The sequence below is a fragment of the Ictidomys tridecemlineatus genome, chromosome 16 (genome assembly GCF_052094955.1).
Source record: "Ictidomys tridecemlineatus isolate mIctTri1 chromosome 16, mIctTri1.hap1, whole genome shotgun sequence".
NCBI classification, from domain to species: domain Eukaryota; kingdom Metazoa; phylum Chordata; class Mammalia; order Rodentia; family Sciuridae; genus Ictidomys; species Ictidomys tridecemlineatus.
Window position 1 is genome coordinate 36,500,739 of NC_135492.1, and position 140,234 is coordinate 36,640,972.

The following is a 140,234-nucleotide window of genomic DNA, read 5'->3' on the forward strand; positions in this document are numbered from 1 at the left end:
CAGCTGGGGCACCCCACGATGGCGGAGGGGGTCGGAGCGGGAGGTCCTGCGGGGCCTGGGTAGAAAGGATCCGAGGACCGAAGTCCACGTGCGCCAGGCTGCTCCGTCCTCGGTCACCAAAAGGCCTGGCCAGACCCACTGCGGGGAGGAGAGCTTACCTGGAGTCTGGTTTCAGAGGTTCAGTTTGTGGTCGGCGGACTCCACAGCCCTGGGCCTCGGGTGACGCGGGACATCATGGCAGAAGGGGGTGGAGGGGGACAGCAGCTCAGGACATGGCCCCCAGGAGGTGAAGAGAGCCCTGCTCCCCAGGAGCAAAACACAGACCTCAGAGGCGCCTTCCTGGTGGCCTCCTTTCCCAGCCTCGCCCCAGCCTGGCCTCCTTCCCCAGCCTCCCCCCAGCCTGGCCTCCTTCCCCAGCCTCCCCCCAGCCTGCAGCTGTTCCTGGCTCATCCCCAGATGAACCCACTGGCGGGGCCCCACCTCTGGTCACGGAACCCAGTCACGTCTCAGCCTTCCTGCACCATCTCACACCTGGGCCACTGGGGGCACCCATTCCTGGGGACAGAGACTCTCCAAGGAAGGTGGACCCACATCGGTGGCCGCAGCTCTGGGGCTCTGAGGACCTGGGCTCTAGGAACCACCCACCCAGGCGCCTGGCTCTGCCTCTGAGTCCCTGGTGCGGACGCGGGGTCCGGGCTTGGAGCCAAGTCCGCCCGGAAGTGGCACCTCAGACCTTGGCCGTGGTGCCCCCGAGCACAGGAGGCTTCTGGGGGGTGACCCCTGGCTCCCCTGTGGGCAGGGCTCCCGGCCAGGGCTCCTCAGGGAACTGGCCCCAGAGCAGGCACTGGGGGAGCAAGGTCACTGCCTCCCCAACTCCCAGCCTCGCCCCAGGGCCTCCCTACAGCTGGGACTCCGCCTCCTGGAGCTCAAGGCCCGTGGATGATGATGACCATGATGATAATTTGGTCCCAGGGATGGAACCCAGGGGCCCTTAACCCCTGAGCCCCGTCCCCAGCCCTTTTTATTATTCACTTAGAGACAGGGTCTCGCTGAGTTGCTTAGGGCCTCACTAAATTGCTGAGGCTGGCCTCCACCTTGGGATCCTCCTGCCTCAGCCTCCAGAGCCACCAGGATGACGGGTGTGCACCACTGCATGTGGCCTCTGACCCTCGTTTCTGTCACCCCGGTGCTTGCTCTGAAGCCATGTGGACTCTTGGTGACCTTCTTGACTCAGTCAACCTGTCATTTTCTGTCTTGGAAACACTGCTCCTGACTCCTGCCCTGGCGCCTCCTCCCACCACGGGGCCAGGCGCTGCCCTTGGGGAGGTCCTTCTTGGTGCTGCGACGGGTCTGCAGGGTGCAGAGTCCCCTCGAATCCTGGGGCTCCCTAGTTTCTGGTAGAACAGTCTGAATGGGCCTGTTTCTTTCAGGATCTACCACCCCATAAGGTGGCTGTGGAGGTCAGAGTTCAGACACTGTTTGCAAAGCTTTTAGCACATGACCCCAATAATATCAGATTTTTTGTTCTTGTACTGAGGATTGAACCCAGGGGCACGTTACCACTGAGCCACATCCCCGACCTTTTATTATTATTACTATTATTTTGAGACAGGGTCTTGCTGAGTGGCTAAGGCTGGCCTCCAACTTGCGATCCTCCTGCCTCAGCCTCCGGATCAGCTGGGTATACAGGCGTGTGCCACCGTGCCCAGCTCAGAGACCCTTTCTGAGTAAGATCCTGCCCAGAAGGGGCCAAGTCAACTGAGTCCTCTGTCCCCTACCATCTCCCTCTATCTCCCCTTAAGCCACTGGCACATGGAGGTCTGAGCAATTGTTCCTTTTTTGAAATGAAGATGGCATCTTAGAATCCTCGGGCAGCCCTTGGGTATTAGAGATGTCATTGAAATCCCCGGCCTCTGGCATCTTCTTTGTGACAGGTGATGGTTAGAGACAAAATCGAATCCCAGTGGCCCGGGAGGCTGAGGCAGGAGGATCGCGAGTGGAGGCCAGCCTCAGCACCTTAGCGAGGCCCTGAGCCACTCAGTGAGACCCTGTCTCTAAATGAAAAATAAAAAGGGCTGCGCGGTGGCTGAGGGGTCAAGCACCCCAGGGCTGCCCTTGGCCTCTCCTAACGTCCGGCCTTTGTGTCCGCACAGGAGTGTCCCTGGGTTCCCGTGCCGCCGGGACCGATGAGCCTGGCCCCGAGGGCCTCCCGTCCACCTCTCTGCTGGACCTGCTGCTGCCCACCGGCCTGGAGCCTCTGGACGGGGAGGAGCCCAGTGAGTCCATGGGCCTGGGAGCTGGCCTGGGGGCCCCCGGCTCGGGCTTCCCCAGCGACGAGAGCGAGGAGTCGCGGATCCTGCAGCCGCCTCAGTACTTCTGGGAGGAGGAGGACCTCAACGCCTCCAGCCTGGACCTGGGGCCCACCGCAGGTAGCGCTTCCCGTCCCGTGGGGCGGCCGCAAGGGCAGGGGCGGGCCCTGCCAGCATCCCCTGTGACCCCCACGAGGTTCACCGCACTGGGGTCCACGGGACACCAAAGGCAAGTCCCCGGGAGTCTGTGCTTCTTTAATTCTAACCACTCTTTATTTAGTGAGGCCCTATTCTGTGTTCCCCACTTTTTTTTCTGGTACCAGGGATTGAACCCAGGGGGTGCTTAACCCCTGACCCCCATCCCCAGCCCTGTTTTGGATTTTATTTAGAGACAGGGTCCCACTGAGTTGCTCAGGGCCTTGCTAAGTTGCTGAGGCTGGCCTCCACCTTGTGATCCTCCTGCCTCAGCCTCCCAGGCTGCTGGGATGCTGCACCACTGCGCCCAGCCAACTACTTTCATTTGCCTTATGGTAATATCTGACACACTTATCTTTTCAGCTTGACAGTGTCTTTCTTTCTGGATGTTTCTAAACATTTTTGCCTGTGTTTCTTTGCTTTACGACTAGTCTTTGCGTCCCTGAAACATGCACTCCCCCCTTCCTTCTCTAATCTACCGTAATGTATCATGGTGCATGGTGGAAGCTGGGATCTCCCTGCCCTCTCCCACTGAGACCTGTCGCCACGTGGACCCCGTGTGGAAGGTCATGAAGCAGGTTCCCTCCCGGGTCTGGGAGTCCGGGTCGGAGAGGCCGCTGCGCCTCGTCCTTCCTCCTGAGGCCGCAGGGGGGCGCTCGGGAGCCCCGCTGCCTCCTGGTCCGCTGACCTCCGTGGGCTGCCCCAGGTCTCCCGAGGACAATCACTGTCGCCCCTTGAACCTGAGCCATGTCGCCATCGGGGGGCCTCCCCGTGGCGGGCCTGTTCCTCATCTCAGGTCTGCACACTCCTCCACGCCAGCCCCATGCGACCCTGTAGGAAAACTGACGGAGCCCCCCTTTTATAAATTATGTTTTTGGTCCCAGGATGGAACCCAGGGGTGCTGAACCCGAGCCCCGTCCCCAGCCCTTTTTCTATTTTATTTAGAGACAGGGTCTCGCTGAGTTGCTCAGGGCCTTGCTAAGGGGCTGAGGCTGGCCTCCACCTAGCGATCCTCCTGCCTCAGCCTCCTGAGCTCCAGGATGACAGGCGTGGGCCCCTGCGCCCTGCTTGGCACATCATTTGGAAGTGAATTTTTCTTTTTTTAAATGTCAGAGCAGATCTACAAAACCCGTAAAAGCAGGCGTGATGAGTATCTCCGTTGTAGCTAAGGACACTGGGTGACAGAGATTTTAAAGTGCCACTGGATCACACAGAGGCAGAGCGAAGTCCCAAGCCTGAGGTTTCCGCTTCAAGGTTGGCTGGCTTCAGTCCTCCTCTTCTGTAGCGAAGTCTGGAGACACCAGAGCATCAGGACGGCCGTCTACCAGACCTGGAGACGCTCTGGGTACAGCAGACCCTCTTTGGACTGTGTCTGTGAGGGATGGTCCCCAGCTCTGGGCCATCGCACCCTTACTGTGAGGATCACCAAGAGCGATGGGCAGATACCTGTAGAGCCAAGTGACAGGAGCACCCAAGGAATCCCTTTTACCCACACACTGGAATTTTTATTTTAAGCTAATACACAGCAGATAAAAAAATTAAATGCAGCCAGGCATGGGGTGGTGCACCCCTGTGACCCCAGCAGCTCAGGAGGCTGAGGCAGGAGGATCGCAAATTGGAGGCCAGCCTCAGCCCCTTAGCGAGACCCTGAGCTACTCAGCGAGACCCTGTCTCTAAATAAAATAGAAAAAGGGGCTGGGGACGGGGCTCAGGGGTGAAGCACCCCTGGGTTCCATCCCTGGGACCAAAAGAAAAAAGTGCAAATAAAAGAAAATAAATTTACCCATAATCCCATCACCCAAGTCATGAATGCTGCCTGTTGGCGACTCTCTCAGGGTTTCTGTCCCTGGTGGGAAACGGGTCTATAAAATAGTCCCTTAGATACGAGGGCTGCCGTGTGCACTTCTTGGAGATTCTCCTACATCCTCCCCCCAAGCCGGCAAACACACCTCTCCAGCCCCAGAATTGTCACAGAAGTATCCAGGCCAACAGGGACTTGTCGTCTTGTCCCTTCTTGCAGCGCGGAGGCTGGGCTGTGCCTTGGGGCACAAGGGAAACTCTATTTTCTGAATGTCTGATTTTTTTTTTCTTTTTTGGTACCAGGATTGAACCCAGGGGTCCTCAACCCCTAAGCCCCGTCCCCAGCCATTTTTACATTTCACTGAGAGACAGGGCCTCGCTGAGCTGCTGAGGCTGGCCTCCACCTGGCGATCCTCCTGCCTCGGCCTCCTGAGCTGCTGGGATCACAGGCGTGGGCCACCCCTCCTGACTTGCCCTCTGTTTTTTCATTTATATTTTTCTTTTCTCTTTTGGGCGGCGCTGGGCATGGAACCCAGGGCCTCTCGCATGCCAGGCAGGCGCTGTGCCACCCAGTTAGTCCTCCACCCTTGATCTGCATTTCTTGGATGCCGACCGAGGTTGGCCATTAAAAAGTAGTTTTAATCCTACCAAAGAGATCTTCCCGTGCTCCTCCGTTGCTCACAAATCTCCTTTGACTTTTGAGTGCTTCTGCATTATCGCTTGCTTGAATAGCACTGGCCTGAGACTCACACTCAGGGGACAATTTTCAGCGATTTGACATTAACCTAAAAGGACGTTTAAAGTGACCATCCAAGGACTCCGGCCCCCAGATGCCTGTTTAAATGCCCGACTTGAACGGAGGAGTTGGTTCATTAATATTTCAGCTGGTGCCGAAGGTCATCTGTGAGAGGGTGGCCAATCTGGAGGCCGGAAGCCCCTCTGCATCCCGCCTCGCCAGCACAGGGCATGACTCTCATCCCAGCCATCTGGAGGCCGAGGCAGGAGGATCGCAGGTTGGAGGCCAGCCTCAGCAGCTGGAGGCAGGCTGTGGCTGGAGGAAGTGGGTCCCTGGAGGCAGCACCTTTGGGGTACATATTTGTCTTCTTTTTATCAGTGCATCACAATAGTGGGACTCTCTGTTCCATGTCCAGGACGATTCTGGCCTTTTCTTCTTATGGTGACACGAACTGAACCAAGGGACACTTTGCCACCAGCCCACGTCCTTAGCTCTTTCATTTTGTGTTTTGAGACAGGGTCTTGCTAAATGGCTGAGGCTGGCCTCCAACTTGCGATCCTCCTGCCTCAGCCTCCCAGCCGCAGAGCTCGTGAATGCTGTCACCTACATTGCTGTCCCAGGGACCTTCAGACATGAGATCTCACAGTGTGACGGACCCTTCCTTCCTCCTCCTCCCTCCCTTTGTGTCAGTCCGTGTGGCTGGCTGGCTGTCTGTCTGTCTCTCCCCCAGTGCTAAGGATGGATCCTATGGCCTTCCACAGGCCTGGCCACCACTCTACCCCTGAGCCCCGTCCCCAGCCCTTGTTCTATTTTATTTAGAGACAGGGCCTCACTGAGTTGCTCAGAGCCTTGCTAAGTGGCTGAGGCTGGCCTCCACCTTGTGATCCTCCTGCCTCAGCCTCCCAAGTCACAGGGATGACAGGTGTGCGCCACAGCACCCAGCTATGCACTGAATTTTATTTTTGAATCGATCTATTATAAAGTTCTGACTTATATTGAAGTAAAGAATTTTTATTCTTTTGTGTATTTGTTTTATGGGTATAATTTCATATTGAATCTGAAAATATTAAGATGTTTTCCTTTTTTCTTTCTTTTTTTTGGTACCAGAGATTGGACTCAGGGGTACTTAACCACTGAGCCACGTCTGCATACCTTTTTTATATTTTATTTAGAGTCAGGAAATCACTTAGCTGCTTGGGAGGCTGAGGCAGGAGGATCCCAAGGTGGAGGCCAGCCTCAGCAGCTTAGCAAGGCCCCGAGCAACTCAGTGAGGCCCTGTCTCTAAATAAAATGGAAAAAGGGCTGGGGACAAACCCGCCCTCCTCCCCACAGCCTCATTGCCCACTGTCGCCCCACGTGACCAAGACTGCCGTGTCCCTGTCCCTGTAGGCGGGTGATAACTCTCTCCTGTCGCTCAGTGCTGCCCGGTGGGTCCCAGTAGGTCCATGTTGGAAGAAGCCAACGCACTTTCCCTGTCTCTAGACTACGTCTTCCCGGACTTGACGGACAAGTCGGGTCCCCTGGAGGACGCCGACCAGCCCCAGGACCTGCTGGGCCTGCCCTCGTCCTTGCCCAAGATGAACCTGGTGGAGCCTCCCTGGCACATGCCCTTGGAGGAGGAGGAGGAGGAGGAAGAGGAGGAGGAAGAGGAGGAGGAGGAGAGGGAGAAGGAGCAGGAGGAGGAGGAGGAGGAGCAGCTGCTTCCTGTGACGGGACCCCAGGCGGAGGCCACCACGCAGGCGCCAGACTCTCCTCCCAGGGGCAGCAGCAGCCGGGCTCCGGGGGCCACCAGCCCCCGGCAGGAGGACTCTGGGGACCAGGCGTCCTCGGGCGTGGACGCGGAGAACAGTGCGGAGCCCAGCCTGTCGCCGCCCTCTGTCACCCCCAGCACGGTGACCCTGGGGGACCAGGACTTGCCCAGCCGGGAGGACACGGCCACCACGCTGCCAGCGGCAGGACTCGGGCTACAGTTCCAGGTCCCTCAAGGACACCGTGAAGAGGCCACTGTGGGGGCCCCCGACTTGGCTGGCCGGCCAGGGGACCTGCCACCTCTGGCTCCGTCCCCTGCAACCAGAGCCCCAGGCGAGGGTCACCTCAACCCCAGGACCTCGGCCTCTTTCCCAGCAGCCCCCCGAGACTCGGGGCCGACCCCTTCCCCTGCCACCCCGGGGCCAGACACACTCAGCCAGCAGCCGCAGGGGGGCCCCGCGGCCGGAGCGCCCTCCAGGACCCCCTGGGACTCCACACAGGTGAGGGGCGCACACAGGCGGACCTGCCCCCCAGAGCCCCAGGGAAGCCGGGGACGCCACCACCCCTCACGGCCCAGCCTGGGGCATCTGCCACCCTCAAGGGCAAAGACCTTGCTTGGTGGCCTCCTGGTTCCACTGTTCAGGAGGCTGCTGCTGCGCCCGTGGCCTCTGCTGTTGCTCCTCGGAGAAGCGCAGCAGGGAGCTGGCCTCCGCCCCTCCACCCCCGGCCCCCAACACACACCCACAGTTTCCAGAAGGAAAGGAAGGGGCCAGTTTTGGGGAGGGGGTACCAGGGATTGAACCTAGGGCCCTGGACCCCTGAGCCGTGTCCCCAGCCCTGTTTTGCATTTAATTTAGAGACAGGGTCTCCCTGAGTGGCTTAGAGCCTCACTTTGGCTGAGGCTGGCCTCTAACTGTGATCCTCCTGCCTCAGCCTCCTGAGGCACTGGGATGACAGCGTGCGTCACTGCGCCCAGCAGGGGTCTGTTGTAGGCAGCTTTTTTGCTACTGTGACTTAAGATGCCACTAGCACCACTGCAGAGGGGGACAGTGGATGTGGGGCTCAGGATGTCCACAGAGGGCGGCTCCACTCCTGGCCGAGGGGAGGCAGGACATCATGGAGGAAGAGTGTGGAGAGGGAGCAGCTCCCATGGGGACCAGGAGCAGGGACTCCACTCTCCAAGCCACAGCCCCAGGGCCACCTCCTCCCCACACCCCACCAGGGGCCACCAGGGGACCCCAGGGAGCCATTCCCTGCCAGACTCAGGCCCTCGCACCCCTCACTCCTCCTCTGGACCTCCCTGCATCGTCCCCACAGGGGCTCTGGGGACATGTCACGGCCACACCAGGATAGGGTCTGCCTGTGACCCACGGACCCGGCTACCTGCCCCCAGTCTCTGAACAGGGCCCCGCAGCCCGGCCCCAGGGACAGTCCCCCTTTTCTCTGAGGTGCCCTCAGCGTGGTCCCTGAAGCCACCTGGGTTTGTGGCTCCTGGGCAGGACCGGTGGCCTGTCACCTGGTAGAGGCGCCCGTCCCACCTGGCGTCTCCCGGCCCCCCACAGGGTGTCAGGCCTCTGTCCCCCGGGACCCCTCCTTACCGCGGCCACCCTCTTTCCGTGTCCTGGTCCAGGTCATCTGCAAGGACTGGAGCAACCTGGCCGCGAAGAACTACATCATCCTCAACATGAGCGAGAACGTGGACTGTGTGAGTGCGGCCAGCGCATGCGCAGGTGGGGCGGGTCCCGGGACCAGCCTGACCCCGGGACCGTCGGCCCCGCCAACGTTACGAACCCCCAAACAAGGACACAACAGACTGGGAGGGAGGAGGGAAGGACACAGGATGCGTTTTGCATTTGAAGTTTTCTAAGGGGTCTTTCATTTTCTCCCTTTTTTAAAAAATATCAGGGATTGAATTTAGGGACCTTCCACCCCTAAGCCCCGTTCCCAGCCCCTTTTTCTATTTTATTGAGAGACAGGGTCTCGCTGAGTGGCTCAGGGCCTGGCTAAGTGGCTGAGGCTGGCCTCCACCTGGCGATCCTCCTGCCTCAGCCTCCCGAGTCACTGGGATCACCAGCTGCTGCACCCTAAGGCTTCCTTACCGTTGGCTCTGGGCACCCATATTGAGAACGGGGTTGTCCCACTCTTGAAAGGCAGCACTTCTGTCACCTTTGGTGGCTTAGAGACGAGGGCTGGCCGGGGCTCCCTTCGGGTGGCTGGGGGAGTGGCTCTGGCTGGCCTGTCCGTGGCATGGCACCCAAGGGCGAGCTGAGCGGCCGAGGCGGGTGGCCGACTTTAGAGGCTGGGAACGTGGGCGTGGCTACTTTGCACGTCCAGGAAGAAGAGGAGCTGGAGGGCCTAGTGGCCCTGGGACCAAAGGAGGGTCTCTTCCCCCATGTGACTTGGTGGTCTGTGCGCCAAGAGGCCTCCAGGCCCAGCCTGGTCCCCTGCCACCAGGTTCCTCCTTAGGACCAGACCCCTGTTTTCCTTTCACATGGCGTGACCGTGCCTGGGCCTGGTCAAGGACACGGACAGGTGTGCAGAGCGCCCGGTGGGCAGAAGTCCCACCTCCAGCACCTGCGCCCTGTCCCCAGATCCAGGGGCCACTGGACACCAGCATAAGAGCACGCGGTGGCTCTTTTCATTACCACCGCAGGCCACATCTCTGGTGGCAGAGGGGACACGGGCCACCTCTCCCCAGATCCTGGGGGCCACCTCGCTGCTGTGGTGGGCAGGCAACGAGCCCTGTCACCGTTCCTCCAGCGGCTGTACTGATGTGCGTCCTTACTGTCCCCAACCCTCTCTGTTCCCCATGCCAGACCCCACTGTGCTCTGACCCCAGGCACGAGGAGCCTGTCCCCTGTTCTCCCAGCTCCACTGGGGACTTCCTCACCTAGAGCGGCCAGAGCAGCAGGGACAGCGTCCTCCTGTCCCACCCCGCAGCCCGGCTCCCAGGTGGTCCCCAGAGCTGGTCAGAGGGGCCCGAGGGTCCTTCTCAGCCTCTGGCCCCGGAGCGCAGGGTGACACGGGTCTGTCCCCCCCTGAGCCGGGCCTCTGACCTTGCAGGAAGTGTTTCGGCGACACCGAGGGCTCCAGCTGGTGGCCCTGGTGGAGGAGGTGCTGCCCCGCCACCGCAGCGGCCGCCACGGGGACTGGCACATCTCCCTGAGCAAGCCCAGCGAGAAGGAGCAGCACCTGCTCATGGCGCTGGTGGGCGAGCAGGGTGAGGACGGCGGGCGGCCGGGGCCCTGGGTCCCCAGGTCCCCAGGACAGCACACCCCCCGGTCGCAGGCCCCAGGCCACCGATACGCTTGGGTTTGGGGGCAGAGGTGGAGGGCGCAGGGGCAGGGCACCAGGAAACGCGTTCCAGCCCAGATGGGGACGCCACAGTGTGGCGGGAAGGAGGGGCAGGACGGGCTGCAGAGGTGACGTCCGGCCACACCTGTTACCTGGTCACCCACGGGGTCAGCTGGACGGACAGGGAGCCCAGGACGCAGAGAGGGCGCGCCCCTCTCCGCAGGCGCTGGTGGTGCGCGCTTGCGCCTGTGCGCCCGAGGATCTGGGTGTCATCAGAGCCCGAAAGTGGGGCTGAAGGGACCCAGGCCAGTGGTCCCAGAGGGGGTCTAGGTCTAGGGACCCCCAGAGGGGCCGCAGGGGCCAGGCCGTGCTGATGGGGGCCTTTCTCCTCCCAGGGGTGGTGCCCACCCAAGATGTGCTCTCCATGCTGGGTGACATCCGCAGGAGCCTGGAGGAGGTAAGGGCTCAGGGACTTGGATCCCGTCTGTCCTTCGAGCTCTGGGGACACGCAGGCTTCCCTGAGGGGCCCCACGGCCATGGGTCAAGGGTCCAGGAAGCCCACACAGACCGGGCTCTGGGCAGGGCGAGGCCTCGTGTGCCTGGGGCCCTTCCCAGCCAGGCCCCGGGAAGGGGGAGTCAGGGAAGGGCCTGGAGAAGAGGGGTCGGGGTAAACAGGAAACAGCAGGACCCCGTAGCACCTGGAGGAGAGAGCGGGACGGGTTCTAGAAACCTCAAGAATGTTCTGGAAGCCTGGGTATGCCCGGGAGCCACCAGCCCAGTCCCTCCCAATGGCCAGCCGCCATTGCTCCTCCCGCTGGGGACCTGGGGCGCCAGACATGGACTGCCATCTTGGGTGCTGAATGCCTGGGGAGACCTGGGCAGAAGGACAGACGGCAGCCTCTCCCCAGCTGCTGGACCAGCCCGGGGAAGCCGAGGTCCCCAGTCTCCTTACCCACCTCCCTGAAGGACAGGACGCTGCGTTCCTCACCCCCCTCTCGTTCCTCACCCCCCTCTCGGGGAACCCACTGACGTGTTGTCAGTCCCCTTCATTCTTGAGCTCTGTAATATGTGACAGTAGATACGAACTTGTGACCCTGGGCCACATCCTTATCTGTCACATGCAAGGGGACCCTGTTTCCGTGCTGGTGTTTTATCTTGGTAAACACAGTGCTGCTCACGCGGGGCCAGACCTGGGTGCTCCCCCACCCCAGGCTGTCAGGACCAAACAGGGCACCCTCTGGGTGATACCCTCCATAGGCAAGTGACCTCACACCCAGAGAAGGGAGGTCACTTGCCTATGGAGATCTTCCCCAGTTCTGCAATCCTGGGCTCGGGGACACTGTGGTGGGGACGGTAGAGGCCTGGCCTTGGCCTCCTGCACCTGCCTCCCTCCCCCTGGGTACTCTGTCCTCACGGGTCCCTGATGCCGCTGGACTGCGCCCCATGACATGCCAGGTCTCTGCAAGGATGTAAGCACACAAGCTGAGCAAGGACACTGGCAGGTGGTTCTAGCAAGACAAACTGACCCTTGTTAACCACAAGTCCCCAAAACGTGCAGCTGGGTCACAGAAATGGCAAGAACTAAAATCCCGGGGCACCCAGGCCTGCCACACGGCCACCTGGCATCCCTGCCCTCGGGGCTCAGCAGCCTCTTGGCAGAGAGGACAGGCCTGGGACAGACCACTGGCTGGGTGCTTGTCACCATGTCATCGGTGACACTCCAGCAGGAACTACCCAGCACTGTCCCAGGGACGTGAAGCTGGCTGGCCCATAAGGACCAGAACATACCAGAATCCCCGCCCCCCTCGCGCCTGCTGCAAGGTGGGAGCCTGTAGCCCCCAGTCCCCACCGAGCACAGGTGCCTGTCCCCAGCCCAGTCCCAAGCTCCAGCAGCCCCCCCTCCCAGGTCCTGAGCCGCGGACCCCGGCCCCTCCCCCCCCAGATTGGCATTCAGAACTACTCCACGACAAGCAGCTGCCAGGCGCGGGCCACCCAGGTGCGCAGTGACTACGGGACGCTCTTTGTGGTGCTGGTGATCATCGGGGTCATCTGCTTCGTCATCATCGTGCTGGGCCTGCTCTACAACTGCTGGCAGCGCCGGCTGCCCAAGCTCAAGCACGTGGTGAGCCCAGGGACAGGGACAGGGACGGGGCTGGGCCCGGGAGGGAGCCGGTGGAGAGGGACCAGACGCAGTGCCCGCGCCTGCAGACATGGCGTGGTGGTGGCCGAGTGTCCCGGGTGCACAGGGCTGAGGACCACACGGGCACTGCGGGAGGGGGATGTGTCCTCATCCTTGGGGTCCCTCCTGGGCCCCAGCTCCTCTTCCCCGAAGCGCGCCCAGCGCTGCGCATGCGCCCAGCGGAGGTTTCCCCAGAGCCAGGCCCGGGTCCAGGCCCACCGAAGCGCGCCTTTTGACTTTGACTTGCAAAGGATGTTGGAAGGGATCGCACGACCCCAGGGAGGCGACAGGGTGTCCTAGTGCGAAGGATCATTCAGGAGCTCAGCGTGCCACCAGAAAAGTGGGAGCAGGCCAGCTTCGGGGGGTCCCCCGGTCGGGTCTTACTGAACCCCGGGGCTGTTCGGCGGGCGGGCCCGGGAGCCGAGCCCGCGCCCAGCGCCCTCTCCCACCGCTGCAGTCGCACGGCGAGGAGCTGCGCTTCGTAGAGAACGGCTGCCACGACAACCCCACGCTGGACGTGGCCAGCGACAGCCAGTCGGAGATGCAGGAGAAGCAGCCGAGCCTCAACGGCGGCGGCGCCATCAACGGCCCGGGGAGCTGGAGCGCGCTCATGGGGGGCAAGCGGGACCCCGAGGACTCGGACGTGTTCGAGGAGGACACGCACCTGTGAGCGCGGGCCTGCGAGCCGGGCCGGGGGCCGCGCCGGGATCGAGCAGCGCCGCCCCGAAGCCGACCGCCGCGGAGCCCGCACGCGCCCGCGCCCCCTCCCCGGACCGCGACCCTCGGCCAGGCCCTCGACGCGGGGCTGCTCCCCGCTTCCCCCGACTCCACACCGCGACCTCGGCACAGCGCCCCCTCTCCCGGCCCCGCGAACCCCGGCCCGCGGGCGGCGGGCGGCGCTCTGAGCGCTCCGCCCGGGACTTCATTAAACCCGCCCGGGGGCTGCCGGGCCGCCAGTCCGCTGCTCGCCTGTTCTTACTTCCGGGAGGCGTGGCCTGGGGGCGTGTTCGGGGGCGGGGCGAGGCCGGGCGTCACTGTTGATTGGGGAAGAGAGGCGGAGCCTGGGCGCTGCAGGGCGGGGCCGGACGTCGTTGTTGGCGGGGAAAGAGGCGGGGCCTGCGCCGCTGCAGGGCGGAGCCAGGCGTCTCTGTGGGGCGGGGCGAGGGGAGAGACCGGGCGTCGCTGTAGGGCGGGGCCTGCGCCACTGCGGGGCGGGGGCGGGACCGGGCGTCGCTGTGGGGCGGGGCGGCGCATGTTTACGTCCCGCCGGGCGCGCCGCGTCGCCGCCTGAGGTTGTTCGGCCGGGGTCCGAGCTTCTCGCACCATGGACACCAGCGACCTGTTCGCCAGCTGCAGGAAAGGGGACGTGGGCCGCGTGCGGTGAGGACCCGCGGTCCCGGGAGGGCGCAGGGGGAGTGCCCCGGCCGGCGGGCGTGCAGCGGCTCTCAGCTCCCACCCGCGGAGCGCCGGGGCGGACTCGCAGCCCGAGGGCTCCCTGGAGGAGGGCACGCTGCCACCCAGTGGCGCCGGATGCGGACCCCGGGGCAGGCTGGGACCCCCTAGGTGGCTCCTTTCTCGTACCTGACGCTGCGGACCGGACCGCGGTCCCCCGGGAGGCAGAGGCTCCCGGTGCAGCTCGCGCCAGTTCCAGGGGCCCGACGGGGAGGCCGGGGGCGCCCCGTTGGGACCCGGGCACCCCTCTTCCTTGGTCCTCCCTCGCCCGGGACTTCTGGCACCCCCTCCCCCAGCTGATCCCAGGCTGGGGCACTCTGGCAAAGCCTCGCGGGGCCCTCCCCGACTTCAGGTGGCACCCAGGAGGGGGTGGATGAGCCGCGGAGCCGAGTGGACTCCGCCTTCCCGGGTCTCTCCCTGGCCGTCTCCTGGCTGCCCGTCCGCCCAGAGCTGGCGCATCACCCCCTCTCTCACTTTCTCTCCCGGGTCACCTACCATGTCCCACGTGTGCCCTTTTAGATCGGCGCCCCTGTGCCTGTCCCTGATACCTGAGCTGCGTCGTTCCCCCTGCCTCTAGAGCAGAACCAGCCTACTGCCCCCCAAAGCCGGAGGGCTCTGGCTGAAATAGGGGCCCCATCGCCTCTCTCCCAAGTGCAGGAAGCTCAGCGTCCCATCCTTCTCCCCTCCTGAGCCTGGCCTCTGCACCCAGGATCCCCCGCCACACCTGATCTCAGTGTCCGGCTCTTCTTGTCTACTTGTCCTCAAAAGCCTTCCTCCCTCTGGTCTGCCCTGCTCTAGGGGAGCCTCCTTCCCTAGATCATGACCGTTCTGACCCCGACTCTGACCTCCTTCCTACCAGGTACCTGCTAGAGCAGCGAGACGTGGAGGTAAACGTTCGCGACAAGTGGGACAGCACCCCTTTGTGAGTGCCAGGCTGGTGGGGTGGTCTGGACGGGCACGGCGGGCCCCTGCGCCTCTGGGCGCTGCATTCCCATCCTTCCTTCCCTCAGATACTATGCCTGCCTCTGTGGGCATGAAGAGTTGGTCCTCTACCTTCTGGCCAACGGTGAGAGAAGGAGCCCGCCGGGGACATGTAACTATCGCTTATGGAACCTGTGCATTGTCCTTGGGCCCCACTAGAGTGTAAATTCAATGGGCTCAGGGGCCTGTTTGGGGGGAGGCTGTGTCCTTTATGGCCAGCCACAGAGTTGCGGGTACAGTCAGTACTGCAGATCTGGGTGTATATGTCTACCTGCCTTGCCCGGTACCCTGCAGGGAAGATACTGCGGTCAGAGTGGACCCAGGGTAACTTGGGAAGGGGGCGTCAGGGCTTATGAGTTGTACAGGTGGAGAGGTAACCAGGAGGGGCGGGAGATTCAGATTTCCGTCAGGCTCCAACCCACTGATGGCCGAGCCCTGCTGTCCTTAGGAGCCCGCTGCGAGGCCAATACCTTTGATGGCGAGCGCTGCCTCTATGGGGCACTGAGCGACCCCATCCGCCGGGCTCTGCGGGATTACAAGCAGGTCACAGCCTCCTGCAGGCGCCGGGATTACTATGATGACTTCTTGCAGAGGTGAGCTGGGCCCTGGGCACCAGGTGATGCGCAGAGGGCGGGGCTTGCATGCGCTGGGCATGCGCAGTTGGGCGCACACTCTGCGTGGCGCCCTGATCTGAGCCGTCCAGTGAGTGTCGCTGTTGCCCGGTGTCCGCAGGCTCCTGGAGCAGGGCATCCACAGTGACGTGGTCTTCGTGATTCACGGAAAGTCCTTCCGCGCGCATCGCTGCGTCCTGGGGGCGCGCAGTGCCTACTTCGCCAACATGCTGGACACCAAGTGGAAGGGCCGGAGCGTCGTGGCGCTGCGGCATCCTCTGGTGCGCCCCGTTGAGGGCGGGGGTGGGGGGGTGTCCAGGGGCCTGAACGGCCGCGCATGCGCTGATCGGCTGCCCCAACGGCCGCGCATGCGCTGATCGCTGATCGGGTGCCCCGGGACGGCCGCGCTTGCGCTGATCGCTGATCAGCTGCCCCGGGAACGGCCGCGCATGCGCTAATCGTTGATCAGCTGCCCCTGACCGTCCTGCCCCGCGGTCTCTGTGTCCCACAGATCAACCCGGTGGCGTTCGGAGCCCTGCTGCAGTACCTGTACACAGGTGACTCCATGCTCAGGTGCGGTGGGCGGGGCGAGGGCCACCTCGCTGGCCAGCCAGGTGACCTTGCACCTGTAGGCCTTCGTCCGTGCCACGGTACCTTCTCAGGTGGGGCGTGAGCAGTGGCCTGGGCCTGCCCGCTGGGCCACCTGTGGCTGTCCCCTCCCCTCAGTCCCGCGCCAGGCCACCACCTAGGGCGCACCTTTGGCGCACGGGCTGTCGCCGAGGGCCCCTCCAGGTCCTGATCGGTCCGCCCCGCGCCCAGGCCGCTTGGACGTCGGAGTGGAGCACGTCAGCGACTGCGAGCGCCTGGCCAAGCAGTGCCAGCTGTGGGACCTGCTGGGCGACCTGGAGGCCAAGTGCGAGAAGGTGTCGGAATTCGGTGCGTCGCGGAGGGGGCGCTCTGGGCGCAGGGCTCCGGGTGGCGCCGCGGGGTGGGCCTGGCCCTGATGGCGTCTCGCTCCGCAGTGGCCTCCAAGCCCGGCACGTGCGTCAAGGTGTTGACCATCGAGCCTCCGCCCGCCGACCCCCGGCTCCGGGAGGACCTGGCGCTACTGGCCGACTGCGCGCTGCCCCCCGAGCTGCGGGTGAGCGCGCTGCAGGGGGCCCTGCCCCGCCCCGGGCTCCCCGCCGGGGCCACCCCTGCCCTTCTGAGCGCCCGATGGGTCCCTCTCCCGTGTCCCAGGGCGACCTCGGGGAGCTGCCCTTCCCCTGCCCCGACGGCTTCAACAGCTGCCCAGACGTCTGCTTCCGCGTGGCCGGCTGCAGCTTCCTGTGTCACAAGGTACCTGTCCCCCGGTCACCCGCCCTGCCCCAGCCCCTGCCCCTGCCCGGCCCCCCGCTGAGCCCGGCCTCCCCCAGGCCTTCTTCTGCGGCCGCAGTGACTACTTCCGGGCCCTGCTGGAGGACCACTTCCGAGAGAACGAGGAGCCCGCGGCCTCTGGGGACCCCCCGGTTGTCACCCTGCAAGGCATCTCCCCCGAGGTCTTCACGCACGTGCTCTACTACGTGTACAGCGACCGCACCGAGGTGCGCCACGGCCGGGCGACGTCGGGGGCAGCGGGGGAGACGTGGGGGTGGAAGATACTGCGGTCACAGTGGACCCAGGGTAACTGGGAAGGGGACCTCAGAGGGTGACGTCGGGGGTCAACATGAGGGGGAAGACGTTGGGGGGAGATGTGGGGTGCGATGTCGGGGGGCTTCATAGGGGTGACGTCATGGGGGGGTACGTGTGGGGGGGCGCTGTGCCTTTTGGACAGAGGGGCCCTGGTGGCTTCCAACCAAGAATGGGGGACAGACTCCGGTCCTTAGGGGCATCGTGTCAACTCCTCACGATCCCCAGCGGATAGGCCGCGTGGGGACTGTAACCCTCTGTCCTTGAGGGTCCCGACCCTGCTACCCACCCAGGGCCACAGACTCCTGGGGTCCTGGGCTCTCCTGTCACTTCCTCCCCCCGGTGCCTCCCTCTGCCCTCAGTTACCCTGAGGCATCGCCAGCCTGAGGCCTCCCGGTTGGCAGTGGGTGCTGTTGGCCGTCCCCCTGGTGGGGTGTTTAAGGGTGTGATGGCCGCGGTGCTGTCACCGGGCACTCAAAACCGGCCAGCTCCAAGGCTGGTTTGACTCTGGAACAGCTTAGCCGGGTGCGCGGCGCCCACTTGTCATCCTAGTGGCTCAGGAGGCTGAGGCAGGAGGATCTCCAGTTGGAGGCCAGCCTCAGCAACTAGTGAGGCCCCGACTCAAAATACAAAGGGGGCTGGGGACGGGGCTCAGTGGTTGAGCACCGTGGGGTTCAGTCCCTGGCACCAAAAGAAGAACCCCACACAAGCTCCAAGCTTGTTTCTGGTTAGGATCTGGGGCGAGTGTCCCAGGCCAGGTGGCATGCTGGGGACCCAGGTTGTCTTCTTCCTCTTGCTTCCCTGCCACCCCTAAGGGGACCCTAGACCTTCCTTCTGTAGGTGACTATTTCTGTCTCTCTCAGCTCCTTGGCTCTAGCACAGCAGAAGCCATTGCATTCCCAGGCTGAGGGCCTGAGTTCCAATAAAACTTTATTTACACCCACGGCCCCCAGGCTGAGGCTCACCCACCTGCCCAGGGCGTCACCTTCTGCTTACAGAAGTTGAGCCACAGGCAACTTCCTGTTGTCAGAGGAAGAGGAAGATGGGGGCGAGTGGTTTCCTTTTCCAGGAATCACTGAAAGTTGCATCTGTCAGATCTCACGCTCCCCCGGAGATTGCTTAGTGACCACATTTGCCAACGAGGGAGGCTGGGAAACAGTCCCTGTCACTTTAAGAAGGGGAGAAGAAGCACGGTGCGGTGGCCCCACCTGTCATTCCAGGGGCTCAGGAGACTGAGGCAGGAGGATCACAAGTTGGAGGCCAGCCTCAGTCATTCAGTGAAGCCCTCAGCAACCTTGTGAGACCCTGTCTCTAAATAAAATATAAAAAGGGCTGGGGACAGGGCTCAGTGGTAGGTTTAGCACCCCTGGGTTCAGTCCCTGGCACCAAAAGGGAGATGTGTGAGGCCTAGGGGACAGATGGCAATCTCCATTGCAGCATTCAGCTGGAAAGAGCTTTTAGCTGCCTCCTGCCTCCCACAGTCCCGGGCCTGGAGGCCTCTGCTCAGACTCCTTCCCATGCTCAGCCTCTACCTGGCTCCTCCGGCCTCCCTTCCTCCTTCTCTACTTCATTTGTCCTATCCTGCAGCTTGGCCCAGCCCTCGTGAGCTGTGTGATCTCACCCAAGTTACTTAACTTCTCTGTGTCTCGGTGATCCCCTCTGGAAGCACCTGGGATAATGCCTGCCCTTACTCCCTCAGGTCTCGGGCAAATGCGCATGTCACGGCTGGCCTGGCACAGGGCCTGTAGCCTGTCACTAGTCGGTCACCTAGCCTTCCCCTGCCAGGGACAGAGCCCTGGGTTGCTCCCAAGTCCCCACAGGCAGTTCCTCTTCCCTGACCGCCTTACCCGAACAAGCAAACGGGCACAGAGAAGTTAAGTGACCGGCCCAGGGTCACACAGCTAGAAGTAGCACAGTCCACCCAGGGCTGTGCGCTTGGGGGCTCAGCCAAGACACGGGGGGTGAGGGGAAGGCACCCCTTCAGTTCTCTTCTGTCCCTGTGTCCCCACAGGTGGGGATCTGGGCCAGGCTTAAGAGCTTGAGTGGCCTCTGCTCCCTGGAATGCCCCGCCCTCCCCACGCAGGTCTGAGAGCGGCCACGGGTGACCTGGGGCTGCGCCGTCGCCCCTTCTTTTTCACAGCTGCCCCCCGAGGCGGCCTATGACGTGCTGAGCGTGGCGGACATGTACCTGCTGCCGGGCCTCAAGAGGCTGTGTGGCCGCAGCCTGGCCCAGCTGCTGGACGAGGACAGCGTGGTGGGCGTGTGGCGCGTGGCCAAGCTGTTCCGCCTGGCGCGGCTGGAGGACCAGTGCACGGAGTTCATGGCCAAGGTCATCGAGAAGGTGGGCAGGGGCGGAGGGCAAGTGGGCGTGGCTGCAGAGAGGTGGGCGTGGTGATGGGCGGGGGGGGGAGGTGGGCGTGGTGACGGGCAAGTGGGCAGGGGGCGTGGTGGTGGGCGGGGCGGCGGGCAGGTGGGTGAGACTGGGAAGTGGGCGTGGTGGCAGGGAGGTGGGGGGCGTGGCCAGGAGGTGGGCGTGGCGACGGGCATGTGGGTGGGACTGTGGAACGGGCTGGTGGGCGTGACTGGGAGGTAGGCGTAGCAGCAGGGAGGTGGGCGTGGCAACGGGCAGGTGGGCGTGGCGGTGGGCAAGTGGGCGTGGCGACAGAGGTGGGCTTGGTGGTGGGCGTGGCGGTGGGTAGGTGGGCGTGGCAGGTGGCAGGGCAGGAGGTGGACGTGGTGGTGGGCAGGTGGGCGGGGTGGCGGGCAGATGGGCGTGACTAGGAAGTGGGCGTGGCGGCAGGGAGGTGGGGGGCTGTGGGGGGGCGTGGGTAGGTGGACGTGACCAGGAGGTAGGCGTAGCAGCAGGGAGGTGGGCGGGGCGGCAGGCAGGTGGGCGTGGTTACAGGCGGGTGGGCTTGGTGGTGGGCGTGGCGGTGGGTAGGTGGGCGTGGCAGGTGGCAGGGCAGGAGGTGGACGTGGTGGTGGGCAGGTGGGCAGGGTGGCGGGCAGATGGGCGTGACTAGGAAGTGGGCGTGGCGGCAGGGAGGTGGGGGGCTGTGGGGGGGCGTGGGTAGGTGGACGTGACCGGGAGGTAGGCGTAGCAGCAGGGAGGTGGGCGGGGTCGGGAGGTAGGCATGGCAATGGGCAGGTGGGCGTGGTTACAGGCGGGTGGGCGGGGCACCCGGTGTCCACCACCTGCTGAGCCCGCCCGTTCTGCAGCTTGTGGAGCGGGAGGACTTCGTGGAGGCCGTGAGGGAGGAGGCCGCGGCCGTGGCCTCCCGGCAGGAGACGGACTCCATCCCCCTGGTGGACGACATCCGCTTCCACGTGGCCAGCACCGTGCAGACCTACAGCGCCATCGAGGAGGCCCAGCAGCGGCTGCGGGCCCTGGAGGACCTGCTGGTGTCTATCGGCTTGGACTGTTGAGGCCCGGCCTGTGACCGGGCAGGCCTCCAGATTGGGCCTCCCTCGGGCACGGGCGTGCGTGTGCGCCTGCGCGTGGAGTCTTCTTGCTCCTGGCACACTGAGAGCATCAGGGTGGGCGGAGGGGGCTCGCTGGCCCACCCAGGACCTGGGGAACCCTGGGGGACGGTCTCCGTGGCCACAGCCACCTCCTCCCCAATGCACAAACCAGCTCCAGGACCCCGGGCCGGGCACCACTCAGGAAAAGCCGGGGCAGGGGCTCTGGCCTCTCGGGCCTCCCTCCCCGGGCATCTGGCCCCGGCCCAGCCCGGTCCTGGCTTGCTCTGACCCTTCCCGCGTGTGGGGCCGGGCGGGAGGGCCGGGCAGCGTGTGTGGTAATAAAGAGTGGCTTCGCGGCAGGTCCCCAGCCTGTGTCAGGGGACAGCTCGGGGAGGGTGGGGGTGGGGAGGCAGCCCAGTGCAGAGGCTGGCCAGAGGCTTGAAGTCAACCTGGACGCCCCAGGCCTCCTCGGCCCTGTCTTGGCCTCCACTTCCGGCCTCCATTGGCCTCTGGCCTCTGTGGTGGGCCTCCTTCCAGGAGGATCATTCTCTCTCAGCCTAGACCCCATCTCCTCTCCAGGGAGCCCCTGGTGGCCTTTCCTACAAGGACTGTCATTTTAGTCTGATGGCAAAACATTTCCTGTGTGAGGCTGCCCAGGGCCCCAGGAGGTAGTGGGCCATGGGGCAGGAAGTGAGGGAGTCAATATGGCGGAACTTCCTGTGGCCATGGAGCCCTCAGTGAGGCCTCTGAGTCCACGAGGCTACTCAGGCTGCACGGTGTGGGGTGAGGGGGCCCAGGGACACAGGACGAGCTGCGGCCTTGCGAGGATTTCTGCTTAGTTTCTATAATGTGGATTTTAGGGTTTCAAAACCACATCTGACCCTCATTTAACTTTTTGGGGGGGAGGAGGGAGATACTAGGGGTTTCATCCAGGGGTGCTGGGGTGCTCCACCACTGAGCCACAACCCCAGCTCACCACCACCCCCACCCCCTTTGTTTGAGGCAGGGTCTCAGTAAATTGCTGAGGCTGGCCTCCAACCTGTGATCCTCCTGCCTCAGCCTCCCCTGTTGTGAGGGTTATAGGTCAGGGCCACCCTGTCTGGTTTCACTGCACCTTCTATCCCGACTGAAAAGACTTCACAGGTGTAAAAATACAAAATATTTATAAAATAAAATAAATATAAAAATAAATCAAGAGGCTGGGGTTGTGGCTCAGTGGTAGAGCGCTCACTGAGCATGTGTGAGGCCCTGGGTTTGACCCTCAGCACCACGTACATGTAAAATAGAGAGATTGTGTCCACCTGAAGCTAAAAAAATTAAAATATCAAAATAAAATTTAAAAATCAATGGAAAAAAGGCAAATAAAAAACTGAAGAAATAAAATCTGGCACTAAAATGCAAAGACAGCTTCTCAAAAAGGGGATCTGGAATGATCAGAGCAGGGGGACCCATGCACACAGAGGGTCTGTTGAGACACAAGTGGCCCAGGTGCTCACGCCTGTCACCGCAGAGACTCGGGAGGCTGAGGCAGGAGGATTGCAAGGTGGAGGCCAGCCTCCGCCACTTAGGGAGGCCCTGAGCCACTCAGCGAGACCCTGTCTCTAAATAAGATCTGAAAGGGCGACTTGAAGTCAACATGAGTCAATAAAACTGTCCCTGGGTTTGGGTACAAGTTGGTACCTGGTGTGCCCTGTGATTTTTTTTTTTTTCGCATTCACTTTGATTTTTAAAACTATGAGCTTAAAATACCGCTTCTCTTGATAGTGAAGGTTCTTGATGATGAAGGGGCTTGGTCCTCCCTTAGACCTCGGGTCCCCAGTGAGTCCCTCAGTGCCCTGCCCAGCCCTGCCCTGAGTTGTAGTCTCTAAGTGCATAATAGTAACTCATTTTTCCACCTTCCTATAATTTCTTTTCTCTGCTGAGAAAACTCCTACGTAACCCTCAATACCCCCCGAGCTGAGCAGACGAAAGACCAAAGGCAGGGCTCAGGCTGCGGCCTGCACACACGGGCATTCTAACTGGGATCAGGGACAGCAGTGGTCCCTGGGGCAGGAGCGTGTCACCTGGGAAGACGTGGAAGTCCCCTCAGAGGTCTTTATGTTTGAGCACCAGAGGGGACATGGTGGCCGCACTTCTTAAGGTTCTCTCTTCAGGGCCCCAGACCAAGTGGCTTGCAAAACACGAACCTGGTGCAAGATGTGAAGTTGCGTCACCGCCCTGACCCACGGCTGGCTCCGTCCCCGTCACTCTGCAAGAAGGATCGCCCAGATGGAGAGGTTGCTGCTGCTGGCACTTGAGGTCCGCATTGTACCCTGAAGGTGTCTGTGGTTTCCTTCTTTTTGGTCCCAGGGATGGAACCCAGGGGTGCTGAACCCCTGAGCCCCGTCCCCAGCCCCTTTTTTAGATTTTATTGAGAGACAGGGTCTCGCTGAGTGGCTCAGGGCCTTGCCAAGTGGCTGAGGCTGGCCTCCACCTTGCGATCCTCCTGCCTCAGCCTCCGGAGCCGCTGGGATGTTTTAACGGCCTCTCTGGCTGTTTGGGGGGCCACAGACTCCCTGAGGCCAGCTGGGGTGGGGTTGGGGGGCCGCTGCTGCAGAGCAAGGGCCACAGGGGAGCAGGACCATGTGACCTTGGCCAGGCTCTGGAGAGGCCACCTACTCACGGAACCCAGAGTGCCGGAGGGTGCACCAGGCGACCAGCCCGACACGGCAGGGCTCACCCAGGACTCCACTGTCCCTCCCAAAGGTCCCGGGGCCCCCTCTAAGGGAGGCCTGTCACGTGGGACGGACGGACAGACAGACAGCGTTCAGAAAACATGTGGTTTATTAGGGTTAGTGGTAGTGTACATGGGTCCCTTTAAGAGTTCCAGGCCGATCCACGTTCCCCACTAACAGTCCACGGGAGAGATGTGGCTTGAGCCGCGGTGACAGTGACATACCCGTCCATGGCTTGGAAAATGACCGGGATCCTAATAGATGGGTGGCGGCCATCGGCGGCCAGAGGAGGGAAAGCTACTGAGAGACGGTGGGGCCTGGAGGTGGCATGCGGCCAGAGACCTCTGGGGGGGGGTCCAGAGCGTCCTGAGGGTGGTGGCCCCTGGAACCTTCTAGAACCTTCTAGAACCTTCTAGAAGGTGACGGGGGTCTGGGGTCCGAGGGACCAGCCCACCCGTCCTCTCTGCCAAGGGACCGGGGTGTCGCGGGCTGCTGCCCACTGCCTTGCTACCTGCAGAGGGTGACCTTTACCTAAAAAAGATTTTCAGGCCCCAAACCCAGTTCCCTATGGAGGCCCGAGACCTTGGAGGCCCTGGAGACCATCCCACTCTGGATCAGCGCTGGGCCTCATGTCCCAGTCAGGATTTGGACCAGCTGCATCCTGGGGTCCCCTCCTGGACTCTGCCCTCCTCTCACCCCTCAAGGCCAAGCCCTGGGGGACCCCGGGGGGGGGACCCAGTATCCCTTCCAACCCCAAGTGACTCGACACCGCGGTCCAGGGCGGGACCCTGAGGGCCAGAATGTCACCACGGAGCTGTCAATGCCGACGGTGACCCTGGTTCTAGGCTGGCCCGGCTTTTTGAAAGACAGAGGGGGGTGATGGTCCCCCATTTCGGGTCATTTTTTCCCTCTGGAATATTAGTCACTCATGAACAAGACACATAAGTGGGTCCCCCTTGGTGACTCTGTCAGGGCTTCTATGGAAGGACATCCAGGCGTCCAGGGGAGCCTCCCGGCCACCCCGGGGTCTTCTGCTCGGCCCCTGGCAGACCTGCAGCTGTCAGGTGACCCTGGGGACCCCAGTAGGGTCTAGAATCTGCCATGTGTGACCAAGAGGGTCTTATCTCCAAAATAAGCCCCAAGAAAAGGACAGGGCATTCCCGCCACCCCCAAAGAAGGGTCTGAGCCCCCCAGATTCTGAGCTTCCATTTTGGGGATCCTGGAAGGAGGAGCGTCCTCTCCCCCAACAGGGGTCCAAAGGGCACCCCGACTTCTCCCTCGCCACCCCGCGGGCTGTCCCCAGCGGCCGAGCTCCCTCCCGGGGCTCGAGTCGCACTGACGAGGCTTTTGAGGTGACAGCAAGTCCCAAGGTCAAGGTGAAAGAGTTCCCAAGGGCGGGGGGGGGGTCCCCAGTTATTGCTGCCTCACAGGGAGGCCACGGGCAGGGCCAGGGCTGGGGTGGGCACCTGAGAAGCCCAGGTCAGGCCCGGTCCTTGTCTGGGAAAGGTCGGGCGACACCCGTTTAGGCGGTGACTAGCCCTGGGCGGGGACAGGGGGCATCTGGGACCCAGCGCTCAGCACTGCAATTCCCTCCTCTCGCCACCAGAGGGCGCCGTGGAGCCGGCCGTGAGAGTCCCAGGGAGGCTCTGGGTGGCAGAGGAGGACCGTCAGGCCCAGGGGAGGGGACAGCTGCTCCTTGCCACTCAGCCACCCGTTCCCATAGTCTCTGCTTTAGAATAGACAGTATATATTAGATACTTCATCTGCAATACAGCTCTCTCTTACAGCATCGGTGACACTAGTGTCCCCAAGAAAAGGCAGCCTCTTTTCTGAGGGGGGAGGGGTACCAGGGATGGAACCCAGGGGAGGGGGGCTGTAACCCCTGAGCCCCGTCCCCAGCCCTGATTTTCTGTTTGATTGAGAGACAAGGGTCTCGCTGAGTGGCTTAGGGCCTCGCTTTGGCTGAGGCTGGCCTCCACCTTGCGATCCTCCTGCCTCAGCCTCCCGAGGCACTGGGATGACAGGTGGGTGCCCCTGGGCTCTAGTGGACGGTAAGTCAGCTGGCAAGGTCACGGGTGGCTGCTCATGTGGAGGAAGTGCCAGTCATCTGCTGAGCCTTGGAAGGGCACGTGAGTCTGCCCCAGGAGCTGGCCTGGGTGGGGACACAGGCCACGTCATTACACACCCGAGAAAGGCCACAGAGTCATGGCTGGTCAGAGAGGGCCACTGGGCGGGAGCTTGCGTAAGGGCCAGGGGCGGACACTTCTCCGATTATTGCATCTGGTTTCCTGGGATCACCAGGGATCCCTGGGAACCTCGTAGGAGCTGGGAGAGGCGGGCAGAGTCCCTGCATATTTAATTAATTTTTTTTTTTTTTTGGTCCCAGGGATTGAACCCAGGGGCACTTAACCCCTGAGCCCTGTCCCCAGCCCTTTTTATATTTTATCTAGAGACAAAGTCTCGCTGAGTCGCTTAGGGCCTTGCTAAGTGGCTGAGGCTGGCCTCCACCTTGCGATCCTCCTGCCTCAGCCTCCGGAGTGGCTAGGATTATAGGCGTGCGCCACCACGCGGGGCCCTGCTTATTTAAGAAAAAAAAAATTTAATAGAGTCCCTCTGTGGGAATTGCCTGTCACCCTTCTCTTTCTCATTATTACTATTATTATTATATATATATATATTTTTGCATAGTGTCTACCCTTTAGGGTAGTTCCAGTGCCTTATAGCCTTATATATGACATAAATTTATTTTTTTTAAAGTTAACTGCGCCAGGGGTCCCTCCAGTTTGGCGGTGGGTTGGTTTTTAAGCCACTCGGAAGCAGCCAGCTCTGTTCTCCCTCTGCCCGCTTCCCCCAGGCCATGAGCTGGTCCCTTGGCCAGTGCACTCAGGGCGGGGACCCTCTGGGGACCCCTCTGGGGACAGCCATGGTTATCCTTTGGGAGACCCACATGTTTATTTCGTGGAAGACGGAGTTGGTCACTTCCGGAAGCTCTTTGTGGAGGACGTGGTAGGCACCTTCGTAAATCTGCAATCAGAGGAGACGCAGGGGGCCAGGGCGACGTCATCAGAAGAAGTGGCAGGTGGTGGGGGTGGGGAGTGGACACAGGGGACAGGAGTGGGCAGTGTCCTTAGGGGCCAGCTCCCTGTGCCTGGAGCATCTGGCTTTCACTCCCCACCCCCCACCTTTTTTGAGAAGGGGGCAGGGTAGGGGACAGGGCCCTGCTAAGTTATAGAGGCTGGCCTCCAATTTGCGATCCTCCTGCCTCAGCCTCCCAAGTCGTTGGGATGACAGGCGGGCGCCACGGCACTGCCGGTGGGGAGGCAGGACCTGTCAGCCGGAATGTCCCCCTGGAGCTGGGATCTGTCCCACGGGGTTTCTGGGTCATGTGTCCTGGGGGTTCAGCAGGGGCTCTGCTCCTCATCTGGGGGCTTCCTCCCAGTTCAGTCAAATAAAACTAGCACATCCGTGTGCCCACCTTGAGAGTCTGTCCGAGGCAGCCAGGGCTGTCTCTTGGGTCTAACAGGCCACCTAGCCAAGCCTCAAGGCCTGTCCCTGCGAGGTCCCTTGTCCACCGGCAGGGCCACCTCCTGCAGACTGTCAAGTGCCCCAGCATCTCTGTGACTATGTCTCCGGCTGCTGCTGGGCCTGGGGTTGCTGGGGCTGGCACCCAGGGATGTTGGGGACCATGCATGTCATTGGAACTTGGAAGGGACATTCTCTCAAGACACTATATTTGTTCAGCCAACAGAGGCAGGATCCAGGTCCTCCCGCCAGCTCTCCAGGATCTGATTGGACACACCCACAGGGAAGCCCGCCTCCTGCCACGCCCTGGGGCGGGGCTATGCTGTGGGCGGGGCTGCACTGTGGGTGTGGCTAAACTGTGGGACAGGGCTATGTTGTGGGTGGAGTTATGCTGTGGGGCGGGGCTATGATATGGGGTGGGTTATGATGTGGATGTGGCTAGGTGGTGGGGCAGTTTCTGCTGGGCGGGGCTATGCTGTGGGTGTGGCTAAATTGAGGGACAGGGCTATGCTGTGGGTGGGGTTATAATATGGGGTGGGCTATGATGTGGGTGTGGCTAGGTGGTGGGGCGAGGCTACACTGTGGATGGAGCTATGCTGTAGGTGTGGCTAAACGGTGGGACAGGGCTATGCTGTGGATGGGGTTATGCTGTGGGGCTGGGCTACGATAGGGGGTGGGGCTATGAGGTGGGTGTAGCTAGGTGGTGGGGCGGGGCTACACTGGGCAGGGCTATGCTGTGGGTGTGGCTAAACTGGGACAGGGCTATGCTGTGGGGCGGGGCTATGATATGGGTGGGGTTATGATGTGGGTGTGGCTAGGTGGGTGGGGTGGGGCTATGCCATGGGCGGGGCTATGTTGTGAGTGGGGTTATGCTGTGGGGCGGGGCTATGATATGAAGTGGGGCTATGAGGTGGGTGTGGCTAGGTGGAGGCGGGGCTATGCCATGGGCGGGGCTACGTTGTGAGTGTGGCTCAACTGTGGGACAGGGCTATGCTGTGGGTGGGGTTTATGATATGGGGTGGGGCTATGATGTGGGTGTGGCTAGGTGGTGTGGCGAGGCTACACTGTGGGTGGAGCTATGCTGTGGGTGTGGCTAAACAGTGGGACCGGGCTATGCTGTGGATGGGGTTATGCTGTGGGGCTGGCTACGATAGGGGGTGGGGCTATGAGGTGGGTGTGGCTAGGTGGTGGGGCGGGGCTATGCCATGGGCGGGGCTAGGTTGTGAGTGTAGCTAAACTGTGGGACTGAGTGGGGTTATGCTGTGGGGCGGGGCTACGATAGGGGTGGGGCTATGAGGTGGGTGTGGCTAGGTGGTGGGGCGGGGCTACACTGTGGGCAGGGCTATGCTGTGGGTGTGGCTAAACTGGGACAGGGCTATGCTGTGGGCGGGACTATGATATGGGGTGGGGCTATGAGGTGGGTGTGACTAGGTGGTGGGGCGGGGCTATGCCATGGGCGGGGCTATGTTGTGAGTGGGGTTATGCTATGGGCGGGGCTATGATGTGGGTGTGGCTAGGTGGTGGGCGGGGCTACACTGTGGGCGGAGCTACATTGTGGGCGTGGCTACGGGCTACACGGTGGGCGGGGCGGAGCCGGGCAGCCGCTCACCTTGAGAGTCTTGTCCTGGCTCTTGGCTGACTCCATGAGCAGGTAGGCCCCTTTGCTGTCACACAGGCGGTCTGCGGAGCCCTGGAGCAGCAGGAAGGGCAAGGTCAGCTTGGGGAGGGCTCGCTCCACCCGCGAGACAGCGTTGAGTAGTTGGATCCCAAAGCACACTTCAGCCCCGCCCGGCAGATGAGAGGGTCCGAGTTGTAAAGCTCAACCTGGAGGAGGGTGGGGACCAAAAAGAAAAAAAGAAAAAAAAGTCACCTTCAGTGCAGGCCGGGGCTCACCCTTGCTAGGCCCAGATCATTTATCATTTTTTTCTTTTTTGGTCTCAGAGACAACCTCTGGGGTGCTTAACCCCTGAGCCCCATCCCCAGCCCTTTTCATGTTTTATTTAGAGACAGGGTCTCACTGACTTGCTAAGTGGCTGAGGCTGGCCTCCACCTGGCGATCCTCCTGCCTCAGCCTCCTGAGCTGCTGGGATGACAGGTGTGCACCACCGCACCCAGCCTCAGCAAGTCCATGCCCTGTATGTGGCCTGAGATGGGACATCTGCCCCACAGAATCTGGGTGACAAGGCTCTAGAAGTGTCTCAATCCCTGATGGGTAGGCGTGAGGCCACCGTCTCCTTTGCTTACTTTCTCCAGGGCAAGCTGGAGATCTGCCCTGTGGTGTGGACACGGTTGGGGCAGAGGGCAGTCCCAGGAGACCCCAGGCCACCACTGGACTGGGACTTAGGCTCTCCACGGCCACACCTCCCTTCTGTCACCACCCCTTGCAGGGCCTGGGCCAGAATTCCAGATCCAGGCCAAGAGGGGACCGGCTGTCCTGTGGTCACCCCTGCCATCCTGGATTCCGTCCCATGCCAGAGACTGAGCATCGCAGAGCCGACCATTGGTGAAAAGCCACCCGAGTCGGATTACCCAGTTCCTGCAGCTGAGCGTGTGACTCCCACCAGCCAAGGCCATGTGTTTGGCAGGCTGTGCCGGGCGGGAGCGGGTCATGGACCTTGGATGCAGTGCATGCAGCCCACCAGGGAGGAGAGCTGTGGGGCCACATTGGAGCCCTGGGCTCAGGATTGCCCAAGTCCTGGTGCCTACAGTGATAGCAACCAGAACACCCTGTGCCCAGCCCGGGGCCAGGACAGTGGGTCAGGATCCTGTTGAGTAATAAAAACAAGAACAGCTTAAAAAAAAAAAAGTCTAGTTACACCCGAGCTCTTGCTAAATGCTCAGCCCTAATGTTTGTCTATATAATATCTAATAACGAATTTAACCTCCGTAACGACCTTGACTGAGGTACAGCTATTATTATTATTGTTGTTGTTGTTGGTATCAGAGATTGAACCCAGGGGTGCTTCGCCCCTGAGTCCCGTCCCCAGCCCCTTTTTCTATTTTATTTAGAGACAGGGTCTCGCTGAGTTGCTTAGGCCCTTTCTAAGTGGCTGAGGCTGGCCTCCAACTGGCAATCCTCCTGCCTCAGCCTCCCTCAGGCTGCAGGGATGACAGGCATGTGCCACCGCACCTGGCTTATTATTCATTTTTTGCACATAAGGAAATTTAGGCAGAGAGAAGTTTAGTAACCCCCCTGTTATGAGTTACCCCAATCCCTGTTTTCTCCTCTAGAACTCTTTGATATTCAGCTGGGTACACAACTCCCCCAATGGAAGACTACATTTCCCAGCATCCCTTGCAGCAGGGCAAGGTCACATGACCATGTTCCAACCAATAGGAGAAGAGCAGGGGAGCTGCTGGTACCCTCTGGGTCCAAAGCTGGCCTTTCCTGTAGGTCCTTTAGGGAGGGAGTTGGGCCGTGTGGACCCAGGCTGGGGACACACTGGGACGTGTTGAGCTACAGGACGGGTCCCCCTGGTGCTCAGAAGTCACCTGCCAGAGAACTAAGCCCTTTCCCATTCAAGGCACTGCAGTGTGGGGCCCCAGGCCCAGCAGGGTGGCCATGCCCTGGCCAGCTGCCCCCTCCCATCTTGCTGTGTCCACATCCGGGCTCCTCCAGGGCCCTTGGGGGCTCCCCCCCCCCTGCTGTGACTCTCGGCCATAGGTCGGGTGTCCTGTGTCCATTTCCTGAAACTGGCCTGAGACTCTGCCCTGCTTGGAGCCCCCTCAGCGCACGGGCCCCTTGGGGACTCTGCTCCAGGGTTGAGTGGCTTCCTGCCCTTGGCTTCCTTTCCCATGTCACATCACGTAGACCCTGTTTACACGGGCTGTTCTGGGCCTGGGGAAGGAGCTGCCAGATGTGTGGGGGAGAGGGCAGGCCCGAGAAGGAGGGGAAAGGCCAGGGCCCAGGCCCTCCCTCCCAGACAGTGGCCGTGCCAGCCCCATCCCGGCAGCCCTTGAGCATTTAAAACCAAAATCCACCTGAGGCCAGGTGCCCTGGCGCACGCCTGTAATCCTGGCAGCTCGGGAGGCCGAGGCAGGAGGATCGCAAGGTGGAGGCCGGCCTCAGCCACTTAGGCACCAAGCAGCTCAGCGAGACCCTGTCTCTAAATGAAACCCAAAATAGGGCTGGGGACGGGGCTGCGTGGCCCACGGCCTCTGGGTTCAGTCCCCAGGACCACCACACACGCCCCTGCCCCCCACAAAAGAAAGGCAAGATCAGAAAAGGTCATAGAGAGACACAAAGAGGCAGAGCTGGGTCCCTCTGAGTCACAGATGTCAAGGGACTTGACTGGCAGGAACAAAAGGGCCCCTCATCGGGCGTCCCCAGCCCTCCTGGGACTTTGCTGACTGGGTGCCCACCCACAGGGTGGCAGGGGCGAGATAAAGACTTGGCCCGACTCTGCAGAAACGCCCAGGGCCCCGTGTTGACATCTCGCTGTCCCCCGCGGCCAGCTGCAGTGGACGCCCAGGCGCAGGGGTGGAAATTCCTGAGTCACACCAGAAGGGCTGAGGAACAGGGGGTCACCTTCCCATCTGGCGACGGTCTCCTTCCGGATAGGAGAGGGTGTCCTGGGGTGGGCCTCTACCCCCGAGTGCCATGTGACACTGACTGGGCACTCTTGCCTCCACGTGACTTGGTGTTATCCCAAGTTGGGGGCTCTGGGACACCCTGGGGGACAGGCTGTTTGCATAAACCCACCGCAAGTTCTGGGGACCCCTTCTAGAAGGCGCTTCCAAAACAGGAAATCAAAATGAATCATCTGAGAACTTGATTCTATAGACAGTCTATCAAAGCGCCACAAGGTACCCCAAGACAGGTACAATTTGGGGGGGGGTCTTAGGAATAGAACCCAGAATTACTGTACCCCTGAGCTCCATCCCCAGCCTTTTAAATTTTTATTTATTTATTTATTTTGGAAACAGGATTTTGCTAACTTGTTGAGGCCGGCCTCCCATTTGTGATCCTCCTGTCTCAGCCTCCTGAGCGGGTGGGAGTCCTGAGATCAAACGGTGGGTGAGGATGGTGGGGACTGGAGCAAGAACCGAGCCCAAGAGGGTGACAAAGAAGCACGGTCCCTTGTCCTAACTGTGACAGTGGGTCTGGCCTTACGTGTGTGTCCCTGCCCAGTCTCCCTCCTGATGTCACAGAGGCTGACGTATTGGGAGTATTCAGGGTCCTGGTGCCGGCTGCTTACTTTTATGCTTAATTAAAGTAACTAATTAATTAATCTTTGGTGACCAGGATGAAACCCAGGGGTGCTCTACCACCGAGCTTCATCTCCAGCCCCTTTTATGAGCTCTTCAAAAATGGCTTAAAAGTTGCTTAGCGCCCAAGTTGCCGAGGCTGGCCTCGAACTCGCGATCCTCCTGCCTCGGCCTCCCAAATTGCTGGGATTACAGGCGGGCACCACCACCACCACCAGCACACACCCAGCTTCAAAGGACATCCCAGCAGCTGGGGAGGCTGAGGCAGGAGGATCGCCGGTGGGAGGCCAGCCTCAGCCACTGAGCAAGGCCCTGTCTCAAAAAATAATAATAATATAAAATGGGGTGGGGACGGCCAGGGCCACGTGCGCTCAAAATGGGGGTCTCCCTCTTCCTGTTTCTATCCAGGGCCAGGGAGGGGGGACAGAGACTGGGGCAGTTCATTCCATTTGACATGGGGCGGCGACCAAGGATTTGAAGGTGTCCCAGGCCAGAGAACTATCTGGAATGGCATTCGAGGATTTTCAGGGTGGGAGGAAAATTTGCTACAGCGTGAAAGACCCCATTGTTAGCAGCGGAATGATTAAGATGTTAGGAGCCTTATTTTTTATTATATTATTTTTTTAAATTTTTGGTGCCAGGGACTGAACCCAGGGGCACTTGACCCCGGAGCCCCGTCCCCAGCCCTTTTTTTCGTATTTTATTTAGACACAGGGCCTCGCTGAGTGGCTGAGGGCTTTGCTAAATGGTTGAGGCTGGCCTCCAAACTCACGATCCTCCTGCCTCAGCCTCCCAATCCCCTGGGATGTCTGTTGTCTTTAATTTCTGATTAGGGACCCTAGAACAAGGGCCGGAGCAGTGACCTCTTGTTTCCCAGAGCTGCCCAAGAGCATTGGGCCCCGAGGAGACAGACCCAGGCTCCTATCCTTACTTAGTCGCTGTGTGTTTTGGGGGAGGGTGACTTGCCCTCTCTGGGCCCGAGCTTCCACATCTGCAAAGAAGGATCCAAAGACTGACTTTGGCAGGTTCTGAGGGGACCCCGAAGGCTACAGTGTCTTGCATGGAAGAAGAAGGATGCCATCGATTGTCCCCTGGGTGGTGTTGGGACAATGAGAAGGTATACCCGCCTCCCACAGTGACAGGCAGCCAGGGGCTCCTTGGAGCAGGAGGAACAAACACACCAGCAGGAAAAGAGGCATCCAGGAGCAGGCCTGTCCATCCAGTGAGCTCAAATCTCCGCCCTTGCCCCCTGGCCGGCTGTGCCACCTTTGATAGGTGACTTGACCTCTCTGGGCCTCCATTTTTCTCCTCTGTGAAATGGGGGGAAGGCAGCTCCCCTGCCTGTCGGGATCCAATCAGACTCCACATTGGGCTTCCCTCTTTCTGGAACTTGAGGTTGTGCCTTTTGCCACGGGGAGATTCTGCTTTTCAGAACGATTTTTTTTTCCCCTTTGTTCAAATGGTCATTCAGAAAGGTCCCAGGTCTGCGGCCGCTCGAGGCTGGCCTCTGGTGAGGGGGACTGGCCCCGGGTGCCATGCTGCTGAGGCTGGCCTCCAACTTGCGATCCTCCCCCCCCTATGCCCCACTCCTTTTCCTGGACACAATAACGGGCTCTTGGACAAACCAGTCACCCCAGGGACTCGGGAGGCTGAGGCAGGAGGATGGCGATTTCGAGGCCAAGCCTCAGCCATTTAGCAAGGCCCCAAGCATGTTAGAGAGACCCTGTCTGCAATTAAAAACTAATTTTCTCCAAGGGCTGGGGATGTGGCTCTGGTGGTAAAGTACCCCTGGGCTAGATCCCCAATTTAAAAAAAAAAAAATTCCCTGAGACTTTTGTTGAGAAAAGAGTCACTGGTTTTTGACGGAGGTTGCTTGGGGACAATTGCCCGTGGCCACCTTTCCTTCCCATTTAGGAAAAGCCTTTCTGGGAATGAAGCCAGACCAGGGTGGGATGAGAGTTGGGGAGAACCAGGGTGGGGTGAATAGGATTTTTGGATCTCCTGGATACAGCCATGCCTGAAGCCCTTAGTTCTCTTTTCCAATCAATCCTTCCTTTGGCTTAAGTGACAGGGCAGCAGAATGCCAAGGACGGACCCAAACCTGGATTTCTCCGGGGTGAGGGGGTTGCTGCCTTCACCTCCACACCGACCCCAAGTTACCCCCCTGCCCCCCCAGATTTTCCGGAAGACTCTCACCTCTGTCTTGTTCCGGGAGAGGACGCTGGAATCGATGGGCCCCAGGGACATGTTTGGCAGGACAAGGTTGAGCACTTTCGCAGCGAGGACCTGGGCAGGGAGGCGAGAGGTGAGTCCCATGTGGCATGGACGCCCCCCTCTTCCTGAGGGACAGGCTACAAGTCCCCTTAAGGACCGCGAGACCCCAAATTGCACGTCAGCCTCCGCGGACCTCCAGGGTCTCCACCCTGGACTCTGTGGGGTGGCTTTTCCCACAAGTGGCTCGTTGGCTGCGACCTTGAATGATTTGCCAGGGACTGAGCTGCACCCCAGTCCCTTTTTTTCGGGGGAGGGGGGTCTATTTTGGTGACACTTGGGGAAGGGGAGGGGCTGTTTCAAAAGTGAGGTGCCAAATGCTGGGAGTTAGAGTCCCAGGGAAGGTGGGAGCCACGGGCAGCGCTGGGGACGCAGCAGGGCGCAGGGCCGCGGCGGCGGGCAGTGCGCATGTGCGTCCTGGAACCAGCTTGCCCGGGCCTGTCGCCTGTCCTAGCAGGTGCCCTAACCTCCCGTCAGACTCAGGTGGCCTCCCCCTGCCACCGAGGATGCTGAACCTCCCTGCACCCCCACGGTGTGGCGGCGCAGGCCTGTCATCCCAGGGGCTTGGGAGGCTGAGGCAGGAGGATCCCAAGTCGGAGGCCAGCCTCAGCAAAAGCCAGGCGCTCAGCCACTCAGCGAGACCCTGTCTCTAAATGAAATACAAAATTTCAAAAGGCAGAAGATCTAAAAATGAAGCAAACAAAACAGCAGGTCATTGCAGAGAGCCAACAGACCCCCTGTGACCTTTATTAGACTCCGACTGCATACAGGTGGACCTTCTAGGGAACTGTGTGTCTTCTGGGGCCACATTATTGGGAGAGAATTGGGGGTCTGTTTTCTTTCCAGCACTGGACTCAGGAAGGCCACAGGAGATGGGGGTAACCGAGAGCCAGACACTGACCCCTGCCTGTCTGGCCAATGTGGCTGCCCACTTCCTTCCTGTCCCCAGATGAGGTGGGCCATGAGCCAGGAGAAGGCCGAGCGCAGGACTGGCCGCCTCAGCCCTGACCCCGCGACAGAGGAGGAGCAGAGAGAGACCGGGCAGCGCCTGCTCCGTTTTGTCGGTCCCACCACCAGAGCCCTCGTTGGCCAGCCCGTCCCGATTTTGAAGCCCGTCACCTGATTTTTTTGCAAGGACCCGGGCCCGGGAATCCTGGTCCATCATGACGATTTGGTCATTTGCAAAAGCGACACACTTACCTTCACCCTTGAACCTAGGTCCCTGCGGGGGGCACTACTGAAGCCAAGATGTCTACGCCCCAAAGTGCCAAGACCTCACAATGCGGGCTCCCATGGAAGGGATGGCAGTCTAGACAGTTGGTTTTTAAGAAAACGAGTTCTTGCCGGGTGTGGAGACGCACACCCGTGATCCCAGCCGCTCGGGAGGCTGAGGCAGGAGGATCGCAAGATGGAGGCCAGCCTCAGCCACTGAGCGAGGCCCCGAGCAACTCGGCGAGACCCTGTCTCTCAATCAAATAGAAAAAGGGGCTGGGGACGGGGCTCAGGGGTGAAGCACCCCTGGGTTCCATCCCTGGGGGTACCCAAAAATAAAACCCCAAGCCAGAGTGGAGAGCAGGGAAGGGTGTGGAGGCCAGGAGTTGAGGATGGCGGCACCTCCACCCAGAGAGCGCACCGTGGAGGTCGACCAGATGGCCACTGCTCACTTCCCTCCTTGGGGAAAAAAAAAATCTCCCAGAGCGTCCACCCCTGACCACGAGAGCCCCATCACCGCTTCCCGAGAGAAGGTTCCGGAAGCCTGATCGGGGTCTTGCTCACCCATAAGGAAAGTGGGATCCAAACCATTACCAATCTCGATGTGTTTTCCACCAAGTCTGGGAATATCTTCGGGTGATCCTGTGGGGGGCGGAGAGTGCTTGGGCCCAGCCCGGGAGGGGAGGTCCCCACCGTCCCCCGGACCCCAACGAGGAGGCCTCTGACCCTCGGTCTCCTCGTCTATACCATGGGGCTCATCCAATCAGCCTCGAGTGAGCGCTGGGCCTCCTGCCCACGGCGCTCTCCGACTCCCTGAGAAGAACAGCTCAGACACATTCCTTGTTGGTCAACTGAACAAGTGACCGCAGCGCTCAAGTGGACGCTCCTGGTCCTTGGGATTGAATCCAGGGACACTCGACCCCTGAGCCCCGTCCCCAGCCCTTTTTATATGTTATTTAGAGACAGGGTCTCGCTGAGTTGCTGAGGCTGGCCTCCACCTGGCGATCCTCCTGCCTCGGCCTCCCCGGCTGCTGGGATGGCAGGTGTGACCACGGCACCTGGCAGGATTTTCCTCAGGTAAAACTATGCCTGTTGCCTCCCCGGGAAGAACTGGGCACTCGTTCCCAGATGTAGGACAAGGGGTCACTACCCCGTTGACTTTCTGGGTTGCTGGTGCCATGATGGAACCACAGACATCTAGCAGCCGAGCCCAGAGTTATCAGGGCAGGGGCCACAGCAGGGGAGGACCGCCACTCATGGCTGTTGCCAGATGGGTGCCCGAGGCACTTCCTGTCCAGGGCCTAAACATGGACGTGCACCTGGGGAACTTCCTGATCCGGGGCCTAAACATGGACGTGCACCTGAGGAACTTCCTGTCCGGGGCCTAAACATGGACGTGCGCCTGAGGAACTTCCTGTCCGGGGCCTAAACATGGACGTGCACCTGAGGAACTTCCTGTCCGAGGCCTAAACATGGACGTGCGCCTGGGGAACTTCCTGATCCAGGGCCTAAACATGGACGTGCACCTGAGGAACTTCCTGTCCGAGGCCTAAACATGGAGGTGCGCCTGAGGAACTTCCTGTCCGGGGCCTAAACATGGACGTGCACCAGGGGAACTTCCTGATCCGGGGCCTAAACATGGACGTGCACCGGAGGAACTTCCTGTCCGGGGCCTAAACATGGACGTGCACCAGGGGAACTTCCTGATCCGGGGCCTAAACATGGACGTGCACCTGAGGAACTTCCTGATCCGGGGCCTAAACATGGACGTGCGCCTGAGGAACTTCCTGATCCGGGGCCTAAACATGGACGTGCACCTGAGGAACTTCCTGTCCGGGGCCTAAACATGGACGTGCGCCTGAGGAACTTCCTGTCCGGGGCCTAAACATGGACGTGCACCTGAGGAACTTCCTGTCCGAGGCCTAAACATGGACGTGCGCCTGGGGAACTTCCTGATCCAGGGCCTAAACATGGACGTGCACCTGAGGAACTTCCTGTCCGAGGCCTAAACATGGAGGTGCGCCTGAGGAACTTCCTGTCCGGGGCCTAAACATGGACGTGCACCAGGGGAACTTCCTGATCCGGGGCCTAAACATGGACGTGCACCGGAGGAACTTCCTGTCCGGGGCCTAAACATGGACGTGCACCAGGGGAACTTCCTGATCCGGGGCCTAAACATGGTCGTGCACCTGAGGAACTTCCTGATCCGGGGCCTAAACATGGACGTGCGCCTGAGGAACTTCCTGATCCGGGGCCTAAACATGGACGTGCACCAGGGGAACTTCCTGTCCGGGGGCCTAAACATGGACGTGCACCTGAGGCACTTCCTGATCCGGGGCCTAAACATGGACGTGCACCTGAGGAACTTCCTGTCCAGGGGCCTAAACATGGACGTGCGCCTGAGGAACTTCCTGATCCGGGGCCTAAACATGGACGTGCACCTGAGGAACTTCCTGTCCAGGGGCCTAAACATGGACGTGCGCCTGAGGAACTTCCTGTCCGGGGCCTAAACATGGACGTGTGCCTGGGGAACTTCCTGATCCAGGGCCTAAACATGGACGTGCACCTGAGGAACTTCCAGATCCGGGGCCTAAACATGGACGTGCACCTGAGGAACTTCCTGTCCGTGGCCTAAACATGGACGTGCACCTGAGGAACTTCCTGTCCGAGGCCTAAACATGGAGGTGCGCCTGAGGAACTTGCTGATCTGGGGCCTAAACATGCACGTGTGCCTGAGGAACTTCCTGTCTGGGGGCCTAAACATGGACGTGCGCCTGAGGAACTTCCTGTCCGGGGCCTAAACATGGACGTGCGCCTGAGGAACTTCCTGTCCGAGGCCTAAACATGGACGTGCACCAGGGGAACTTCCTGTCCGGGGCCTAAACATGGACGTGCGCCTGAGGCACTTCCTGATCCGGGGCCTAAACATGGACGTGCGCCTGAGGAACTTCCGGATCCGGGGCCTAAACATGGACGTGCACCTGAGGAACTTCCTGTCCGAGGCCTAAACATGGAGGTGGGCCTGAGGAACTTGCTGATCTGGGGCCTAAACATGGACGTGTGCCTGAGGAACTTCCTGTCTGGGGGCCTAAACATGGACGTGCACCTGAGGAACTTCCTGTCCGGGGCCTAAACATGGACGTGCACCTGAGGAACTTCCTGTCCGAGGCCTAAACATGGACGTGCACCAGGGGAACTTCCTGTCCGGGGCCTAAACATGGACGTGCGCCTGAGGCACTTCCTGATCCGGGGCCTAAACATGGACGTGCACCTGAGGAACTTCCTGTCCAGGGGCCTAAACATGGACGTGCGCCTGAGGAACTTCCTGATCCGGGGCCTAAACATGGACGTGCGCCTGAGGAACTTCCGGATCCGGGGCCTAAACATGGACGTGCACCTGAGGAACTTCCTGTCCAGGGGCCTAAACATGGACGTGCACCTGAGGAACTTCCTGTCCGGGGCCTAAACATGGACGTGCACCTGAGGAACTTCCTGTCTGGGGGCCTAAACATGGACGTGCACCTGAGGAACTTCCTGTCCGTGGCCTAAACATGGACGTGCACCTGAGGAACTTCCTGTCCGAGGCCTAAACATGGAGGTGCGCCTGAGGAACTTGCTGATCTGGGGCCTAAACATGCACGTGTGCCTGAGGAACTTCCTGTCTGGGGGCCTAAACATGGACGTGCGCCTGAGGAACTTCCTGTCCGGGGCCTAAACATGGACGTGCACCAGGGGAACTTCCTGATCCGGGGCCTAAACATGGACGTGCACCAGGGGAACTTCCTGTCCGGGGCCTAAACATGGACGTGCACCTGAGGAACTTCCTGTCCGGGGCCTAAACATGGATGTGCGCCTGGGGAACTTCCTGTCCGGGGCCTAAACATGGACGTGTGCCTTGTCTGGCTGGGGACGGGGACATCTTGCGACGCTGGCTGCCCCAGATCCTCAGGGACCTCACCAGGGGACAGTGGTTGACCTGATTCTCCTCTGGCCGCTGACCCTCAGCCCCGGGGTCTGCCCAGGGAGGTTCAGGGGGCCCCTGTGACCTGCTGCTCGTTATCCACCGACCTCCTGGGCCAGCCCAGGTCAGGACTGTGACATCTCCTGGATGGACAGCCAGTGGGGACTTCGCCTCTGTCCCCAGGCCTCGGACACGGGATGATCCCTCCCAGAGACAGAAAATCACCCCACACGGCCCAGGACTTGCTTTAGAGCTTTTGCTTCTGAAATTTTCAGGAAAAAAAAAATTCCAGAGATTTTTGCTGCCACCTTCTTTGTGAAGCCAGTTTTTCCACAGGGACAATATTCCAGGGACCCGAGTCCCTGTCCTCATTGTCTCTTCTTCTGGGCTAAATATAGCTCAGCTTGTTGTTGAGAAAGGAGGCTCGGTGTGAGAGCCAGATGGTGGTGCGATTTGGGGGTGACCAGGAGCCCTTTGTTTTAGGGGGGAGGGGGCTGGTCCTTTCCCACGTGGCTCTCTGTTCTCCAACTCGGGGTCTCTAGTGGCCCACCTCGAATAACTGGGGCTCGGGAGGCTGAGGCAGGAGGATCGAAAGGTGGAGGCCAGCCTCAGCCACTTAGCAAGGCCCTAAGCAGCTCAGTGAGATCCTGTCTCTAAATAAAATGGAAAAAGGGCTGGGGACGGGGCTCAGGGGTTGAGCACCCCTGGGTTCAGTCCCTGGTCTATATATTAAAAATAAATAAACGTGGGGACTTGCCCACCTTCGCCAGCCACGTCCCCAAGGCCTTTTTTCCTTTTTATGTTGAGACAGGGCTTTGCTAAGTGGCGGAGGCCGGCCTCCAACCTGCGATCCTCCGGCCTCGGCCTCCTGAGCTGCTGGGATGACAGGCGTGGGCCCCTGGGCCTGGCGAAACCGATTATTCTCCAAACTTTTCAAATTAATATTTTTTAAAAAAATAAAAAAAAGATTCTGAAATGCTTTCAGGAGTTTTTCAGAGGAGACCAGAGCGGGTATCAGAGCATCCCCATCCCATCCACATCCGTCACGATGGCCAAAGACCAGAGGCAGCAACACATTTCTGGGGTGGGGTGGGGTGGCAGGGAGATCAGGGCCATGAGGTCCCGGGGCAAAGAGAAATCTCATTTGTCCTGATTAATCAGAGGAGACCCCTGGTACCCCCGGGGACCGCCGGCTCCTGATTTGACAAGGTGATCTATTAGCGCCAGTCTCTGAGAGGTCACAGCGCAGGCTCTGCCCAGAAGTGTCCCTTGTGCGGGTCAGTGCTGGGGGGCCCCATGGGAGGCCGGGAGGGGGGGAGAGACCTCCTACAAGGGGTTGGTCAATCCAAACCAGCCAGCGGGGAGGGGTCCTGGACACGCCTTTGCCTTTCCCAGCCCTAAGACACTGTCCAGGATCTTTGCACAGAATGCACATGGCACGCCGTGAGCTTCCCCGTTCTTCCAAAACCCAAATCAGGGGCACAGTGGCCCAGGCCTGTCATCCCAGCTGCTAGGGAGGCTGAGGCAGGAGGATCGCAAGTTGGAGGCCAGCCTCAGCCATTGAGCAAGGCCCTGAGCAAACTCAGCGAGACCCTGTGTCTCTCAATAAAATATTTTTTAAAAAGGGGCTGGGGCTGGGGGCTGTGGGGTGAAGCACCCCCTGGGTTCAGACCCCAGTTAGCAGAAGAATAAAAATAGAAATCACATGAAATAGGATGGAACTCGCTGTCCCCCCGCTGTGTCCCCCATCTCATCCCATTGAGGTAAGAAGCCTTGGACGCTCGCTCGGGCTCCTGTGGCTTCATCACAGTCATTAGGGGAAGTGTCAAGCAGGGCGCAAAAGCGTCCCTGGTGCATTTCAGTGATGGAGTGCCCTGAAGGTGCATTAGCCTCCATGGAGCCCAGGATCAGGCCTGTGGATGTGGATTAGAAAATAAAAAAACAACTCTATTTGGTCCCAGGGATTGACCCCAGGGGCACTTAACCCCTGAGCCCCGTCCCCAGCCCCTTTTTCTATTTTATTGAGAGACAGGGCCTCGCTGAGTGGCTCAGGGCCTTGCTAAGTGGCTGAGGCTGGCCTCCACCTTGCGATCCTCCTGCCTCGGCCTCCCGAGCTGCTGGGATCAAGCAGAGAGGGGACTGGTTTCCTCTCCTTCCCCATTCTCTTGTCAAGAGAATCCCAGAGCCCCCACCCCACGCATGCTAATCCCAATGAACCCCATTGGAGTCGGGGGACAGAGAGGAACTGGAGGGAACAAACACCCTTCTCGGTGGCCATTAGCAATTGCTGAGAATTGCCCTTCGCTGTGCATTTCCTGTCCAAGTGGGTGAAGGTTCTGTTCCAAAATAATAATAATAATAATAAAAATAGCTCAGGCCTCGCCTGTGAGTGACTTTGGGGACAGATGACACACAGAAGCCTATTCTCCTATGCAACTTGGCAGAAAGAACCGGCGCAGAGCAGGAAAGGCCCCTGTGCCTCTCCTTTGTCTTTGGGGGAAACGCAGCAGCGGACTTTGGAGGCTACAGGTCCCCAGGGGCACGAGGATCTTTGTGCAAACTTTGGCACCGTGGCCCTGGGCCCTTTGACGCAGCCTCTAGCTCACAGGAAGGCATGCACGACCCGGGGGACCGCGGGGGACCGCACACACCCCCCCAGAAAGCCCTTTACCTTGAAAGTCGTTGCAGATTCGGGATTGGCCAGAACCAGGGGTGAGATGAGGACCATCCCACAGAAGTGGCCCGGCCTCTCCGCCGCTGTGAGGATCACAATGGCACCTCCCTGAAAAAAGCCAAAGGGGCAGAGAGACAGGGTCTCGCTGAGTGGCTCAGGGGCTCAGTGGTTGAGGCTGGCCTCCACCTTGCGATCCTCCTGCCTCGGCCTCCAGGAGCTGCTGCTGGGAGGGAGGACAGGGGTGGTGAGCCTGTCATCAGGGGCGGGGTCTGCTTACCATGGAGTGGCCCAGGAGGAAGACAGGGAGGCTGGGGTAGTCCTTCCGCATGACGTCCACGTGCTGTAGCACGTCCCTGACGAAAACGTGGAAGTCAGACACCACCATCCTCTCCCCTTCGCTCTGCCCGTGGCCGACTGCAGAAGGAGCCAGAGGGAAAAGTGAGCCCGCTGAGTCCTTGAACCCATCCACGCAGCATCTCATTGAACCCTTTCCAATTTTTTTCAATATATCATCTCATTTAACAGACCCCCCCCCCAGGATTAAACCCAAGATTCTCTGCTACTTATTTTTTCTTTTTTTTTTTCTAAATTGAGACACGGTCTCACCAAGTTCCTGAGGCTGCCTCAGATCCTTTTGGAACTTCGGAATTCTTCTCCCTCTCTGGGCCTTGGACAGATTACGAAACCCAAAGCACAGAGAGGTTAAGCAACTTGCCCAAGATCACACAGCTACCGCGTCACCAGGGCAGCCCCCTGTGCTCAGACCCCAAACACCTCTTTCCCACCAGCCTGTCCCCCAGGAACCCCCAGCCTCCCCTCTGCCCAGCCCACCTGTCTCGCTGCCCGGCCCCCCTGGTCCTCAGGCAAACCTCTCCTCAGCCAAACCTCGGGTTCTCTCTCCTGTGAGGGTTTTATTTCTCCTTTTCAAAACATATTACTAAGTCGGATGCAGTGGTGTGCACCCCTGTCCTCCTGGCAGCTCGGGAGGCTGAGGCAGGAGGATTGCAAGTTGGAGGCCAGCCTCAGCCACTGAGCAAGGCCCTGAGCCACTCAGCGAGACCCTGTCTCTCAATAAAATAGAAAAAGGGGCTGGGGACGGGGCTCAGGGGTGAAGCACCCCTGGATTCAATCCCTGGTGTCTCCCCCCAAAAAGGACATTTTTCTGGTAACTATGATCCTATTTTACTATTGTCTCATCTAAATAAATGAATAATAGTCGCCTAATATCATCGCTTCTGACCCTGACCCTATCCCTCTCTGTGTGCTAAAGTCGCTCCTTTGCTAATCAGCTACATTCATTCATTTCCAATTGCACTTGGTACCCAGGATCGGTTTCTGTCTTTTTGATTTTCAAATGCATTTTCTATTCCAAACAGGCAAATATTTATTGGGCTTAAGAGTCAGAAATAGATGGAAAAGATGCACAGAGAGGAGTTGGGCTCTGCCCACGGCCCCCAACGCCCCCTTTTCCATTGTGGTTGAACATTTTATTAATCATCTTTGGGGGTTCTCCTCCAAGCATTTGTTTTTGCGAAAATAGATGTAATTTGTTTGTTTTTATATGTCATCTCTTTCTCTCCGTCCATCCACCCACCCACCACCCACCACCCACCACCCACCATCCACCACCCACCATCCATCCACCATCCACCATCCACCATCCACAATCCATCCACCATCCACCATCCACCATCCACCATCCACCACCCACCATCCACCACCCACCATCCACCATCCACCATCCACCATCCACCATCCATCCACCATCCACCATCCACCATCCACCATCCATCCACCATCCACCATCCACCATCCACCATCCACCATCCACCATCCACCATCCACCATCCACCATCCACCATCCACCATCCATCCACCATCCACCATCCACCATCCACCACCCACCATCCATCCACCATCCACCATCCACCATCCACCATCCACCATCCACCACCCACCATCCACCCACCATCCACCATCCACCATCCACCATCCACCACCCACCATCCACCATCCACCATCCACCATCCATCCACCATCCACCATCCACCATCCACCATCCACCATCCATCCACCATCCACCATCCACCATCCACCACCCACCATCCATCCACCATCCACCATCCACCATCCACCATCCACCATCCACCATCCACCATCCACCATCCACCATCCACCATCCATCCACCATCCACCATCCACCATCCACCATCCACCATCCATCCACCATCCACCATCCACCATCCACCACCCACCATCCATCCACCATCCACCATCCACCATCCACCATCCACCATCCACCATCCACCACCCACCATCCACCCACCATCCACCATCCACCATCCACCATCCACCATCCACCATCCACCATCCACCATCCATCCACCATCCACCATCCATCCACCATCCACCATCCACCATCCACCATCCACCATCCATCCACCATCCACCATCCACCATCCACCATCCACCATCCACCACCACCATCCACCCACCATCCACCATCCACCATCCACCATCCATCCACCATCCACCATCCACCATCCACCATCCACCATCCACCATCCACCATCCACCATCCACCATCCATCCACCATCCACCATCCACCATCCACCATCCACCATCCACCATCCACCATCCACCATCCACCATCCATCCACCATCCACCATCCACCATCCACCACCCACCATCCACCATCCACCATCCACCATCCATCCACCATCCACCAGCCACCATCCACCATCCACCATCCATCCACCATCCACCATCCACCATCCACCATCCACCATCCACCATCCACCATCCATCCACCATCCACCATCCATCCACCATCCACCATCCACCATCCACCATCCACCATCCACCATCCACCATCCACCATCCATCCACCATCCACCATCCACCATCCACCATCCACCATCCATCCACCATCCACCATCCACCACCCACCATCCACCACCCACCATCCACCATCCATCCACCATCTACCATCCACCATCCATCCACCATCCACCATCCACCATCCACCATCCACCACCCACCATCCACCCACCATCCACCATCCACCATCCACCATCCACCATCCATCCACCACCCACCATCCATCCACCATCCACCATCCACCATCCATCCACCATCCACCATCCACCCATCCACCATCCACCATCCACCATCCACCCACCATCCACCATCCACCATCCACCATCCACCATCCATCCACCATCCACCATCCACCATCCACCATCCATCCACCATCCACCATCCACCATCCACCATCCACCATCCACCATCCATCCACCATCCACCATCCACCATCCACCATCCACCCACCATCCACCATCCACCATCCACCATCCACCATCCATCCACCATCCACCATCCACCATCCACCATCCACCACCCACCATCCACCCACCATCCACCATCCACCATCCACCATCCACCATCCACCATCCATCCACCATCCACCATCCACCCACCATCCACCATCCACCATCCACCATCCACCATCCTCCATCCACCATCCACCCACCATCCACCATCCACCATCCACCATCCACCATCCACCATCCACCATCCACCATCCACCATCCACCATCCATCCACCATCCACCATCCACCACCCACCATCCACCACCCACCATCCACCATCCATCCATCCACCATCCACCATCCATCCACCATCCACCATCCACCATCCACCATCCACCATCCTCCATCCACCATCCACCATCCACCATCCACCATCCACCATCCACCATCCACCACCCACCCACCCTCTTCCCCCTCCTCACCGTCTAGCTCACCCCCCAGCCCCTGGGTGCTGCTGGTTCCCCCTCCGTGGATCCTGCCATCTCTCTGGGCCGTGACAGGCGCCCAGCCCTCTCCCTCCCCCCGTGATGGTGTGTGGGTGAGCCGAGGTTTATTTAAGCAGCGTCTCGTCTCGTCGCTGGAGAAACACTTGGGTTGTTTCCAGCCTCTTGTTGAGTAAACATTTGGCTACACTCAATAACCTGGGAACATCTCACTTCCTATTCGTGACGCTGTGTCTTTGGGGTAAATGCCTAGACACGCGGCTGCCTGGTGGAAATGGTGGAAGTGACTTTCTCTCCATTCCCCAGTCGCCCTCCACGTGGGATGTGCTACCTTAGATCCCCTCCCTGAGGCATGGGAAAGGGTCTGTCTCTTGCACCAGGACATTTGGATTTTTGCCCATATAATAAGGTTGACCAGCTCAGATTTTAAGAGCCATTATTTCCTTTTAGGTGAGCTGAGTGTTCACGTCCTTGGTCATTTTTTTTTTTTTGTCTCCAGGTTTTGCATTTCTTGTTGATATTTCAGAGCTCTTTATATATGACGTGGTCATTTGTCTTTTGACTTTGTTTAGGTTGCATTTAACCACGCACAAGATTTTTACTGATTGATTTGGGCGCCAGGGATTGAACTCAGAGGCTCTTTTCCCCTGAGCCCCATCCCCAGCCCTTTTTCTATTTTATTTAGAGACAGGGTCTTGCTGAGTGGCTCAGGGCTTTGCTTTGGCTGAGGCTGGCCTCCACCTTGCGATCCTCCTGCCTCAGCCTCCAGCCATTGAGATGGACAGGCGCGGGCCACCGCACCTGGCTCTCTAGTTTTCCTATTTCGGGAGAGAAAGGTGCAGCCAGCCTGGGAGGCGGACCTTAGGATTCTGGTGATTTCGACAAAGGCCAGAGGTCGGCGCTTTCTGTCTCAAGAGAGTGCAAGGACCCAGTTGTGCCGCAAACACAGACGCAGGAAGTGGTTTCTGCCCGGGGGGGGGGGGGGGGGGAGGAGGTTCAAACTTCCCTCCAAGCAAGGGGACAGATCTGTCCATTTCTGCCCAGTCTGGGCCTGGTCAGGGTGCAGGGCCCCCACCCCCTTTCCCCGTGCTGTTTTGCTGAAGGGAGACGATGACCAAGCGCTATTGCACATTCAGCTAGGGACATCATAATGTGGCAGAAGAGGCTTGCTTAGGAAGCGCTTGCTGTCTACCTGCAATCTGGGGGAAAGGCAGGAAGCTCGCGCACAGAGGGCTGGGAGGAGACGGAGTTGTGCGCAGAGCCGGCCGGGCACGTAGTAGATGCTCACTAAACTCCCTGTGTAGGGGGTGGGCGTTGCAAGCTGAGGAGGACAGGAGGCCAAAGAGTGGCCTTGGGCACAAGCCATCTTCCAGGATCGGAGGCATCTTGCAGCCTGAGCCCCGAGCCCCCCGCCAGCCTGCCCGCCAAGAGGCCACAGACGGGCCATCTGTCCCTCTCTGTCCCCTGCTGTGGCTTGCTGCTCAATCTTCCGGTGGCTGCCCGTCCAGCCCTGCAGCGGGCAAGTGCGTCTGAAGATGCCAGGCCGGTATTGGACCTGGCGTCTGTTTCCCCACAACCAAAGCCACTTCCTCCTCTGGGGTTGGCCGATGGTTTCCAAAGTTCCCCTCCCCGGGGACCCTGGGGACCTCCCGGTGTCACCTCTGGATCTCCTGGTTCCCCTACACCAAAGGAGGGGGTGGGGGACAGACCACCTCCCCTGGTGGCTACGTAGATATATCTGTGTCCCCTCCTCTGCCCGGGAGCCCGGCTCTCCGTTCTGCAGAGCAGATAAATAAAAGCAGAAATTAATTTCTTTACTAATTGAACAACAGCTTGGGCGACGCATCACGATGCCAGCGCTCAGCATATGGCTAGAGATCCCAAGTCAGATCCTCCCTCTCTCTCTCTCTCTCTCTCTCTCTCTCTCTCACCCAGGGAGGCTCTGAGCCTCCTCTCTCAGGAAGGGTGAGGCTCTGGGCAGGAACTGGGCACCTTCTGTCTGGCATCTCTGGGATCCAGTCGCCTGGGGACAAAGGGGCCTCTGGCTGCTTCTACCCAGGTGACAGCTGTCGGGTGGGGGACATGCTTCACCCCCCCACACACACACATCCCCAGAAACTTGCAGGATGCGGTGGATCAGGGAACCAGAAGTCTGCAGCCAGGATGAGGCTTGAGCCCCTGGCTTTCCAAGTGACCCCAGGGCCTTTGAACATCCAGGAAAAAAAAAAGTGTGATATATATATATTAAAAAAAAAGAAAAAAAAACCCTTGCATATTCTCTGATCCCTATAGAGAGGGGGAAATGTCAAAAGAAGAAGCAACATGACCCAGATTTTGCAGAATACTGAATTCTAAATCCAGACGAGCTTGATTTTTTAAACGATGCTCTCTCTCTCTCTCTCTCTCTCTCTCTCTCTCTCTCTCTCTCTGTCACCGCTATTTGGGTTGGAAAAATAGAGAGACTATGTTTTGACGGATCCACGTGCCCCTGTGCCATCAAACCCGTCCGCAGGGGCAGAATTTCTGGAAAACGGCGGAAAGGACACAGACCTGAAGCAAAGGGGCGAGACGTGGGTTCAGATCCTGACTGCTGCTTGGTGGCTGCGGGGGAACTTGACCAACTAGTCACTACTGGGATTCTCGGTTTCCCTGTCTGTGAAAACTGACATCGGGGATAACTGCATTTACCCAGGAGTCTGCAGAAAAAGCTATCTTCAGAAAGCAAGAGGAAGCCGGGGCGCCGTGGTGCACGCCTGTCATCCCAGCGGCTCGGGAGGCTGAGGCAGGAGGATCGAAAGTTGGAGGCCAGCCTCAGCCACTGAGCAAGACCCTGAGCCACTCAGCGAGACCCTGTCTCTAAATAAAACATAAAAAGGGCTGGGGACAGGGCTCAGGGGTGAAGCACCCCCGGGGTTCCATCCTGGGTACTAGGAAGAAAAAGAAAAGTATTGGAATGGAGCAGGAGACTCAGTAGTGAGGACCAGAGGAGGGAGGAGGCCCGGATTCCCATTTTCCTAAGACTGAGAAACCAGCCACGGGGCAGGACCGACCCCATATCAGAGAGGACGCTCAGCCTTTGGTTTTGGGGACTGGCTGATTTCACTCCAGCTCCATCCATTGACCAGCAAATGCCATCGTTTCATCCTTCTTGCTGGCTGAGTAATATTCCACTGTGTATCTAGATCACAGTTTCTTTATCCGTCCATCTGCTGAGGGGCACGGAGGTTGGTTGCCTGGCTTAGCTTTTGTGAATTGAGCTGCTGTAGCAATCCATGTGGCTGTGTCCCTGTCGTGTGCTGATTTAAGTCCTTTGGGTATAAACTGAGGAGTGGGACGGCCAGGTCCCATGGTGGCTCCATTCCCAGTTTTCTAAGGAATCTCCACCCTGCTCTCCCAGCCGCCCAGCATTCCTGTCTCTCCCGACCCTTCCCTCCTCTGCCACCTCCCATCCACCGAGACGGTTCTTCTCCTTCCTCGTTTTCCCTGCAGAAGAAGGTCTCTGAGTTGGACGCCTGTTATTTTACATCAGGGACTGAGCCCACTTGGGAGTGGAGATACTGTCTTCTAGAAAGTTCTTCTGTCCTTTTTATATTTTTACTTATTTTTTTTGTTACTGGGCATTGAATCCAGGGGCACTTGACCCCTGAGCCCTTTTTCTATTTTATTTAGAGACAGGGTCTCCCTGAGTTGCCTGGGGCCTCGCTAAGTGGCAGAGGCTGGCCTCCACCTTGCGATCCTCCTGCCTCAGCCTCCCGAGCTGCCTGGATTATTACCGGTGTGGGCCACTGCACCCGGCTTCTCTCTTTCTTGTCCTGTGTCTGTCCCTCCTACTCAGGAGCGGGAAGCTCCCGGGACCCCTGTTCAACTCCTGCCCTCTGACGGGCTGGGTGTGGGGCATGTCTGGCGGTGTGGCCTGGGTCTTGGGGAAGGGACAGGCCCCTGGCCAGGGGCCCAGTTCTCTGATCTCGATCCTCCCGGGCTCCAGGGACCACCCACTCAGTCCTCTTTGCACCCGTGTGCACGCCCTCTCCTCCATCTGGAACACCCCCTCACCCCCTGTGCGAAGCCTGCTCAACCCACAGCTCCCCTCGGAAACCCTCCCTTCCTCCTGCCTCTGTGCCCAGAGTCCCCAAATCCAGTGTCACGGCGTGATAGCAAAATGACAGCTCTGTTTGCAGAACTACTGCTCCCTGCTAGGTGGGGACTCCTGGGGATTGAACCCAGGGGCCCTCCACCCCTGAGCCCAGTCCCCAGCCCCTTTTTCTATTTTATTTAGAGACAGGGTCTCCCTGAGCTGTTGAGGGCCTCGCTTTTGCAGAGGCTGGCCTCCACTTTGCGATCCTCCTGCCTCAGCCTCCTGAGCTGCTGGGACCTCAGAGTGAAATTGTATTTGGAGCAGCTTCCTTAATGAGGCCCTTCAGGGGACCCTAATCCAATATGGCTGGTGACTTAAAAGACAGAGGAGGACACAGATGCACGCAGAGGGAAGTCCACTCGGGGACGCTGGAAGAAGATGGCCCCATGTCACCAGGAAGCAAACTAGACATGGAAGTGGCTTCTCATTGGGAAGCCACCACCCCCCATCTGTCCCCTCTTCCCCCCTCCAGCTCTGCCCCCCGCACACAGCCAGGGATCCTGTCCCATCCCAGGGAGACTATGTCCCCCTCCGCTGCACACCTCCCATGGCTCCCACCTTCCCTGGTCAAAGTCGGAGTCCCCACAAAATCCTGCAAGCTCTGCAGGATCTGGCTCCACCCCCGGCTCCACCCCCGGCTCCCCTGGCTCCACCCACAGCGCCACCCTGGCTCCACCCCTGCCCAACCCTGGCTCCACCCCTGGCTCCACCCACAGCTCCACCCCTGGCTCCACCCCCGGCTCCCCTGGCTCCACCCACAGCACCACCCTGGCTCCACCCCTGCCCCACCCTGGCCCCACCCACAGCGCCACCCTGGCTCCACCCCTGCCCCACCCCTGGCTCCACCCTGGCTCCACCCATGACTCCACCCCTGGCTCCCCTGGCCCCACCCACAGCTCCACCCACAGCACCACCCTGGATCCACCCCTGCCCCAACCCTGGCTCCACCCCCGGCTCCACCCCTGGCTCCACCCACAGCACCACCCTGGCTCCACCCACAGCACCACCCTGGCTCCACCCCTGGCTCCACCCACAGCTCCCCTGGCTCCACCCACAGCTCCACCCACAGCACCACCCTGGATCCACCCCTGGCCCACCCTGGCCCCACCCACAGCTCCACCCCTGGCTCCACCCTGGCTCCACCCCTGGCTCCACCCTCAGCTCCACCCTTAGCTCACGGGCCTCTTTTTGCTCAGGAACCAGATTCTATATATATATATATATTTTTTTTTTTTTTTTAAATTTTGCAAATGTAATTTCCTTTACTTGCAACGGTACCCTCTTCTGCCAAGCTCACAAACTCCTATTCTATCTTCAAAACCCTCATAGACATCACCTCTGCCCTGCGGCCTCCCCCTGCCTTCTGCATGCATCCCCAGTCCCACTGTCACTCAGCAGCATGAAGCACGGGTCTCCATGGGTTGAGATCCCTGGGACCTGAGCAAAGCCTGCCTCCCTGGACCCAGATCCTGACTCCTCCGAGTGCCGCATGGGGCTCAGGCGCAGCCGCCTCTCAGAACAGGCCTGATGGATTTCACTGCTTAGGACCTCGCTCAGTTTCAGAGGCTGGCCTCCACATGGTGATCCTCCTGCCTCAGCCTCCCAAGCTGTGCGGATGACAGGTGTGCACCACGGTGCCCAGCAAAAAAGACATTTTTTTTAAAAAAATAATCAACATTTTCACCAGAACTTCTGAAGTACAGCATTTGATGAAAACCCTCAAATAAAAACCATCCCCTGACTGACCAGGACCAAAGCAAAGTTTCAGCAAGCTTCCCTGCCATCAGTTTCCTTGAGATGCAGGTGACATTCATTATAAAAGGAAAAGTGTGTGCCGATGACCTTCTCTATGCCTTTATTTCCAATTCAACTTCATTTCAAATGAAGGGGGTGGAGCTGGGGGTGGAGCTGGGAGTGGAGGAGTGGAGCTGGGGGTGGAGCCAGAGGTGGGGTTGTGGGTGGAGCCAGGGGTGGAGCCTGGATAGAGCCCAGGGTGGAGCCAGGGGGTGGAGCTGTGGGTGGAGCCAGGAGTGGAGCTGGGGGTGGAGCTGGGGGTGGAGCTGGAGGTGGGGCTGTGGGTGGAGCCAGGGGTGGAGCCTGGATAGAGCCAGAAGTGGAGCTGGGGGTAGAGCTGGGGTGGAGCCGTGGGTGGAGCCAGGGTAGAGCAGGGGGGTGGAGCTGTGGGTGGAGCCAGGGGTGGAGCCAGATCCTTTGGAGCTTGCAGGCTTTTGTGGAGACTGCAACTTTGACCAGGGAAGGTGGGAGCCATGGGAGATGTGGGGCAGAGGAGGGACATAGTCTCCCTTGGGTGGAACAGGATCCCTTGGCTACGTGTGTGGGGCAGGGCCAGAGGGGGAAGAGGGGACAGATGGGGGGTGGTGGCTTCCTAGTGAGAAGCCCCTTCCATGTCTGGTTTGCTTCCTGGTGACATGGGGGGGGCAGTTTTGTCTTCTTGGTTGGCTGTGGAGGGGACATCTAAGGGACAAAGAGAACAAAATAGATGGCTTGGGACCATGGGCTGGGAATCAAAAGATTTCATTTTGCCCCTCAATTGCTGGGTGGACTTGAGAAAGACCCCTTGCCCTCTCTGGTCCTACATTTCTTCATCTGTGCATTTAGGGATCTGATGGCCATATCTCCTCCCACCAAGCCTCACAGTGTCGCTGTGTCATGCTGTACTTTCAAAAGCGACTCATCAAAAAAAAAAAAAAAATAGAGCAAGCCAGGAGCGGTGGTGGCACACGCTTTGGAATCGTCATGGCTGGGGGAGGCTGAGGCAGGAGGATGGCAAGTTGGAGGCCAGCCTCGGCCATTTTAACACGAAGCAGCTCAGCGAGACCCTGTCTCTAAAATCAAACCTAAAACGGGCTGGGGACAGGGACTCCGTGGCAGGGCACTCTCCTAGCACGGTGTGAGGCCCTGGGGTTCCCTCCACCACATAAAAACAAATAAATAAAATAAAAGCCTTCTGTCCGTCCATAACAAAAAATTTTAAGGACTAGAGAACAGGAAGTCACCGTGGTACAAATGCATAAAGGCCTGCCACCCACGTCGCCAGCTCGCTTACCCCCCAGCCCCTCTGCGCCCCTGCAGAGAAGGAGCTGCTTAGACCCACATGAGAAAATGTCCCCCTTTAGGGACTCCACCCTGCTGTGCCTCCCACACCCATAAAAGGTGACATCAGAGAGAAACCCACATGCACCGCGTTTCCTCAGTGAATGAGGGAGATTGAGCCCGGGTCCCCAGGGATATCCAAAGCCACAGAGGCTCAAATCCCTGGTAGAAAGTGGCCTCATATTTGCAGAGAGCCTACGCCCAGCCTCTCATGTACCGTGGCTGAGGCTGGCCTCCACCTTTCGATCCTCCTGCCTCAGCCTCCCCAGTCGTCCCTGGGATGACACATGTACGCCACGGCACCCCGCTAACTTCTTATTTTTAAATATTTTAATCCCCAGTCGGTCCAATTCAGAGCCCCCCCCCAGATATGGAGGCTGACCTTATCCGTACGTCGGAAGCCCTAAGCCTCCTTCCCCCTCTGGCTGACTCTCCTCAACCATAAGATGCGACTCCTCAGCTCTCTCTGTGTTAAGTGTGACTTGTGTTTGCACCAACACTTCTGGGCGGGGCTGGTCTCCATTTCACCAAGATGGAAACAGAGGTCCAGAGAGGCCCAGGCTCATCCCAGGGGCACAGGAGGCTGAGGCAGGAGGCTCGCCAGGTGGAGGCCAGCCTCAGCCACTCAGTGAGGCCCTGTCTCTAAAGAAAATAGAAAAAGGGGCTGGGGACGGGGGTCAGGGTGAAGCACCCCTGGGTTCAGTCCCTGGGACCCACCAACAAATCAATTAAATGAATTCATGGAAGTGAAGTGGTTTCTGTGTCATTTCTCGGCTGGTGACTCCCCGAGGAGACGCCCTTGGGGACACGGGTTGTGCCCTTTCCGCCCACACAGCCTCTGGGTCCCCACGGGGCACCCCCCCCACGCACTGCTTAACCTCAGAGAGAAAAGGAGAAGGCGAAACCCCAGTTCAACCCCATTTTACTTCTCCTGAGTCAGGGACAAGGGACAAGCCAAAGTTGAGACCGTGGTCACATGAGCTCGACTCGGAGTCGTTAGTGGAGGGGACAAGGGATATTTAAGGAAAGGGGAAATTTCGATATTTGCTCACAGCTGGGTCACGGGGAAAGATCCTCAGCCGGGTGGGCGCGGTGGAGGGGCCCACGCCTGTCATCCCAGCGGCTCGGGAGGCTGAGGCAGGAGGATCGACAGGTGGAGGCCAGCCTCAGCCACTTAGTGAGGCCCTAAGCCCCTCAGCGAGACCCTGTCTCTAAATAAAATAGAAAAAGGGCTGGGGACGAGGCTCAGGGGTGAAGCAGCCCTGGGTTCATTCCGTGGTTTTAAAAAAAAAAAGGTAAGACTCACTCTGCCACCAAGCCACCTCCGCGGCCTCCCACGGCCCCAGATGGGCCTCCAAGGGTCTTCTCATGACAAGTTCTGAGAGTCGGGCTTTGAATGGAGGGTTGGCAGCACCTCAGTCAGTCACGGGGGGCCCCACATGTTTGCAGTGTGACTCAGAACAGCGGGGACTCGGGTGGCTTTGAAAATATGTGTCACTATTGCTCCGAACCCAAAGTGACGGGTCTAGTTCCCCCGCTGCGGTCCCCAGAGAACGCATCCAAACTTCTGTTGTCCCCAAGGGACCCCTGGACGTCACCTTGACGACTTCCTGGTGGCCAAGCCCTGCCTGGGTGTCATTATTTACTTAATATAGTTCTATACTCTGTCAACTCAGGGTCCCCCCCCCACTTAAGTCAATGTGCTTATCAGAGGTGACTTTCTTTAATCACAACGGCTAATGGGAAACCTGTCACTTCCCCAAGGCGGGGAGAGTAACTGGCAGCGGCTGTCATCTGCCTACCCAACACCCAATGCTCAGATTTTCTTCAGATGGACAACAACAGTCCCCAAGTCACCCGCTGTATCTCCCAGGCTCCCCAGCAGTCAGGTGTGGCCACGTGACCAAATCCACATCACGGGAACAGGGAAGGAGTGGACGGATGGATTTCTCCAGAAAAGGCTTCTGACATCGAAGTGGGGCCTCCTTTCTGAATCTCATAAGGATAAAGTGTAAAAGGTGATGGCTGGAACCCCTGCAGCCATCTTGGGCCAAGAGGGAAATGTGGATGCGGCTGGGGGGGGGGGGGGGGGCTGAAACCCAGTCTGCCCGGTGCCCTGGGCCTCCCCGCAGCGGCCGACGCAGCTTTGGATAATTCAGCCCACAGCCTCTCACCCTCTCTGCAGGGAATGTTCCATCGTTAACTTTGCAAAACCAAGTGCCAATCTCTTTACAGCTTCTGTTGGTTGGTACGGGGAGTTGGCGGGGGGGGGACAGGGGAGTCACCCCCAGTTTTCTTTTCTCTCTCTCTCTCTCTCTCTTGCTCTTTCCAAAGGCCTTTCAAAGTCAGATTCCACAGGAAAACAATGAGAGGAACAGTCGATTTATCACATCAATGACAAATGATTAGAGAGGGCTGGGGAGAGAATGTTATTCTAGAAACGAGGCAGAAAAGACAGGCGCTGCTGCAAGTCGTAAATGTCACCCTTGCAGGAGAAGAGGAGCCAGAAGGTTCCTGGCAGCCGTTTCTAACCGTTTCTGTGGTTATAAATCACCTCTTGGTTCACCCCAGAGGCTGGGATATACAAGGTCAGTTGGACCTCGGCGCTCCACTATGCCGGGGTTGCTCCGGCCATCGACGCCCATCTCCTTGGGCCTGTCCTTACCCCTCACCGGGGTCCCTGTGCCACTCACAAATGCATAATCAATCTCTCAGCCTGGCACATGACAAACAGGAGCCAAGGGGCGGGTGCCGTGGCGCACACCTGTCATCCCAGTGGCTCAGGAGGCCGAGGCAGGAGGATCGAAAGTTGGAAGTCAGCCTCAGAAGCTACTTTTTTTTTTCGGGGGGGGGGTGTCCTGAGGATTGCACCCTGGGGTGCTCCACCCCTGAGCCCCGTCCCCAGCCCCTTTTCATATTTTTATTTAGAGACAGGGTCTCGCTGAGTTGCTCAGCACCTCGCTAAGTGGCTGAGGCTGGCCTCCACCTTGCGATCCTCCTGCCTCAGCCTCCCGAGCTGCTGGGGTGACGGGCGTGCGCTCTCCTCTGCCAAATAAAGCCAGTCCCTCTATCTGACTCGGAAGCGACCTGCAGAACTGAAATTAAATCCAAGCTGTGGAGGCCTTGAGAAAGGGTGTCACCAGAGGGGGACACGGGTCACTTCTTATGTCCCGGCTGGTGGCCATTTGGAAGTGGCCACAGAGGCTTCAGGAGGAAGCCTCGTGGGGCCAGCTGATGGCTCCTTTTTCCAGGGGGGACTTCTGCTGGGCGCCGTTCTGCCCCGCTCTCCCCGGCTGCTCCCCGGCTGGCCCTGACAGTTGGCAGCGCCGCCACCGTCTATTTTTAGTGCTCGGTGGGCTGGCGTGTCCTGGTCACATGCTGTTGGAGCTCCCACTTCAGAGAGGCTCTGGCTCGCAAAACAGACTCTTCCCCGCAGCCACCGCCGGGTTTCAGCAGGAGCCCCGCATGGACAGGTGGCATCTGCAAGGGACGTGGGTACCAGAAGCCAGCACACACCCTACTTCTTCCTTTTTTGGGGGGGGCGGGGTGCTGGGGATGGAACCCAGGGGGTGCTGAACCCACGGAGCCCCGTCCCCAGCCCTTTTTCTATTTTATTTAGAGACAGGGTCTCCGTGAGCTGCTCAGGGCCTCGCTCAGTGGCTGAGGCTGGCCTCCATTTCCATCCTCCTGCCTCAGCCTCCCCAGTGCTGGGATGACAGGCGTGCCCCCCACCACGCCCGGCTATTTCATTCCTTTTTATATTCTTTTTTTTTTTTACAATAAAATAAAGAATTCCGTACCGTTCCTGACGGGCAAAACGTCCAAAAAAAACCCATTTGGAGCTGAACTTTTGCATCGAGGTTCCCAACCCTGACTCGTTCCTTTCTCTGTTCCGCCGTGAAAACCCCCAGGACGATACTCCTCAATCCATGTTTCTTGAAGGAACGATGAACACATTCCTTGAGAAATGAGAGCCCTGGGGGGATTCTGTTCCCATAAGACAGACAAAAGGATCCCCCAAGACATTCTGAAGCTACTCATTTGAATTCCTGAAACAAATAAAATGAGGGACGTGTACAGTAGGGTCACAGAATGGGAGTCGATGACATTATTTGATGGAGGCAGGTTTCAGGTATAAGGAAATAAGAGTTCCAAGAATTTCCCGTGTGTGTCATGGGCAGGTCACTGAGATGTGGCCGGAGGCCGGCAATAGTGATAAGTAGCTGTTAAATGCTGCATCGGTCAGCTCTCCCGGACTGTAACACAACGGATGAGAAAAATCAACTTATAAAGAGGAAAGGTTCATTTGGCCTTGCCGGCCGTGGTTGGGGGCGGATCCTTTTGTTTTGGGACTGTGACCAAGTCCCAAATGTCACCTCCTAGTGGGGAGTAGGTCGTGGAGGAAAGCTACTCACTTCATGGCCAAGGACAAGAGAGAGAGAGAGGAAGAGAAAGAAGTATCCCATAATTTCCTTTGAGGGCATGACCCCAATGACCTAAAATCTCCCATTAGGCTCCGCCCCTTAAAGGAGATAGCCCCTTCTAATAGTGCCAAACTGAGGACCCAGTTTCTAATCCACGGGCCTTGGAAGAACATTCTAGATCCAAACTAGAGCAAATCCATAGAGGGGATTGAACCCAGGGGGACTTGACCAATGACCACATCCTCAGCCCGTTTTTTTTTTTTTTTTTTAATATTTTATTCAGAGACAGGCTGTTGCTGAGTGGCTTAGGAAGCCTCACTAAGTGGCTGAGGCTGGCCTCCACCTTGCCATCCTCCTGCCTGGGCCTCCTGAGGTGCTGGGAGGACAGACGTGTACTTTGCTCTTGACTCCACAATCACTCAGTAAAGGACTGTTTCCCAGCAGCAGCCTCCACCCAGACCCTCTCTTCCGCCTTTGGCAACTTCCCAAAAGAAAAGCCATGTCCTTCCCCACTGAGTGCCCAAGGTCACTCTGCTATAAAATTAAAAAAAAAATTGGTGAGGAAGAAGAGGAGGAGGGTAAAGGGGAAGGGGACAGCGGACAGCAGGGCATGGGACCCACGACGCATTCCATTCCGCTAGACCTGTCTCAAGCTCACGGCCACCCAAGCCCGGAGGTGGCCCTGTGAGCGGAACCCTGGGAGGGCCACTCGCTCTGTGTCTCTCTCATAGTTACGAAGCCAAAAAAAAAAAAAAATTGTCCACACATTTTTTCAAACATTTCCCACAAAAACACCTTCCTTGTGAAACGGGTGGCCATCTGTTTTGGAACCGCGTCCCTCAAGGAACCTGGACTCAAATCTGTCCCCCTGCAGCGCAGCGTCGCTTCCGTCCCCCGAACCTTCTAAATATTCTTTCTCCCTCGGCGTGGGACCCCGGCCCCGGGGAGACCGCACCTCGGGGCGCCCCCGGACACGCCTGGCCGCTGCCGCCTCCCTGCCCCTGAGTTACAGAACAGACCACGCCCACTCACACTCACTCACACTCACACTCACACTCACTCACACTCATGCACACACATTCACACACTCACACTCACATGCACTCACACACTCACACTCACACACAGTCATGCACACACATTCACACACTCACACTCACACACACTCACTCACACTCATGCACACAACCACACATATTCACACACTCACACTCACACACACTCATGCACTCACATTCACACACTCACACTCACACACACTCACTCACACTCATGCACACAATCACACATATTCACACACTCACACTCACACACAGTCATGCACACACATTCACACACTCACACTCACACACACTCACTCACACTCATGCACACAATCACACATATTCACACACTCACACTCACACACACTCATGCACTCACATTCACACACTCACACTCACACACACACTCATGCACACACTCACACATCACACACCACACACTCACGCACACACACCCACACACGCATACTCATACACACACACTCACACACTCATGCACACAATCACACATTCACACACACTCACACGCACTCACACTCATGCACGCACTCACACACACCACACACTCATACACACTCACACTCACACACTCTCACAATGCACTCATGCACACTTACACACTCATGCACACACACCCACACAATCTCACACACTCACACATACACTCACTCTCACACTCACATTCATGCATGCACATACCCTCATACTCATACTCACACACTTACACACACTCACATGCACACACTCACACACTCATTCTCAACACAATCATGCATGCACACACTCACACACTCACACTCATACTCACATGCACTTACACGCACTCACATTCATGCACACACTCATACACTTACACTCATGCATGCACACGCACACTCACTCATACACACACTTACACTCACATGCACTCACGCACTCACACTCTCAGACACACATACAGTCACACACTCATACACAGGCACACTCACACACTCTCACAATGCACTCATGCACACTTACACACTCATGCACACACACACTCATGCACACACACCCACACAATCTCACACACTCACACATACACTCACTCTCACACTCACATTCATGCATGCACACGCACACTCACACTCATACACACACTTACACTCATATGCACTCACGCACTCACACTCTCAGACACACTCACATACACTCACACACTCATACACAGGCACACTCACACACCACATTACTCACATTCACACGCACACACTCACTCATACACATGCACACTCACACATTACTCACACTCACACACACTCATATTACACACACTCAGACTTGCACACATCTCACACACGCTCACACACTCACACAGAGACACACACACACACACATCTCTCTTTAGCACTTTCCCTCAGATATTTGCACACATCAGCTCACTGACGGTGGAGGAGGGCGCCTTTATACTTGGTAAATAAAGGGAACGCTCTGTGGCCTCCGCAAGCGAACTTTTAATTTATTTATTTTTATTTTATTTTTGGTGCCTGAAACTGAACCCACGGAGGCTTCACCCCTGAGCCCCGTCCCCAGCCCTTTTTCTGTTCTATTTAGAGACAGGGTCTCCCTGAGCTGCTTAGGGTCTTGCTAAATGGCTGAGGTCAGCCTCCACCTTGCGATCCTCCTGCCTCAGCCTCCCCAGCCGCTGGAATGACAGGCGTGATCTCCTGCACCCGGCAGCTAGTGTATGTTTATGAGGTTTTTTTTTTTTGGTTTCCTTTTATTCTCTGTGGTGCTGGGGATGGAGCCCGGGGCCTTGCCCTGGCTGAGCAGGTGCCCTGCCACTGAGCTACACCCCCAGCAGCAAATCTATTTTAAAACCTGCCGTGTTGGGCAGACAGGCGGATTCTTCCGGGAAGGGTGATATTTTGGGCCAAAACGGCTGCTGGGCGGAGCTTTCATGACCGTGTTCTGGGATTCAGCCTCTGAGGCTCTCCCCTGGGTAGGACCCGCAGCCCTCCCTCCCGTCGCTCCCGTCACCCCGGCCGGCGGCATGCATGGCAGACCAGGGGTGTCCAGTGAGTCACCGTGAGCAGCCGGAAGGCCCCGGGACGTGGGCACATCAGCCCCGGTTTCCCCTGGGCTATGTTTAGAGTGTCACAGGAAACCCCAAAACCGCTGGCCTTCACACCCCTGCAGAGGTGGACCGCCCTCCTCCACTCCCGCCTCCCCGCCTCTCTCCCCCACCAGGTCCTGCCTGGGATCCCCTCTTCGGACCCGGCCCCCCCAGAGGACCCTGGTGGCCCTCTCCATATAAGAGAGTCATGGAGATAGATGCCTGTCATCTAGAGGCTCCGGAGGCTGAGGCAGGAGGATCGCAAGGTGGAGGCCAGCCTCAGCCACTCAGTGAGGCCCTCAGCAACTCAGGGAGACCCTGTCTCTCTCAATAAAATAGAAACAAGGGCTGGGTCGGGGCTTATCAAGCACCGCTGCGTGCACCCCAGTTCACTGAGCTTACTGAGAAACCGCCTGAACCCCCACAAATCCGGTGCTTTAAGACGAGCCACGAGGCCCTGCCGTTAGACTCAGCCTCCGATTTACAGGCATCAGTGTTGTTACAAATCGTGTTAATTGAACCCAGGGGTGCTTCACCCCCAGAGCCCCGTCCCCAGCCCTTTTTCTATTTTATTTCGAGACAGGGTCTCGCTGAGTGGCTCAGGGCTTCGCTGAGTGGCTGAGGCTGGCCTCTACTTTGCCATCCTCCTGCCTCAGCCTCCCGAGTTCCTGGGGATCACTTGTTGAATGTCTTTCTTGGGGGCAAGTTCTCGGGGTGCTGGTCACACCTATTTCTCGGCTCACACGACTACGCGTCCTCAACTTCGAAACAGTCCCATCATGCAGAAAGAACACAGATGGCCGTGGGACCGACGAGGCCCGGCCAGCCTCCCCGGCCCCACCCGATCACTCACCGTGGTCATGCGCAAACACCAGGATGTCCAGCCCCATGAGCATCTGAGCCAGCTCGTCATAGCGGCCACAGTGTTCCCCGGCGCCATGGGACACAAACACAAGGGCCCTAAGGAGGGAAGAAGGAACTCTGTTAGCAAAGTCTGAGAGACCCCCCACCCCCGGGTGGCGCCTAGAGTCACAATGAATCAGGACCAAACCCTGGGGGGCTGTGGGGCTGGGGGCTCTGTGGCAGAGCGCTGGGCCTGGCGCATGTGGGGGGAAAAACCTGGACTCTGAGCCCAGCATGTTGGTGCCCACGTGTCATCCCAATGGGGAGGCTGAGGCAGGAGGATCGCAAGAGGGAGGCCAGCCTCAGCCACTTAGGGATGCCCTATGCAACTCAGTGAGATCCTGTCTCTAAATAAAATCTATTAAAATGGGGGTGTGGGGGGGTGCTGGGGATGTGGTTCATGTGGATGTCACTTGTGCTGATTCATAGCTACGTGCCACGTAGAGGGTGGGCACGTGGCAGGCTCCCATCGGGGCTGGTTCCCCCCCTCCCCTGGGGGGGCCAATTTTGGTTCTTAAATATCTAATTTTCCAGACTCGGATTCTTAAAAGAAAATCCCTGGGGACCTCGAGAATTGGAGACGCTGGCTGCCAGCTGTCAGGGGTGAGAGTGGGGGCGGGGAGCCGCAGATGGATCATCCCAGCTGCTATTTTAGAGAGCCTCTGACTACCTGTCAGTTCCTTTGTTCATGCCACCTAGCAGGGTTTGAATCCTCCCCGTTCGTTGGTCGTCGTCCCTGAATGCTTTCTCTTCTTTACAGAGGAGAGCAAAATTCAGAGACGTCAAGTCCACCCGCCCGGGTCACACAGCACATTTGGTTAAAAAACGTATCTCAGAGTATCTCCCCACCTGGATATGCTTTCAGGTCTAGGGTGGGCTCAGAACCCAGACCTCATCTCAGAGAGGCCTCCTCATCTTCAGTTCTGTGAAGGTAGGAGCTGGAAGTGCCTAGGCAGGAGCCAGGTGCTGGGTGTGTTGAGTGGAGAACCAACTTGCTCAGAATCCTGTGCTTGTCCTTTCTACCCTACCTTTTGGCCAAGTTGTATGAACTGGTATTTTATCTTGGTTTCTAAATCACCTTTAGCATCTGTCTCCCCCCTGTTCTTTCTTTCCTGAAAGCTGCTGAGGCTGGCTGGCCTCCAACTGGAGATCCTCCTGCCTCAGCCTCCTGAGTCGCTGGGAGGACAGGTGGGCGTCACGACGCCCGGCTACTTCTCTCGATTTTGCTTTGGGCAGATTACAACTGCCCTCTGGATGTTTCTGGGGCCAGCCGTCCACAGGGCTGGAACCTCTAACCAGTCACTATTTCCATATTGAAGGGGCTGAGCTTCAGGAAGGGATGGTTCAAGCACTAGCATCCTTTAGGAACGCAGCAGCTGCTGGATTAACTCATGCTACAGTTTAACTGCAGAACGGTCAAAGGATGAGGCCGGATCTTACCATAAATCTGCTCCTCACAGCGGTCAGGGGCCATGGGGCAGGAGAGAGCTTCAGGGGTTGCATTTAGGGCCCCAAGAAATGGCACCAGACACGTCACCAAGCCTGACACTGCCTGTCCACAGAATCCACTCCGCACTCAAGCAGGTGGGGAAACCCTTGGGGGGTCTTTCTCTGCAGCCACCCTTTCTACTCCCTGGAACGCCATGGCAGCCGGAAGGCAGCCCCAGGAGAACCTGACAGCCACTCTGGAGCCACTGAGCTCCCTGGGGGACATGCAGGGGGGACCATGGGCTCTACCCATAGAGGCGTGGAGCTTTGGGGAGCTCGCTGACAGACCTGGCTGCCCCACTGCTGGTTGCCCCAAATATGGCTTTGCCTTGTCTCAGCACAAGTGGGCTCTGCGGCAGCACCTGCAGGCTCCGCCTCCCGCTGCCACGCCCAGTTACTCCAGCCCCGCCTCCTGCTGCCACGCCCTGCTACTCCAGCCCCGCCTCTGCCACGCCCTACTACCTCAGCCCCGCCTCCTGCTGCCACGCCCTACTATTACAGCCCCGCCTCCTGCTGCCACGCCCTGCTACTCTAGCCCCGCCTCCCACTGCCACGCCCTGCTACTCCAGCCCCGCCTCCCGCTGCCACGCCCTGCTATTCTAGCCCCGCCTCCTGCTGCCACGCCCTACTATTACAGCCCCGCCTCCCACTGCCACGCCCTGCTACTCTAGCCCCGCCTCCCACTGCCACGCCCTGCTATTTTAGCCCCGCCTCCTGCTGCCACACCCTGCTATTACAGCCCCGCCTCCTGCTGCCACGCCCTATTCCAGCCCCGCCTCCCACTGCCACTCCTTGCTATTATAGCCCCGCCTCTGCCACGCCCTGCTACTCTAGCCCCGCCTCCTACTGCCCCACCCTACTATTACAGCCCCGCCTCCCACTGCCACGCCCTGCTACTCTAGCCCCGCCTCCCACTGCCACGCCCTGCTACTCTAGCCCCGCCTCCCACTGCCACGCCCTGTTATTCTAGCCCCGCCTCCTGCTGCCGCGCCCTGCTACCCAGCCCCGCCTCTAGCCCTCAGTGCGCATGCTCAGACTCACAGGCCAGCCCCTCTGCTCATTCTGGTCTTAAATCTCTGCTGCGCCTGGTGGTTTTTTCCTTAGCCCCTGGATTCAGATCTTGCCTGCACTCCCGGTTTTGATCCATCCATCTCCCCTCCCACCACCATTTCCTTGTTCCCTGGACCGGAGTCTGCTTGGCAGATTCTGTCTGGCAAAGTGGCATCAAATCACGTTACCCTTCTGCTCTGCTGCCTCCAGGGACTTCCCAGAGGAGCTGCACCAAAGCTGGCCGCCTGCAAATCCTCCATCGCCTCCCTCCCCCTCCTCGTCCCTGCTCACGAGCTCCCAAGCCTCCTCTCCAGCGGCGCCTAGATATGCCAATCAGGAATGTGCTGCTAAATGCTTAACAACTGGGGGTGGCGGGGGTCCCCTGTGTTTGCCAGACCGCCGTGTCAGTGCTCCCACCAGGGCTCTGCTTTGGAGCTATTAATGAGATGTCACCAAGCAGAGGTGTGCAGGATCTGCCATCATGAGCAGGTTGGAGCCTGCTGGAGCTTGCTGCTGGCGAGCCTCTCTGCACCCGCTGAGGCTTTGCCACCCTCTGCCCCCCCCCCCCAGCTTGGCATTCCAGCTCGTCCCTCCCCCTGCGGGTGTCTCGGCCAGGAATTTGTGTGTGTGTGTGTGTGCCAGGAATGGAACCCAGGGGTGCTTCACCACGGAGCCCCGTCCCCAGCCCTTTTACCATTTTATTTAGAGACAGGGTCTCGCTGAGTGGCTCAGGGCCTTGCTAAGTGGCTGAGGCTGGCCTCCACCTGGCGATCCTCCTGCCTCAGCCTCCTCAGCTGCTGGGGTGACAGGCGTGGGCCACCATGCCCATCTCAACCAGGGCTTTCCTGATCACTTAAGTTATTTATGCAGTCACAAGTTTTTTTGATGGATTGTTTGGGCTTCTCCCTGTTTCCCCCCAGGGGCAGAGATCTTGCCTGTCCTGTTTACTGCTGTGTCCCCAAGGCTGAAGAAGAACTGAAAGGAGCCCTCTACCAGGCCCAGGGATTAGTGTCCATTGAGGGTCCCCCCCAGGCTTGAAAGGCAGGCTCAGAGGCTGGAAGCTTCCAGAAGCCAGCCTGTTTGCAGAGTCCAGCTGCTTTCTGGTATTTCCAGCAGCTTCTCCTGTCCCCGGGAGGTCGCCACTTGCTCCCCTCCCCCTCCCCCCAACACCTGCTGTGGGTGGAGCCTCCATCACCCGCTCTCCCTCCGGCAGCCTCCAGCCCCAGGGCCTCGGGTCATTGACAAGGGACAGCCCCCCTCCAGCTCTGGGCTTTCTGGTGGAATACCCACATTCACCCCTGGCTGTTGGTCACCGCTTGGAAATGTCCCCTATCAGGGGACATCTTCTTTTTTTTTTGCAGATGAGCAATCGTGACGGTGCACTAAGAAACCCAGATGTGCAGGTCCTTTCGGAGCGAAACCAGAGGGACCTGTTCTGATCGTCTGCCCAAACCGCATGTGACCCGCCCCGGGGGCAAGTCGCTTGCCACCTCGCTGCGGAGCTTGTCACAACGTGAAAAGAGAAAAGAAATCATTTATGCTTGGGGGGGGGGGTTGGCAAGGCACCATCCGAGGTACCCAAAATAGTCCAGGGAGGTGAACCTACAGGTTGTCCCTGCCTGTCACCCCCACCCCCACCCCTGCACAGGATGCCACTATGGACAGCCCCCTTCCCCCCAGCACAGGGTTTGTTTCTCTGTCCCAGAGGCTGGAATGCAGAAGCTGGTGACCTGGGGTGACTTCATCTTGGGGATGGGCTCTCCAGGATTCTGTGGCAGAATGCAAACCGGGAGACAATGGACCGACATGGCGGGGTGGGGGCTCTGAGCAGGTGCCTGGGGGGAAAAATGGTCCCTGCTCTCTCTTAGGGATGGGGTGTCCCGCAGCCAACAGCAGCAAGAATCCTTGATGCCCACAGCAGAAAAAAAAAAAAAAAATCAGGTTGCAGAAGAGGCTGAGATTTTTTTTTTTCCCCTTGGAACTTCTGCACCCAAAGGGGGAGGGGGAGGGGGGAGGGGCGAGGCCCAGCCTCACAGGAGGGAGGGAGGCCCAGCCCCAGAAGCAGATGGCCTGCTTGGCTCCCAGCCCTGGGAGGTGGGGCCGCTCCCGATAAAGCACATTTGGAGGCCTGAGATGAATAAGCTGCGGAACTTTTCAGAGTGGATAAACCATGCTCCACCCTGACCATCAGGCTCTTCTTCCCTCACCCCCCCCAAAAAAAAAAAAATCAACTGTCTCCTTTTTTTTTTTTTATTTTGTGGCACTGGGGATCAAACCCAGGGGTGCTTAACCACGGGAGCCACATCCCCAACCCTTGTTTTTTTTTTTTCTATTTTATTTGGAGACCGAGCCTCTTGAAATGGCTTAGGGTCTTACTAAGTGGTTGAGGCTGGCCTCTACATGGTGGTCCTCCGGCCTCGGCCTCCAGGGGATGAAGTGACCTAACAACCTCTCTAAGTGTCAAATTTCTTTGCTTTTAAAGTATAAAGTGTAAGCTCCGGCCGTTCTGTACCCATCCCATGAACTGATTCCTAGAGGTTCATGGGTGTTTTGTTTTTTTCCTGGGTGAAATGGGGTTTCAGGGGTCTGATCACAGGACATGGGGGATCCATCAGGGTCACAGTACCCCCCAGATCCCCTCCAGCTCCCTACAGAACTTTGGACTTGGCTCCACCGAGGAGTCTGTTCCTGTGATAGAGCTGGGGATCATGACGCTTCTTAGCACGTCTGAGCACAGAGTGCAGAACCTAAGAAGAAATCTGCTTTGTTTTTGTTAGGAAAGAGCTGGAAAACGAGGAGAGCTTGCTTTTTTTTTTTTTTTTTAAATGATGTCTGGCCAGAGAGAGACAGAATGTCTGTTCCTACTCTCAGGCAGCTTTGAGAGGGGGCCCTCTTGGATGTCACCAGAGGAAGGAGGGGGGACAGCCTCCTCCCGCAGTCTCCCGGGGCCAGGGTATGTTCTCGGTTCTTGCTTGTTTCCGAATCATCCCGGTCCCTCAGCCGAATCCCTTGTTTCATTCCCCCACATGGATCCCTTCCTGCCAGATCCCAGCAGCTTGGGAGGCCGAGGCAGGAGGATCACAAGGTGGAGGCCAGCCTCTGCCATTTAGTGAGGTGCTAAAGTGACTCCGTGAGACCCTGTCTCTAAATAAAATAGGAAACGGGGGCTGGGGATGGGGCTCAGGGGTCGAGGGCCCCTGAGTTCCATCCCTGGTACCCCTCCATAAATAAATAATAGGCAAAGGTGGGCAGGTGACACTTGCTGTCAACAGAAACTCCGTGAGGTGGGGACGGGTGGGTGGATGGTGGATGGATGGTGGATGGTGGATGGTGGATGGTGGATGGATGGTGGATGGTGGATGGTGGATGGTGGATGGTGGTGGATGGATGGTGGATGGTGGATGGTGGATGGATGGTGGATGGTGGATGGTGGATGGTGGATGGTGGATGGTGGATGGTGGATGGTGGATGGTGGATGGATGGTGGATGGTGGATGGTGGATGGTGGATGGTGGATGGTGGATGGTGGATGGTGGATGGTGGATGGTGGGTGGATGGTGGATGGATGGTGGATGGTGGATGGTGGATGGTGGATGGTGGATGGTGGATGGATGGTGGATGGTGGATGGTGGATGGTGGGTGGTGGGTGGTGGGTGGTGGGTGGTGGATGGTGGATGGTGGGTGGTGGGTGGTGGGTGGTGGGTGGTGGGTGGTGGGTGGATGGTGGATGGTGGATGGTGGATGGTGGATGGTGGATGGTGGATGGTGGATGGATGGTGGATGGTGGATGGTGGATGGTGGATGGTGGATGGGTGGATGGTGGATGGTGGATGGATGGTGGATGGTGGATGGTGGATGGTGGATGGTGGATGATGGATGGATGGTGGATGGATGGTGGATGGTGGATGGTGGGTGGTGGGTGGTGGGTGGTGGGTGGTGGGTGGTGGGTGGATGGTGGATGGTGGATGGTGGATGGTGGATGGTGGATGGTGGATGGTGGATGCTGGATGGATGGTGGATGGTGGATGGTGGATGGTGGATGGATGGATGGATGGTGGATGGTGGATGGATGGTGGATGGTGGATGGTGGATGGATGGTGGATGGTGGATGGATGGTGGATGGTGGATGGTGGATGGTGGATGGTGGATGGTGGATGGTGGATGGTGGATGGTGGATGGTGGATGGTGGATGGTGGATGGTGGATGGTGGATGGTGGATGGTGGATGGATGGTGGATGGTGGATGGATGGTGGATGGTGGATGGTGGATGGTGGATGGTGGATGGTGGGTGGTGGGTGGTGGGTGGTGGGTGGTGGGTGGTGGATGGTGGGTGGATGGTGGATGGTGGATGGTGGATGGTGGGTGGGTGGTGGGTGGTGGATGGTGGATGGTGGATGGTGGATGGTGGATGGTGGGTGGTGGGTGGATGGGGTGTGGGTCAGTGGATGGGTGGGAAGCCCCGTGGACCACAGGGGCCCTGAGGAAGTTGGTGGCCCAGAGACGTGGCCAAGTGACGGAGGGCAGGTGGCCTGGTGCAGCAGAGGGACTGTGCCTGGTGTCCTGCACAGGCTCGGGGGCCCTGCAGGCCTGGGCCAGCAGGCAGGAGCCCTGGGTGCTGGGAGGGAGAGCGGAGGTCTCTGCACACACCGTGGGAGTTAGAGTGATGGTCTGGGATGGAAACCCACCGAATCTTAGTTCCCTTTTCCAGGGTGATCTCTGAAAGGGGCCTTCTCCAAAAACAAAACAGAGATCACCAGCATAAAAAAAAAAAAAAAAAAAAAAAAAACCACAGCAAAAGTTACCTGGGGAATTCTGTCACCTTTCAAAATGGAATGTCCCAAACCCAGAATGGGCTAGCCTCCCGCATATTTTATTATTTTATCTTTTTTGTCCCATTTGGGTACCAGGGATGGAACCCAGGGGCGCTCCAGCCCCTTTTTCCATTTTATTGAGAGACAGGGTCTCGCTGAGTGGCTCAGGGCCTCGCTCAGTGGCTGAGGCTGGCCTCCCATTTGCCATCCTCCTGCCTCAGCCTCCCGAGTGGCTGGAATAACAACTGTGCGGCTCTGAGATGAATTTGCAAACCTCAGGGGTAAACTCTGTGCCATAGTTCAAGTTCCACCGTCCAATTATGGGATGTGGCTGGAGCTGGCTGTTTCTATGTTTAAATCTGTATCTCTTGGCGACTGCTGCACGCAGAACAAGGACACAGTCTTATTTGTTGAGCAACGCACTTTACATATGTTATGCTGTAATGGACTCCTCAGTGATTGAGCCTGACACATGCTCAGTTCCTCCTCCGGGCTTCCTTTCCCCCTGAGGTGAGTGTCAGAGTTTCATAACTCAAGGAGTTGGAGAGTCTCCAGAGAGATGGAATCCGACAACCCTGTTCCTCATGTGACAGGTGGCTTCCTGGTTTTCTGGCGCATTAGTCAACTTTTGGTCTCTGTGACAAAATGCCTGACATAAACAACTTAAAAGGACGAAAGGTCGATGTGGGGGGGGGGCTTATGGTTTCAGGGGAGGAGAGAGAGAGAGCGAGACAGAGAGAGAGAGATGCAGAGAGGGGAAGGGAGGGAGGAAACACAAGAACTACTTCTCCAGGGTGCGCCCCCTACTACTTCCTGCAACCAGCCTCCATCTCTGTACAATTTCCATCCAAAGAATTAATCCATCGAGTGGATTAATCCACAGATGAGGTCAGAGCCCTCAAAATCCAATCATTTCCTAAAAGCCACAACGACAACACTTCGGCCCCCAGGGACCAAGCCTTCCCTACTGGAATCTTCCAGGGGTGTGCACGCTGTGGGTGCATCCGGGTAAATGCAGGGAGAACCGGGCAGGGTTCCCCAAACCAGAAGTTAAAATAAAAAAAAAAGAAATTGGCCTCGCTCCTCATAAACCACAGGCCTTAAAACGTGAAAAACCAAGTTGTGTGTGTGATAGACCATTTTACTAATTTATTTTTATGATTTAGGGGGATGGAACCCGGGGGTGCTGAACTCCCCCCTACCGAGCCCCGTCCCCAGCCCTTTTTGTATTTTATTCAGAGACAGGGTCTCGAGGAGTTGCCGAGAGCCTCACGAATGGCTGAGGCTGGCCTCCGACTTGCGATCCTCCAGCCTCCAGCCTCCTAAGCGGCTGGGGATGTCAGGCCTGCACTGCTGCGCCCGGCTACGATTTTCTCCTCCGAGTGTCCGATTTGCCCTTCCTTTTCCACATCAGGAGCCCGAGATTAAATGACGCCAGCAGCATGCTGTCGGGCCTCCAGAACTGTGAGCCCACGCGAACCTTTTTCCTTTCTAAATGGCTCCGTCTCAGGGTATTCTGTGATAGCAACGGAAAACAAGCCAATACACGCGAAACGCATTTCAGAGGTCAACCGGTGCGCACTCTTCCTAGGTGCACCGTTCTTACTTTAGAGAATTTATCGGGGGATTTCTGAATGTCTTACGAGCTGGGATCCCGTGGCAGAATGGCCACCTTGGGGCCGCGCTGTGGTGTCCGTTTTCCGTGACTGTAACAAATATCTGAGACGATGCACTTAGAAAGACAAAAAGGACGTCTACCCAGATCATCAAGGGTGGGGTGTCCTTCAGATTCCTGGCGAATGCTCACCCCTTTCTCATGCATTCCGGCGACAGCTAAGCTAGGTCCAGTATTAGAACGGGAGGCGGGTGACCATCGTGAGGGTTCCTGCCCCCCCCCCCCAAAAATCTTTCAGGCCACATGAAGACGAAGAAGAAGGTTCAGAATCACCCTAAATAGCTCCTCAGGATCCTGCGGAGGATGAGTCATGTGTCTGTTGCATTTGTGAAGCGGGGAAATCACACCGCCAAACCTCCAAATGTGTAATAGTAAGTAAACGCGCACACCCACTCACACACGCATCGTTTATGTCCGCGCCAAACTGGGGGATGGTGGGGGGGGGGGTCACGGCAGGAAAATGGAGAAATACAATTTTCTCCATTTAGAGAAAAGAAAAAGAAAAAAGAAAAAAGAAAATCAGGGCTGGGGCTGGGGGCTCAGGGGTGGAGCGCTTGCTGACCACCGCGGTGCGAGGCCCCAGGTTGGAGGTCTAAGTGGCTGAGGCCCGGCCTCCACCTTGCGATCCTCCTGCCTCAGCCTCCCGAGCCGCTGGGATGACCGGCGTGCGGCCACCCTGCGCACTTTTATAGGAAGGGTGGGCGCAGAAGCATTCACGGTGGGCAAAAGGGGAGATGCGTTCCCTCTGATTCCAGAGTCCCTTTGGGACATGAAGCATGTCATCCGACGTGTCTGCTGAGCACTCATGGATGGCAGATGCTGGCTCCCTGGGGTGTCTGGAATGGTCCACTCCTGGGAGCCCTGAACCTCAGGAAGAGATAATCAGATTGCAAAGGGGGGGAGCCCTGCCCTGAGGTTATTCGACTAGAAAATGACAGGTCACTTGCAAAGATGCATTTCCATATAAATGTGCAAGAGGGGGACATTTATATGGTGCATTTCACGGCTCAGTTGATCAGGGCGGCTGACATCTCTCTCTGGGCAGCTCCGTGCCCTCCACCAGGGTCTCCTGCAGCCTGCAGAGCCCAGGGCCCAGGGCCCACAGGCAGGAAGGGCAGAGCCGCCCGGAGTCCTTCCTCTCCGGACCCCGCCTGCCTTTGTCTCAGAGCTCCAAGGACGGCACTCCCCACGCAGCTTCTGGAACATTCCTTGCTGGCTCTCGGCCAACCTTTCCTGGACTGACTCCTCTTTCCCTTGTATTCCACCTTAACTGTCCCCCTGGGAGACCTGGGCACAGCAGAACCTCTATTTTTAACCAAAAAAAAAAAAAAAATTGACCTATACTTAATTAATTTATTTAACCTATACTTAGTGAATTATTTACCAATAATTTATTTATTGGTACCAGGGATGGAACCCAGGGGTGCTTAACCCCCGAGCCCCGTTTCCCAGCCCTGTTTTGCATTTTATTGAGAGACACGGTCTCCCTGAGTGGCTGAGGGCCTTGCTCAGTGGCTGAGGCTGGCCTCCACCTTGCGATCCTCCTGCCTCGGCCTCCCGAGCGGCTGGGATGACAGGCGTGGGCCACTGCAGCCGGCCTGTTAGTCCCCGACTCTGGGACTTTGTTTGAGTGTCTGTGTTTCCTCACTAGATGACACGGGATGCACACAGCAAAGCTAGCTACGGCGATGGCTGTCTCTTATTAAAAGGCTTTTCTGCCCGGGGATGGGGGGTCGGGGCTGGGGGTGGGGGAGCCCCAGGCACAGGGCCCACGGGTGAGTCATTCCTGAACCACAGGAAATGGCTCTTAGGTCGGTGGCCTCTGTGTTTAGCTGTGTGTCTTCCGGCCACAACGGATCTTAACAATCCTCACGTCCGTCCGTCCGTCCTAATGCAGGCCCGGTGGTAAGAAGGCTTGCCCCAGAGGAGGCCCTTGACCCTGGACCAGGGCCGCAAGCCAAAATAAACCTCTTGTCTCCGGGACGTAGGCCACCTGGGGGACTGTGGTCAGCAGCAGAAAACAGACCAAGTAGTTACTCATTAAACGGGGGGCCACGTTGTTTCAGGCGTGAGTCCAGATGCACGAGTTTTTCTGAACACTGGCTGCCTTGGGTTCAGAGACACGGCACCCCTGAGCCCCGTCCCCAGCCCCTTTTTCTATTTTATTGAGAGACAGGGTCTCGCTGAGCGGCTCAGGGCCTCGCTCAGTGGCTGAGGCTGGCCTCCACCTGGCGATCCTCCTGCCTCGGCCTCTCGAGCCGCTGGGATGACTGGCGTGGGCCACCGTGCCCGTCACACACATGGAAATGGCTCTCCTCCCCCTGTGACCTCCTGGAGGGTGCAGGAGACCTGTCACTCCCAGGGGGAGGGGGACGGAGAATCGGTCTCCATAACTAGGTTAGGAATTTCTATAGAAACCAGAGAGAGAGAGAGAGAGAGAGAGAGAGAGAGAGAGGCTGCTTCCAAGACCAGATGGAGTCCCCTGCACTTTGGAGACGAGTCCCCAGGAGGGATTGGTTGTTGTTCGGGGAGGGAAGAGGCCAGGAGGTGAGCAGGCGACATTTCTTCAGGGGGAGCCTCTGGGAGGCCGGCCAGGGCCTCCGCTCGCTGCCTCCAAAACAGGTTCTTAAGCCAAAGGGCTCCTGCGGCCAGATCGACGTCTGGAAGTGGCCTTGTGGGAAATCACTCACGGTCCTCGGACCGCGCACCGTGTGACTTTTAGGCTGCTCCATTAACGGGGAGCTTCGGCGACAGGACAGCCCAAGGCCAGATGTTGGAAGGACTGACGGGGCTTTGGTGAAAGACTTCTGAGTTCTTCTTTCGTTCTTTTCTTTTTTTTTTAATGTTTGGTCCCAGGAAGGGAACCCAGGGGGTTGTATTTTATTTAGAGACGGGGTCGCGCTGAGTGGCTGAGGGCTGAGGCTGGCCTCCACCTTGCGATCCTCCTGCCTCAGCCTCCCTGGCTCGGTTCAGCGTTGATCTCCCTTCCCTGCCTCTCACGCCCTGGCCCGTGTCCATTTTCAGGACAGAGAGAGAGAGAGAGAGGCCTCAGGCTCAGGGTTTTCTTGGCAAGTTCCAAGGTGGAGCTGGAATCCGGCACCCGAGGGCTTTGTTTTTCCTCTTGCGGTCACTCTCTATTTGTGGCACCTGGCGGGGTTCTGTTTCTCCAGTCTGGTGTGTTAGGATCGAGTTTCCTCTTAAAATAGATTGGAACGTGAAGAGGAAAGGGAGAGGATTCAAGCCGCACAGACAACCAAGGGGAAATGATCTGGGACTCCAATCCCCCGCAGCTGGGGGTGGAGGCCAGTGGGAGGAGGCTCCCTCTGGACTTCCTGACCCCACCCTGAGCTGCTGGGCCCTCACCTCAGACCTATGGAGCCGGCCATCTGTGGGCTGAGCCCCCGTCCCCGGCCCTTTTTTCTATTTTATTTAGAGACAGGGTCTCGCTGAGTGGCTGAGGGCTGAGGCTGGCCTCCACCTTGCGATCCTCCTGCCTCAGCCTCCACTTTGGGCCACTACACCCAGCCACAATCCGTTTTTACTGGCAGTGACTGAATAAAACAACCTGAGACGACAAAGTGGGGGACAGGGGCTTATTCTAAAAGGGACAGAGAGCCACCGCTGGACCAGACCAGTCTTCCTGGACAAGAGGGAGGAGGGAGTCGGGGGGGGGGGGGGGGGGAAGGTTCTCCGGAGGCCGCTCCCCCATCCTGCCTCCAAGGCCCAGCCACCGGAGAAGGGGCCCCTCGCAGAACCCAGGGGACAAGCCCACGTGGACGGGTCTGCAGAAAGACTCTGCAGGGCAGAATGTGGAAACGGGATCTCTGCAGTCACGGAGGACCAAACAGGAAGCAGGAGGTAGGGCACTGAAGTCAGGGAGTGCCCTTGGTGGGAGGAGCGGCGGCTGCCAGGCCTTCCTATAAGAATGTGCCGGGGCTGCATCTTATGTAACATCAGCGCTTTTTCTCTCTCTCTCTCTCTCTCTCTTTTTTTTTCTTTTCCTGAAAGGAGAACAACATGAACTCTCCAGATTGCAGATGGCTGCCAGATCTGGGTGGTGAAATGCCAAGTGGATCCAGCAATAGACGAAGGGGAACTGATTGGGAATCCAAAGGAGAAGCCAGAAGAGGGTGCGTGGGAAGGGGAAAAGGGTCCCCAATCTCCTGCACAGGAGCAGCCCCTGGGCTATGGGCACAGCCGAGACCATGTCACAAGGCAGATCCGGGTGTCGGGGACAGAATCATGGCATGGGGCAGGAGGAGAGGTACCAGGGATGGGAACCAGGGGTGCTGAACCCCGGAGCCCCATCTCCAGCCCCTTTTTCTATTTTATTTAGAGACAGGGTCTCCCTGAGCGGCTCAGGGCCTCGTTGAGTGGCTGAGGCTGGCCTCCACCTTGCGATCCTCCTGCCTCGGCCTCCCGAGCTGCTGGGATGACAGGTGTGGGCCACCGTGCCTAGAGTTTAGCTACTTGTCTCCTCCTTAGAGGGGCCACAGTAAATCCAGGTCCCATCCACTTGGGGGTTTTGGGGTGGATTAAAATGATGGATGGATGGATGGAGGGTAGATGGAGGGTGAGAGATGGATGATTATTTCAGCTACTTATTTATCTCTTGCTTTGCAGATTCTGTAGGATGTCCAGCATCTTTCTATTTGGGGGGGTCTTTGGATGGATGGACAGATGAAAAATGAGTAGATGGATGGATAAATGACGGATAGATGGACAGATGCATAAATGGGTGGAGAGATGGATGGTAGTCCATTTTGTCCAATTCTCTTTCCATACCACATGAGATGATCGTGTGTGTGTGTGTGTTTTTGTTTGTTTTTGTTTGTTTGTTTGTTTGTTTGTTTTTGCGTCTCGCATCGCCTGTGCTGACTGATTTTTTTCCGGGATTCAACCATCCTTGCCTTCTTGGCACCGATCTCATTCGGGTGGCATTGTATGGTTTTTTTTCCTACCGTTGCTTGGATTCGGTTTGCCGGTCTATTACTGAAGAGTTTTGCATCTCTCTTCCTAAGAGACATGGATCCATGGTTTTCTTTTTTTTTTGGAAGATTTTTGTGAAGAATCGCTATGGATTCTCCTCCCCACGTTGGGTGGAGTTCAACGATAAAGGCCTGGACTCCTCTTTGTAGGTAGTCGGTCTTTTTTTTTTTTCTTTTTTGGCTTATTTCAATCTCGACTGGTTATAAATGTATTCAGATTCTCTATTTCTCTTTGAGTTGGTTTCGGTAGTTTGCAATTTTTTTTTTTTTTTTTTTTTTTTTGCAGAAATCTGTTCATTTCTTCTAAGCCCCACCTGATTTATTGGCATCTACCCGTTCAGAGCCTTCCTTTAGAATTCTTTCTATTTCTGGAAGAAAAAACAAAAAACAAAAAAAAGGTTCCTTCTTTCGTTCCCGATGTGAATAATCAGAGTCGATGAATTTTTTTTTTTCCAGCATCTTAAAGGGGAAAGATATCTGCATTTCCAAAAAAAAGAAGAGTTTTTCCTCAATAAATCATTGAAGAGGAGAGAGAAGTGGGGTGGGGTGGGTGGTCTCTCTGGGTCTCTGAAGATAGTTCTAGAAGACTGGGGACGGGAGCTCCGCACCCCAATGCAGCATGGCTTCTGACTTCCAGGTCTGGTTGAGGCTGTGGCGGATGCCTAGAATACCTCTCCTCCTCCTCCTCCTCCTCCTCCTCTCCTGTGCTGCTCCATGTCTATCCTGGCCCCCTCCTGAGATGCGGTTCAGGCAGCCGCAGCCCAAACACTTCGCCACCCACATTCACATAGAAAATCATCCTTTGGCAGAAAGCAAATGGGAACATAGACGGTGGTGGGGAGGCATAGACCTGATTTCTTTTTCTTTTCTTTTCTTTTTTTTTCCCCATGAGAATCAAAAAAAAAATCTAACTCCAGCCATGTTGGACCAGGCTGTAAACAATCACCAACCCCCCGCCCCGTGACCCCCTGACTCGGTCACCATTGAGGCCACAGTAAGAAGTCCTCATGGGCAAGCCCCGGGGAGAACGAGGCCTCCTCTGGAGAGACTGACCCTGCCAACGTCCTGGGGTGTTTGTTAGCAGGCTTTCTGTGACTGTGACAAAATACCTGAGGTAAGGTAACTTAAAGGAAAAAAAAAAGGTTCAGAGGCTTGGCTACATTGCTTTGAGCCTGCGGCGGGGCAGAATGTCGTGGTGGGGAGCACACAGTGGAGCAGAGAGACAGGAAGTGAGGAGAGAGACAGGAAGAGGCAGGGCCACACCCCTGATGACCTCCCTTCCTACCACCAGGCCCCACCAGGTCCAAGAGGTGGATGACAGCGAAGGACCTTCAACACACAGGTCTTTGGGGGAATGTTTAAAATCTAAAGCGGGTGAACCTCCACGCTCCAAACCTGTCAGCAAATTGTCCTGTGGTTCAAGGGCTCATCTGCAGTACTTTGTTACGGTGGCCCACGTGGCCCATGCCGCAGCCCAAACCCATCTTCTGCTACACACTTTTCCTGGTGGGGGGGCGGGGGCGGGCAGGGTTGGATCCTGGGGATTGAACTCAGAGGCGCTCGACCCACTGAGCCCCTAGTTTTGCATTTTATTGAGAGACAGGGTCTCCCTGAGTGGCTCAGGGCCTTGCCAAGTTGCTGAGGCTGGCCTCCAACTTGCGATCCTCCTGCCTCGGCCTCCCCGGCCGCTGGGATGACAGACGTGCGCCATCACGCCTGGCTCGCCATGCACTTCAGACTCCGGAGCCAGGCTCTGTGACGCACACCTGTAGTCCCAGCTACCGGGGAGGCTGAGGCAGGAGGACTGCTAGCGCTCAGGCGTTCGAGGTCAGCCTCAGCAACACCGTAAGCGATCATCCCAAAGATACAAAACTTAGCCTCCGGCTTCTGAAAGATCCTCATCATTTTTGGAGCATAGCATGGGGCAGAGTGGCTTCGTTTCCACACCTCCAAACTGGAGGGGGACCTTGCACTCACGCGGTGTTTGGAGAAAGTTGGTGCAAATCGTGAGTTCCAGATTCTCAAAACAGGCCTGAGAATCCAAGCTGTCTGCGGGCCCTTTCGCTGCTGGCTTGCAGAGGGCTGAGTTTACCTTAGAAGCTCCATCGAGACCTGTCCGGCCATTGCCCTCGTGTCAAAGAAAAGGAAGCAGCCGGGCACGATGGCGCACACCTGTCTGTCGTCCCAGCAGCTCGGGAGGCTGAGGCAGGAGGATCGCAAGGTGGAGGCCAGCCTCAGCCACTTGGTGAGGCCCTAAGCAACTCAGGGAGACCCTGTCTCTAGATAAAATACAAAATAGGGCTGGGGATGGGGCTCCGTGGTTGAGGGCCCCTGAGTTCAATTGTCGCCTCTAGGTGTCAGGTGATCCCAGCAGCTTGGGAGGCCGAGGCCGGAGGATCTCGAGTTGGAGGCCAGCCTCAACCAAAAATAAATAAATAAATAAAAAGCAAGGTCTAAGCAACTCGGGGAGACCCTGTTCTCTAAATAAAACACAAAATAGGGCTCGGCGGTTGAGAGCCCCTGAGTTCCATCCCCGGTACCCCCAAGGGCATGATCAGCACATTTGGAGGTTGCCAGCGACTCTGAGCAGCTGCGGATGGAGGGACCCCCCCCTTGTGATCTCAGCTGTAAAAACTCCACCACGGGGAAGAGCGATTGGTTTGGTTTGCATTTGGGGACAGAGGGGCATCTGGGACCAGGGGCGGGTGTCCCCCGTCCTAAAAGATGCCTATTGAGGAGGCAGCTCGGTTGGCCTCTTGGCCTCCACCGGGAACAAAGGCGGATCTGTGTCAGCGGAAGCCTCCTAGAGCCACCGGGAGAAGTCAGGCCTTAAGGAAGCGGGTGGAAAGAGCAGCCAGCAGCTGGCTTCGCCTCTGCCATCAAAAACAATGATGGCCTTGCTAGGGGAGGCCCGGGTGGGTCCGCTTTGTCAAGGTTCGAGGACAGATTTCATGACGCTGTGGAGGTAAAGTCAAAGCCACGGGATTTCTGATTCCATGTGATGAAGCGTGACCCCCCACCAGCAGCTCGGGAGGCTGAGGCAGGAGGATCGCCAGGTGGAGGCCAGCCTCAGCCTCAGCAACTTGACAAGGCCCTGAGCAGCTCAGGGAGACCTGTCTCTAAATAAAACGTGCCAAATAGGGCTGGGGACGGGGCTCAGAGGTTCAAGGGCCCCTGTGTTCAATCCCTGGGACCAAAAAGAAGTCATTCATTAAAATCAGCATAGGACAGGGACACAGCCGCATCCGTGTTTATAGCAGCTCCATTCACAATAGCTGAGCTACGGAACCCACCTGGGTGGCCTTCAACAGGTGGATGGGTAAAGAAACGGTGGTCCGTATACACAGTGGAATATTACTCAGCCATCAAGAAGGATGAAACGATGGCATTTGCTGGTCAGTGGATGGAGCTGGAGACCATCATGCTGAGTGGAATCAGCCAGTCCCCAAAACAACCAAAGGCGGAGTGTCCTCTCTGATATGGGGACGCGGACTCACAATAAGGGGGCAGAGAATAGCAGTTCACTGGATGAGACACAGGGGAGTGGAGGGAAGGGAGGGGAGGGGACTGGGAGAGACAGGGGGATGGATGGACGTCACTTCCCCAGCCCCAGCCCTAGTTTGGCTTTTATTTAGAGGCCGGGTCTCATTCAATTGCGGAGGCTGGCCTCCAACTGGCGATCCTCCTGCCTCAGCCTCCTCAGCCAAGGATAACAAGGCGTGGGCCGCCGCAGCCTGCTCGCCCAGGGTTCTGAACACATCACATTGGAATTGTCCACGAGTCCCTGGATCCCTAACCCCTTCACAGTGCACTTTGCGGTCCTCTTGCCCCCCTGGTGTCCAAGATGTCTGGACCTGCAGATGTCTGTCAAAGATGCGCTCAATGAACGTGTGGAAAGAAACCGAGAAGAACCACAAAGTAGCCTGCACAGCTGCTTGCCATGGGGCTCAGGGGATCCCAAGGACCCCGCTGGATACAGTCCAGGTGCCAGGGGTGGAGCTGGGGGGCACCGGGAGGACCCTGCACCCGTGGAGGCCACCACAGGGCGCTGCATGCAGAACGGCTGACGCTAATGACCCATCCATTGTGCTCTATAGTGACCCCAGTAGACGTCCCCCACCCCCAGGGTGTCCCAGGCGCATGTCACCAACAGGAAAATCCTCAAAACCACCCGGGTCACTCCCTGCCTTGGCCCAGCTGTGCAGGGGAGGGAGGCCAGGAGGCCAGGAGGCCGACGTCGGAGCAAATAAAAGCAACCAGAGCCGCAAAAGACCCAGAGATGGATCCTTCTTTGCCAGTGGAGGGGAATTGGGAACAAAAAATGCTAAAACAGAGACTTAAAAAGGTGAACCTTTGGCTGAAGCCCTGAGGTGTGGCTCTCACGGAGGGCGGGAGGCAGTCCCGGAGGCTGAGGCCGGAGGATCGCAAAGTTGGAGGCCAGCCTCAACCAAAGTGAGGCCCTGAGCCACTCAGCGAGACCCTGTCTCTCAATAAAATAGAAAAAGGGCTGGGGACGGGGCTCAGGGGTTGAGCAGCCCTGGGTTTCATCCCTGGGACTCAATTAAAAATCTTTGCTGTGACTGTAAACACTACCCACTTTCTGCCTCGGGATTCATACCAAGCCTCAGGCCTCAAGCCTGTGTTTTGTTCCCTGCCGGGTGACAATGACCAGCCCCAGGAAAGACTTCATTCTTTCTCCAGGTCCAGACCCGTCTGGGATAGCAAGGCCGATTTCAGAAAGCAGGTTGAGCCAGTTCACCTGGGCCCGGCTCCCTGGGGCTCTGAGACGCCTAGCAACTTGTTTGAGGGCGGAACATTCCAGAAGGTGTTGAGGGGAAAAGCCCAAGGACCAGGCGGCAACTTGAACCCCAGCCCTATTTGGGATTTTATTGAGAGACAGGGTCTCGCTGAGTGGCTCAGGGCCTCGCTCTGGCTGAGGCGGGCCTCCACCTTGCGATCCTCCTGCCTCAGCCTCCCTAGCATCAGGGAGGACAGGCGTGGGCCACTTTGCCCGCCGGCTCTTCCTCAGCCTCCGCGGACTTCCAAGAGGTTGCCATCTCTGACTAGAGCAGGAGCCACACAGAACCGAGAAGAAATTGGCCGGCGGACGCAGCCTCCGCAGGGAGAATTAAAACCACCCACAGCCAAACCCAGGGCAGCCAACAGCGCCATGCCTGGCCGGCTCTGCCACCAACGGCCCTCCCTTGGGGTGGAAGGGGAGGAGGGCAGGCCTTCCTGAGTTGACTGATTTCAAACGAGGACACCCTCCAGGTCCCCCACGGGCAGAGCCCCCAAAGTCTGAGACTGGGCGTGGAAAAAACTCTGACTTTCCATTCCTTCTCCTCTTTTCTGTCTATTAACTGAATAACTCACGGGGTAATAATCTGCCAGAAATTAACACAGGAATGTTTCAATGCTAAAACCAGAGTGGTGTCAGAGGGAGGGTGATTTGTGGATGGATCTTTATTCATGTCTTTTTTTTTTTTAAATTAGTTGTTGATTTGTGGATGGATCTTTACTTGTGTCTTTTTTTTTTTTATTCGTTGTTGATTTGTGGATGGACCTTTATTTATGGTGGTGCCCTGAGATTCAAACCCTAATTCGAATCCTAATGCCTGACCCCCTTTCACCCTCTCCCTCTCTCCCTCCAAAATGCCATGCACATGGAGATACACCCTCCTGTCGAGGGAATCCTTGAAGAAGTAACTGATAGGAAAGTCGGGCCCGGTGGCCCAGGCCTATCATTCCAGCCAAAGACACTGTCTTCAAATAAAACATGAGAACTGGCGGGGGTGTGTGTGTGTGGGGCGGGGAATGGCTGGGGATATGGCTCAGTTGGTTTAAGCGACCCCCGGGTTCCATCCCCGGTTACCAAAAGTAAAAAAAACAAAACTCAACAACAACAACAACAACAACAACAAAAAATCTTGGGAGGCTGAGGCAGGAGGATGGCAAGTTGAAGGCCAGCCTCTACCACGGAGCAAGACGCTGTCTCAAATTTTTAAATAAAGAGGACTGGAGATGCGACTCTGGGGGAAGGTGCCCCTGGGTTCCATCCGGAGTCACCTGGGGACTTTAGACGTCCCCATCTCGGGGTGTTGAATTGACAGCTACCTAGATACACCTTTATGGAAGATCTATGGGGGTGGGGGGTGGGTGGGAAATGTCCAGCCGCGTCATTACTGAGACACAAAAGAGGAGGATCCCTGGCGGTCATCCATGATTCCCCCCCAGGACACCAGAGTCCTCTAGTTAGTGCAGATCAACAAGGACAGGGAAAAGGAAACGTCACACTTGTCACTCGGCCAGCTGGCTTGCACACATGTTCCCCCAGATAACACAAACAGGCAGGGTTTTCCTGCCTCACCCAAGACAAGCCAGACACGGGTGGTGGCCTCCTGGTACCCGAGTCCCCAGGCCCGTTTCCAACGCCCAGGCGGGTCCTTGACAGCCAATATGCACCAGGTAACCTCACAAAGCATCAGAGGAGACACCCCGACCCCTTTCTTCTCAATTCTACCTGGATGCCACCTTCTGAAGCCCACATTGAACAGGAAAAGGCAAGCCCCGCCCCCCTACCCCCCCAAAAAAGAAAGACACACACACGTTGGGCCTAGGATCGTGGCTCAGTGGAAGAGCTGCTTGCCTGGCCTGTGTGAGGCCCTGGGTTCCAATCTCAGGGCACCAGGTATCCATAAATAAAGGTCCATCAACAAATCAACAACTAATAAAAAAAAAAAAAGACACAAATAAAGATCCATCCACAAATCAACAACGAATTTTTAAAAAATGACATAAATAAAGATCCATCCACAAATCAACAACTAATTTTTTAAAAAAGACACAAATAAAGATCCATCCGCAAATCAACAACTAATTTTTTTAAAAAAAGACACAAATAAAGATCCATCCACAAATCAACAACTAATTTTTTAAAAAAGACACAAATAAAGATCCATCCACAAATCAACAACTAATTTTTAAAAAAAGACATAAATAAAGATCCATCAACAAATCAACAACTAATAAAAAAAAAAAAGACACTCGCATCAGTGACATATATATACAGGATGGTGTTTTTTTCTTATGCATTTAGGAGGTTTTTAACTCTTGGGTTTGATGTTGAACAAATTGCCCAGACCACAGGAAATCAACTCCAGCACCAAAATCAATAAATAAATTCATGTGGAATTTTTTTTTCTTTTTTTTTTTTTGCAAACTGACACACGGTGGATGCCTAGTTGTCATCGCAGAAACAGAACTCTGGCTTCGTAATTCAAAGAAATAAATAAAAATAAATGATAAAGCAGGGAAATTCGGCTTGGGGAACATGACTGTACCCAGTGTTCCAAGGGGGTGTTGGGAAATGGGGGTCAGAGAGACCCACAGGAGAGAGAGGGGACACGGAGGAGGAGGAGCAAGAGACCAAGACTCACCTGGGAGTCCCTGAGGGTTTCCAGTACCTGCAGAACAGGTACTGCCCGTCGGCGTTGACCAGGTGGGGAAGGTCCTGGTAGGGGACGCTCTGCGGGGTCCGCCTGGGAGAGGTCTCCTCGGGCATTCTGGAAGGATCTTCAGGTCCTTGAAAGACAAGGGGGACACATTCCCAAGTCAGAAATCTGGGGAGTCGGGAGGGGGGGTGGTAAAAGACTCTTAGGTAGAGGGGAGGCCAACCCTGCTCCAAGGAGATTATTTTATTATTATTATTTTTCTAAATGACATCCATCTCTTGCAAATCTCTCTCCAACTGGGAGAAAGAAAAAGAAGGGGAAAAAAATCTCATTTGTTCTTAAGAAAAAATGCTCACTTTCTTTATCTTTTTTTTTAAGTGCCTCATTTTTAGGATTTCTCTCTCTCTCTCTCTCTCTCCTCTCTCTCTCTCTCTCTCTCCTTTATCCATCTGTGTTTATTTGCAATCATTCCAGGAAACTTCATCTTAAAGACTATTTTAGCTGCAATCAAGCGGCAGCTCTGTGCATGTGGGGACCCAGCTGCAAAGAGACCCAGCTCTCTCTCTCTCTCTCTCTCTCTCTCTCTCTCTCTCTCCAAAAAAAAAAAGAGAGAGAGAAAATCTCCAAGGAACAGTTTGCGTCCCCTCTGGAGTGCCTGCTCCTGGCTGACTGCTGCCACCAGAGATGCCACCCAGAGACACCATCACCCACCTGGTTCCATTGCGCCCTGGCTCCTGCGCTCCGCCAGGGGACACCGGCTGCAGGATCAGGGCCGGGCCACCCGGGGCTGCTCCCCGATCGCGGTGGCGAGCCCGGGTCCCTCCATCCCGCGCCTTGCGCTCCCCGCTCCACCTCCCAGATCCCGATCCCGGGGGCTGGCGGGGTGCAGAGCCGGGAAGCCAGCTCGCAGCTGTGTCCCCCAACAGGCTCCCGGGTCCCCTCCCTCCCCGGGGCGGGGACCAGGCGCCTGCGATCGGCCCCCAACTACTTGTTCCCTGTCACCACTTTTTCCTCCACGATCCGCTCCGATGGGGCTGGGCGCGGGGAGGAGCGCGGCCCTGGGTGGCCGGGGGGGGGGGGGGGGGGATGTCGCCCTGCGTGTCCCCTTGAGGGGGGAGGGTCGCCCCGCAAAGTCCCCCTCACCCCCGAGGAGGCGGGTTCCCAGGACCCAGTCGTCGCCCCCTGAGGCTTGGGACAAACTTTGCCTCCTGCCCTGTCACCCGCAGCTCGGGGTCGCAGCTGTCATTTGGAAATGCCACCCGGGTGGGGGGGGGAGGGGGAGGGCAGGGAAAAAAAAAAAAACCCGGGGACTTCACCCCGAGTCGCGTGGGTGCCACCAGGGGCTGCCAAGAGACGGCGGCGGATGGGGACAAGTTGGTGACACGGGGGGGGGGGCTGGTGCCAGGGAGTCCGAGGGGGGGCGCGCGCGCACACACACGCGCACGATCGTGCACACGCGCTCGGGAGCGCGCGGGAGGCCACGCGGAGCGCGCCGGGGACCCCCCGCCCGGGGACTGGCGTCGCCCCGACCCCCTGGTGGCGGCGCTCGCGGGTGGGGCGGGGACAGGGACGCAGGTTACCGGGGCCGCGAGCGGCGCTGTCACCTCCCGGGCGCCGCGGGTCTCGGCGGGCGGCGGGACCAGGGCCGGGCGAGCTGCGCGCGCGGCCACCTCCGCGGCGACAGGGCGACAGGGCGCGGCGTCTGCGCCGCCACTTTATCCCCGGGGCCGCTCGGCGACGGGGGCGGCCGCGGTGGGTGGGGACGCGGGGAGGCGGCGCCCGGGCCCACGTGTGTGCGCCCGGCCCCGCGGGGAGGAGCGGGGGCGCCGCCCGCCCCGGGGACAAGTCGGGGCCACCCCCACCCGCCCCCACCCCGCCCCTGCGCGGGAGGGCGCCGATCTGTCCCCTGCAGACCGCACGCGCCGGGTGCACCCAGGCCCCAGGTGCGCGCACACGGCACACGCGCGCGCACCCCACGGGGACCCACGCCGCACAGGGGCGCCCCGTGCACACGCGCGCGCACACCCAAGCGTGCCATCCAGCAGACTCGCGTGCACACACACACACACACACACACACACACGCACGCCGAGATGACCCATGTCCCATGCAGGGACACACCCATGCGCCTGGACACTCACAGAAAGTCACAGCACCGGGCCGTGGCGCGCGCCTGGCATCCCAGCGGCTAGGGAGGCTGAGGCAGGAGGATCGCAAGGTGGAGGCCAGCCTCAGCCACGGAGCGAGGCCCTGAGCCACTCAGCGAGACCCTGTCTCTGAATCCAATAGAAAAAGGGGCTGGGGACGGGGCTCCGAGGTTGAGCACCCCTGGATTTGATCCCTGGTACCAATTTTTTGTTTTTTTAAAATTTGTTGAAGAGGAAGTGAGTTATTAATAAAGAAGGAGTTAAGAAGGAGCAACAGGAGGAAATGGGTGAAAATTTGGTGGTTAAAAAAAACTTTCACTAAGGCCAGGCCTGGTGGAGGATGCCTGTCATCCCAGCAGAGGGAGGCTGAGGCAGGAGGATGGCAAGTTGGAGGCCAGCCTCAGCCACTTAGCAAGGCCCTAAGCAACTCAGGGAGACCCTGTCTCTAAATAAAATGCAAAACAGGGCTGGGGAGGGTCCCTGGGTTCAATCCCTGTTACCAAAAGCACATCGCACACGCATACACACGTTCCTGTCACGCACACACACAGAGACACACGGGCTGTCAAGCTGTGGGGTCCCCACAAGTCCCCAAGGCACAAGGCAGAGGCAGGCTGAAGCATGTCTACAGACATCTGGTCCCCGTCTCTCAATAACATAGGGCTGGGGACAGGGCTCAGTGGTTGGGGGTCGCTGAGTTCAATCCTTGGTACCAAAAAAACAAAAATAAAGGGAGATACTTCAGCCCAAGACCCTCATCTGTGTGTGTGTGTGTGTGTGTGTGTGTGTGTGTGTGTGTGTGTGACAGAGAGAGAGAGAGAGAGAAGGAGGGAGATTTTTTTTTTTTTTTTTTTTTTTTAGACACTGGGACTCACTAGGTTGCTTACAGCCTTGCTCAATTGCTGAGGCTGGCCTCCGACTTAAGATCCTCCTGCCTCAGCCTCCTGAGCTGCTGGGGTGACAGGACGTGTGTGCCACCGCCCCTGGCTGAACTTTTATTTTGAGATGATCAGAGATGCACACGCAGTTCTAAGAAATAATACCGAAAGACGTCATATATATATACCCTTTAGCCAGTTTCCCACAATGGTCACTTGTTACAACACCACAGTACAGGGCTGGGGATGTGGCTCGAGCGGTGGAGCACTTGCCTGGTGTGTGCAGAGAATAAAAATAAAACAAAGATACCGTGTTCACCTGAAACTAAAAAATAAATATTAAAAAAAAAAACTACAGTACAATCTCACGACCAGGTTATTGACGTTGATACAGTCAAGAAACAGAATATTTCCATCATTGCAAGAATCTTGCAGGGTACAATTTCAGGGTCACATCTATTTCCTGGCCATCCCAACGTCCCCTATAAACCCTGGAAAACACGAATTTGTTCTCCAATTTCCAGAAATCTTGTCCAGAATGTTTTGTGTGTGGAATCATATACTATATATATATAATCCTTTAATAGACCAGGACTGCAATTGATGGATGGGGTAGAAATGGCATGTTTTGTCATCCCAGCAGCCTGGGAGGCTGAGGCAGGAGGATCTCAAGTTCGAGGCCAGCCTCAGCAACTTAGAGAGACTCTAAACAACGGAGGGAGACCCTGCTGCAAAAACAAACAAAACAAAACAAAACAAAACAAAAAACCATACAAACAAAATGGGTTTTAAAAGTTTTTGCCATTAAAAAAAAAAAAAGAATGTAGTAGAGGTTCCAAGAACTAGTTATGCTTAACCCAATTCAAACGTGTACTGAAACACCCCATGGGACCTCATTCGTGTGCAAAACTGACACCTTATTATTTATCGAACCTCATTAATATGTAAAACTGTCACCTTATTATGTGTCAGTTAAAATAAGTTTAAATGAAGATTTAAATCTCTTCTGCTGATGTCTGATTTTTTTTAGACCATTTACGTTTAATGTGATTATGGTTATGGAGGCTGAGGCAGGAGGATCGCCAGTTGGAGGCCAGCCTCAGCCACTTAGTGAATACCCCTAGGCAACTTAGAGAGACCCTGTCTCTAAAATGAAATATAAAAAGGGGCTGGGGATGGGGCTCCGTGGTTAAGTGCCCCTGGATTCAATCCCTGCTACTAAAAAAAATTAAAAAAAAAAAACTTTGAAAAATATTGTGCTCCTTATTCTGGCCTTGACGGTATCCGACCCACGGCCATTTGAACGTATTTTCTTTTATGGGTGACGTGTTCTTTCTCTCTTGTGGCTTATAAGATGTTTTCTTTACCTTTCATGTTCAGAACTTTTCCTATGATGGGTCTTGGTATGGATTTCTTTTTTTTTTCTATTTTTTTTTTTTTTTTAGGATTTTTTTTTTCTGGTTCTCGAATCTGAACAATTCAAGGCTTCCATCTCCTGCCAAATTTGGGGACATTTCTAGTTTTATTTAAGTACATCTCAGCCCCACCCTTTTTACTCTTCTGCTTTTGGGACAATGAGGACATGAAGGTTAGAGCTTGTCTTACGAGACCCCGAGGCTTAGATTTCTTCCCATTTTTTTTTCACCTATTTTCTCTGTCATTCGGATTGCACATTATTATTATTTTTTTTAATTTTTGTTTTTGGTTCCATGCTGCAGTTCACTGATTCTCTCCTCTGTTACCCCCTCCCCCACATTCTACCTCTGAGTCCATCCATTGTTTGTTCCATTTCAATGACTGTATTTTCCAGCTCGAGGATGGCCATTTGGTTCTTGGGTCTTGGATTCCTCGGCTGAGACTTTCTGTTTTTGATGGGGTTTTCAGCCTGCTCCTAATGGCTCCTTGAAACATTTTTTTTTTTTTGAATCATGCCTGCTTCAAAATCTGAGTTCTTCTCAAAAAACTTAACACACACAACACACAAACACCCAAATAACGCAATCAATCAGCTGTCCCACTCCTTGGTCTATAGCCAAAGGACTTAAAAATCAGCAGCACGCGACAGGGACACAGCCACATTGATGTTTATAGCAGCTCAGTTCACGATAGCTAAACTGTGGAGCCAGCCTGGGTGCCCTTCAACAGGTGGATGGGTTAAGAAACTGTGGTCCATATACACAGTGGAATATTACTCATCCATCAAGAAGGATGAAATGATGGCATTTGCTGGTCAATGGATGGAGCTGGAGATGATCATGCTGAGTGGAATAAGCCAGTCCCCAAAAACCAAAGGCGGAGTGTCCTCTCTGATATGGGGACGCTGACTCACAATAAGGGGGGGATGGCAGTTCACTGGATGAGACGCAGGGGAGTGAAGGGAAGGGAGGGGAGGGACTGGGAGAGACAGGGGAGTGAATGGACGTCCCTTTCCCACGTTCACAGAGGAACCCACGACCAGGGACACCCCGCAGCAGGTCCAGCCACAGGAGTGGGACGTCACGCCCCGTGTAGGTGGGACATGAGCTAAGAAGAACAAATAAAAATGTTTTAAAAATCTATCTTCCTTCTCTGCACCTGTTGATTGTGTGTGTGTTTTTTTAATCCAGTGTTGGATCTTCTGGTTTCTCGGTTAAATCAGTGTTTTTTCTATTGTGATGTCATCTTCTAGGCATCACATCATCCAACTCTGGATCTTGTTGGAGAAACGTCTGGTTTTTTTTTTTCCCCTGACTTTCTCCTAAAACTTCTCAGGCCAAAGGAATGAAGTGGTGTGTCCTCACCATCCCCCGGTCATGATCCAAGTCCAAGGTTTCTCACTTGTTTTTTTTTAGTTTGGTTATAGGTGTGGGGCACAGTTCCCTATTTAATATTTTATTGAGAGACAGGGTCTCGCTGAGTTGCTCAGGGCCTCGCTAAGTGGCTGAGGCTGGCCTCCACCTTGCGATCCTCCTGCCTCAGCCTCCCAAGTTGCTGGGATGACAGGCGTGGGCCACCATCCCCAGATTACCTTTCTTTTTTTTTTTTTTTTTAAAAAAAAAGCAAGACATTTACACAACTTGACTTTGCTTTCATTAATTTTCTTTGTAGGGTCATGTTTGTTTTATGGCAAGTGCTTTCTATTGGAAGAAAAAAACCCTTTTCAAATAACGGTAGTGAAATTAAAATATGAGTCAAAGAAAGATACTCAGTAAATCATAGACAAAGTCACCATATCCGAGATGTCTCCAGGACCAAGACTGGGGACCCAGAGGGAGGAACGTCGTGGGGAGAGCTGGTGATCGCTCTGTCCTTCCTCTGACCTGTTAAAGTCGCTTCTCTGGGGTGGCCTGATAATTCTCACTTCTGCCAGTCAAGATAAAGGTTGGCCCGGCTCTTGCCAACAGTCATCCTGAAAGTGGCTGTTTTTACCCTACATGGAAGCACCAGGGTCAGGCCTCTTGGGAAAGGTCACTCAGTGCCACCAAATCCATCATCCCAGCAGCCTGGGAGGCCGAGGCAGGAGGATCACACGTTGGAGGCCAGCCTCAGCAAAAGTGAGACCGTGTTCCTAAATAAAATACTAAATAGGGCTGGGGATGGGGCTCAGGGGTGGAGGGCCCCTGAGTTCCATCCTTGGTACCTTCCTCCTCTAAAAAAAATAAATCTATGAGGAGAGAAGGGCGAGTTCTGCCCACCCAGGCCTTTCCCCCAGGCCCTGGGTGAATCCTGGATGTCCGCCATTGGTCCCCAGCAGCTTCACGAGGTCTGGACTCAGCAGTGGAGGAGAGATTCTTGCACGGACTAATGGAGTTCGAGAAGCAATTAAAACTTGTTTGCACACTGGAAAAATAAAATATATTCCCCCAGGGTCCTCAAGAGGCGCACATAAAACAGGCTTCCAACCACAGGGTGCCTCCTGGGGGGGTGCATCCTCCTCCTGGGGGTTTTGGAACAAGATTTTAAAGATTTTTCTTTTTTTTTTTTTTAAAGATTTCTTTTGAAATGCAAGCAGCTGACCTCATTCAACAGTGTGAGGTTTGTTTTTTTTTTTTTCTTTAAGGGAAATGTGGTGGGGGTTATGTTTAAACCGGGAAAAACCCAGAGACTGGAATGAGAAACTGCAGAAACCACTTCATAGGGAGAGTAATTTCCGGAAAATCTGGGCAAGGTGAAGAGGAAGGGCGGGGAGTGGGGGAGGAGCAAACCAGGTACCTTTTCCTGAATCGTAGCATTATTTTCCCGGGCTGTTTCTTTTTTTTTTTTTTTAAATGTGCTTATTTTTATTTTTCATTTTAAAAAAAGTGACAAGTGTGTATTTTATCATTATGACACCAAATTTTAAAATATATATATTTAAATATATATATAAATATATATTTTATATATAATATGCATATTTAAATAGGAATATTTAAATATTTAAATTATATATTTAAATATAATATATTATGTCAATATAATGTTAATATATATTTAAAATATATATTTAACTATATTGTATTAATATAATATTAATATATATTTTAAATAGACATTTAAATATATAATATATATTTAATTATTTATATTTAAACATAAATATATATTAGGTCACTTCATATATATGAAGCTGGACTGCTTTCTGAAATTCAATTTAATTGATTATTATTTTATTTTATTATTATTATTATTATTATTATTATTATTATTTTTGGTACCAGGGATTGAACCCAGAAGCACTGTAACCCCTGAGCCCCGTCCCCAGACCTTTTTTATATTTTTATTTAGAGACAGGGTCTCGCTGAGTGGCTCAGGGCCTCGCTAAATTGTAGAGGCTGGCCTCCACCTTGCCATCCTCCTGCCTCAGCCTCCCCAGCTGCTGGGATTATAGCCCCCGTGCCGCCCAGCCCCGGGGGGTGGATTGCTTTTTTAATTGGCAACTTGGGGGTCACCGAGGTCTGAGTCAACTCTGGGACTTAGAAACTTGGTGACCTCGAGCGAGTTACTGTACCTCTCTGTGTCCTCAAGGGTCCCGGGAAGAGACTATCTCCTCCTCTTAGGATCCTGGTGACAGGAGCCTGTCAAAGTGCTTGGGAACAATATGCCTTGGGTCCCAGCTCGGTGACCGCCATCTGCACAACTGGGCCCACGGTCCCCCCCAAACGGCCCGCTCCCGGTGAGCGCCGCACAACCTGAGCACCAGCGTCTCATCCCGCCTCCTCCCTTCGTGCGAGGTCCGCTGTCCTCCGAGTATCCCCTGCAGGCCACAGGGAGACGGGGTCAGGGCCGGAAAGCGGGGGGCGACATCATCTGGTGGAAACCAGCATTCTGTGGGTGCAGCGACTGAGGCCAGAGAGGCGACGGGGAGGACTTTCCCAGCGGTGGTGAGGCCCGTTCCCCGTCTGGAGGCCAAGTCCAGAGGAGGACGATGGTCAGGCCTGTCCCTTGGCATCATGGGTACCGGTGACCGAGAATCGTGGCCAACAGATTCTGGGCATTTCAGGTAGAAAAAGAAACCAGAGAGCGCACCGGCAGTGTCGCCGGCCTGTGATCCCAGGACCTCGGGAGGCCCAGGCAGGAGGATCACAAGGTGGAGGCCAGCCTCAGCCATTGAGCAAGGCCCTAGGCCACTCAGCGAGACCCTGTCTCTAAATAAAATAGAAAAAGGGGCTGGGGACGGGGCTGAGGGGTGAAGAGCCCCTGGGTTCAATCCCTGGTATTGCCAAAAAGAAAAAAGAAAAAATAATCTATAACACAATTTAATTTATATGTACTAAGCCACAGACCCCCTAAACCAAACCGTTTATAACGAATAAATTAGAAGCAGGACAAGTGGGTTGTGTTTGCTAAGAAGAAGGATGGAAAAGGGACGCAGAGACTCATGAATGACAAATAAAAATAATAAAAATAGCAGTAAATAACACAATTAAAATAATAATAATAATAATAATAATGTACTGAATCACGAATCCTGGGCTGGGACGGAGCTCTACCATAGATTTTTTTTTTTTTTTTTTTTTGGTAGGAGGGATGGAACCCAGGAGTGCTTGACCCCTGAGCCCCGTCCCCAGACCTTTTTCTATTTTATTTAGAGACAGGGTCTCGCTGAGTGGCTCAGGGCCTCGCTCAGTGGCTGAGGCTGGCCTCCCACTTTTGATCCTCCTGCCTCAGCCTCCCAAGCCACTGGATTGCAGGCCTGTGCTACCACCACCGCCTGGTGCCCTCAAATAAATACGTGAATCTATAAATAAGCAGCCACAGGGGTCTAAGGGCCTGGCCTTAACCCTGTCTGGGGTTTCCTTTGGCTCCTAGTTTTCTCACACAGCCTTAGGCCACCCCCCCACCTCCTGCTGGGTTCCTGTAGCCCCAGGTGCCATTTTGCTCAGGGCGGGTCTGTCTTTAATTTGCATATTCATGAGCTGCTCCCGGGGAGGGTGGTGCTTCCCTCCGCCTCCTGGGGCCGCCCAATCACTCACGCCCTAAGGCCCGGGATCCCTGCGCCCAACCTCACTCTCCAACCTTGGACCTCAGCTGCTCAAATTCTGGGCCTGCGGGTGTGGCTCACTGCAAGGGGGACTTAGGGTGTTCAGGCCCTGAGTCTCCCGCCTCAAAAAGCCAACAACAAAACCCTCTTCCTTCTCTGACAGTCTCCTGTCTGTCACCTTGGAACAGGAAGAAAAATCTCCACCCGCCTGCGGACTTGATCATTCTCTGCTGACTCTTGGGAATTTCACAGGTTGAACAATAACCAAAAAAAGATGTTAAAAATGTAAGTAGATCCCTGTCATCCTAGGGGCTCGGGAGGCTGAGGCAGGAGGACCGCAAGTTGGAGGCCAGCCTCAGCAATGTATCAAGGCCCTAAGCAACTCAGTGAGACCCTGACTCTACATAAAAATATAGAGAGGGCCGGGGATGGGGCTCAGGGGTTAAGCACCCCTGGGTTCAATCCCTGGTGCCAAAAATATGTATATACATTTGTAAATAATATATAAAAATAATATATATAGGACTGGGGCGATATAATATAAAATATATAAATTTATTATTATTATTATTATTATTTGGTACCAGAGATTGAACCCAGGGGTGCTTCACCCCTGAGCCCCATCCCCAGCCCTTTTTATTTTTTTTTTATTTAGAGACAGGGTCTTGCTGACTTGCTTAGGGCCTCGCTCAGTGGCTGAGGCTGGCCTCCACCTTGTGATCCTCCTGCCTCAGCCTCCTCCTGAGCTGCTGGGATCCCAGGTGTGCACCACCAAGCCTGGCAGAAATTAATTTTAAACAGCGTGGTCCTAAGACAAAAAACATACCAACGGAACAGTAGAACTGTTTTTTTTTAAATTTGATAAACGTGACACGCCTGTCATCCCAGGGACTTGGGGGAGGCTGAGGCAGGAGGATTGCAAGGTGGAGGCCAGCCTCAGCCACTTCACGAGGCCCTCAGCCACTCAGCGAGACCCTGTCTCTAAATAAAATATTTAAAAGGGGCTGGGGAATGGGGCTCAGGGGTGAAGCACCCCTGGGTTCAATCCCTGATACCAAAAAAAAAAAAAAAAATGCAAATCAAGTCGGGCAGAGACGATGGTCTAAACACCCTGGATGTACCCAAATGGATCAGGAAATACTCTTTATGGTTCTCAAACCAGCCCTGGCTCACCTGCCTGGGCAGCGTGTGCCAGGAAACGGTGAATTTCCATGACGTGTTGGAGCCGAGTCTGCAGCGCTGATTGACAGCGCCCTTCCTGGGAAGGGGGGGGGGGGAGCGCTGCTGGACTACATTTCCCAGACGCCCTCGGGGCTCCCGGGCTGAGCGCTCTGGCCAATGGGGAGGAAGGCGCGCCAGAGCCCGGCCTGACCTCCCTTGGGTCTGCCCGTCTCCCAGCCCGGGGAAGAGGGAAGCATTCCTAGGAGATGGGGTGGAGGCAGGGATGTCCCTGAAGGACATCCCTTAGAATGTCCCAGTGTCCCCAAGAATATGGGTTTGGTGACAAAGGAGACATGACCTTTTAATGAAGTCCTTTTGCAGGTGGCTGCCTGAGTGGCTGGGACCAAGAGGGTCTTTGAAGGCCGGCGGCCTCCAACTTGCGATCCTCCTGCCTCAGCCTCCAGAGTCCCTGGGATCCAAGGGAGTGCCCCTGCCCAGGGCCGAGGGGCAACATGGTAACCACCTTTTTTTTATGAAAGGGATGAGTGTGGTGAGGAGGGGACATTGGAAGAGGAGAGGCTTGGGAAAGGAGGAGGAAGGGAAGGACGTCTACAGAAAGAACTAGAAGGTGCTGATTTCAGAAAAGAAGCGCCGGAGGCTGGTCTGCGGCAGCCCACGGGCACCCACACAAGGCTCCCTCGGTGAACAGCCTCGGGGGGGTGGCTTCTAGTGGTGCCTCTGCTAGGGACACTGTAAATGTCACTGAGTGTTCAAAAGAGTGTGAAGCCCTGAGCTGATCAGAAGTGCAAAGCCAAGCTGGGTGCGTCAGGTTCCCTGGGGAAGACGAAACCCAGCTCTCTGTATCCGTGGGTGCTGCATCTGCAGATCCAACCGAGGATCAAAATATATATATATTTTTTAAAAAATTGCCTCTGCACCCCTATCATCCCAACGGCTCAGGAGGCTGAGGCAGGAGGATCGCAAGGTGGAGGCCAGCCTCAGCCACTTCACAAGGCCCTCAGCAACTCAGCGAGACCCTGTCTCTCAATAAAGTAGTAAAAAGGGCTGGGGAATGCGGCTCAGGGGTGAAGCACCCCAAGTTCCATCCCTGATACCAAAAAAAATAAAATAAAATAAAAAAGAAGATTGCACATGCATTTAGGTATATGCATGATAATATACACAGAGAAAAACTAACCTTCATGACGCTTCTATTTGAGGAGAGAGAGAAGAAGGAACTTTTTTTTTCCAAACTACTTTATTCCTGTTATCTCTGCTGTTTTGTTACAGCGAGCGTCTGTGGCTGTTGTAAATACCTGTGTTTTATTTTTATTTTATTTATTAGTTTTGTTTGTGGTGCTGAGGACATAGGATTTTGGGGGGTGGGTGGGTACTGGGGATGGAACCCAGGGGCACTCAACCCCTGAGCCCCATCCCTAGCCCTGTTTTGTATTTTATTGAGAGACAGGGTCTCGCTGAGTGGCTCAGGGCCTCACTCAGTGGCTGAGGCTGGCCTCCACCTTGCGATCCTCCTGCCTCAGCCTCCCTAGCTGCGGGGATGACAGGCGTGGGCCACCATGCTGGGCCATCTGCTTTTAATTTTCCTGATGATCAGGAAGATTTTATATCAAGGAGCCAAGTAGTACCTATCTCCTCTGTTTATCCGTAACGGCCAGATGCAGTGCTCCTGTTGGAAATTTTAAGTGAAAAGTGCAAGATTGTACCCAGAAAATGAATCCGAGCCCCATAAATATTCATAGAAAACGATGGGAAGAAATCCAATAAATGTTCACAGTGGGTGTTCCCAGCAGAGAGATCGTGAATAATTATTTCTTCCTTTCTAGTTTTTAATACTTCCCCATTTTCTATTATAAGCATGCATTCTTTTTATAATTGAAAAAAAGCACTATATATATATTTTTTTAAAAAAAAAATTTTCTAAATGTAATTGCCAAGGCGATGCCAAATTTTCTTCCCAGCGGGGGAAGCCGGCTGAGAAAATGGTACCAATCCAAAGATGCCTGGGTGGCACTCAGACACAGTGTCATTTTTTTTTTTTTTTTTGGATCCAGGCAAAGGAAGGGTAGGGAAGCTCAGTGGTTAACACCAGCAGCTGGACCCTGGAGTGTCAATCAAGCCAGCCCGCCATGGTGAGGCAAGTCCTGCCAAGGGGACCAGACACGCAGGAACAAGGCAGGGGACGCCCTCCCCAGATGTCCTTGACCCCCGGTGATTGTCTGCCTGGCTTTGGAGACTGGTGACATATTCCATGACGGGCTCTTCTCACCCCTTGGGAGAATTAGCAAGAAACCAACTCAGTGCTTGCTCAGTCTCCCTGGGCAGTCCCTTCTCTGGAGGCTGAGGCAGGAGGATCCCAAGTTGGAGGCCAGCCTCAGCCACTTAGCGAGTTGTTCACGGCCTAAGTGGCTGAGGCTGGCCTCCAACTTGGATCCTCCTGCCTCAGCCTCCTGAGCCACTGGGATGACAGGCGTGCGCCCTCGTGCCTGTCTTCCTATAGTTTAATTCTCATTTCTCTTAGGGATGCTGCTATTTTCCTAAGTGGATCCTCTCTCTTCCAACGTGGCTTCCTGAGCTCTTTATTTTGGAAATTTCCAAGCATTTACATAAGTCGAGAGATAATGTAATGAATTCCATGTCCTCAGCAATTACCCAAACATGTCATCTCGCGCTATCTGTCATGCCAGTCACTCCCACCCCCACTCAAGATTATTTTAAAGCAGATCCCAGCCGGAGCCTTTCATCTGCAAAGAGTCCAGTAGGGATCTGTGAAAGATTTTATTTGAATCTCATTAAAAAAGAAGAAAAAAAAAATAGGCCGGGTGCGGTGTCGCACATCTATCATCCCAGCGGCTCGGGAGGCTGAGGCAGGAGGATCCCAATTTAGAGGCCAGCCTCAGAAACTTAGTGAGGCCCTCAGCAACTGTCTCTAAATTTAAAAAAAAAAATAAAAAGAGAGTGTGGCTTCGGGGTTAAGCACCTCTAGGTTCCATGCCTGGTACCAAAAAAAATAATAATAATTAGAATCAAATACGAGGGCTGGGGTGGTGGCTCCGTGGCAGAGTGCTGGGACCCAGGGTGTCCCAGGTCTCAGTCCACAGACTGGGTGGCCCCACTCCTGGGCCGAGGGGAGGCAGGACATCATGGAGGAAGAGTGTGGGGAGGGAGCAGCTCCCATGGGGACCAGGGAGCAGGGACTCCACTCTCTGGGGGCCAGAATTTTCTTTGATGCAAGTCAACAGCATGTGCAAAGGCCCAACCTGATGAGGTCTCTCTCCTTCCAAGGGGGTGAATTCTTGGCTTTGGGGTCACCCTGGATGATTCCCATTTTTGTGCTCTGGCCTGGCCAATTTCCCGGCTGCCAGGAACACGCATTCAGCTCTTATTGAGAGACAGGGTCTCGCTGAGTGGCTCAGGGCCTTGCTAAGTGGCTGAGGCTGGCCTCCAACTTGCGATCCTCCTGCCTCGGCCTCCCGAGCCGCTGGGATGACAGGCGTGGGCCACGGGAATGAGCCCACCCTTTTCCTGGTAGGGCTGAAAGAGAGTCAAGTCAGGGGCTGGGGACTCAGTCTCTACTGCCATTTGTCCTTGAGCCCAGAGTCGCTCAGGGAATGTGTGGACAAGATGGATCCGGGGCTCGTTCTTTATATAGCCCCGTAATTGCTAAAGGAGAATTGTCTTTGTGTCCAAAACCGAGCTGAACATTTCCATTCTTCTATTTCTGTCTCCTCGTGTTGTCCTGGCACCCACGTCTTCTGAGAGGGACCTCAGGCCAGAATCTTTGTCAGTCAAAATCTTAGTCTTCCTGGCGACATTTCTGAGACTTTTTTAAAATATTTTTTTAGAGGGGGGAGTCCTGGGGATGGAATGCAGGGGCCCTCAACCCCTGAGCCCCATCCCCAGCCCCTTTTTCTATTTTATTTAGAGACAGGGTCTCGGTGAGTTGCTTAGGGCCTTGCTAAGTGGCTGAGGCTGGCCTCCACCTTTTGATCCTCCTGCCTCAGCCTCCCGAGCCGCCGGGATGATAGGTGTGCACCACCACCCACTAGGCTATTTCTAAGATCTTAAACAAACATGAGATCATGAATCTTTTGGAGGGACGTGATTACGTGACAAAAACATGTCAACCCTACCAGGAAAAGGGTGGGCTCATTCCTCAGGAAGGAGCATGTTAATATTAAAAACCTGTGGCAACGGGGTTCCGTGGCCCACACCTGGCATCCCAGCAGCTTGGGAGGCTGAGGCAGGAGGATCGCAAATTGGAGGCCAGCCTCAGCAACCTTGTGAAGCCCTAAGAAACTCAGTGAGACCCTGTCTCTAAATGAAAAAACAAAAAGGGCTGGGGTTGTAGCTCGGTGTTAAAACAGGTTAAATCCCCGGTACCCACTCACCCACCCCCCAAAAAAAGATTAGAATTTAAAATTGATCAGAAATTATCTATGAAATGCATGTCTGTAATCCCAGCTACTCAGGAGGCTGAGGGAGGAGGACGGCAAGTTTGAGGCTGGCCTCTGCAATTTAGTGAGATCATGTCTCAAAATTTAAAAATTAAAAATATATATATATTTTTTTTTCTTTTTAAGGGTTGGGGATGTAGCTGAGTAGTAGAGTGGCCCAGTACCTCCCCCTTCCAAAAAAAGAATTTATGAAATGGAATGAAACTTGCGATTTGTGTCATTACGGGTGCTAGAAGAGCCACGGGGACCGACAACGATGACGTGTCGAAGTGAAAAGGCTTGTGAATCTACAGGTTTGAGCAAATTGTTCTGATGACGTCAGAAAGGTGACAACTCCTTCTTCACGTGGGCACGTTCGTTCCAGGAAACGACGGCCAACGTGGCCATCACGCGACTAACTCAGAGCCTTCCGTGGCTATGATAAAACACCTGAGGTCGTCAACTTAAAAAGAAGAAAGGTTCCTTTCAGTTCTTGGTTTCAGGGGATTCCGTCTGTGATCTCTTGGCCTTGTGGCTTTGGGCCCCGTGGTGGTGGTGGTGGCCCAGTGTGCCATCGTGGGGAGCACGTAGCCCGAGGTTTGTTCATTTGAGGGCAACAGGAAAGCAAAGAGAGAGGAAGAGCTGGGGGTCCCAACATCTCCTTCAAGCACCGGCCTCCCATGACCTAACTTCCTCCCATGAGGCTCCACCCACAACCTCTCCACTCGCCTCCCTGGAGTGCCACAGGCTTGACCTTTAACCCAAGGCTTTGGTGGAATGTCCCAGACCCAGACAGGTGCCTTGGAGCATCTGATATAAAACTTTAAAAAGTTTAGGCTTCAAAATAACAGTGTGTCCAAGACAGGGTGGTGATAGGGCGGGCTGTTCCCTGTGATCTGAACTGTGGCCTCGACCCAGGGGAAAAAAATACTTCCTACCATTTGGGGTGAGGGGTACCCAGGAATTGAACTCAGGGGCCCTCCACCACGGAGCCCTGTCCCCAGTCCTATTTTGTGTTTTATTTAGAGACAGGGTCTCCGCTGAGTGGCTCAGGGCCTCGCTAAGTGGCTGAGGCTGGCCTCCACCTTGCGATCCTCCTGCCTCAGCCTCCCAAGCCCCCGGAATGACAGGTGGGCTCCACTGTGCCTGGCCCCTTCCTACCATCCTTGGCACGGAGCTCCCAGATATGTAGGAGGCAAATACATGAAATCCTTACAGGAGGACGTGCTTCTAAAACAGCGGGACTCAATTCTGAGAAATCATTTGCTTTCAAGTAAAGAAACGCGGGTCAGGACAATCAATGATGTCCCTGCGGTCACACAGCTAGAGAGAGGCAGGGTTTTTAGATGGGAATGGCATCTGCTTGCTTCCCAGGAAGAAAAAAAAAAAATGTTAACGTTTCTCCCACCCCCGCTCCTTGAATTGTCATTAGATTGAGAACCAGGCAAAGATTGAGACCATTGTGAGGTTTCACATGACACATTTTTCTCTAAAAAAATATCTTTTAGTTGTTGATGGACCGTTATTTTATTTATTTACGGGGTGCCGAGAATCGAACCGGGTGCCTCACCCATGCTAGGAGAGTGTGCTACCACTGAGCCACCACCCCAGCTCCCAGAGGATACATTTTTAATACCTTTACTTTTTTTTAATTTTATTTTTATGTGGTGCTGAGGATCAAACCCAGTGCCTCGTACACTCTAGGTCAGCTCTCCACCACTGAGCTACAGATAGACATTTTTGTTGTTTTTTAATTTAGAGACAAGGTCTCCCTGAGTGGCTCGGTGCCTTGGTTTTGGTGAGGCTGGCCTCCACCTTGCGATCCTCCTGCCTCAGCCTCCCGAGCTGCCGAGATGAAGGACCCTGGAGGTTCCTTTGCACACGAGGGGGTCCTGCTACAGGGCTGTAGCTCTTCAGTGTCTCATGCCACAGGAACAGACATCTGTCCCCTTATGCTGTGTCGCCTCCTTCCCCGAGGGCTGAGGTACATGTCCCTCTTCCTTGGTGGGTTTTTCTGGGCAATGTTAGAAGAGTGGACCTGCTGGGAGTCCCCTATGGCTGGGCTCACCATCTGTGTGTCTCCCACTCCCAGGAGAACCACCCTGGTGAGCTTGCTGATCCCAGGAGCTGGGTGGAGCTGAGCCGCCCCAGCTGACCTACAAACCCCAGGACGAGGCAGAGCCTCTGGAGCCACCCCCGGTCTGGAGCCGAGCCACCGACTGTGCCCAGATTAGCCAACTGTGCTAGTCACAATGGCCTTGGTATTGAACCCAGGGGTGCTCCACCCCGATCCCCCTCCCCAGCCCTATTTTATATCTTATTTAGAGACAGGGTCTCCCTGAGTTGCTTAGGGCCTCGCTAAGTGGCTGAGGCCGGCCTCCACCTTGCGATCCTCCTGCCTCAGCCTCCGGAGCTGCTGGGATGCCAGGCCTGAGCCCCCTGTGCCCGGCCAAGCAACTCAGCTGCGATGGGGTCTGTCCCAGGGTCGTATTTCTGTGAAGGGATATTTGTTGGGGTTGAGTGCGTGCCTGCTGCGGGGTCCCTAGCTTCAGTGAAAGGGTGACCTACTTGTTGGTTGAGATATGGCTGCCCAGGCTCCAACTGGCTCTTTGCCCTCCCACAACCACCCACTGCGGGTCATAGAAAAGTGCCCACAGAGTGGCCAGGAGCCAATGTGAAGCATATGCAGGGTTTTCCTGTGTGTTCCAAGTTTTCTTTTTTTTCCTTACCACACCCAGACGCCCAATTTTTTATTTATTTTATTATTTTATTTTATGTATTTTTATGTATTTTATATTTTATGTATTTTTATTTTATTTATTTTATTATTTTATTTATTTTTATTTTATATTTTATATTTATTTTATTTTATTTATTTTTATTTTATTTTATATTTTACTATATTTATTTTATTTTATATTTTATTTATTTTTATTTTATTTTTTAATTTTTATTTTAGTTTATATTTTATTTATTTTTATTTTATTTTATATTTTACTATATTTATTTTATTTTATATTTTGTTTATTTTTATTTTATTTTTTAATTTTTATTTTATTTTATATTTTATTTATTTTTATTTTATATTTTATATTTATTTTATTTTATTTATTTTTATTTTATTTTATATTTTACTATATTTATTTTATTTTATATTTTATTCATTTTTATTTTATTTTTTAATTTTTATTTTAGTTTATATTTTATTTATTTTTATTTTAGTTTATATTTTACTATATTTATTTTATTTTATATTTTGTTTATTTTTATTTTATTTTTTAATTTTTATTTTATTTTATATTTTATTTATTTTTATTTTATATTTTATATTTATTTTATTTTATTTATTTTTATTTTATTTTATATTTTACTATATTTATTTTATTTTATATTTTATTTATTTTTATTTTATTTTTTAATTTTTATTTTAGTTTATATTTTATTTATTTTTATTTCATTTTATATTTTACTATATTTATTTTATTTTATATTTTGTTTATTTTTATTTTATTTTTTAATTTTTATTTTATTTTATATTCTATTTATTTTTATTTTATTTTTTAATTTTTATTTTATTTTATATTTTATTTATTTTTATTTTATTTTTTAATTTTTATTTTATATTTTATTTATTTTATATTTTATTAATTTAATTTAATTTTATATTTTATTTATTTTTATTTTTTAATTTTTATTTTATTCATTTTTATTTTATTTTGTATTTTACTTTATGTATTTTTATTTAATTTAATTTTATATTTAATTTATCTTTTTTATTTATTTTAATTTTATTTATTTCATATTTTATTTATTTTATTTCATATTTTATTTATTTTAATTTTATATTCTATTTATTTTATCATTTTATCTTATATTTTATTTTATTTATTTTTATTTTATTTTTTTAATTTTTGTTTTATCTTTCATTCTATGTATTCTATTTTATTTTTGCAGTTAGCACAGGGCTGCGGCTCAGGGGTCCCCTCCCCACCCACCGTCTGACGCAAATGAACCGCTGAATTGCATTTCTGAACGTTGCTTTCCTGGAGAGGGACAAAGGGTCCCTTGGAGATCAAAGGCCCTGCCTCCCTCCCACCTAATGCATTTCTAAGTGCACCAAGGCCATTTGGCACCAAGAAGCAAATCCTCCCGCCTTCCGTGTGGATTGCATCTCATTTAAAAACATAAAATAAAATAAACCCGCGCTCTGGGGATTCAGGAGGGACCCACACTGTCCTGGGGTGGCTGGGGGCAGAGGAGGAGGTGAAAATTCTTCTATTCCATCCCTGGAGGGGGGGGTACCCCTTCCCAAACTGGGCGTGCAGGGGAGCTTGCCTGTGTGGCTTGGCGCTCCTCAGCTGCCTTCATTACTCAGCAGAACCAAAGCTGGACTCTGCGCTGACCCAGGGCCCTGGGGACTTTTAATATGCAAATGCACATTGTCCCTCTCTCAGGAGGGACTGAGCGGGGCCACACTGCCTAAGCCAACTTGGCCCCGTTACCCTGAGAACTTTCTGGGCCTGAGGACGGGGGTGGGGACTCCTATCAGCCCAGGGAACTCGGATCCGGTGTCCAGTGGCCAGCGAGGTCATGCATCATCCTGTCACCTACCCCGTCGGGTTCCAAGCCACCATCGGGGGCCCTCAATGGCCTCCCCCCCCCCCACCGGTGGCTGGTCACCTTTTTATGGTCAAAGCCCATTGAAGGGAATTGAAAGACTCCCAGGCAGGAGGGAGAGAGGAGGTGACAGCCACTAAATAAGTCACAAATGACCCCAGAGAATACACTTCCGGAGCCCAACCAAGTCCCATGAGGCTATTTTTTTTAAATCCGTAGTGATGTCACCGTGTCTTGCCACACTGGGTCTTTGACAGAACTCGGGAGTGGCCCTGAGCTCACCAGGCCAGGGGTTGGAGCTCTGCAGAGAACCATGTCTTTGGCTCTGGTTTCTAGAACATTCCTTTGAACTCTTCTTGGCATGAGCTCTCTCTCTCTCTCTTGCATCTGGTGGTCTCTTGGATACTGTGGCCACATGGAGCGGGGACTGAATTCTGGGGCGTTCAACCCCTGAGCCCCATCCCCAGCTCAATTTCGTATTTTATTGAGAGACAGGGTCTCGCTGATTTGATTAGGGCCTTGAAATGTTGCTGAGGCTGGCCTCCAACTTGAGATCCTCCTGCCTCAGCCTCCCGAGCCGCTGGGATGACAGGCATGGGCCACAGCACCCAGCCAACACCAGCGGGGGGTGTGCAGAAAATTGAAGGGGTGAGGCCTAGTTGTCAGTCTTGTGGTCAAGGACGGTGACTTTGAAGAGGACACTGGTACCCCTCCTTCTCTCCTTTTTTCTTTCGTACCTGGACATGGGGAGAACCCACCACAGGCGGAGACCTCCACAAGTGTGCACCCAACTAAACCTTTTTGCTTTTTTAAGTCGATGTTCTCAGGCATTTTGTAACAGTAAAGGAAAGCTGACCGAAACATAGAGAGCTTAGTGACCTTCAAAAGTCCATGTCTAGCTGTTTTCTCACATGGCTGTGTCTGCTTCAGGGCTCCTCAGTGAAAGGCACCTGCCCTGCGGTGGGGCAGGTGAAGCAATCAGCTTGTGTGTAAGAGCTCATTTAAAGAACAAGGATATTTCTCACACCACACCCCAACGTGTGAGGCGGAACCTACAGACAAGCCACAACAATAAAACACACAGGCCACGCCCTGGTCCGCCCAGGTAGAGGGAGGCCTTGCCCAAGAGAGGGGAGGATGGAGGGAGGGTACACGACTAACCCTTTTCCGAGTCATTCATTCACCAGTGAGAAAACAAAACAGAAAGAACTGGGCTCAGGCAACACACACCTCTAATCCCAGTGAGTCTGGAGGCTGAGGCAGGAGGATGGCAAGTTAGAGGCCAGCCTCAGCCACTCAGTGAGATCCTGTCTCTAAATAAAATATAAAAAGGGCTGGGGATGGGGGCTCCTGATTAAGCACCTCTGGGTTCAATCATCAGCACCAGAGAGAGAGAGAGAGAGAGAGAGAGAGAGAGAGACTGGATTATGGACAGAATGTACATTATTGAAAAATCATCGTTTGCTCACCGACTATTTTAGGGTATTGGTAGAATTCGAGTTGATGGTGTTGTTATTTTGTAATTCAAGACAAATTTACCAAATGATTTTTTTCTTAGAAAGTGCGAGGAAATGTTTCTAAAACTGAAATAGAAAAAAAAAAAAAACAGACATATGAGGATAGCCAAGAAATTTTTGAGAAAGACAAGAAACTTCCTAGCATGTGTTGAAAAATATTAAATAAAGTGACAGTCATTAAACTGTACTGTTAACGAAGACGGGGGAAAAAAACTGCATAATAGAAAAAAAAAAGAGAGAGCACAGATGGACAGAATAGGCAAATTTGTTATGAGAGAGAGGGAGATGATGTTTGCCGAGATGAAACATTTACCCTGATTTAAATATTATACAATGTAGACGCGTGTCAAAATATCATATGGTGCCTCCTATATGTGTGCAATTATTATGTTCTTATGTATGGGTTTTAAAAACCCATTTAAATTCTAAGAAAAGTTAAGATGTCATATCAAAACACTCCAGTCGGGCACAGTGGCACACACCTGTCGACCCAGCAGTTCGGGAGGCTGAGGCAGGAGGATCGCAAGGTGGAGGCCAGCCTCAGCCACTCAGCGAGGCCCTCAGCAGCTCAGGAAGACCCTGTCTCTCAATAAAATAGAAAAAGGAGCTGAGGATGGAACCCAGGGCCTCTCGCAGGCCCTTCGAGCTCTCTGCCATGGAGTCCCAGCCCCAATACTTCACCAGTTTACATAAGGGCTGGGGGCATCCGGGGACCTTGGTACCCAACTGGGGTCCTGGAGCCCATCCAAGGAAGGCCCACTATAAAGCAAATCTATGAGAGGAAAATCAAAGGCGCTGAACAAGGAATGTCACAAAAGAATACAGATGGCAAAAACCTCCAGGAAAGACGTTCCACTGAATTAACCAAAGAAGAAATAAATGAAAGAAAGAAAAAAGAACAACACATTTCTTTTTTGTGCCAGGGACTGAACCCAGGGGCGCTTAACCACTGAGCCCCGTCCCCGGCCCTGTTTATTTTCTTTCTTATTTTATTTACTTTGGAGACAGGGTCTCATTTGCTTAGGGCCTCGCTAAGTATCTGAGGTTGGCCTCGAACTCGCGATCCTCCTGCCTCAGCCTCCCAAGCTGCTGGGAGGACAGGTGTGGGCCACTGTGCCCCTCACCCCCCACCCCCCAAAAAACCCTTTTATATACTATATATAATATATATGAATATAACGCATAGATGTACACATATATTTACATCATATATGCTTAATATATAGTATTTATGTTAAATGTACACATATATTTGCACTATATTGTAAGATAACATATACAATATTAATATAACATAAATATACCCATACTAATATATAGCATTAATATGATTGTTAAATGTACACTTATATTTACACTCGATTGAAAGATATATATATAATGTATATACAATATTAATATAACATATAAAATATACACATACTAATACACAGTATTAAAATAATTCATAAATGTATACTTATATATGATTTATATTATACATTATATGTAATATAATATGTAGTGTAATATAATATGTAATGTAACATAATATATAATATAAACTTATATATAACATATATAAATATGTATAATATATAAGTGAACACATGTATTCATATATCACAAAATAGTATAGGATATTAATATATAAATATTTCCATGTTTGCTATATAATAGGTTCATATAATATACAAACATATCCACTATTTATATTATATATAGAATAATATATATCGGGCTGGGGATGTGGCTCAAGCGGTAGCGTGCTTGCCTGGCATGCGTGCGGCCCGGATTCGATCCTCAGCACCACATACCAACAAAGATGTTGTGTCCGCCGAGAACTAAAAAATGGATATTAAAAATTTTCTCTCTCTCTCTTTAAAAAAAAAAATAATAATATACATTAACATATATAACATATACATACACATATTTATATATTACAAAGTATACTTATTTACATATTTTATATATGGTATTTATATATTATATAGTATATGTAGTGTTTATATATAGTATTTATATACTATAAAGTATATATTATACTGTTAATATATAAAACTATAGATATGTTCATGTTGTATATATTGTAAAATATATTAATACAACATAAACGCATTTCTGTTGATATGCATGGCATATAACGATATGTAAACGTATGCGCATATTTATATTATAGGATAATATATATTAACATATACACATATATTTACATATTATAAAGTAGCATAATATCAACTGTACATAAAACTATAGATATGTTCATGTTGTATATATTGTAAAATATATTAACATAAAAGCATTTCTGTTGCATGTGCATGGCATATAATGACATGTAAATATATGCACATACTTACATATAGGATAATACATATCAACATCACATATATATTTATATATTGCAAAGTAACATAATATTAACTAATACAGAAAACCATAGCTATGTTCGTGTTGTACATATTGTAAAATATATCAATATAGCATAAAAGCATCTCTGCTGCATATGCATGGCATATAATGATATGTAAATATATGCACAGATTTACATGGTATGTGATCTATAAGATAAATAAGGCTGATGGGCAGTTGGCCTGGCAGATGGCGGTGGCTGTCCTCGGCCAGCTCCAGCAGGGGCTACGGTGCCATCCTGTGACTTGCTGTCCCAGTGTCACCAGCCCCAGCCACCTCCTGGCTGCCTGGGGAGGAAACCTGAGCCCCGCAGGAGGCCGTGGGCCAGCGCACACCCACGTGACCCCTCACACTGCCTGGCACCTGCGGGTGGCTCAGCAGGTCCTGGGGGACAGCAGAGGGCAGCTGAGGTTCCTTCCCGAGCCGGTCGCCTGTGGCTTCTTCGCCGCCGTCTTGATGGGGTCTGGGAGCCGGGGATTTGCAGAGCTGCAAATCTAATTGTGGCTAATATGCACAACACACGGGAGGGACTTGCACCCTTCCTGTTCTTCCAGAGGCCAGACAGAGGCTCCAGACTTGGAGAAATGCTTCTCAGCGTCCCTTGGGATCAGCCCAAGGGGTCTTCACAAGTCCCCCTTGATTTTCAACTTCACACTTTCTTACAGTCAAAGTCCACTTCTCTGCAGGCCCTTGGAAGGACAGCTGGTGTTTCTGCCTCCAGAATGCTCCTGGCCTTGGGTCCCTTCGTGTGTGACATGTTTTATGGCAGGGGTTTCTCTTGTGCTGATGAAAGAAACCTAAGTAGGTAAAAGAGGCTGAGGCCGCACACGCCTGTCATCGGGAGGCTGAGGCAGGAGGATGGCGAGTGGGAGGCCGGCCTCATCAAAAGCCCGGCACTAAGCAACTCAGGGACACCCTGTCTCTAAATAAAATCCGAAATATGGCTGGGGATGGGGCTCAGGGGTCGAGCGCCCCTGAGTTCAATCCCTGGTACCCAAAATTAAAAACTAAAAATTTTAAAAAGGAGGTTAAGGCTCCTTAATGATATAACTCTCTGCTGTTTCCATTTTAGCTCCCAGTAAAGAGCTCTCTCTGCTTCCTACTTTGCCGCTGAGATGGTGCAGGGGACCTTCAAAGGGACTATGTAGTCACATCCTGGCTCACAGCTGCAGTCCGGGACCTCTCTGGGTCATCTGGTAGTCAACTTCAGGTCATATCCCCCCAGCAAGAAATTTTTTTTCTTTCTTTTTTTGGGTACCGGGGATCGAACCCAGAGACGCTTGACCCCTGAGCCTCATTCCCACCCCTATTTTACATTTTATTGAGAGACAGGGTCTCCCTGAGTTGCTTAGGGCCTCACTTTTGCAGAGGCCGGCCTCCACCTTGCAATCCTCCTGCCTCAGCCTCCCGAGCCGCTGGGATGACATGCTATGGGCCACCTCGCTCGGCTCCCAGATTGGACTTTTCTAAAAATGGCTTTTTTTTAGTGTGATATCACCCTATCCTGTCTCTTTCTATCCCCTTCACCTGTTTTCTTTTTCTTCAGAGCCTTATCACTGCTTGGGAATGTATTCTAATCTCTCCCACCAAGTTCCAGAAGGTTGGATTTTTTTAAAAAATATTTTTGCTGTATCATGAGGACCTGGAACAGTGCCTGGCAGGTAATAGGTGCTCAATAAAACTTTGTTGAAGGCGGCAACGCCCCAGAGTTGTGCTCAAAGTCACATAGTGAATCACAGACCTCAGACGGCAGGTAATAGGTGCTCAATAAAACTCTGTTGAAGGAGCTAAGGCCTCAGAGTTGTGCTCAAAGTCACCTAGTAAATCACAGACCTCTGACCCCCTCTCCCTGCATCGGAAATCACTTTCAACTCCCACAGTGTCTCAATATGCAAGAAGGGCTGCGTAGTCTCCTCCGCTGGCTGACTCCATGTATATCACCGGTCCCTTTAGTTTGCTCAGTTGTCCTGGCTGAAGATCCGGTTGTCTTTGACTTTTGATCCTCTTGTATCTCTCATATCTCAATCTGTGGGTTGCCTTATTTCTGCTTTCAAAATGTCTCTTTGCTCACGGGGCCTCTGTTCCAACACCTGACCTCAGGCCTGCAAACATCATTCTGGTTGATCCTCCCGTCTTGACACCTTGGGTCCCCTACAAAGGATCTTGGTGACCTCTAAGGACCAACTTCACACACTATTTGTAGAAGGAAATGTAAGAAACGGAGGGTAACCCCTCTGGAGACGGGGGCCTGGGAGCTTGGGGGATCTGGGGTACCCTTTCAACTGTATATACCTGCGAATGAGATGAATTTTTTTTTTTTTACCAGTTACACTATTTATCTTGCTGTTTTAAAAAAAGTTTAAAGATTGTGTTTCATTCCCAGATATTTTTTTTTCAGGTCCCATTTTATTTGAGGACAGAATAAACCTCTTCCATCACCCAGGCTAAAGCTCTATGACATGAAATCATGGTCCGGGGAGAGAGAATATTACAGTCCCAAGAAGAAGGTAGTAACCAAGTTTCCCGAGCGTAAGAAAAGGCCATGGGTTTTAACTGGGCCACTTGGGACCCCCCTCAAGAGTGATTTCAGCACAGCGGTAAGCACAGACGCAGAAAGGTCAGGAGTAGTAAGGAAATGACCACCCACCAGCCCAGGTCACACATTTTAAACTTGACGTGGAACAGGAAAAATGAGAATAAATTGTCAGGGAAGAGAAGCAAAAGAAGAAAGACTTTTGGAATAGTGTTTTTAAGACTAATAAGAGGTTTTCATATTTGAATGCAGAAGAGAGGGAGGACTGGCTGGGCACAGTGGCCCACACCTGTCATCCCGGTGGCTCAGGAGGCTGAGGCAGGAGGATTGCAAGGTGGAGGCCAGCCTCAGCCACTTAGCAAGGCCCTGAGCCACTCAGCGAGACCCTGTCTCTAAATAAAATATATAAAGGGGCTGGGGGCAGGGCTCAGGGGTTGAGGGCCCCTGGGTTCAATCCCTGGTACCCCCCCCCAAAAAAAAAAACTAAACCAGAAGGTTACAAAGAAGAGGTGTAAAACTTCATGAAAGTTCACGAACGTTCATGAGTTCCTGGATTTCTAGAGAGTGCACACCACACAGAATGCTAGATGGGATATATCAAATCATTCTCCCTTCTTCTGAATAATAAAAAAACATATATATTGGCCACAGAGGATTAAACTGCATTTCCCAAGCCACAGCCCTGCAGCTGGATGTGGCAATGTGACTTCAGTTCGGCCCAAGGATACGTGAGCAGAAGTCACACCCAGGGGAAGAGCTCTTTCCCCTGGCTGCAGGCAATGGTGAGCCCATCCAGAAAAGACAGGGGCAATTCTTCAAGGGAAAGGTGGAGCCAGGAACAGAGAAGGAACCTGGGTCAGTGACACCCAGGAGTCACACCTCAAGAGTCTTGCAATGTTCCTGTCCGGCCAGTTACAAAAAAGGAAATTCATTTCCTGCCAGCTTCTTATGTCCATTAAGAGAGATGAGGCCAAGCTACCTGAACCTACGCCATTAGATCACATAAGATCACTGCATATAGGACCAGAAACCACCTGGATCCTGCCTGAAACAGGACCTGAATATTTATCCACCCAGGATTTGAGGATTTCCTTACTGCGGAGAATAAAACCATCCTGGAATCCAAACGGGGGGTGCTTCACCACAGAGCCCCATCCGCAGCCCTTTTTAATTTTTTTTTTTTTTTTTTTTTTTTTTTACTTAGAGAAAGGCTCTTGATAAATTGCTGAGGGCCTCACACTAAGTGGCTGAGGCCGGCCTCCACCTTGCGATCCTCCTGCCTCAGCCTCCGGAGCTGCTGGGATTCCCTCTAAAATGTTTTTCATCCATGTGAACAACTTCTAAAATGTTTTAAGGAAACTCTACTCACCCAGATACATTTTTTTTCCCCAATGCGATACACACGTGCCGTGGACTACGATTTAGCCTTTAAAAGGAAAGAAATTCTTGACACAGGCTACGACAGACGAATCTTCAGGACATGCTGAATTCAAGAATCAATCACCAAAGGATAACTATGATGAGCTTCTGTTTCTCCAGGTTCCCCTAGCACAGGTCAATTCATACACAGAAAGTAGAACCGGGGTTCCTGGGTGTGGGGTGAGGAGGGAGAGATGGAGGGTTATTTTTTTAAGGAGTACTGATTGGGGGTGGTGGAGAAATTCTGGAAATGGATCCTGGCCATCGATGGCTGTTTGCTTGGTCAGTTTCACGATCCTATAATGAAACGCCTGAGATAAGTAAGTTAGAAAGACAACAGGTTTATTCTGGCCTAGAGTTTGGGAGCTTCCAGGCCATGACTGGGTAAACCAGATGCTTTGGGCCTCTAGTGGACATGGAGGTCACCCTCCATCCACTCCTGCAAGAGTCCAGGCCAGACCCCCATGCGGATGGCCCAGACTGGGGGGGTGGGGGACAGCCACCTGAAATGCACAGACCAAAAATGCACAGACCAAAGCAACACCAAACCGACACCTGAGCAGAAGGGGGACGGATCGTGCCATCTTTGGGACGCAGGACGCTAAAGATGACATCGATGGCACATCGGGCACTTCGTGCTCCTAAGTTTTATCTGGCAACGTGAACCTGGGCCATGCCCACTAAGGTCAACCAATCATTTTCTTTTTTTTTTTTTTTTGTCATTTTGCAACTTTAAAAGATCAAATAAAAGATCTGTTACCTTAAAAGGCCACCCAGCTCAGGCCTGAACCGGAGTCCACCATGGCACGCCCCAAAGCGCGGGAAGACCGTGCGCAGGCGCAGAGTGCTCCGGGAGGGGCGGGTGTGGAGGCGTGCGCAGGCGCAGACTGGCCCACGGGACTGGGTGGGCGCGAGGAAATGAGGGCGGGAAGGCACTGGGCAAGCGCAGAGCAGCCCGTGCGACTGGGTGCGAGGAAATCAGCACCGGAAGGCACTGCGCAAGCGCAGAGCAGCCTGTGGGACTGGATGGTTGAGGCGGAATCAGAGCGGGAAGGCATCTGCGCCAGCGAAGAGCAGCACGTGGGCCTGGGTGCGAAGAAGCAGCGCGGGAAGCCACTGCGGCAGCACAGAAGGGCCCACAAGACGAGGTTGGTGAGAGGAAATACTGGGGGAGGCCTGACGCAAGCGCAGAGCAGCCCCCGTGGGCCGGGGTGTGAGGAATCCACGCGAGAAGGCTCTGAGCAAGCGCAGAGCGGCCTGAGGGGGCTGGAGGGTGGCGCGGAATCAGAGCGGGAAGGCAGTGCGCAAGCGCAGAGCAGCACGTGGGTCTGGGTGCGCCGAATCGGAGCGGGAAGGCACTGCGCCAGCGCAGAGCAGCACGTGGTCCTGGGTGCGCAGAATCAGAGCGGGAAGGCCCTGCGCAAGCTCAGAGCAGCACGCGGGAATGTGGGTGTGAGGAATCAGCGCGGGAAGGGCACCGCGCAAGCGCAGAGCAGCCCGCCGGCCCGGATTGGTGGGAGGCATCCGTGCGGGAAGGCACTGCGCAAGCGCAGAACGTGCCGCGCAGCGGAAGCACGTGGCCTGGGGCCCCATCCACACCTGTCTTCCTAGAGTGGCGGCCAGCACCTTCCCGCCCTCCCTCCTTCCCGGCGGGGCGCTGGCCCTCACGCCGCCTTCCAGGACCGTCTATTTATATCTCTGGGCCCACACCGGCCCTTATTGGGCAGTGCGGCCCCTCACGCCCGGTGCAGGCCCGGCTCGGAGCGTCCGGCGACGTCCAGGCCAGGTCGCGGCGGTGCCATCACGGGCGGCCCCCGGCAGGGCAGCAGCTCGGTAAGTAGGGGCAGAGCTGGGGAAATGCGGGCCCCGTGGACAGGCCCAGCGTGCGCTGCAGCAGGGCCGGGAGCCGGGCGCCCTTGCACTTGGCAGGGTCCCCGCTGCTGGAAGGCCACCGCCCTTGGGTCGCCCTGGGGCCAGCTCCTGGCATCAGGCCTCGGCTGGGCACGGGCTTCCTCCTGGAGGTCACGGCCGCCCCGCCCGGGAGCTGCCTCCTAATCTACGGGGGTCGTTTTGCAGCCCCCCCCCCACTTAGGGGTGGGACGTGTCCTGGGGTCTGACTTGTGTCCTGCTGTCCTCCTGTCCTGGCAGTCATTCTAGAAGCGAGAAGAGTGCCTGGCGCTGGGAAATTTTTAAAAAAATAAATAAATAAAAATGAATGGTTCGTTTAAATTCAATCAACGTGGAATGTCTCCCAGGGCAACGCTCTTCACTCTAAAGCCAGGAAAATAATTGCCCCGCATTTTCCCCGCATGATTCTTAAGGGGAACTAATGAGCTATGGTGCATACTAAAGCCCTTTTTGCAAAGTAGCAAGCGCTGCGAGTTTGCAAAACACTGTGGACCCATCAAAGAAAAGAGGGAAACGTGTCCTATTTGTCTTTCTCGTGCCCTGTGCATCGTGTGGGGGGATGGATCATGGCTATTAAGTGAATCAAGTCTTTTTTTTTTTATTATTTATTTATTTATTTATTTATTTTTTGTATTTTTTAACCCTCTACCTTAGTGGGAGGCTCCAAAGTACATTTTGGGTGGTGCAAGAGTGATTTTCTACCAAGGCCTGCAAGTGTGGGATTGGGCGCAAGCAAATAAGGCAGAAATTAAACAGGATATGGGGCACTTAGGGTGTCAATGAGGGATCCCAAACAAGTGGCTGTAAAAATAATCAAAATGGTCCAGGGGCCAGAAATGCAGTAATCATAGGACACACTCAGGGTGGGATGCTAGGAACTGGGCAGTTGGAGAATGGACAGTCCATCTGCGAGGCAGCAGCTGGCTTTGGGGTGTTTACATGCTGTTGTCACTTGGGAATGAAGGGATCATAGTTGGATGATCTTTTGTTTTTTGTTTTTTTTTTTCTTTCAGTAGGTGCTGGAATGCTTCAACTTTGTGTGTTGACAACTCACTTAGACACACATGTGTACGCATGCGCACCTGCTGGTTAGCAGCCAGTTTGTGGTCCCTAGAATAAGGAAAAGCCAATGCAGGCTTTGCTGTTGCCTAAAAGTGAGGTCCAAATCTCAAAGAGCAGACGATGAATTTATTTTGGCGAATTAATTTTGAGAGTAGGAGTATAATGTACCTGTCATAAGGCATCAAGCTATAGGCAAGGAAATCAAGTTAATAATTCTGGATGATTTGTTTAACTTGGACAAAAGGATAGCACCTTGGATCGCTAAGCATGACTTATTTTTTATTTTTATTTTATTTTTTGGTACCAGGGATTGAACCCAGGGGCTCTTAGCCACTGAGTGAGTCACATCTCCAGCCCACTTTTTTAAAAAAAAATTTTTTTTTTTAGACAGGTTCTTGCTAAGTTGCTCCAGGCTTCACTGAGTTGCTGAGGCTGGCCTCCAACTTGCAATCCTCCTGCCTCAGCCTCCTGGGCTACTGGGATTATAGGTGTGTGCCACCGCACCCAGCAAGCAGGACTTTTCTATGTAGAGAGAAATCTTCATGATAGTGGTTTGCTGACACGCACTTAGGCCTTTGCAACAGGTCATCGTAAACCTGCAACCTGATTGATGCTCAACATAGCATTAATTTGATTGAACAAAACATGTTGAGTAACTCTTAATGGCTAGGTAGCATCACAGAGCCGTTAAGGATAAGAAAGTGATCAAGACATAGTCCTTTACCCTCCACCAGTTTCTCATTAAAAGGTGAGGGAGGCCGTGCATCAATAAATTATGTTTTGCAACATTTTTAAAATAAAAATACTATCATTTGGAGGCCGGTGAGGGTGGATAGGTTTTTATCCTTCCTGTGCCTAATTCTAAAAGATAGCAGTGCTTCATCTGTTTATTAAAAGCACTAACACCGTGGTATACATTTAAAATGGAAAACTCCAAGTTTCTCAATTTTCCTTTCCATAGGATTTTTTTTTTAATTAGAGCTTCATGTTATACATAGTAGTTGGGTTCACTCCAACAAACTCGTACATACATGGAATCTGATTTCAGTTTAGAATCCCCCTTTCCCTCCTGTCCTTCCTCCCCTCTCCCATTCTTCTCCCTATACTCTTTTTTTTTTTTTTTTGGCTTATCTGTTAATTCCTTTTGCTTTTCTATTAATTTATATTTGATTGGTTCTCCGTGCATAAAGGTGAAGTTTCCTGTATCCAATTTATCATATACACGTAACATGATTTTTCTTTCTCTCTCTTTTGGTACTGGGGATTGAACCCAGAGGCACTCAACCACTGAGCCACATCCCAAACCCTTTTTTGTATTTTATTTAGAGACAGGGTCTCGCTGAGTTGCTTAGGGCCTCATCAAGCCGGGCACGATGGTGCACACCTATAATCCCAGAAGATCAGGAGCCTGAGGCAGGAGGATCACAAGATGGAGGCCAGCCTCAGCAACTTAGTGAGACCCGAAGCCACTCAATGAGATGCTGTCTCTAAATAAAAATTTTAAAAGAGGCTGGGGTTGTGGCTCAGTGGTAGAACACTTGCCTAACATGTGAAGCCCTTGGTTTGATTCTCAGCACCACATATAAATAAATAAAGGTCCATCGACAAGTAAAAAATATTTTATAAAAAAGAAGAGTGCTGAGAAGGTGGCTTAGTGGTTAAGCATCTCTGGGTTCAATCCCTGGTCCCAAAGGGGGGAAAAATAATAATTATTATTCTTCATTCACATTCCACTCTCGCTATATGAATTCTTAAAACACAACTTTTTTGACTTTTTAATTTTGATATGATTCCAAACTTGCAGAAAAGTCCCAAGAATAATTCAAAAAGCTCCTACCTACCTTTACCGCCTTCACCAATAGTTTATTTTGTCAAAATTGACTGTTATCCTGTGTCATCCTGTTCTGTGTCAGACTTGTTGGACACAAAATGTCTTGGACACAAAATGTCTTGGACACAAAATGTCTTGTCCAGCCTGTGTCAGACCCCCATGTGGCTGAGATCCCCTGTGCCACCCGTTGATCTAGTCTGGTTTTTCCTATTGTGCAGAATTCTTTTGATGGAAATACTGTAGTCTGTCCTGTTAATGGATATTTAGGTGATCCGCACATTCTTGCTGCTATAAATTTAAACTAGTTTTATCTCCAGCCAAACATGGAGGAAATTTCATGGAAAAGAGGACTTGGCCGTGTGTTTAGAAAAAAAAAAAAAAAAACAACTGTAAAGATAATGCAAAGATGATAAAATCAGACAGTATGAAAGCAAAACATTTGTGGTATAAGGAAATTGCCATTTTTTTTTTTTTTTTTTTTTTTTTTTGCCCCACATTAAAATTTACAGCGGCCCGTTTCTCCGAACGCAATAGAATGGCCCTGGGTGTAACTGCATTTTGGACTGGCGAAGCAATCACGCTTTATTCTGTGGTTTGTATTTATCTCTGCTACTCATTTTTCCTCCATTATTATGGATACTATTATTGTGAATGCACCAGCCCAGTCCTCTAGAAATTGGAACAGAGAACGACTTCCCATTGATATCCCTGGGAACATTTCTACAATTTTCTTTTGCTGATAAAGGAGAATGCGCTCGCCTGCCCTCATTATGGGAAAAAAGTCGCTGTCAGCTCTCTGTGTAGGAGCCGTGTCTTTATCCGCAGTGCTTGGTACGTGTGCCCAAATATTCTTATGATTTGAAAAGTGTTTGTGCAGGTTTTACCAAGCAAAATTTTTTTTAATATGTATTTTCTAGTTATAGGTGGACACAGTATCTTGTATTTATGTGGTGCTGAGGATGGAACTCAGTGCCTCACACGTGCTAGGAGAGCGCTCTACCTCTGAGCTACGGCCCCAGCCCTACTGAGCAAATGACGTATGGTACGTGCCTGACCTTATTCAATTCTCCAAACTATTCCTTTTTTGGGGGTACCGTGGATTGAACCCAGGGGCCTTCGACCACTGAGCCCTGTCCCCAGCCCTATTTTGTATTTTATTTAGAGTCAGGGTCTCCCTGAGTTGCTGAGGGCCTTGCTAAGTGGCTGAGGCTGGCCTCCAACTCATGATCCTCCTGCCTCAGCCTCCCAAGCCTCTGGGATGACAGCCATGCACCACGGTACCCGGCTCTCCAAGCTTTCTTATAGAATCCTCAAAAGAAATTCCAGGCGAGAACAATTATAAGAAACATAATACTCTAAGTGGCATGAGCAGGGTCTCAAACCCAGACCTCAGTAGCCCCAGCCCAAATTCACGTGCCTGACCATGGCCACACTAACGTCCCTCATTCTAATGGCCAGGAATGTCCCTTTGTTGGGTGCTTGGATGCCAAGACTAATCTGGACACCCCCATTGTACAGATGACGGAAGAAGGTTTAGAAAGGCTTTTAAAAAATTCTTTTTTAATTACAGCAAACAGGCAGCTCATTTGGAGTTCATACCCAGAACTTTTTCATGTCGAGTCTCCCATGTGCCACGGTGATATGGGCCACGTAGATATACAGGAGACAAGGCTGAGATGTTTTTGAAGTCATAATGGTGACTGATTTAACTCCCCAGACATTCCTCGGGATTTCTATCTGTAAATTCATTTGATCTGCAAATCCATAGCAATTAGAGTAGCTTTCAGGAAGCCTTTTATAAAAGGCAGTTGGACGGGGCACAATGGCACACGTCTGTCATCCCAGTGGCTCAGGAGGCTGAGGCAGGAGGATGTCAAGTTGGAGGCCAGCCTCAACCACTCAGCGAGGCCCTAAGCAATTCAGTCTCTAAATCAAATAGAAAAAGGGCTGGGGACGGGGCTCAGTAGGTTATGGCCCTTGGGTTCAATCCCTGGTTTAAAAAAAAAAAAGAGAGAGAAACAGTTGGAAGATTCAGATACTTAATAAGCAGATGCCCAGTGAAAAAGTCCATCCATAACAATTTCTTCAGCGTGTTGCAACAGTTATTTCGGCTTTGTGGTCGATGTCTGTTGAAGCCTGTGTTTGAAACCAACTTGCTCCCTCCCAGGGCAGGATTTCTTCGAGAAATTGACTTACATTTGGGGAATCTGGGGACAACCAGATGATCCTTTCACAGCACCACCGAGCTCCTCAGCTGGGCTTCAGAGGACTGGAGATGAGTCACCCGCACAGGGGACAGGGGCCGGTCTTGCTCACAGTCTGGAGAATGGCTGTATTTATAACATCCACGCAGCGGTGGCAGCCTGCCACTTGTCATTGTGTAGCCCGGGAGCTGGGGGGGGGGGGGATGTCATCATTTTAAATGACTTTTCAAAACCCAAAGAATAACACCCCAGGCCCCTGAAAACAGAAGACGAAGACGGATGGAAGTGGGGTTCGGCTCCCCCCAGGTCTGCTTGATCCTGGCCGAGAGCCTTCATATGCATTTTACTAAGTCGGAGTGGATGGTGGGGGCCGAGGCCCTGTGGCCCACCCAGACCAAGGTCCTTACCGTCGGGTCCCCGTTTTCTGACCTTTGTGCTAGAGGAAGTGGTCAAGTGTGCAGAGAGAACTGGGTCAAAGGGTGGCAGCCGGTTCCCAGCCAGGGCACGTGGGGGAGGGACATCAGGGCCCGTTGCTTTTTTATCACAGAGAAACAAAGATAAGAGGTTTCTGTGGTTCTCATAAAACTTAAGACGGTCACAGCAGGGATACTGCATGTCACTACAGTGACCTCAGGCGACCTTCGCTAGTATTTCTGCACCAGAAGGGACTCTCTTTATGGGATGGGGGCGTAACAGGGGATTGAACTCAGGGGCACTTGACCACTGAACCACAATCGAGTTGGAAATAGAGGCCTTGAAGCTGCATTTTTAGTTTGGAGCTGTGCTGTTGACTGGTTTGAGTCGGGCTTGCTGTTCTTTATAATGAGGAGTCTTGCTATCCAGGCCTAGGGGTGCATTCCAGCGGCTTGGGAGGCTGAGGCAGGAGGATCGCGAGTTCAAAGGCAGCCTCAGCAACAGCGAGGCCCTAAGCAACTCAGGGAGACCCTGTCTCTAAATAAAATGCAAAATAGGGCGACAGATAGGGCTCAGGGGTTAAGAATTCCTGGGTTCAATCCCTGGTACCTAAGAGAAAAAAAACCAAACCTGTCATTTCTCATGAGAGTCCTAATCCTTTACGGAGTCACAGAAACTTACAAATGATCACTGCTCTTTATTTTTTAGTGGGGGGAGGTTCTGGGGAATTGAATTCAGGGTCACTGTACCAATGAGCCCCCTCCTCAGCCCTATTTTGGATTTTGTTTCGAGACAGGGTCTCCCTGAGTTATTAAGGCCTCACAGTTGCTGAAGCTGGCCTCCACCTTGCGATCCTCCTGCCTCAGCCTCCTGAGCTTGCTGGCATTGCAGGTGTGCGTCCCCTCTCCTTCCTTAAGTCCCAGGACTGACTTCTCCCGGCCACATTGACTCCTGCTGCGTGCACCTTCACAGCGAAGGAAGAACTAGAAAAGGACAGGAACTGGAGATCCGCCTGGACTCCAAGTTCCTAACTCTGGGGCATCCTTCCTTAGATCCAAGCAGCTAATTACCTTCCTGGAAGCCCATTCCGTTGCCCCCAGGGAAGGTGAGGAAGAGACTGCTAATGAGACGGGTGCGTTTTCAAGTGGGAAGGGAGTGGTCTCCCCACTGTGGAGAGGGAACATAGAGAAGTTGAGCTCCTCTGCAGCCTGTGAATTCAGGGGCACTTCGTTCCAAAGACCATGAGTTTGCAGATGAGCATTTACCTGCGGTTTCTAAAACCCAGTAGAAGCGACCTGGATCTCACCCACAGTGTGCAATTATTTGTCCCGTATCCAAGTTCGAGCAGAATTTTAGTGGCCTTTCTCCCGCCTCCCCCCAATCATTCCACCCCCAGAGTGTGCCCCCCAGGCCCTTGGCATGACCCGATGTCCCTTTCATTAGTGGTGGGTTTCTGGAGGAAGGACTCAGAAGGCGTATTAACCGAGGGCCCTGCACCCTCCGCCTGCAGGTCGGCCGGATTTGGGGACTAAAAGTGGAATTGCAGACTGCTGCTCCTGCCTGGTCCACGCTGACGGGGGACTCCCGGTCCTAGATCCATCTCCGCTGCTTCCAAGGATGCGGTGGCCCTTCTGATGGGCCCTCGCACACCCAGCAGCTTCTCAGATGCACAAGTGCTTGTCCTGAGCTGTGCTGTTTGCGGAGAGTGTTTGCTCATACATACTCAGCAGCACTAATGCTGCCGATTTCAACTACAGAGAACTTGTTGAAAAATATTTATTTTTTTCATTTTCGGTGGACACATGTCTTTATTTTGTTTCTACGTGGTGCCGAGGATTGACCGCAGTGCCTCACGCATGCCAGGCCGTTGTGCTACCCCTGAGCTCCATCCCCAGGCCTATTTTTGCATTTTATTTAGAGACAGGGTCTCCCTGAGTTGCTCAGGGCCTCGCTAAGTTGCTGAGGCTGGCCTCCAACTTGTGATCCTCCTGCCTCGGCCTCCTGAGTCACTGGGCCGACAGATGTGCCTGACCACGCCCAGCCGTAGAGTGTGTGTTAACATATTGTTCATACGTGGAATCTAACTTATTCTAATTGGGATCCCACTCCTGTGGCTGGACCTGCTGTGGGGTGTCCCAGGTCGTGTGTTCCCATATGAGACTTTAAATGATGCCGAATGTACCGGAATGTCAGTTCTTATCTAAATCGTACTTGTCTCTGAAACACTATCTAAAATTTTCACCTGAGGCCCAAGGTGTGGTGGAGTTATATGAGGGTGGGGGTGGGGGGAGAGGAGCTGTCTCGTCCATGAACTGCTGTTCTCCCTTCGCCCCCTATTGTGTGTGAGCATCCGCGTATCTCAGAGGACACTCATCCTTTAGTTTTGGGGACTGGCTCATTTACTTAGCATGATTGTCTCTGGTTCCATCCATTTACCTGCAGATGCCATCATTCTATCCTTCTTCATGGCTCAGTAATATTCCATTGACTATACAGAACCTTATAAGACAAAACCATCTCTTTCCTTCCCGTCAGGAATCCCTTGTGCCGTGGCGTCTCTGTCGGCTCCGGGGGGTACCCCAAAATGCAAACAGCTCCTCAGGCATCAAAGCCGAAGTCAAAGGACCCTTAGAACCTGGGAGCGTGTCATGGAGCACAAGACCGAGGACAAGGACCGACAGCGGCACAGCCTGACCTTGCTGAACCGGCTGAAGCGCATGCGCGACTCGGCCGAGATGGTGGACGTGGTGCTGGTGGCGGAAGAGGAGCGCTTCCCCTGCCACCGTGTGGTGCTGGCCGCCTTCAGCCCCTACTTCAAGGCCATGTTCTCCTGCGGGCTGCTGGAGTGCTCGAAGCGGGAGGTGGCGCTGCACGACGTCCCGGCCCAGGGGGTGGCCGCGGTGCTGGGCTACATGTACAGCGCGGCCCTGGACCTCAGCCCCGCCACCGTGCAGGCGGTGGCCACGGCCGCCCGCTTCCTGCAGGTGGACGAGCTCTTCGCCGTCTGCCAGCGGTTCCTGGCGGAGCACATGGACGCCGCCAACTGCGTGGGCATCTACCGCTTCGCCAAGCTGCTGGGCGCCGAGGACCTGCACGATCGCTCCCGGAGGTTCCTGCACCAGCACTTCGCCGAGGTCAGCCTCCACGAGGAGATCCTGGAGGTGGACCCGCACCAGCTCCTGGCCCTGGTGCAGTCGGACGAGCTCAACGTGACCCGGGAGGAGGGCGTCCTGGACCTGGTGCTGCGCTGGGTGGCCCGGGACCCGGAGGCGCGCGCCCCGCACCTGGCCCAGCTCCTGCAGCAGGTGCGCCTGGAGCTCGTGGCCCCGGCCTTCCTGAGGGACGCCCTGCGCAGGAACACCCTGCTGCTCAGCGACGCCGGCTGCGTCCACCTGCTCCAGGGCGCCTTCAAGGCCCTGCGCGCGCCCCCCCAGCGCGCCCCGCACCTGCGCTACGGCATGGAGACCACCAGCCTCCTGCTCTGCATCGGCAACGACCCCTCGGGAATCCGCTCGCGGCACAGGAACTACGGGGACGCCAGCTTCTGCTACGACCCCGTGGCCAGGAAGACCTACTTCATCTCCTCTCCCAAGTACGGGGAGGGTCTGGGGACCGTGTGCGCTGGCGTGGTCCTGGACGACAACACCCTGATCGTGGCTGGAGAGGCCACGGCCTCCAGGCTCTCGAGACAAAGGAGCAAGAACGTGGAGATCTACAGGTTTGTACCCAGCCACGGGCTGCGGGGGTTTGGCTTGGAGTTTCCACAACAGGAGAAGGGAGTACGGCCAAGAGTGGTCACTTCTTAAGTCCCATGGAGCCTGTCGGGTGACCCTGAAAGTCCCCCACAAACATTAGTATAAAAGGCACCGTGCAGTGGCCCACGCCTGTGATCCTCGCGGCTCGGGAGGCTGAGGCAGGAGGATCGCAAGGTGGAGGCCAGCCTCAGCCACAGCGAGGCCCTGAGCAAGTCAGAGAGACCCTGTCTCTGAATAAAATGCTGGGGATGGGGCTCAGGGGTCGAAGGTCCCTCCTGAGTTCAATCCCTGGTACTCTTCCCCCCCCCCCAAAAAAAAGGAAAAAACAGTTTTGTATTTGTAGCTGGGCATTTTTTCCTCCTCGTTTCCAGTTCTCAACATTGAAACAAAAATGTGATCAGTAAGTCACTCAACAAACAAGTGCTGTCCAACCTTGATAGGATTCATTCTGTTCCGAGCCTGTTTTCCCACAGTGTCTCAAAAAACCACAGCCACCTTTCAGCTCCACGGGGGTCTTCGCCCCGTTGGGCTTCATCACGGAGCCCCACAGAGACCCGGGTCCCCTTCCTGTTCCAGACACCCACACAGTGGTGAGGATATCACCCTGGGGCTTTGGTTTCCTGCCCAGAGCGACAGGGGTCTGACCATCCCTGCCGTCCCTATGTCACCCTGAGTGAGACAAGGGGCGGACATAGCTCTCACGCTCCGTGACTGACAGATGTCAGCTCTCTAGAAGGCCCGGAGAGACCCCAAGCACCTGTCCCCTGCGGCTCTTCTTAGATCAATCTGACGATTCACGGAAGAAGTCACCGCACCTAGTGGGCTAGACTGTGTGCCCAGCGCCCGGCCCACGTCCTCAGATGAGCTTTTAGGCCGTCCTTTGACCCCGTTGGAAGCCTGTTAGAACTGCAGTCCTTAAAATTCTCCGTGTCCTACATCAGGCAGCCTGTTAGAAATCCTGAGTTGGATATTTTCAGATTCTCGGCCTGAAAACCATGATTTTTTGATGTAATTTTTTATTAGAAATTGAACCCAAGACAGGCTTCACCCCTGAGCCCCGTCCCCAGCCCTTTTTGATATTTTATTTAGAGACAGGGTCTCCCTGAGCTGCTTGGGACCTAAGTGGCTGAGGCTGGCCTCCACCTTGCAATCCTCCTGCCTCAGCCTCCGGAGCTGGTGCGTATACAGCTGTCTCGTGCTGATCTTCTTTCCCCTCCAGTTGGGAGAGCCAGACCTCACTGTGCTCAGTTGGAAACAGACTTGAGTGTGTTCCCTTCTGTTTTGGGGTGGACACTGATCCTGGCCTCCTTTCTGCTGATTTCCAGGTACCGTGACGGAGGAAGCCAGTGTTGGGAGAAGCTGGCCTCCACCGAGTTCCGGGAGCTCTATGCTCTGGGCAGCGTCCACAGGGACCTCTATGTCATCGGAGGCCAGATGAAAGTCAAAAACCAGTACCTCGTCACCAACTGTGTGGACAGGTACTCGGTGGAGCGTGACACCTGGAAGAGAGTGTCCCCCCTCCCACTGCAGCTGGCCTGCCACGCCGTGGTGACCCTGGGGGAGCAGCTCTATGTGATCGGGGGCTGGACCCCGCAGGTGAGAACCTCTTAGCTCCCTGTGACAGCAGCGAGCATCCTGCCATGTCACCCACACGGGGCGTGGCTTCCCAGGCCCACACGGGAGTCATGTAGGAAATCTCTTGGATAACTAGCTGGCCGGGCTCTTCTGTTGAAGAGGCCGTAGTCGCTGGACACTAAGAGTCACACACCTAAGCCGGGGGCAGGGGTGCAGGACTGGAATCCCAGGGGCTCAGGAGGCTGAGGCAGGAGGATCGCAAGGTGGAGGCCAGCCTCAGCCACTTTAGTGAGGCCCTGACAACTCAGCGAGACCCTGTCTCTCAATAGAATACAAATAGGCCCAGGATGGGGCTCAGGGGTGGGGGGCCCCTGGGTTCATCCCCAGTCCCCAAAACATAAAATATTAAAAAAAAAAAGAAACTACAGTTTGCTTGGTTTGGATCCGGCCCCTCAGCCCCGAGACCACAGAAGTGGGGTTCCCGTGACATTGACGCTGTCCTGCCACCCCAAGGCCCAGGCCTGGGCTCTGAGGGACCACAGACGCCCTGTCCCCCGGCTGCTGTTCCTGGTGGAGACCGCTGACCGGCCTTGCTCTCTGGCCTGTGTTTCCTGCAGATGGATCGCCCCGAGGAGGAGCCTGATCGGTTGAGCCACAGGCTCCTGCAGTACGACCCGGGCCAGGATCGATGGCGGGAGCGGGCGCCCATGCAGTACGCCAAGTACCGCTTCAGCGTGGCCGTCCTCAACAGGGAGATCTATGTGCTGGGTAAGCGCCCCGCCCACAGCGCGGCCGGCTCTATTGTCCTGGCACTTGGCTCAGTCGACATGAAGTGATCTCCCTTCTCTGTCCCCTTCCACGTGTCTCTGTGAGTCGCCAGGCTTCATGTCAGTCAGGGAGACCAAGTGGCCGTCACTTTACCTGATCCACCAGATTTAGAGAGATGTCGCCCCATGACTTCCTCTGAGTCATATATTCTGGGGGCCACGGGGTTGAATCCAGGGGCGCTACACCACTGAGCCGTCTCCCCAGCCCCGTGGTATGTTTCTTTATGAAGACACGGGGTCTCGGGGCCAGGGCTGGGGCTCAGTGGTGGGGCCCTTGCCTGGTACGTGTGAAGCACTGGGTTCAGCCCTCAGCACCCCATATAAATAGGTAAGATCAAGGCCCACTGACAACTCAAAAAAGTGAAAGGAAAACAAAAAAGAGACAGAGCTTCACTGAGTGGCTGAGGCTGGCCTCCACCTTGCGATCCTCCTGCCTCAGCCTCCCAAGCTGCTGGGGTTGCAGGTGGCCCCTCCAGGCCGGCCTTCTTTCTCACGTCCTGAACATGCCAGGTCTCGCACACATCAGCGCGTCTCAGACCCGAGGGCCACGGACGGGGTGAGCCCAGTCCCAGCACGTTCTCCTGCGGCCCGTGCTTCCCTCTCCCCCCTCGTTGGTTGGGTTCTGTGCCCTGAGCGCCTTCCTGCTCCCTACGGTCACCCCGTCCCCTCCCTCCTCCCTGCGCCTGGGACACAGGAAGGACGCCGGCTGCCCTGGCGCAGGGGGACTGTGCCCTTTGTTCCTTGGTCCCATCTCCAGTGAGGGACAACGGGCACACACCTGGGGAAGGGTCGGGTCGCAGCGGTGACGAGGAGGAGACAGGAGTGGCGGATGGGGACAGCACACCTGTGGGCAGAAGTGACACGTCCTCAGCTCAGGGGGACATCGCCCCTTGTCTGCGGGTCCTGAAGGGAAGAGGACTCGTGCCCGAGTGTCAATGAGGGTGTGACTTGAGGACAAGACGTGGTGCAGTGTGACTTGTCGCGGCCTCAGTGACAGGGCTCACTCGAGTGAAGCTTTTCCTCTGGACAGACGTCCTGTGCTTTGTCAGGACCATGTGCCACGTCCCAGGCCCAGAGGAGACGGCACCTGAGCTCAGGACAGGGACCCAGCTCAGGGCCGGGAGCAGCCGACCCGAGTCCTGGACGGCAGGGGCCCCGGGGAGGAGTGGCGTCAGCAGCGGCTCAGAGCTGGTTCCCATAGAAGGAGATGAGCCCTCAGGGACCCAGGGTCGAGAGCACTAGTGTGGGTACGGGAGCCCGGTGACAGGCTGTGAGTAAGGAATCGAGAAACTCAGCCAGGTGCAGTGACACACGCCTGTCATCCCAGCAGCTCTGGAGGCTGGGGCAGGAGGATCGCAAGGTGGAGGCCAGCCTCAGCAACAGCAAGGCCCTGAGCAACTCAGGGGGACCCTGTCTCTAAATAAAATACAGAATGGGGCTGGGGACGGGGCTCAGGGGTCGAGGGCCCCCGAGTTTAATCGCTAATACTCTCCCCACCCCAAGCTGGAAGTCTGCCTGGGAGTTATTGAGGCCAATGACGGATGAACAGTCCCTACAGCCCAAGCACGCGGCCTCATAGCTGCTGCCGTGGGCGACTTTCCGCCGTGGGCACTTTGTGGAATTCTTTGCATAAACAGTTTCCTTTCATGGTCATAAAAATGGACCAAGTATTTACTGTCCTCTGTGTGGCTGGTGGATATCCAGGCTGAGCCTCCGTCGGAAAATATCTAACAATGTTCCATGAAGCACTTTTTAAGCTTCTGAAATCTATGGTGCCAGTGAGCATTTGGCTAGCAAAAAAGATAAGCAAGGCCAAGAGACTGCCAGCCACAAAGTAAAAATGCTACCACTCTCTCCCCGGAAGAGGATCTGGAAGGAGACACATTGTCAAAAAGAACCGTTTCACATCTAGAGATCAATCAGAAGTCGGGTGCGGGGGCACAGGCCTGTCGTCCCAGCAGCTCGGGAGGCTGAGGCAGGAGGATTGCAAGGTGGAGGCCAGCCTCAGCCACTTAGCAAGGCCCTAAGCAACTCAGGGAGACCCTGTCTCTCAATAGAATGTAAAAAGGTCGGGGTTCCATGGTTAAGCATCCTGGGCTCCATCCTTGGTACCCCCCAAAATAATTAATTAATAAAAATGCCATCTCAGTGAGGGACGGCAGGACACCAGAGCGTTTGTCACACCTCAAGTCTGGGGCTGGGTGGGGCTCAGTGGCAGAGCCTAGTGGCAGAGTCTAGCACATGGGAGGCCCTGGGCGAGACCCTCAGCACCCAAGGAAAATAAATTCAAAAAAATAAAGGTATCGTGTCCAACTCGAACTGAAAATGAATGTCAACCACCACCACCGCCATCCTGCAAGTCTGAACTGGGGTGTCGCCCAGGGCACCAGGACTTCTGCAGGTGGGACATCTGGCTGGCGTCCCTGCGTGAGGGTGTGTGAGAAGCCACCTTGGCCGACGTCCCCCGGGTCTGGAGCAGCAGGGGAGCTTGATTGACACGGGATCACAGGGTGCAAGACTCGCAGGCCCCTGCACAGTGATGAGCCTCGCACACCTGAGGAGCTGTGTCTTTATCCCAGACCTCAGAAAGTCCCCACAGGAAACTTCCAAGGAACGCAGAACGTCCCGCAGCTAAAGGAACAAGCACCTTGAGCAAGAGCCTTGGAGTAACGTTCGTTAGATAGAAACAGAGAACCTGGAGGCCATGCATATGGGAGCCATCTGAGAAGTGGTGTCGAATAACCGTGTTCCTTTTAAAGAAATAAATGACGAGCCAAGTGTCACGAAGAAACAGAAAACCACACAGAGCGGTCAGTAGTATTGGGGACACTGGGTGGAGTGGTGCAGCCTGTCGCCCCAGCAGTGCTGGAGGCTGAGGCAGGAGGATGGCAAGGTGGAGGCCAGCCTCAGCCACTTAGTGAGACCCTGTCTCTAAATAAAATGTAAAAAGGGGCTGAGGACGGGGTTCAGGGGTGAAGGGTCCTGGGTTCAGTCCCTGGTACTAAAAAAGGTGTTTGGGACGAGCTGCACCCACAGTGTGAGGGGTGCCTAGTGACAAACCCAGTGGGTGAAGAGAGAACTAGCAAAGTAGGAGAGTCCTGAGGAAACTGTCCAGAGGACAACACAGAGGGACAGGGATCACACACTGTGCACACTCACACACACACCACCCCCCTCTCTGAATGGAAGAGAAGTTGGGGACGTGGGGGATAGAGGAGAAGATGGGTGACATTTAGTGAAGTGCCCCAGAGGGAAGAGGCTGCTCTGCTTGGAGACTTTATCCCCCAGGGGCTCAGGTGCTGGAGGCTTGATCCTGAGGTGACAGTGTCAGGAGGTGGCCAGGCCTTCAGAGGTGGGACAGGGGAAGGTCATCGGGTCACAGGGATCTGGTGTCCTCCTAGGGACACGGAGGCCGAGGCAGGAGGCCTCATGCTGGAAGCCAGCCCGTGCCCCTGAAGGGAGGCCGTGCCTCCACAGGAAGGGCTGGGTGAGGCTCTGGGACAGCAGCCCTGACCAGGACAGGAAGAGGAAGGAGCCCAGCGCTGGCCCACCCTGCCCTCTGCCCCTCTTCTCCATGTGACCCCTCCTGTGCCCTGCCACCTGTGATGTCACCCACCACGGCCCCCAGAGGAGCAGGAGCTGGCTCTAGCCGTGAGCCCAGGTAGCCTCTTCCTGAAGCCCCGAGCCTCGTGGGTTGTCACGGCCATGGTGGACGGGCAGGGCCAGGGACAGCGTCTGAGGGTCTCCTGGAACTAGGGGAAGACGGATGGAGCCTGGTGCCCACGCAGTGCCAGCCCGGCCGGCCATCGAGAGCCAGGGCACAGGGACCTGAGGGAGGGACTGAGGGACACCAGGGGAACAGGGCCTTAACGCAGCTGGAGGAAAAGGAGCGACTGACAGGTGGCCTCGCCCGCCACAGAGTGAGGGACAGGGGACAGCAGGGGCGTCCGCTCCGTGTGCCACGGTGACAGGGACACAGCCTGTGAGATGGTCCTGCGAGAGCAACAGAGACGTCTCAGACAAACCAGAGCGTCCCCACCCCGCGAGGTCCCCACAGCAGGTCCCCACCCGAGGAGCTTCAAGAATGTTCTTGAAGCAAAAATAAAAATGAACAGGGACCCGACAGGGAAGGTCCGAGAGGCCGGGGCTGTGAGGTGGCGTGAAGAGCACCCTGTGGTCACCACGTCCCCAGACGGGTGGAGAGGCCTGACCCTGGGCTGAGGGGACACTGCCCGGGTCCTGGTCCTGGCCTCAGAGATGGTCCCCAGGAAGGGGCAAGGAGGAGCCGTGGTCTGTGCAGCTCCTGGTGCTGCAGGGGCTGTCCTGGGGCCCAGGGGGACGGCCCCGTCACACCCCAGAAGTCCTCAGCCCTCTCAGGGCGAGGACGGCTTTTTGTGACATTGTGTCAGGTCAAGGTCAGCGGGGCCCATTTCCCAACTGAAACCCACCGCTAAGCAGTGCCTTGGAGAAGCCGACGGGACGTGGGGACAGTCACCAGCCGTCAGTGAGCAGTAAGGAGAGCAGGGTGACACAGCCGGGCCCATGTGCAGCCTGTGATTCCAGGGGCTCAGGAGGCCGAGGCAGGAGGATCCCAAGTTCACAGCAGCCTCAGCCACTTAGAGGCCGTGGCTCAAAGAAATAAGGACGGGGTGCGGCTCAGTGGTCACAACCCCAGAGAGAAGCGGGTCGTGTTTCCTGAGGCCTCAGGCTCCGGGTGAGGGTGGGGAACCTCAGAGACGGGACGACTCGTGTGACAGTGAAGCCAGTTGTCACCCGCATTCTGTGAGCAGGACACAGACTCCACTTGACAATACGAGGCTGAGAAAGAAGCCCGTTCCCTCTTTCTCTGGCTGCGCCCCTCAAGTGTGTGTGCCCAAGGGAGTGACCTGCAGCCACGTCAGTGACGCCTCCCTCCACCTGAGCCCAGAGCAGGCTGGGACACTCGTGAGCGCTCTGCCTGCCATTTGCCTGATGCAATTTCGAAAGAAACCTGTGACGGCAACTTGACCATCGTAAGCCATCCATCTGGGGGATACCAGAAATTGAACCCAGGGGCGCTTACCCCGAGCCCCGTCCCCAGCCTTTTTTATGTTTTATTTAGAGACAGGGTCTCCCTGAGTGGCTGAGGCTGGCCTCCAACTTGCGATCCTCCTGCCTCAGCCTCCCCAGCTCCTAGAATTGCAGGCGTGGGCCACTGTCCCTGGAAGAAAGTGACCAATTCCAAGGACAATCGGAATTGCCATCAGTTATAGACTCATCAGATACTTGAGAATCATGAAACGGGAGACTCGAGCAACTCCAGGGCCTGCTGGTTTTCCTACGAACGTCCTGGAACGCAAAAAGGGACAAGAAATGAGACTCGAGTCACAACTGCCTCTCGCCACATCACTTAGACACAGTCCCTGAGACTCAGTGTCAGCTGCTGCAGGGACCCTCGGGAACAGGGCCCAGACCACAAACGTGACTCCTCCCTGTCCCCCCCCCCCTTGTGGTCACCTAATCACTCTGGCACCAATTTATGGGATCAGTGTGACATCCTGCATTTACAGATGACAAGAAACTGAACTGTTTCAGTCGGCTGCTTTGCTGCTGTGACTTAAGACCCCCCAGCAGCACTGCAGAGGGGGACGGTGGACGTGGGGCCCAGGGTGGCCCAGGTCCCAGTCCACAGACGGCGGCTCCACTCCTGGGCCGAGGGGAGGCAGGACATCATGGAGGAAGAGTGTGGGGAGGGAGCAGGGACTCCACTCTCCAGGGACAAAGAGAGACCCCAAGCCACAGCCCCAGGGCCACCTCCTCCCCACACCTCACCAGGGGACCCCAGGGAGCCATTCCCTGCCGGGGTTCAGGCCTCACACCCCTCACTCCTCCACTGGACCTTCCTGTGTCACCTCCCAGGGGGACTCTGGGGACACAGCCACAGCAGGACATGACACAGGAACCACCCTTGTGCAGCCAGCAAGTGACAGGCCAAGAACATGGAGCGGGCTCCGTCTTCCCAGCAGCCCACGTGGTGTCACCAGGGCACGGGACACACAGGCACCCCCAGGCTGGCCCCGCAGGCAGCTGGGGACCTGGTGACATCAGAAGATCGTCCTCCTGCTTTGGATCAGGCCCCGGGAGAGCAGAATGCGCCTGCCCCCTTGAGGCCACCTGCAGGGTGGCACACGGGGCCAGCACCTCTGTGTCCACGGTCCTGTGTCCCCAGCCGGCTCCCCCCAGGCCAGCGCAGGAGGGGCCTCCGTCCCCTGCAAAGACGCACAGTGGTGACGACCCGGGGTTCTGCTCTGCACCTGGGACGTGATGGGAGGTGACTTGCAGAGAGCCTGCCTGTCTGTCTGTCCGTCCGCCTGTGTTGGGATTAAAGTCAGGCTCACAGGTTCTGGGCACAGGAAGTAGACGTTCGGGGGTGTCGCGGTCCCACTGACGTCCCTCAGATGCACCTGTCCCCCCAGGACAGCTCTCAGGAGGTCTCCCTGGGAGGAGGGTGGGGCTGACAAAGACGAGCCTCTGCCTGGTCATTCACCTCATCAAGAGTCACCTTCAGTGTGCGCTCCCTACGGCTGCTGCCCGAGTGTCCTTGATGGTGACATCACACCCAGGGGGACACAGGGAGTGGGTCCCGCCTCTGTGGCCAGGAACAAACGGGACACCCAGGAAGCCCACACACACACCACCCCTCAAGCGGAGCCCGTGAACTGTCTGTCAACCAGCGAGAAAGCACAGATCAAGGGTCAGATTGTGGACCAAGGGACAAACGTCGTCACTGAGACACTTTTTTTGGTGCCAGGGATTCAACCCAGGGGCCCTCGACCCCTGAGCCCCGTCCCCAGCCCTTTTCATATTTTTATCTAGAGACAGGGTCTCGCTGAGCGGCTCAGGGCTTTACTTTGGCTGAGGCTGGCCTCCACCTTGTGATCCTCCTGCCTCAGCCTCCCCATCAGCTGGGATCACAGGCGTGGGCCACGGCACCCAGATAGATACACTTTTGGTAACAGCAACAAAAGTGACGTCATTGGTGATTCCCCAAAATCCACAGGACAAGGTCACGCCCCATATTTTCTGTGTCTGGTGGGGACAGCCGTTCCCAGGGGCTCTGCTGTGAAGGTTCTGAGTTACATGGAGGATGTGGGTACTCTGTGGGCCTCCACCCGACCCCCCTGTGGCTCACCCTTGACCTGGCTGGTCCCTGAGGTCACGATGCAAACCAGCACAGAGCGTGGCCCTTACGGGATGGCACAGCTAAGTCCCGCTGTCCCTCCCTGGGGGTGTCTGGCTGTGGCTGAAGCCTCGCCCTGGGCCTCTCGCCCCACGGGGAGGAGGTTCCACTTTTGATCAGGTTGAGAACCTTCTTGGTACCACCCAAAAGTGGGCCCGGGGACAGCTGTGTGGTCAGCTGAGGCCAGTGTGGCCCTCCTTGGACTCAGTTGCTCAGACTCCGCGTGGTCCCTGGGCTGCACTATTGATCCCGTCAGCTCACGCCCGGCAGCCAGCAGCCTTCTGGGCTCAGAGCCTCCGTCCCTGGATCCCCACTGGGACGGGACACAGGCCACACGGTCAGCAAAGGGGAAAGGACTCATCTCTGGTGCCCAGGCTCAGCCCCAGTGGTGGGGAGACCAGCCTTCACCTGCACCTCCGTGGACTCGCCGAGCACTGGGCAGCAGAGCCACTGGGGGGGCACGCCTGTCCTCCAGCAGCTGTGGAGGCTGAGGCAGGAGGATCGCAAGGTAGAGGCCAGCCTCAGCCACTTAGCAAGGCCCTGAGCTACTCAGCGAGACCCTGTCTCTCAATAAAATAGAAAAAGGGCTGGGGACGGGGCTCAGGGGTAAAGCACCCCTGGGTTCAATCCCTGGGACCAAAAAGAAAACAAGTGACATTGAATTTGGCCCTGGGCACGTAGCAGACCCCACGGCCAAGGGGGCTGCCCACGTGGACCTGCCCTTCCTGACCGGCCGTTTCCTGTGTCCCTCTCTGCAGGGGGAATCGGCTGTGTGGGTCGTGACCAGGGCCAGGTGCGGAAGTGCCTGGACATGGTGGAGATCTACAACCCCGACGGGGACTTCTGGAGGGAGGGCCCGCCCATGCCCAGTCCCCTGCTCTCCCTGCGCACCAACGCCAGCAGCGCCGGCGCCGTGGACGGCAAGCTGTACGTCTGCGGGGGATTCCACGGAGCAGGTACCGCCCCGGGGCTGCTTCTGACCCTCAGTGGCCAGGTGACGGCCCCAAGAGCAGGGCCACACTGGCAAGAGTCAGGCTTGTGGAGCTCGGTGACCTTGAGCGTGTCCCTAGACCTGTGCGCTCAGGCTCCACCTTTACCCAACGCCCAGGTGCGGGCCACCCCCAGTGGGTCCTCCTTATCCAGATGCTTATCGAACCCAGGCCTCAAGCATCCAGGTGAGTGCTCCACCGCGGAGCCCCGTCCCCAGCCCTTGTTACAGTTTATTTAGAGACAGGGTCTCGCTCACGTGATGAGGGCTTCACTAAGTTCAAGAGGCTGGCCTCCAACTCACCATCCTCCTGCCTCAGCCTCCCGAGTCACTGGGATGACGGGCCTAACAGCCGCAAGCCCTGCCGGGATACGAGGATCTGAGCTGCCCAGGGAGGGCGCCCCGCTGCCCGGCCCACTCGGCTGGCCTCTCCCTCTGCTCTGCTCACCTCGATTCCTGTCCCTCCCCAGCCGCCCCACTTTCTCTTGACCAAAAAGAAGGCTGAGAACGCAGGAGAGCGGTCGGGCTGTGGGGAAGGACGGAGGTCATCGGTGTGGAGGGGCGGGAGGCTGTTCAAGTTGGGCCTCGACCTGCCTCCCCCCACACTGAGGCCAGTGGACAGCCCAGGATAACAGGCCTGGAGCCCGCTTCTCCTCTGTGCCAGCCCATAATGCCGCAGCCACGTTGGTCATGAATAAGCCCCGAGACCCTTAGTAGGAGTCGGTTCAGCAGCCAGGGACCCTGGATCCCAGCGCTGTCCCACGTCCCTTCCTTCACCTGGTGGGAAATGGGAAATCTTTCACTGACTGGTTGCTCCGCCAGAGAGAGGTGGTAGACACCCTTTTATCACGATGTTGTGTGCTCAAGAGGATGGTCACAGGACGTCCACGTCCCCTCCCCTGCAACGAGCCACGCGACAGCCAGCGAAATGGGCAGGAGGATCCCAAGGTGGAGGCCAGCCTCCGCAACTTGCTGCTGTTTGACAGCCTTCAATAGACCAGGGCCTCCCCCACCGCCAAGGCATCGCCTGCTGGTCAGGTTCATTGTGACACTCAGGAGCTGCTTCTGTCAACTCGAATCAGGGGCATTGTCCCTTTCACTAGCACGTGGCTCCTTCACCACCAGCAAGACCAGGAAGCATCGTCACCCGAGGACAAGCCACGTTCGCCTGGGGTAGGCGCCTCGCTGTACCATGTGTTAGTTATCCTTTTACCACTCGCTGCAAACAGCATGGAGTCTGGGAGACTTACCAACCATCCGCAGTAACACAGAAAGGAACACAAGAAACACACCACACGCTGGGCACCGCGGCCCACGCCTGTCCTCCCAGGGGCGCAGGAGGCTGAGGCAGGAGGATGGCAAGTTAGAGGCCAGCCTCAGCCACTTAGCAACGCCCTGTCTGTGACGGTTTAGGTACGAGGTGTCCCCAGAAGCCCCTGTGTGAGCGTGCAAGGGGGTTCCAAGGTGGAGTGAGCAGGTCGTGAGCATCCTCACTAATCAGCGCACTGTCCCTCTGACGGGCCACCTGGGCCGTGACCGTAGGCAGGCGGAGGGGGGCTGGAGGAGGGGGGTCAGTGGGAGCAAGCCTTTGTCCCCGATGAGCACATTCCTGTTTCCTGGTGGCCATGTCCTGAGCTGTTGTTCCTGTCCCCCACCTTTCCGCCATCAAGTTCTGCCTCACTTTGGGCCCAGGGCCATGAGCTCAGCCATGAATCATGAGCACCAAATAGATCTCCGGGGTCTTGTCACCTCCTTTGGTCACAGCAGTGAAAAGGCCGAGACACTGTCTCAAAGTAAAAAACAAAGTCGGGCGCAGGGGTGCCCACCTGGAATCCTAGCCCCTGCGGAGGCTGAGGCAGGAGGATCGCAAGTTGGAGGCCAGCCTCAACAACTCGGCGAGACCCTGTCCCTAAATAAAGAATGAAAGGGACCAGGGATTTGACCAGTGGGTCAGCTCCCCGGGCTCCATCCCCAGCACCAAAAAAAAAAATTTTTTTTAAGACAAAGAAAAAAACTTGCTCAGTAAACACTCAGGTGACCAAAAAGCTCACTGACCACGGTGGTTGGCGCCCCGGCCTGGGGTCATCTGAAGGACGCCGGACGCCTTCTCTCACTACACAAACCCGAGGGTCACTGCCAAAGGACAGAGCCCCAGCACGGTGACAGTGAGCTGGAGAAGGTCACTTCACGTCCACGGTGGGACGAGGACGCAGCAGCCGTGCTGAACAGTGACATCCTTCTGCCCCCCTGGTCCAAGTCCCCAACCTTTCCTGCTGGGAGGTGGCTGTGGGCGCCCTCCTCCTCGTCCCTCGACAGACCCCACCAGTGCTGGGCTGGCAGCCTCTCACTCTGGGGACTCACAGGGGACAACAGCCGCGTCCAGCAGCCACAGCAGCTGGCAATAGGGAGGGACACGATGGCACCCTGCCCCCTGCACCTGGCCTTCTTCCCGGTGGCTTCCGTTCTGCCACAGCCAGTGACGTGGTCTCTGTCATCGCTGCCAAGAGCCCTGACCAGCAAGCACGACCCTGGGACAAATGTGAACCCACAGAGACACGTGGACCGTGAGACGCTCAGAAACCAACAGACCAAACGGATAAAACGGTGAAAACAGAGAGAGACGGAGAGCCGGGCGCGGTGGCCCAGGCCTGTCACCCCACTGGCTCCGGAGGCTGAGGCCAGAGGATCGCAAGGTGGAGGCCAGCCTCAGCAAGCAACTCAGCGAGACCCTGTCTCTCAATAAAAAACAAGAAGGGCTGGGGACGGGGCTCAGGGGTGAGTGTCCCTGGGACCAAGAAGAAAGACCTGAGAACTGAGCTGTCAACACAGCAGCCGCCTCTGTTTAAATATTTTAATTTCAGATGATGAAAATTAAATAGAATTTATGAATCCTTCCCAGCAGGCATAGAACACCGGCCCCACAGGGGGTTGACGGTCACAGGGTGGGACACGGGGGAACTCGGGACCCCACTGTGAACAGGTCCTGGGTCCACACGCACGTCCAGCCTAAAGGGACAGACTGGAGAGATCTCAGCCACACGAGGGACCTCTGATCGCAGCAGCTCAGTCCACAGTGGCCAAGCGTGGAGCCGGCCTCGGTGTCCGTCAGCAGATGGGCGGACGGATTCGGAAACTGGCACGTGTACACTGTGGAATATTACTCAGTCGTGAAAAAGAACGGGTGGGACTGTAGACCATACGTGAAGTGGAATAAGCCAGACTCAGAAGGCCCAGGGTCAGATGTTCTCTGTCACGTGTGGAGGCCAGGGAGGAAGAAGGAAAGATTGTTGGGGTCGGGGAATCTCGTAAAAATCAAAGGGAAGAGGCCAAGAACTAGGAGAGAGGGAGGGAGGGAGGGAGAGAAGGGGAGGCACTGGAGAGTGACATTGGCCACATTATATTGTCACGTTGTGCCTTGTGTGCGTGTGAGAATCATTGTGTACAGCTATGATGCACCAATAAAAACTGGGGAGGGGGAATTGGTGCCCTCAAATACATAAGAAGACGCTTAAAAGTGAAAATGTACACAGCACCCATTTCCCAGGAAAGGAATTATCTGGGGCTGGAGGGCACAGACTAGGGACTGAACCCAGGGGCGCTTAACCACTGAGCCCCATCCCCAGCCTTTTTGATTTTTAATTTTGAGACAGGGTCTCACTCAGTTTCTGAAGGTCTCACTAACTTGCTGAGGCTGGCCTCCAACTTGCAATCCTCCTGCCTCAGCCTCCGGAGCCCCTAGGCAGGCACCACCCCACACAGCCCAAAAGGAATTCTCCATCCAACAAAAGAAACTCAAATACGTCCCATACTTCAGCTTGGCCCAAATGACTCTGTCTGTAGCACTTTCAAATTCTCCACTTTCAGCCCTGCTGGTGTATATTGGGATTTTTTAAAAATAAATCACATGAAGGGGCTGGGGTTGTGGCTCCGTGGTAGAGCGCTTGCCTAGCACATGTGAGGCCCTGGGTTGGACCCATATAAAGATCAATAAAATAACGGTATCGTGTTCGACCAACTACAAGTAAAAAAAAAATAATTTTTTGAAAATATTTTTTAATAAATAAATACATTACATTAAAAGATATAAAGCCCTCCCACTCCCGAAATCGAGAAATGCATCAAGCTTCTAATGAGGCTCTTTGCTAACCTGCTGGCCCTTCCCAGGTTGGTCTCTAAATTTAATCTGTGAGCCCAGCCTAGGCCGGACCAGTTCTGCTTGGGGCTTGTGCAAGTGTCGCGAGATATGTATATTTTGAGCATCACAAAGTCATGGAATGGAGACTACTTCTGTGATCTGCCCATTCTCGTCTTCTCTGGGCCTCCAACCTCTTTTTTTCCTGGAGCATGTAAAATAGATCCCAAAACCAGGCCACAGCCCCCAGAAATACTGCAGCCTCCGCCTCTGGCCGCTGGGGGTTGCGGTCTGCCCACCCGGGCCTGGCGGAGCTCACGCGATTTCTGATCCCCATCTGGCACCCGCCCCAGATTCACACTCCCCGGGGCCTCAACGTCGTCCTTTCCACGTTTTATTCACACCCTGACACTGTCCCTCAGCGGCCATGGATCCTCAGGCCACTTAGCCAGCTTCCTTGGACCAACAAGATGGGGGAAATGATCGGTCTCTCTCAATGACTGTTCAGAGAGTTAACTGAGATGCTACTGTCAGAACTAACTGAGATGCTACTTGGAAGCACTTCAGAGCGTCCAGTTACTCACCGTGGACATAGGAATAGAGTCACCTCCGCAGACGGGACTTCACGCCTCTCATCTTGTCGTACTATTTTGGTTTGGGTTTTTGAGACCAGGTCTCTATGTCGTCCAAGGGCCTCTATGTCATCCTGGGCTCAAGCGATCCTCCTGCCTCAGCCTCCCCAGGAGCTCAGACTGCGGGTGCCCGCCACTGCGCCCAGAATGTTCCTGTTTCCAGTCAGTCATGTGGACCCAGTGTCACATCAGTTGGCAAACTAGGAAGAGTGACGTAGGAGGTCTCGCGGTACCAGATAAAAATGGTGGATGTCCTCAGACCTGGATGCACACCGCGGAGGTGCCAGGGACAGAGAGACAAACCTGCCCCGAGTCCCAGAGCACTCCTGAACCCACTGGCCAGCAAAGCCCAACTGTCACCCGTGTGTCCCCAATGTGGACCCACACCTGCTGTTACCCCCTTGCTGCGTTTTGGATCTGGACTGTCGCCCAGAGGCCCCTGCACTGAAGGCTTCTGTGATGCTCTTGGGAAATGGAGGCGTCTTCAGGAGGTGGGGCCTAGCGAGAGGCAGTTAGGTCATTGGGGGCGTGACCTGACAGCCTTATCAGGACCCCTATTCCCCTTCTCTCTGCACCTCCTGCTGTTTCGAGGTGAGCAGCTTCCTCTGCCACTGGCTCCCACCATGATGAACCTGCCACCCCAGGCCCAAAGCCACAGGGCCCACCAGCCATGGCCGGAAATCTCTGCCACTGTGAGCCGAAACCTTTTGTCTTCATAAGCTATTTATCTCAGGTATTTTGTCACAGTGACCGACAATCAATTGGCACATCTCTCCGTCCCACTGAACTAGGATTTCCACAGTAAAGTTGTCCCTGGGAATCCTCAGGGGGTTAGGTCTAGGACCCCCATAGAGACCTAAAACGTCACGTGTTCAGTTCCCTTCTGTACCACGGCTAAGTACTTGCACAGAACCTAAGCGCATCCTTCTGCATCCTTTAATGACTTGTGACACCTCAAGACAAGGGAGATGCTGTTAAATTGTGATACCAGCCGGGCACGGTGGTGCACACCTGGTATCGCGGAGGCTGAGGCAGGAGGATGGCAAGTTGGAGGCCAGCCTCAGCCACTTAGCGAGGTCCTGCCCCTGTCTCTAAATAAAATAGAAAAAAGGGTTGGGGACAGGGCTCAGTGGTTGAGCGCCCCTGAGTTCCATCCCCGGGACCAAAAACAAACAAAAACAGTGTCCTGTTCCCTGTTTGGATAATTTTTGGGTGGGCGCCATCACGTGGCCTTCCTTAGCTTCTGTGGCACCAGGGACACTGTGTCCCCTCAGGGGTCTTTCCTCGGCCGTTAATTGCTGGTGCTTCCTGCTTTGCGGGGAGATCGGTTTAACGTGGGACGGTGACATCTAAACCCCTTGTCCCCATGTCACCTTGTCCCCCTGTTCTGCCGGCTTTCAGATCGCCACGAGGTCATCTCCAAGGAGATCCTGGAGCTGGACCCTTGGGAGAACCAGTGGAATGTGGTGGCCGTCAACGTCCTCATGCACGACAGCTACGACGTGTGCCTGGTGGCCAGGATGAACCCCCGGGACCTCATCCCGCCCCCCTCGGACCTGGTGGAGGTAGACGGCGGGCACCGAGGCCCGTGAGGCTGCCGGGCCTCCGCCGGGCCTCCCGCAGATCACTCCGCCCTCCGGCAGGTGGCAGCTGAGGGCGGCATGTTGTCGTGTGTTGCGCGCATAGTGACCTCTGTGCAGAGCAGCGTGTGCCGGGAGCCGGGGGACAAGGGTCTTCCCGCTGACAGGGTAGAGAGACGGGGGAGGAGGAAGGGTCCCACGGTGACGTCACGGGAAAGGCCGTGCAAAGGCCCTGAGGCAGGGACGTCCACAAACCCCGGCCAGGAACAGCCCTGGCAGGAACGACTGCCCGCCAGCCGCCCCCTGGGCCCCAGTGTGGGGACGCGGAATCACCCCTTCCGCCCACAGTGGAGCCCAGTGAGTCACCCCTTGAATGTATTTTAGGGGTGACATTTTAAATGACACGGGAAGGCCATCCGTGTTACTGCCATCCGTGTTTCCAGAAGCCGGGCAGATGCGTCCGGGTAGCTGTTCCTCTGCGGCTCCTTCCGCGCTGCCCAGGGCTCCTGGGTCAGAGGGTGACTTCCCTGGGGTGTCTCTGGTGCGGGCTGTGACAGTTGGGACCGTCCTCCTGGGTCCCTGCAGCTGCTGGCCCGGGCACGAGAGGTGGCCCGTAAAGGAGCCTGTTGGGAATCTGTTTCTGCCCCCGGAGAAGGGGGACCCAGGAGGCTCAGTGTGGGCTGTCCCCAAGGAGGACCCTAGGACGCAGGGGCCACACCTGCCTCTTCAGTGTTGTCCCCAGCGTGTTGTTGTACCTGGCACCTGGGTGGGTCTCTGGGTAGCCAGAAAGGGACAGCACTTGTAAGACACAGGGCTTGGTCTCTGAGCGGGTCTGTGACTCGAAATGAGCTCATTCTATCCAGGCCGGTGGCCCACGCCTGTCATCCCAGCAGCTGGGGAGGCTGAGGCAGGAGGACCGCAAGGTGGAGGCCAGCCTCAACAACTAGTGAAGCCCTGAGCCACTCAGCGAGACCCTGTCTCTAAATAAAATATAAACAGGGGCTGGACGGGCTCAGGGGTTAAGTGCCCCTGGGTTCCATCCCTGGTGCCAAAAGAAACGTCCTTTCTGCTCCCGACTGGAGGGTCACACTCTGCCGCTTCCTCTTCTCCTGTGAGGCCGCCTGCTCCTTTGGTCAGTCTGGGCTGAGGATCAGCTTCTGAGGGCCTCCACGCCCCAGGTTCGCTGTCTGGGAACCCCTGCTCTTCTCCCCCCGGAACATTCTGGAAGCCTCCCCTTGTCCTGGGTCCGGGAGGCCTTGCTGGGGGATCCTTGGTGCAACTGCTCTGCTCAGCAGTGGGCAGGGCTCCCCAGGCCTCCTCCCGCCTGGAGGATGGAGGGGAAAGACCTAAGCTGTGCCCAGGAGCTGGCCTGGAGCGGGAGGCGGAGGCCAAGGCGGCACCAGGGCTCCGAGAAGCGCCAGAGCAGCAAACAGCCTGTCGCTGTGTCGTCGTCGTCGTCGTCATTATTAGTATCATTATTTATTTATTTATTTATTTATTTATTTATTTTTGGTCCCAGGATTGAACCCAGGGGTGTGTAACCCCTGAGCCCCGTCCCCAGCCCTTTTTATATTTTCT

At 55.2% G+C, this 140,234-nt stretch overlaps 4 protein-coding genes and 2 long non-coding RNA genes across 8 annotated transcripts in view; 3 read left to right on the plus strand and 3 right to left on the minus strand.

The window, feature by feature from the left end:
* Positions 1–961: 961 nt before the first annotated feature.
* LOC144371537 (uncharacterized) lies at positions 962–9,857 on the minus strand. Its single transcript, XR_013431491.1, has 2 exons — positions 8,388–9,857; positions 962–3,346 (listed from the first exon to the last, which is right to left on the minus strand). It is a non-coding gene; the product is annotated as an uncharacterized LOC144371537 (long non-coding RNA).
* On the plus strand, positions 2,285–13,221 carry Podxl2 (podocalyxin like 2). Its single transcript, XM_078033895.1, has 7 exons — positions 2,285–2,429; positions 6,523–7,289; positions 8,420–8,494; positions 9,853–10,009; positions 10,479–10,540; positions 12,026–12,205; positions 12,720–13,221. Exons 1-7 carry the CDS (start codon positions 2,285–2,287, stop codon positions 12,930–12,932), a joined length of 1,599 nt encoding a protein of 532 aa, XP_077890021.1. The 3' UTR covers positions 12,933–13,221.
* Positions 13,222–13,485: 264 nt separating this feature from the next.
* Positions 13,486–20,795, plus strand: Abtb1 (ankyrin repeat and BTB domain containing 1). Of its 3 annotated transcripts, none has more exons than XM_078033891.1 (12): positions 13,486–13,642; positions 14,574–14,636; positions 14,725–14,780; positions 15,144–15,288; positions 15,428–15,587; positions 15,818–15,863; positions 16,126–16,242; positions 16,329–16,447; positions 16,546–16,644; positions 16,722–16,889; positions 19,115–19,315; positions 20,194–20,795. In XM_078033891.1, exons 1-12 carry the CDS (start codon positions 13,587–13,589, stop codon positions 20,398–20,400), a joined length of 1,437 nt encoding a protein of 478 aa, XP_077890017.1. In that variant the 5' UTR covers positions 13,486–13,586; the 3' UTR covers positions 20,401–20,795. The 3 variants fall into 3 exon arrangements, with proteins under 3 accessions (XP_077890017.1, XP_077890018.1, XP_077890019.1); XM_078033892.1 differs by having other exon boundaries at positions 13,527–13,642; positions 14,574–14,601; positions 14,725–14,807; XM_078033893.1 differs by having other exon boundaries at positions 13,527–13,642; positions 14,574–14,601.
* Positions 20,796–23,241: 2,446 nt separating this feature from the next.
* Positions 23,242–84,735, minus strand: Mgll (monoglyceride lipase). The gene is given in 10 exon segments (XM_078033896.1): positions 23,242–26,174; positions 28,282–28,448; positions 28,451–28,496; positions 34,077–34,166; positions 35,928–36,005; positions 41,996–42,106; positions 42,276–42,412; positions 61,459–61,565; positions 82,956–83,100; positions 84,551–84,735. Coding segments are annotated over 9 exon segments (1,002 nt in total). The 5' UTR covers positions 83,081–83,100; positions 84,551–84,735; the 3' UTR covers positions 23,242–26,033.
* A 32,138-nt stretch (positions 84,736–116,873) lies between these two features.
* On the minus strand, positions 116,874–118,123 carry LOC144371538 (uncharacterized). The gene is made up of 2 exons (XR_013431492.1): positions 117,964–118,123; positions 116,874–117,722 (listed from the first exon to the last, which is right to left on the minus strand). It is a non-coding gene; the product is annotated as an uncharacterized LOC144371538 (long non-coding RNA).
* Positions 118,124–120,294: 2,171 nt separating this feature from the next.
* The window catches only part of Kbtbd12 (kelch repeat and BTB domain containing 12), a 20,778-nt gene continuing 838 nt past the window's right edge, over positions 120,295–140,234 (plus strand). The window contains exons 1-5 of the mRNA XM_021720310.3: positions 120,295–121,666; positions 123,029–123,299; positions 123,896–124,046; positions 132,083–132,280; positions 138,478–140,234. The exon at positions 138,478–140,234 is cut by the window's right edge and continues 838 nt beyond it. Of these exons, the coding sequence (XP_021575985.2) occupies positions 120,597–121,666; positions 123,029–123,299; positions 123,896–124,046; positions 132,083–132,280; positions 138,478–138,668 (1,881 nt within the window). The 5' untranslated portion in view covers positions 120,295–120,596 and the 3' untranslated portion in view covers positions 138,669–140,234. The remainder of the gene's footprint in view (positions 121,667–123,028; positions 123,300–123,895; positions 124,047–132,082; positions 132,281–138,477) is intronic.

Bases quoted from the DNA above. Each gene is read 5' to 3' on its own strand.
- Abtb1 (XM_078033891.1), top strand. From the start codon at position 13,587: ATGGACACCAGCGACCTGTTCGCCAGCTGCAGGAAAGGGGACGTGGGC. The intron at 14,781-15,143 runs GTGAGAGAAGGA...TGCTGTCCTTAG, and splicing joins CCTCTACCTTCTGGCCAACG to GAGCCCGCTGCGAGGCCAAT. The intron at 19,316-20,193 runs GTGGGCAGGGGC...CCCGTTCTGCAG, and splicing joins TGGCCAAGGTCATCGAGAAG to CTTGTGGAGCGGGAGGACTT.
- Podxl2 (XM_078033895.1), top strand. From the start codon at position 2,285: ATGGGCCTGGGAGCTGGCCTGGGGGCCCCCGGCTCGGGCTTCCCCAGC. The intron at 7,290-8,419 runs GTGAGGGGCGCA...GTCCTGGTCCAG, and splicing joins CCCCCTGGGACTCCACACAG to GTCATCTGCAAGGACTGGAG. The intron at 12,206-12,719 runs GTGAGCCCAGGG...CCACCGCTGCAG, and splicing joins TGCCCAAGCTCAAGCACGTG to TCGCACGGCGAGGAGCTGCG.